General features: G+C 48.7%; 3 protein-coding genes and 1 long non-coding RNA gene across 8 annotated transcripts in view; 1 reads left to right on the top strand and 3 right to left on the bottom strand.

Annotated features, from left to right (window-relative positions):
- Positions 1-1,276, bottom strand: part of LOC120402409 — a 5,180-nt gene extending 3,904 nt beyond the window's left edge. For both annotated transcript variants that reach the window (XR_005597223.1, XR_005597222.1), the window contains exon 1: positions 1,081-1,276. This is a non-coding gene — a long non-coding RNA (uncharacterized LOC120402409). The remainder of the gene's footprint in view (positions 1-1,080) is intronic.
- A 12,994-nt stretch (positions 1,277-14,270) lies between these two features.
- Positions 14,271-18,557, bottom strand: DEFB1 (defensin beta 1). The gene is made up of 3 exons (XM_039531391.1): positions 18,144-18,557; positions 15,976-16,140; positions 14,271-14,831 (listed from the first exon to the last, which is right to left on the bottom strand). Exons 1-3 carry the CDS (start codon positions 18,184-18,186, stop codon positions 14,698-14,700), a joined length of 342 nt encoding a protein of 113 aa, XP_039387325.1. The 5' UTR covers positions 18,187-18,557; the 3' UTR covers positions 14,271-14,697.
- A 23,318-nt stretch (positions 18,558-41,875) lies between these two features.
- TRAM2 (translocation associated membrane protein 2) lies at positions 41,876-120,237 on the top strand. 4 transcript variants are annotated; one of them, XM_039529090.1, is made up of 17 exons: positions 41,876-42,121; positions 45,076-45,259; positions 49,962-50,143; positions 52,612-52,821; positions 53,623-53,792; positions 54,671-54,782; positions 58,206-59,455; positions 97,919-97,982; positions 104,216-104,325; positions 104,605-104,721; positions 109,751-109,809; positions 111,329-111,413; positions 111,855-111,925; positions 112,745-112,849; positions 114,017-114,160; positions 114,942-115,105; positions 115,805-120,237. In XM_039529090.1, exons 1-17 carry the CDS (start codon positions 42,064-42,066, stop codon positions 115,876-115,878), a joined length of 3,159 nt encoding a protein of 1,052 aa, XP_039385024.1. In that variant the 5' UTR covers positions 41,876-42,063; the 3' UTR covers positions 115,879-120,237. The 4 variants fall into 4 exon arrangements, with proteins under 4 accessions (XP_039385024.1, XP_039385023.1, XP_039385025.1 ...); XM_039529089.1 differs by lacking the exon at positions 41,876-42,121 and adding an exon at positions 42,264-42,494; XM_039529091.1 differs by lacking the exons at positions 41,876-42,121; positions 45,076-45,259 and adding an exon at positions 42,379-42,494.
- A 1,515-nt stretch (positions 120,238-121,752) lies between these two features.
- On the bottom strand, positions 121,753-139,962 carry EFHC1 (EF-hand domain containing 1). The gene is made up of 11 exons (XM_039530846.1): positions 139,855-139,962; positions 135,422-135,643; positions 133,726-134,013; positions 132,400-132,549; positions 131,150-131,342; positions 130,523-130,743; positions 128,494-128,634; positions 127,031-127,244; positions 125,425-125,572; positions 123,896-124,109; positions 121,753-122,073 (listed from the first exon to the last, which is right to left on the bottom strand). Exons 1-11 carry the CDS (start codon positions 139,960-139,962, stop codon positions 122,002-122,004), a joined length of 1,971 nt encoding a protein of 656 aa, XP_039386780.1. The 3' UTR covers positions 121,753-122,001.
- Positions 139,963-141,739: the final 1,777 nt, after the last annotated feature.

The raw sequence follows: 141,739 nt of genomic DNA, 5'->3' as shown, positions 1-141,739 counted from the left end.
CCTTCTTCCTTTATGACTCCATTTACCACTTAAATGCAAATCAAGGCAAACATACACTCCTTTATTCAAGACAGTCCTGTTTGACCAGTTTGGTTCTCTGTGAGTTTTGAACATGCAGTTTTAACATCACATGGGGAAAGTTTATAACTTCACACATAATGCTGCTATACACATTTTACCATGATATCACTGATCAGCAAGTCATGAGTTTTTAATGATACCCCACGATGCATACCTTGTACAAGGATTATTGCTATAATGTGTAGCCTGTGCATTCCATCACATTGAGGCACAGAGGGGATGCGTAACACACTCTGAGCAGTGAGTGACACAGGCATATCATCAGAAGTGCTGACTCTTCCATATAATTGAAACAGCACCAGTCCACTAAGAATAGAAAGCCATTTAAGAGCTCATGAACCCCCTTCAGTCCTTAAAGCAGCTCAGTAAAGACTCTTAGCCCTTTATTGTCTTGTTCTCCCTTCTATTTCTGCTTCTGCTTTATCTCATCTATCAAAAACAACAAACAACCAAAACAAGTCAGTCAAGTCAAATTAATGTTGCATCAGCAGCAAAGAAGAAAGAAGAGCAGTGGAAGGTGAGAGATTTTCCTACACACAGAGACACAGGTGACAGGTAGGCCGTAGGCCGTGTGTGAACCTGGCCCCCTAGGGAACTAGTAGGAAGAGGTGAGAGGACAGGCAGCAGGCAGATGGCTGATTGTTGGCTGATGCTCTGATTGATGCTCAGAGATCTCCATCCCCATGCAGGCCATGCATGCTAGCATGGAACTGCCACGAGAACAGAGTAGAGGATAGATAGAATTTTCATTCATTCATTAAGAGTTATTTATTTATCACCCAAGTAATTATCTTTCATTTTAGCTGCAGCTGTGCTGGTGTGTGTGTGAAAAAAAACTGTACCCTGACTGTAGTGTGTTTTTGCAGTTTAGTTTCTATATATAGCCAGTTCACCTTTTTTTTTTTATATGATTATTCTCCTTAAAACTCTGTAAGAGAATGTCGCAGTAGGGGAAATAATTTCCCTTTCCTGGAGTTAAACAGGAACCTCTTCACTCACCACAGAGTGACCGGGCAATTCCTCCTGTGCCTTTTCATTTTGCATCAAACATCATAGTATTCTTGTTCTATGGGAAAATATCAAAAAATCTGAATCTCTTTTCTTTGTACAGGAGATTTGTTGTCTAAGCAGGATCTCAGGGAATCGGGGAGCCAGCCACTTGCTTCTAAAATCATCGGACCCTGCTTCAATGGAACCCTGGACTGCGGGTTATAAAGAACATTGTGAGGTGGAGTAATTCCAGAAGGAAGCTCCTGTATCACCCATATAAGATTTTTTTACTCTCCTTTTAATAAAAGCAACTTGGTTTGAGCTTATCTTGCTGAAGTGTGTGTTTGTGTTGGCAGGAGGCAAGGGGACTGTTTCTATCACTCTTCTCCTTTAGAAAGCCAATTTATTTTTTAAAATTAAAAAGAAAATACCCTAAAAATGTCCATATCACATGTTATTTCCACACCTGGGTAATTGTAGACCAGGGTCCACACATCTCTGTTGGTTCCAATGAGCTCCTATAGGTGGGTCTTTATTTCTTATAATTATTACAAATCCTTTCAGTTTGTGGTGTCAGGGGAGCTGGGTTCAGTCACAGATTGACTGTACAATGTGTAACACCCACTGGGAAACTCCATGGTATCTAGCCCTCCCCCCTCTGATCCAAAACTCATCATCCACATTGAGGAGACCAGAGGAAATCAGGACCATCTGCATTAAGGTCAAAGGCCTGATTCTCCTCCCTGTTACACTGACTGGCCTAAAACAGGAGTAACTCTACAGAATCCATTGTAGTGTAGCTACACTGGTTTAAAACTGGTGTATGTGAGATCAGAATCAAGCACACAATTGTCCATAAAGAGACAAAAACAATTTTACAAAAAATGGTTTCAGATGGTCTCTCGACAGCCATATCTGGTCCCACCCTGAAGCTGACCTCTGCTCTTGGACTGCGCATCAGAAATTTAAGGCAGATTTTTTTTAACCTTTTTGATGTAGGGCAGGGGTCGGCAACTTTTGGCACGCGGCTTGCCAGGATAAGCACCCTGGCGGGCCGGGCCGGTTTGTTTACCTGCCCCATCCGCAGGTTCGGCCAATTGCAGCTCCCACTGATTTTGAAATTCAACACATTTCAGGAGCTTCTAACAAAGTGGCTGATGCACTCTCTCGTGAAAGCTTCCCACAATTAACTGGTTAAATCGTCCTTGAAATGTGAAAAATATTGTTAGTTTTGCATAATCAGTAGTATATGTAAAGGTGCATGTGTTTTATTAATCTGTTTATCCTAAAGTTCTGGGAAGAAATCACAGCCAGTGCGGTCCAACACTGTCTGAGATTTGGGGGGGTATGTCATAAAAAGACAGTTAAGTGTTAATGCCTCTTTTACAATTACAGAGTTAAGAAGTTCACCTAGCCTAGCTGACACCTGACCAGAGGAACCAATGGACAGGGCTGGCTCCAGGGGTTTTGTCGCCCCAAGCAGGAAAAAAAAAAAAAAGGCCGCGATCCCGATCTGCGGCAATTCAACGGGAGATCCCTCACTCGGAGTGGGAGTGAGGGACCCTCCGCCGAATTGCCACCGAATACCTGGACATGCCGCTTCTCTCCGGAGTGGCCACCCCAAGCACCTGCTTGCTAAGCTGGTGCCTGGAGCCGGCCCTGCCTATGGATGGACAAAATGTTTCAAGAGGAAAGAGAGAAGTTTTTCCTTTGTTCAGTCCATTAAGTTCTGTGCTGGAGTGAAAAAGATCAAGGAACCACCCAGGGTAGTGAGTATTAGAGAAGGAATGAATTAGCTTTTGTTTATTTCCTTTTGTGACTTTGTCTTTTTGCATTAGAGGGATAATCAAATTGGGTTTTTCTTTTGTGTACCTAAGGTTTTGCCCAGGAGAAAATCCTCTGTTTTGAATCAGTTGTCTGTGAGAGTAGCTTGTATGCTAATCTGTCAGAGGTATTTCTTTTACACCTTTTCCTTAATTAAAAGCCTTCCTTTTAAGAACCTGATTGATTTTTTTCCTTGTTTTAAGATCCAAGGGGTTTGGATTGGTGTTCACCAGGAAATTGGTGGGGAAGTCTCTCAAGGTTACCCAGGGAAGGGTTACAGTACTTGGGAGGGAGAGATTTTGCGGGGGAAGACAGAGTTTCCTAAATGACTCAAACAACTGTTTTAAACGATTTGGATGGTGGCAGCAACCAGATCTAAGCTGGTAATTAAGCTTAGGGGTTCTCATGCAGGTCCCCACATCTGTACCCTAAAGTTCAGAGTGGGGGTGAACCCTATGACAGAGGTATTAACAGGAGTGTTGCCTGTAAGACATGGGATGTAATTGTTCCACTCTACTTTGCGCTGGTGAGGTCTTAGCTGCAGCACTGTGTCCAATTCTGGACAGCACATTGTAGGAAATATATGGACAAGTTGGAGAGAGTCCAGAGAAGAGCAACAAAACTGATAAAAGGTTTAGAAAACCTGACCTATGAGAAAAGGTTGGGGAAAAATGGGCATGTTTAGTCTTTTGAAAAGAAGACTGAGGGGTGGACCAGATAGTCTTCAAATATGATAAGGGCTGTTATAAAGAGGATTGTGATCTATTTTTTCTCCACATCCACTGAGGATAGGACAAGAAGCAATGGGCTTAATCTGCAGCAAGGGCGATTTGGGTTAGATATTAGAAAAGCTTTCTAATCATAGGGGTAGCTAAGCTCTGGAACAGGCTTCCAAGGGAGGCTGTGGAATACCCACCACTGGAGGTTTTTAAGAACAGGTTGAACTAACACCTGCCAGGGATGGTCTAGGTTTACTTGATCCTGCCTCAGCACAGGGGGCTGGACGTGATGACTTCTCAAGATCCCTTCCAGCCCTAAATTTCTAAAATTCCATTATTCTATGTTGTCGGGGGCAGGGACGGGATCAAGTGTGGGGAAGGGACAAGACCCAGAGATGTGATTAGCAGGAGTTTGTGCTTAGCTTAGCTAGTAGCTGTCACTGTTACTCAACTGAGCTGTGGGACACACTAAAGCCGCACGTTTTAGAAGCTGAGGCCATCACAGAATGGAAATAAGGATGATTTTTCCCAAGTATAAAAGTATTGTTAAATCAGCCAGAACTGGCAGGGCATTGAAAGTTGATGCATATCCCCATCCACACTAAAGGGTCCATCCAGAATGACCTGGTGGGAATAACTTTTGAGTGAAGACTGAAATTATGAACATGTGAAAACTGCACATACAACAGGCATGAGGCAGCATTTCATGGAAAGCTCTTACAGGACATCTGGGCTCAGAGCCTGCAAACACGCATGTGAGGAGCCGTATTGAGCATGACGGAGCTCACGTGCGTGTTCCTGGGACTGAGACCCAGCCGAGCATGCAGGTGTGACAGCTGCTTGCTTGGCCAACGCACTGAGCACTGAACCCAGGCCCTGCAGAGCTAAAGGCACAAGTCTCTGCAGCTTGAAAGAGGCTCTGTAGGCAGGGCCTGTAACAGACTGTAGCCCAGAGGATTAATCTGCTTGCTTGCATAGATATATATTATATATATATAATAAGTTTAAGTATGTGATGTATTGTAATAGGTTTATAGCTTTATATTAAAAATAAGTTTGGCTGTAATGCAAAGGCCAAAAACCTGTCTGTTAAGCTAAGGCAAAATTAGCATATTTATATGAAGCCCTTTTACCCAAAAAGTAAAGTTAACCTTTATTCTGTTACCTAAATAGATAAGTACCCACGCCTATGGTTAAGATCTTTTACCTAGACCAATAGACAAAAAATGGCATAGGGTTTTTTTTTTAAAGTTGTACCCACAGACTTAACAAATACACCACAAGAAACTGATGTGTGTACGTACATGTTACCAATACATACATACATACTAGCCTATGGGGTAAGTGTACCCTAACATTTCTGTGGGTGAGGAACGAAATATGGGCATAAGAGGAAGGATTTCCAGTACTTGTGCCCTATAAAAGAGGTAACCCACCCCGCTACCTTATCTTCATCTTCAGCTAACTATTGATGCTATCCAACCACGATGGCTATTAACTATTAATGGGTCATACTTATTTTCTTTTCAAACTTTAAGTTCCAAGAGGACTAGGCTAAACTTGGCTTCCCTAAACTTTTACTCTCAGTTTTGTTTACTAGGTTTTAATTTTAAGTTAAGTTAAATAAGTAAACGCTAAGGCAGCTTTAACAGCTCCTTGCATTAATTTCCTCTGCACACCTCTGCAAGAGGTGAGAAACTGGAACCACTAAAGGCGAGGTCCTGTGTCTTTCAACACCAGGTTATCAAAACAGAGTGAAAGTATATTAACCAAAGTTTTGTAGCACCCAATATTGTATTATATGTATCTCTTAAATAACCGTAATACAGTTGTAATTTTGTAACTCTATTTTTCCATTTACTTACTATTTCATTAATTTTAATAAAAAGTTTTTAAGGCTATATCTGCCTCAGTGTGAGCTTCCTGTCACACCCCCAAGGGTCCTTTGTAAATTCTGTGAAGCCTAATTCGGAACAAGAACTTTATCTTCTTCTAATCAAACAAACTGGCAAGCCTAAAACCCATACTTCATGCCAATCAATATCAATAATTAATTTATTATTATTATTATTATTTAATTAGAATTAATTAAAATAAAAGTCAATAAATTAAATCAGTAGTACTAACACACCCTATATCAGGCTACAAACAGACTCACATCTTCTGTAGCTGGAGCACAAAGGGGGATGTGTAAGGCACATCAGCCAGTAAGTGACTTGTGCATGTTATCAGAAGTGCTCACTCTTCAATACAGTTAAAAACACACAAGCCCGCTTTAGGGATTTAAAGGAATTTAAAACCCCGTGGTACCTTCAGTCCTTACAGCAGCTTGGTCTAGACTTTTAGGCAGGGCTTAAATTTTCATAGAGTATTTCCCGGAGCTCCCACCCCCTGACATGCTATGAAAACTCCAAGGGGGTTGAAAATATGTATCGGAGCTCTGCTCCAGTCAGCTCCAGCGGAATTTAAGCCCTGCCTTTAGGGCCAGATTTTTTTAAGTATTTAGGCACCTACAGATGCAGATAGGCACCTTAAAGGTATTTTTGTGCCTAACTCCATTGACTGCAGACCCTCAAAGTTATTTAGGTGCCCACTTCCCAGTGATTTCAATGGCAGTTGGGTGCCTAAATCCCTTTGAAGATCTGGGCCTTAGTGGTTTTTACAGAAGTGTGTACGTACGCAGGAGTTAGGCACCTACCCTGCTTAGATGCTTTTGAAAATCACACTAGCCACATATCAGCATCTACCTGCAAACCTTTGAAAATCTGGCCTTTCTCCTCTTATTTCCCCCCTTTTCAAAATCCAAGCCCTTCATTGAAAAAATCTTGGTGATGTCGTTAACATTGGTCAGCTTTTTTTTTTTTTTAATATTTTAAGTCTGAAGGTTCTACAGTAAAGTTGACTCAGCCACACTGCAAATCTGCAGCCCTTTCTATCCCTGTTCTTCTTGTTACCAGCTGGGTATACTATAAAATACACAGGATACCCAGCTTAGTCATATTAACATTGCAGTGGCCATGCTATCAGCTGCAGGGCTACTGTCCTGGCTGGTTCACTGAGCCTGCACAGAGATCCCTGCTATCACCAGGGCTGCTAGCATAGAACTGCCATGAGAATAAGGTTGAGCATTAGGCTTATGTGACCTGGGAAGTTGTGTCACCCTGCCTCAACACAGCACCCTGGAACTCCCATATTCACCACTGTCATATAATGATGATATGTTTTGTACACAGTCTGCCTTGTGAGGTATCAGTGTAAAACTCTTGATCTGTTGAACATTAATATCCTGTTGGATTGTATGTGCTATCATTGCATGGGAAGTTATGCTATGTGTGTGTGTTCCTGAAATACGGTGTGAGGTTGGGAACACCCGCAACCAGCCTGTCAGGTACAACAATGGAGTTGCCAGATGTGCTGAGGGCCCATTAAAAGGAATCCAGACTCCCACGGACTATCCCAGGGGTTCTGTATGCAATGGAGACGTCTCAGAGAGAACACGTGGGCAATGGAAACTGCTTGACTCATGTCATAGCAAAGGAACTATAAAAGAGGGGAAGTGACATTAAACACAAATGACCACTAAAACGCTGTAGCAGAATGTTGCCCTAGGGAAAAACAATGTTAACCAGAAATATTTGCACCGATGGGGCAATTTTCCAGTGCATTTTGATCTGAAATCAAATGTCAAAATTTCCCTTTTTTTTTTAATGGGTCAAAATATCCGAGAGTCTCTCTTCTTTGTGCAGGGCACAGTATGTCCAACAGCACCTCTCACTGTCTAGGCAGGATTTCTGTGGAAGCCATATCCCACTCTACAGAGTCTCAGAAACCTCTGCCCTAGCACTGCACATTAGAAACTTCAGGCAGTTTGGCTTCTTTTTGTCCCATTTAGTAGCGGGATGGAAGTGGGGGAGTGTGACATTACTGACATAACCTGTGACCGTAGAGATCCTTGTTGCAACCACTATTATATATTTGCAGCAAATATTGTACAAAGGGTGTCGTGTAAGGTGTCAATGGAAAGGTTACGATTTGCTGGTTATGATTATGCTATCTGTATGTGTGTATCGTTTTTGTAGTTGAAGTTATGAATATTGGCTATATAATCCAAGTAGCCCCAGTGAAGCATTTAGTCAGCTTCTTGAGAAAGGACTATTCTCAGCAAGGGCCCTATCAAGAAACACTTAACTAACAATGAACTTTGGGAGCCCCAATCCACATCTGAGCTTTCTTGGGAAGTTCAAACTAACATGTAAACAATGGTGTCGGCTTATAAAGAACTGAGTCATGAATGGACATGTGACTTGCCCATGTGACTCCAACCTCCATCTTTCTGCTGTCATTTTCCACAGTAAAAACAGAGGGGTCGCCATCCATGGTCAGAGAATATAAAAGGCTCTGAAAACCCCTCCATCTTGTCTTCAATCCTGCTTCTGACCTCTGGAGGAACCTTGCTACAAACTGACGCTCTGAACAAAGGACTGAATGACCCATCCAAGCTGTGGATGTACTCCAGAGACTTGATTTGAACTTGCAGTTTATTCCATCACTGCTACAAGCCTGAACCAAGAACTTTGCCATTACTGTATGTAATTGATTCCATTTAACCAATTCTAGCTCTCATCTATATCTTTTTCCTTTTATGAATAAACCTTTAGATTTTAAATTCTAAAGGATTGGCAACAGCGTGATTTGTGAGTAAGATCTGATTTGTATATTGACCTGGGTCTGGGGCTTGGTCCTTTAGGATTAAGACAACCTTTTCTCTTTTACTGGGGTATTGGTTTTCATAATCATTCATCCTCATAACGAGTGGCACTGGTGGTGATACTGGGAAACTGGAGTGTCTAAGGGAATTGCTTGTATGACTTATGGTTATCCAGTTGGATAAAACCAAAGACCTCTCTATCTGGCTGGTTTGTGCCTTAGAAGTGGAAAAACCAGCCTTGAGCTGTAACTGCCCTGCTCTAAGCAATTTGTCCTGAACTGATACACTCAGAAGTGTCCCACCCAGGACAGCATTGTTACAAGTAGATTAGAAATCTTATCCCAAATTTAACTAGGCAGAGGCTATGTCTTTCCATGATTGTCTTCATTGCACTGTCACAAAGTCCAACAAGCTGTGCTGGGCTGGTTCCTACTCCCAGGCTGACATTCCCAGTGGAAGAGCCCCTTTCTGCAGCCACCTTGGTCTAGTGGTGGGCACGCAGGATTGAGAGACAAGGGGCCAGTGAAAGGCCCCTCTAGAAACAGAGGTAAATTCTCCCCACCCAATCCCTAATGAGGAAACATTAATCTCTCCTTTCCCCAGAGGTATGGTGCTTCTCAGTCCCCAGATCTTACCAGGGATACATGAATAAGGCTTAGATTTTGTCAGTGATTCTTAGTAAAAGTCACTCACAGGTCATGGGCAAAAAAGAAAAATTCCTGGAACAGAGGTCCCGATAGATGAAATGACTTGCCATTTACTCTAGAGCCAAGCACTCGGTCCCCGAACCACACAGCCTGCCTGGATATGCAAGAGGAAACTCTAATGCCTCTAGTCTTTTTCATTTAGTTGTGCTGGTGAGGGAGCGGGTGTGAGGGCTGCAGTGCCACATCCACCCTCCAAGTTGTTATGCTGATTCACCTGGAGCGTGGGATGAATCACTTAAAGATGCAGTCAATTATCTCCCGAGGTCAGTGAGGGAGTATTGCTCAAGCAGTTCTTGTAGGTGTGAATGCTTGGTTGCAGCCATGGGTGTGTCAGACAATGATGGCCGCTAAAATTTGTATGGAGGCAGGCTCACATGGGAGAGACAGGTGAGCCCATGTGATCTCTTGCTGTGGGGCATTTAGCAGAGCAAGTGCCCGTTGGAGCCCAGGACGTCATTTCCTAGCCACTTAGGCCATTTTTTTCAAAAGGCTTGGCCAGCACATTTGAAGTTCAATGAGGGGTGTGGCATGAGGAGGGTTGTTGAGCTGGCAGGGGATTTTTACAGCTGATGTCCATATATTTCATAGATTTTAAGGTCAGAAGAAACCGAGAGATCATCTAGTTTGACCTCCTGTATATCCAGGGCCGGCTCCAGACCCCAGCGCGCCAAGCGCACACTTGGGGCGGCGTCCCAGCGGGAGGGCGGCAGGCGGCTCCGGCGGACCTCCCGCAGGCATGCCTGTGGAGGGGCCGCTGGTCCCGCGGCTCCAGTGGAGCATCCGCAGGCATGGCTGCAGGAGGTCCACCAGAGCCGCAGGACCGGCGACCGCTAGAGCGCCCCCCGCGGCATGCCGCCGTACTTGGGGCAGCGGAAATCCTAGAGCCGCCCCTGTGTATATCATAGGCCAGAGAATTTCCCTACATTACCTTCTCGGTCATGCCCAAATTGACTGAGTGTCCAGTGACTTGAGCTGTACAAGGGGACATGGTAGGAGGGATGCTGGGCATCCCATCAGCACTCCCACAGGAACCAGGTGTGTACCAGGCATGCAGAAATTACTTAGGTGGAAAGGATAGCTCAGTGGTTTGAGCATTGGCCTGCTAAACCCAGGGTTGTGAATTCAATCATTAAGGGGGCCACTTAGGGATCTGGGGCAAAAATTGGTCCTGCTAGTGAAGGCAGAGGTCTGGACTCAATGACCTTTCAAGGTCCTTTCCAGTTCTAGGAGATTGGTATACCTCCAATTATTACCTTTAGCAGATGCCGCTAAGGTTATCAGCTCCATGACTGCTTCTTGGAGCAGCTAGTCCTGGAACCTACAACAGAAGAGGCAATTCTTAATTTAGTCCTAAGTGAAGCAAAGGATCTGACCCAAGGAGTGACTATAGCTGAACCATTCAGTAATATTGACCATAATATAATTACAATTAACATCCTGGGGGGGGGAACCAAAGAAGCCCACCACAGCAGCATTTAACTTCAGAAAGGGGAAGCTAGTTAAACAGAAATTAAAAGGGTTAAATGCCTGCAAGCTGCATGGAAACTTTTAAAAAACACCATAATAGAGGCTCAAATTAAATGTACCCCCCAAATTAAAAAGAATAGTAAGAGGACCAAAAAAATGCCATTGTGGATGAACGGAGTAAAAGAGGTGGTTAGAGACAAAAAAAAATCCTTTAAAATTGGAAGTCAAATCCTAGTGAGGAAAATAGAAAGACGTAAACTCTGGTAAGTCAAGTATAATTAGGCAGATGTAATTAGACTAAAAAGAATTTGAAGAGCAACTAGTAAAGGATACAAAAACTATCAGCAAAAAAATGTTTAAGAACATCAGAAGCAGGTAGCCTGCCAAACAATCAGTGGGGCCACTGGAGGATTGAGATGCTAAAAGAGCACTCAAGGAAGAGTCTTTGCATCGGTCTTCACTGCAGAGGATGTGAGGGAGATTTCCACATTCCATTATTTTTAGATGACAAATCTAAGGAATTGTCTCAGATAGAGGTGTCAATAGAAGAAGTTTTGGAACAAATTAATAAAGTAAACAGTAATAAGTCCCCAGGACTAGGTGGTGCTCACCCAAGAGTTCCGAAGAAACTCAAATATGAAATTGCAGAACTACTAACCGTGGTATGTAACCTATCACTTAAATCAGCTTCTGTACCAGATGACTGGAGGAGAGCTAATGTGATGCCAATAGTTTTAAAAGGCTCCAGAGGCAATCCTGGCAATTACTGGCCAGTAAGATTAACTTCAGTACTAGGTAAATTGATTGAAACTATATAATTATTAGACACATAAATGAACACAGTTTGTTGAGGAAAAGTCAACACTGCTTTTGTAAAAGGAAATCATGCCTCACCAATCTATTAGAATTCTTTGAAGGGAGTCAACAAACATATGGACAAGGATGATCCGATCTAGTGTACTTGGCCTTTCAAAAAGCCTTTGACAAGGTTCCTCACCAAAGCCTCTTAAGCAAGTAAACAGTCATGGTCAAGGTGGAAGGTTCTCTCATGGTAAAGTAACTGGTTAAAATACAGGAAACAAAGAATAGGAATAAATTGTCAGTTTTCAGAATGGAGAGAGGTAAATATCAGTGTCCCCCCGGGATCTGTGCTGGGTCCAGTGCGGTTCAACATATTCATACATTATCTGGAAAAAGGAGTAAACAGTGAGGTAGCAAAGTTTGCAAACAATTCAAAATGACTAAAAATAGTTAATTCCAAAGCAGTGTGCGAAGAGTTACAACAGGATCTCACAAAACTGGGTGACGGGGCAACAAAATGGCAGATAAAATTCAATGTTGATAAATGCAAAGTAATGCACATTGAAAAGCATAATCCCAACTATACATATAAAATGATGGCCTCTAAATTAGCTGTTACCACTCAAGAAAGATTGTTGAGTCACTGTGGATAGTTCTCTGAAAACATCTATTCAATGTGCAGCAGCAGTCAAAGATGCTAATAGAATGTTAGGAACCATTAGGAAAGGGATAGATACAAAAAATATCATAATGCCTCTCTATAAATCCATGGTACAGCCACACCTTGCAGTTCTGGTCGCCCCTTCTGAAGAAAAGATATATTAGAGAATTGGAAAAGATAGCGAAAAGGGTAACAAAAATGATTAAGGGTATGGAACAGCTTCCATATGAGAAGAGATTAAAGACTGGGACTTTTCAGCTTGGAAAAGAGACGACGAAAGTGGGAATATGCTAGAGGTCAATAAAATCATGACTGGTGTGGAGAAAATTAATAAGGAAGTGTTATTTACCCTTTCAATAACACAAGAACCAGGGGTCACTCAATGAAATTAATAGTCAGCAGGTTTCAAACAAATATAAGGAAGTAATTCTTCACTCAATGCACACAATGAACTCATTGTCAGGGGATGTTGTTAAGGACAAAACTATAACTGGATTTAAAAAAGAACTAGATAAATTCATGGAGGACAGGTCCATCAATGGCTATTAGCCAAGATGGTCAGGGATGCTACCCAATGCTCTGAGTATCCCTAAGCCTCTTACTGCCAGATGCCGGTACTCGACAATAGGGGATGGATCACTTGATGATTGCCCTGTTCTGTTCGTTACCTTTGAAGGATTTGACATTGGCCACAGTTCAAAGACAAGATACTGGGCTAGATGGACCATAGGTCTGACCCCATATGGCTGTTCTTAGGTTATGTTCTTATGGGTCCGAACTTTGAAGATCCCTGTACCCAGGTGGAGGCAATCTTCAAGATCAAACAGACCAGAAACACCTCCCTGTGCCAGCTGGTGTGCACGAATGGAGAGGGAGCTACCTAAGGCAAAAGCATCCACACCCAGAATGCCAGTGTGGGATTGTTTTCTATTGTACACGTATCCATGCTCAATCTAATCTATACCCAGAGCAATACAAACTCCATTACCCCAGGAGTGGATTCCACAGCTGGAAAGATCTCACTGGCATGACATTGTACCTGATATTCAGTTTACATTTTCCCTTTCTTAATTTCAACCCATTCCTCCTAATTAGACCCTATTGCAAATAATTCCTCTTCTCTCCTCCTCAAGAACATTTTGGGGCATGCCCCCTGTGAATAGCTGTAGACTGTTTTCATGCTTCCTGACTCCCTGTTCTGTAGGGAGCTTCTTAGGCTGCTGTAGTGGTCTTCAAGGCTCAGCTCCTCAAAGGTATCTAGGCTCCTACCTTCCACTGATTTCAGCCCAGCTCTCATTCCCCAACAAGCCTGAGTCATTTCACCCTGCCCCACCCCAAGCAAAAAAATGCAATGCTGATCCCAGTCTTCTTAGGGGTGTTCCTGGGTCTTTCACCTCTTCTGATATCTTCAGATAAAAGCTCATTTGTATCCAATTAGGCCAGAAAGAGAGAGAGAGTGTGCACCATGGTAGAAAAAAAGAAACAGTAGAATATATCACAGGTACCGATGAAAAGGTTAAAACACTTTACTGTGTGTATTTTATGAACATATATTTAATTCAAATGTTTTATAAGGAGTTGGGAGAAAAACTCTCTTTGTTAAATTTCAACACCTTGGTCTCATCTTGTTTTTAGTCATTAAAAGCTAAGGAAGCTCCCATCTATTTCTCTGACCTCCAGCAATAATAGGGAAGATTAGACTTGACTTTCCTGTTTCTTCTAAGGCTAAAAAATCAAGATGGGGTGGGGGGGAAGACATATTGAAATCAAACCATTGCCACACACAGAAAAACAAAGCCCACACCCTGCAGACTTTATTTATACCTTTTGAGGAAGCACAATGGCCCCAACCCCAGTCTTATTGTTACTTTCTCCTTTGCTGAAATGCCCAGAGTGCAACAGAGTATTAGCAAATCCCAGATCTCATTTCTCATTTGAAAAGTTCCATTTCCATCTCTTGCTACTTCTGGATGGGGATGATGTGAAGGACAAGCCTCCTGCTCTCCAAAATATACTGATAGCTTGAATTTATGGATGGGGGAGCAGTCCAGATATCCAAAGTAGTGGGGGAGGGAGTAGGGGGTCAGACTGCCACTTTCTGAGACAACATGAGGGTGAACAGACCAAAGTATTTAGTCAGGGTGGATGCGGACTGGGTGTGGCTGGCTCACTACAAAAGCAATTTTCCCTCTCTTGACATTGACACCTCCTCATCAATTATTGAGAGTGGACCACATCCACCCTGACTGAATTGGCCTTCAACATTGGTTCTCCACTTGTAAGGTAACTCCCTTCTCTTCATGTGCCAATATATATTTATGCCTGTATCTGTAATTTTCAGTCCATGCATTTGAAGAAGTGGGATTTTTACCCACGAAAGCTTATGCCCAAATAAATCTGTTAGTCATTAAGGTGCCACCAGACTCCTCCTCCTTTACCTCATACTCTCCCAGTACCTACAACCCCTGGCTGGGGAGAGGGGTTCCTCACCTTAATAGTCACACAGATAAGGACTGGCTGAGTGATGGCATTGAGACAAATCAGCTTGCCTGGGCTTTGCTTGTTTTCCGTGCCGGTCATACAAACATCTCCATGCCCATGCACAGTTACATGAGCAAGGTTCACAATCTTATTGAATAAACACTATTTGTTTAGATGCCTTGAGTAGAAGGAGAGAATAATAAATATCTGCCATGCTATGATGTTCCCATTCTGGTTTCCTGCAGATCAACAGATTCTTTACAGCCAAGGTCTACAGCACTTTGCTTTTCCATTGTAGCAGGTCCCATTGGCTTTCATAAAGAAGGGGCATATCGCAAATGAACATTTGCTCTGCGTTTTCCGACATATCACAGTATCTGACAAGATGTGTTCTGTAAAAAAGGAAAGTGTCTTTAAGGTTCTTTGTGTATATTCATACATGCAGGGAAAACACAGTCGTTGAACTGGTCAACAAACACAACAGGATTCAACCAGTCAGGTGAGGATAGATATGTGCCTAGCAAATTATACCCCAGGGAGTTTATTTTACATGCTGCGAAATCTTACTGCAGAGTTTTAAAGGGGCGCCATCCGTTTAAAAATCACACTGAATTTTTATTTTGCCTTCTTCTGCTATATATAACACCTAAGGTGACTATATCTGAAATAGATTAAAATACAGAGGGGAAATTTCCTGTTTGTTTCTTGGAATATTTGATGGCACCTTGTGTATTGTCAGCATCATGATTCTCTCTGTGTTGCCAAGCGACAGAAGAGAGGAAAATGTCATTGTAAAAACCAAAAAAATTGTCCAAGTGGGCCCAGGGCAGGGATAGCCCTTGGAAGTATTTGAAACTCATTATTTTAAACTGACTAGATTTCAAATTGGTAGCTTCCCTTTAACATTAAAGGGACCATTATATGTATGTGCATGCGCAAATGTAACCTCCATGATCAGTGGAAACAAAAGATATTTAGATAGGTGTGTGAGCTATCGTACCTCTGTAGTGCACCTCTGAATATACATTTCCCCCATCCGCTGTCTCTCATATCAGGATTCCCACATCCACTGCTAATTCTGTGTGGTTTTTTACTCATAATAAATACAACCAACACAACCATTCTGAGTTCATCCTGCTGACAAAGGATTCTTCCCTGACTTCCTCCAGACTGAAGGGCTGAGCAGGTTCCTTTAAGTGGTTGTTAAGTGATTAGGATCAACTCCTTCAAACATGGTTGCCTCCAATGAGTCACCTGTATTGGTGAACAGGCACCTAAATAAAAGTGGTGCTGAGTACCCACAACTCCCTTCTATGTCGAGGGGAGCCAGGGGGATGCTACACCTCTGAAAATCAGATGTCTTTCATTTCGGCGGCTGAGTATGGATTGAGGTGCTTAACTGTAGGCACCCAATTCTGAACACGTTACCCTGAGCATCATATCAGGACTTAGTTCCTCATTTTACACTGTTGTTTACTCTTTGCCAAGAGCAAAGATGGCCCCTTCCACCATGCCTGGATTGTATTTACGTCTTACCTGCAGCAGCATGGAACACCAAGAAGAGAAGAGCAAGGAGCAGGTGGAGAATCCTCATAGCGGAAGGCTGGCTGAGCTCTGAGTGTCCCAGGAGAGAAGAGGCACCACAATCGAGTGAGAGGAAGAGGAGAGGCTCTGTGTTTATAGGGCCTTGTGGGTTGCGACCTGTGGAGATGATGAAATCTTGTTCGGAGCCAGGTGACATTTAGAGTGTGTCAGCTGCAGTCTCTTATTACCAATGATTATTAGGTGTACAGCACTGGAGGTGTGCATGGGGCACGCCTGAGATGACAAAGCTCTGCCCTGAGAAAGGTTATAATCTGATTATTTACACCTGGTACACACAGGGCCCCACAGAGGTTTCGGGGGGCCCGGGGCATAATCTGGACCTGAGGCCCACCACTCTTTTAAAAAGTCTGATGCCCCTGGCCCAGAGCCCCTACTCCCAACCCTTTCCAAGAGCCCCTGTCTCCCCCACCCTGTTCTTTACCTGGTGACTTTCCAGTTGTTATCGATGCTGCTGATTGCACCCATGTTGTGCAATTTGGCAATTTTCAGATCTGAACATAAATGGGAAGCATGACTACAGTGTCACTGGTCCTGGTCCTACCATCATTTAAATCAAGGGGAGGTTTTTTACTGTTTTTCCTGAGAGTTGAATCAAACCCGGTATGCAAGTTACAATGGATGCCAAGCACCTTACTGCCGACACACATGCAGCATTTCCTGGGCCTTGCCAGGCTTCCTTTGCAGCCAGCACTCCATGACTGGCCTCAGCTCAGTGACTGCCTCCTAGGTGTGTGTGTGTTTTTACTGCTGTGTTCTGCATTTAGCTGAAGGTCTTTTATATTCATTGTCAAGTAAGATGCTATTATTAGCTGTGTGGCCAACTCTTGGGATTTTGTTGCAAGTCTTGTGATATACGTTTTAAGTACCAGCTCCTGGATTCGTGTGAATATGTGAGAGTCTTGGCTTCTATTGAATAAAAGATTAATTTTCAAGCCCTCTTGGCTCCAAAGGAAAGATTGAAATCATGAACTGAGTGCTCTGTAAAGGCTGAAAAAAACAGAAGGTAAATAAAAAGACACCCCAAATCTCATGATTTTTAAGCCAATCATGTGACTTTAGGAAGCTTGAGTCATGCTCTTTGAATGCTTGTAGTAAGCAATGCAGGATGAGTGAGTTTATTATCCGTACGTATAGCAGTGATAATCTAAGGCCAGCACGCTTGTATGTTGCTTAAGGATATTTATTCACAGAGTAAAGTTTTCAAAGTAAGATTTATTATTTGTGTTGAGGTAGCACCTTGGAGCCCTCGTTATGGACCAGGACTGGTAGTTTTACAGAGATTCCAAAATCTTAATATGATCTGGGGATCTCCCTGTGCAGGAAATGTTCTTATTCTTTCACAACCAGGAAGAGATGTGTGTGTGAGTGTGTTGGTGCTGCTATCAGTCTTTCTATACAGAGGCTTGGAGAAATAACAAAGATCAAGGAACACAGCCGAGCTTTAGAGTTGATTTCTAATAGCTTTCACAATTTCCCTGATGAGTTTAGACTTTATTTAAACAGCCTGTTGTTTTTCTAGTGCAAGGTCTGTGTTAGGATTCTTTTTTTTTTAAATATGTGTGCTGGGCGATGAGTGTTTGACCTTGACTGTGGATTGCAGTGCTGGAGACTGAAAGCAAAATGACAGGACCACATACAGAAAGCCAGAGCCTCTGCTGGTGTCAACTGGCACACGGATTTGCAAGCTGTGGAGACTGCATTCATGACAGCCTGTTGCTTACTGAGGACACTTGAATGACTGGACTCCTTTAGCAACTGTACAAATAGCTTATTGCTGTTGCCATCTAGTGGTGATCTTTATGTAGGCCACTCTATGACAATCCAGTGAGTTGGTTGGGGCAGGGACAGCCCCTTCTTGTGCATCTGGGAAACACCTAGCACGCTGCAAACAAATAATAATCAACTGGCTCCTCAGACAGCGCAAATCAGCATAGCTCCATTGACTTCCATTTACAGTGGCTGAGGATCTGGCCCTAATGAGGTACAGCACTGTATAAAAGGAAATCAAATTTAACATTGAATTAAATAATGCACAAAAAATTGCACTGCTGGATTATCCATTTTCATATTTCATCCAATAAATCCCTCTATGTTTTAACTTATCTGAGGCTGCGGCTTCAGTCTGCTATGCTGGAGAGCCATCGAGTTCAGGTCAAGCTTGCTACGGCTCACATAGGGCACTGGTGATCAGATGATGTATCACTACAGTACTAGTAATAACAGGGTGCTGGAATTCATCCCTCTGCAGAAGGCTTACAAGGGACGTCGCTGGTGTACAGGCATCTCCACAGAGGTGAGCTTCCCCTCAGCGAGTCAGGAACCTCCCTGCAAGTGTTCCTTATTATTATCACCACTGCTAAGCCTGGGCTTTTGCTGATGACCCAGGGACACGGCAGAAGGTTCTAACATGGCGTCACAGCTGAGGGCCCGATGTCACAGGGACCAGGCAGTGGAGGTTCCATGGCAGTTTGAGGCAGCCGGGAACCGGCAGCCACGCTGCATCGTGAAGGAGGCTGCTGGCAGAAGCTCGAAGGGGCAGGGCTGTGGGAGCAATAGTGTCGTGTCACTGCCACGGCCCGAGGCAGTGCATCCTGCACTCTGGTGAGTGCCACTTGCTGCTGGTCCCCCAAAGCCTTGGGTCTTATTAGACAGAACTCGGGGTAAAAGAACAAGGGAAAGGGGATCTGATACTACAGCGATGGGGCCAGACAGAGAGGGATGCACAGGAAAATCCGTGAGGAATTCCCATCCCACGATCTTTCCCCCTTCAAACCCCAACAATACCTTCCTCTCCCCCCACTTTGACCCTGAATGCCCCCGGCTCCTTTAGAAAACCCTAAACCTGTTTTGTTACATAAATAAAACAAATGTATTGAAAGATACAAGAGGGATATGTGGAACTCACATGCCTGTGAGGGAGCAGAGCGAGGTGGGAGCACCAGCATTCATCTGGACTGATGGCTGGAGGCCAAGCTGGCCTCAGATATGTGGGTCTTCTCCTAACCAGATTTCCCACTTCTCTGTAGCCACGACAGGCCAGACACACAAAGGAAGTATAATTACCTCCTTTCTCAAATGGGTCTCTGAGGTACAAAGAGATTAAGTGACCAGGCCAAGTTCACACAGGGAATCTGTGGCAGGGTCAGGAATTGAACCTCTCTCTCTCTCTCTCTCCAGAGTCCCACTTAGCCTACCCCTACACGGCCCGCAGCAGCAAGGCTCTGAAGTCAACAGCCTCAGGCTAGTGGGGCTTGCACTACCATACTAAAAATAGCCGCGTAGCCATTGCAGCTCAGGCTTTGAAACCCAGCCAGCGGGGAGGGTCTCAGAGCCCAGACTCCAGCCCAAGCCTGAATGTCTACCCTACTATTTTTAGATCAGCTGCCCGAGCCCCTCAAGCCCAAGTCAATTGACCCAGGCTCTGAGACTCAGTACTATTGGGATTTTTTCGTTGTGGTGTCTTACCCCCAGGTCAGCCTTCCTCTGTAAGTTTAACATTTTATGTGCCATGCCTTGGCAGGCTGGGACAGGGTGTGTGTGTTCTCAACAACATTATTATACTAGAGAATCTCCTGCTCATTCTGCCTTTGCTTCTCTTCTCCCCAGCGAGGTGCCCGTCCCAGCTGAAGCCCAGCCATCATGAAGATCCTTTACCTTCTTTTTCTTGTTCTCTACTTCTTCCAAGGCACTTCAGGTAAGATGGAACATATCAGATGTCTGATGAAGAGCAGGGAGAAAGAGAACGACAAAATAATGATGGACCAAGGAACTGAATCCTGATCCTCAAAACACTGGACTTGATTCTCCACTGCCTTGCACCTTGTGCAATCATTTACACATAGGCATCGTGGGCATCAAAAGCTTCCACTAGTGGGCACGGAGAATTCTGATTTGCTGGCATTTTACACTCACTTTGCAGCAGTGTAAATGACTTCACAAGGTGTGAGGTCATAGAGAATCAGGCTTATGGTCCAGATCCTCAGCTAACATATATTGGCATGGCTCCATCAAAGTGAATAGAACTATGCCAGTTAACCCAGTTGAAGATTTGGCCTGAATTATTTTTATCATGGTTAAACCACTGGCAGAGGGCAACTTGCCAGCAGGGATGGGAGAACCAGTTTGGTTAAATAGCCTACCCAAATCTTCTCCTAAGGTTCATAGTCACAGCGCCTCTGTAATGGGAAGAGGAGGATGCTGAATGACATAATTATAGGACGTTAACGTCTTAGAAAATATAAGCAAGCAAAATAACAAATCGTACAGGATGGGTAGGTGGCTTTAACCAGACAACCAGGGTTCCTCCTTCCGACTTCCGAGCTAACCCCAGCCTTCTAGATATTAGCCCTAGCTCCGCCCCCTTTATTATCATAACCGTTTGTGTCAACGCTGCCCATGGGAGCTGGCTGAGGTCACTCAATTAGGGTGAACAGCAAACAAAATGGGGCAGATAAACCCCAGAAGCTGGTGGATATTCCAATACTTAGATTTACCAAACCAGCACAAAACAGCCTTTGTATTACCTTACTGGTTACTTAGAAGTCCAAACAATGCAGTTTCCTTAAAATACCCAGCCTCGGGTCTCCATCCAGACACACATGTCAGATATGATGATGATTACTGAAAATCTTATTTTATCATATAAAAGAAAAGGTTATTTCAATCCCAAAGGATAAGCCAGAACATAAGAACATAAGAAAGGCTGTACCGGGTCAGACCAAAGGTCCATCTAACCCAGTATCTGTCTACTGACAGTGGCCAATGGCAGGTGCCCCTGAGGGAGTGAACCTAACAGGCAATGATCAAGTGATCTCTCTCCTGCCATCCATCTCCATCCTCTGACGAACAGAGGCTAGGGACACCATTCTTACCCATCCTGGCTAATAGCCATTTATGGACTTAGCCACCATGAATTTATCCAGTCCCCTTTTAAACATTGTTATAGTCCTAGCCTTCACAACCTCCTCAGGTAAGGAGTTCCACAAGTTGACTGTGCGCTGCGTGAAGAAGAACTTCCTTTTATTTGTTTTAAACCTGCTGCCTATTAATTTCATTTGGTGACCCCTAGTTCTTGTATTATGGGAATAAGTAAATAACTTTTCCTTATCCACTTTCTCAACATCACTCATGATTTTATATACCTCTATCATGTCCCCCCTTAGTCTTCTCTTTTCCAAGCTGAAGAGTCCTAGCCTCTTTAATCTTTCCTCGTATGGGACCCTCTCTAAACCCCTAATCATTTTAGTTGCCCTTTTCTGAACCTTTTCTAGTGCTAGAATATATTTTTTGAGGTGAAGAGACCACATCTGTACACAGTATTCGAGATGTGGGCGTACCATGGATTTATATAAGGGCAATAATATATTCTCAGTCTTATTCTCTATCCCCTTTTTAATGATTCCTAACATCCTGTTTGCTTTTTTGACCGCCTCTGCACACTGCGTGGACATCTTCAGAGAACTATCCACGATAACTCCAAGATCTTTTTCCTGACTCGTTGTAGCTAAATTAGCCCCCATCATGTTGTATGTATAGTTGGGGTTATTTTTTCCAATGTGCATTACTTTACATTTATCCACATTAAATTTCATTTGCCATTTTGTTGCCCAATCACTTAGTTTTGTGAGATCTTTTTGAAGTTCTTCACAATCTGCTTTGGTCTTAACTATCTTGAGAAGTTTAGTATCATCTGCAAACTTGGCCACCTCACTGTTTACCCCTTTCTCCAGATCATTTATGAATAAATTGAATAGGATTGGTCCGAGGACTGACCCTTGGGGAACACCACTAGTTACCCCTCTCCATTCTGAGAATTTACCATTAATTCCTACCCTTTGTTCCCTGTCCTTTAACCAGTTCTCAGTCCATGAAAGGACCTTCCCTTTTATCCCATGACAGCTTAATTTACGTAAGAGCCTTTGGTGAGGGACCTTGTCAAAGGCTTTCTGGAAATCCAAGTACACTATGTCCACCGGATCCCCCTTGTCCACATGTTTGTTGACCCCTTCAAAGAATTCTAATAGATTAGTAAGACACAATTTCCCTTTACAGAAACCATGTTGACTATTGCTCAACAGTTTATGTTTTTCTATGTGTCTGACAATTTTATTCTTTACTATTGTTTCAACTAATTTGGCCGGTACCGACGTTAGACTTACCGGTCTGTAATTGCCGGGATCACCCCTAGAGCCCTTTTTAAATATTGGCATTACATTAGCTAACTTCCAGTCAGGACAGGTTACAAACCTTAGTTAATAGTTCCGCAACTTCACATTTGAGTTCTTTCAGAACTCTTGGGTGAATGCCATCTGGTCCCGGTGACTTGTTAATGTTGAGTTTATCAATTAATTCCAAAACCTCCTCTAGTGACACTTCAATCTGTGACAGTTCCTCAGATTTGTCACCTACAAAAGCCAGCTCAGGTTTGGGAATCTCCCTAACATCCTCAGCCGTGAAGACTGAAGCAAAGAATCCATTTAGTTTCTCCGCAATGACTTTATCGTCTTTAAGCGCTCCTTTTGTATTTTGATCATCAAGGGGCCCCACTGGTTGTTTAGCAGGCTTCCTGCTTCTGATGTACTTAAAAAACATTTTGTTATTACCTTTGGAGTTTTTGGCTAGCCGTTCTTCAAACTCCTCTTTGGCTTTTCTTATTACACTCTTGCACTTAAGTTGGCAGTGTTTGTGCTCCTTTCTATTTGCCTCACTAGGATTTGACTTCCACTTTTTAAAGGAAGTCTTTTTATCTCTCACTGCTTCTTTTACATGGTTGCTAAGCCACGGTGGCTCTTTTTTAGTTCTTTTACTGTTTTTCTTAATTTGGGGTATACATTGAAGTTGGGCCTCTATTATGATGTCTTTAAAAAGGGCCCATGCAACTTGCAGGGATTTCACTTTAGTCACTGTACCTTTTAACTTTTGTCTAACTAACCCCCTCATTTTTGTATAGTTCCCCCTTTTGAAATTAAATGCCACAGTGTTGGGTAGTTGTGTTCTTCCCACCACAGGGATGTTGAATGCTATTGTATTATGGTCACTATTTCCAAGCGGTCCTGCTATAGTTACCTCCTGGACCAGCTCCTGCGCTCCACTCAGGATTAAATCTAGAGTTGCCTCTCCCCTTGTGGGTTCGTGTACCAGCTGCTCCATGAAGCAGTCATTTAAAGTATCGAGAAATTTTATCTCTGCATTTCGTCCTGAAGTGAAATGTTCCCAGTCAATATGGGGATAATTGAAATCCCCCACTATTATTGTGTTCTTAATTTTGATAGCCTCTCTAATTTCCCTTAGCATTTCATCATCACTATTACTGTCCTGGTCAGGTGGTCGATAATAGATCCCTAATGTTATATTTTTACTAGAGCATGAAATTTCTATCCATAGAGATTCTATGGAACATGTGGAGTCGCTTAAGATTTTTACTTCATTTGAATCTACACTTTCTTTCACATATATTGCCACTCCTCCCCCTGCACGACCTGTTCTGTCCTTCCGATATATTTTGTACCCCGGAATGATTGTGTCCCATTGGTTGCTCTCAGTCCACCAGGTTTCTGTGATGCCTATTATATCTATATCCTCCTTTATCACAAGGCACTCTAGTTCACCCATCTTATTATTTAGACTTCTGGCATTTGTGTACAAGCACTTTAAAAACTTGTCCCTGTTTATTAGCCTGCCTTTTTCTGATGTGCCAGATTCTTTTTTATGTGACTGTTTATCATCTGATCCGGCCCTTACATTATACTTTTCAGTCCTCTGCTCCTGACTATAACCTGGAGATTCTCTATCATCAGACTCTCCCCTAAGAGAAGTCTGTGTCCGATCCACACGCTCCTCTGCAGCAGACAGCTTTCCCACATCTCCTAGTTTAAAAACTGCTCTACAACCTTTTTAATGTTTAGTGCCAGCAGTCTGGTTCCACTTTGGTTTAGGTGGAGCCCATCTCTCCTATATAGGCTCCTCCCATCCCAGACGTTTCCCCAGTTCCTAATGAACGTGAACCCCTCCTCTCTACACCATCATCTCATCCACGCATTGAGACTCTGAAGCTCTGCCTGCCTACCTGGCCCTGCGCGTGGAACTGGGAGCATTTCTGAAAATGCCACCATAGAGGTCCTGGATTTCAGTCTCTTCCCTAGCAGCCTAAATTTGGCTTCCAGGACATCTCTCCTACCCTTCCCTATGTCATTGGTACCTACATGTACCATGACCACCGGCTCCTCCCCAGCACTACACATAAGTCTATTAGATGCCTCGAGAGATCCGCAACCTTCGCACCACGCAGGCAAGTCACCATACGGTTCTCCCGGTCATCACAGACCCAGCTATCTACATTTCTAATAATCGAATCTCCCATTACTAACACCTGCCTTTTCCTAGAAACTGGAGTTCCCTCCCCCGGAGAGGCAACCTCAGTGCGAGAGGCAACCCCAGCACCATCTGGAAGGAGGGTCCCAACTATGGGAAGGTTTCCCTCTGCTCCCATTGACTGCTCTGCTTCCTTGGGCCTTTCTTCCTCCTCAACAGTGCAGGGGCTGTCTGACCAGAGGTGGGACAATTCTACAGTGTCCCGGAAAGCCTCATCAACATACCTCTCTGCCTCTCTCAGCTCCTCCAGTTCCGCCACCCTGGCCTCCAAAGTCCATACATGGTCTCTGAGGGCCAGGAGCTCCTTGCACCGACTGCACACATACACCACCCACCCACAGGGCAGGTAATCATACATGCTACACTCAGTGCAATAAACTGGATAGCCCCCACCCTGCTGCTGGGCTTCTGCCTGCATTGTCTCCTAGTTAATGTAAGGGTAGTTTAAAGAAAGAGGTTTTGAATGTAGTTTGGTTTATAGGTTTTAGGATTTGGGGGGGAGGCCACAGGGAAGGGGTTACGGCCGGCGAGGGACTCCCACTCCCTTCCCACTCCCCTTCTAAACTCCCTTGCGAAACCCCCTGTTAGCAGTCCCTGGTCGCTTGTGCGCAGCTTTATAAAGCCCTGGCCTGAGTGAATGCCCCGCCCACTGATTAAGGCTCAGCCAATTACCAGAGGCTTCGAGCTTTCAAACCTGCCTCCAACTGCCAGCCAGAGCACAGGGTCCCTCAAACAAACAAACAAACAAACAGACAGACTGACAAACACAAGCTCAGCACACAGCAAGTAACCCCCAAACACAAACAAACACACACTACAGACAGTCACTTACCCCACAGATGCTGTATTAGCTCCTCCTTCACCTGGAGAACTCCCTTGCGAAACTCCCTGTTAGCAGCCCCTGTTCGCAAAGCTCCAGGTCCAATTATAACTTAGATCTTACCCAAAATACACGCTTACAGCCAATTCTTATTAACTAAGTTAAAATTTATTAAAAAAGAAAAGAGAGAGAGTTTTAGTTAAAAGATTAATATACATACAGACTTGAATTCAATTTTTGAGGTTTAGATACCTAGCAGAGATGAGCTTGTAGTTGCCAAAAGTCCTTTTAGAAATAGTCCATAGGTTATAGACCAATGTCCATATTCAGGGTGACTCCAGTCAGTGACTGGGGATCTTAATTCTTCTAGCTTAAGGTTTCCCCCTCTTGAAACCCAAAGCAGATCTGAGATGAAGAAAGATTGTGTCCCAGGGTTTTTATACATTTCCTGCAGACTTTTGGCCCGAGAAAACAATAGGCTTAACTTTTTTTCTCCTAAACATCATAGCAATTAGCACAGGATAATTTATCCATTAAACAGTTTAGATATAGGTTACCACAACCTTCAAAGAGATGTATAGACAATAATACTATTTTACTCAAGTGTCTTTCTAAATCTTAATACTTCTTTTTTGATCTTTGAATCAAAGCTATATCAGTAGACAAGACTTGTTTGCTTACATTACAAGACCTGAGCAAACAGCTACCCTTCTATCTCTAACAATGCAGACTTGTATTTCAAAGCTCTATGCATTTACATATCTTCCTAACCAGTCTTTAAAGTTAGGCCATGGGTCAGATCAGTCTGTGAGTTAATTAACTCTTTCTGGTTCTGTTACCTTTCAATAGGATAATGTTTTCACCCCTCAGCCACTAGGCCTATTAAATTACACTCCTAACGTTACATCATTCCTCTGGCAAGACCCACTGTTCTTTATCATTATGGAGTTAGAGGCAGAAAGAAGGGCCCTGGTATGTTGTAAACCCCCTACACCTTAGGGAAATGGGTGAGAGGAGAGGGATGGAGGTGACCTAGCTAGGATGGAGAGCACCCCCTCTGTCCACCCTGTATCGCTCACAGCTTTGGAAATAACAGCCAGGGAAAGGGAAGACACAGGCGCTCCCCGGCACAGGGGTACATTTCAAACCCCTTAATCATACCCATTTGAAACCTCCATTCAGGAGGCTTGAAAAAACAGAGATAACTTTAGTTATTGGAAAAAAACAATGTGGAGCCCTTGTGGCACCTTAGAGACTAACAAATTTATTTGGGCATAAGCTTTTGTGGGCTTTCATCAGATGCATGAAGTGAAAAATACAGGAGCAGGTATAAACACATGAAAAGATGGGTGTTGCCTTACCAAGTGTGAGGTCAGTCTAAAGAGACAATTCAATTAACAGCAGGATACCAAGGGAGGAAAAATCACTTTTGTAGTGGTAATGAGAGTGGCCCGTTTCAGACAGTTGACAAGAAGGTGTGAGTAACAGAAGGGGAAAATGAGTATTGGGGAAATTAGGTTTAGATTTTGTAATGACCCAACCACTCCCAGTCTTTATTCAGGCCTAAGCTGATGGTGTCCAGTTTGCAAATTAATTCCAGTTCTGCAGTTTCACATCGGAGTCTGTTTTTGAAGGGGTTTTTTTTGGAAGAATTGTCACTTTTAGGTCTGTTATTGAGTGACCAGGGAGATTCTGAAACTCAAGCACTCCTTATCTTAAAGTGATATTTATCTTAGCAATATGGAGACATACAGGGCCTCTTCCTTAGCTGGTTCATATCAGCAAAGCTCTATTGAGCTGGATTCTCATTTACCCTCAGGGCCATTGACTTCAATGAAGCAGTTCTGATTTACACTTGCAGAGGATCTGACTCATATATTCTCCCCCTCCCCCACGGCCTTTCATCTCCCCAGAGTTCTGGGCTGAGCGTCAAGACTTGTTCTGAGGGTTCCTTCTAGGGCGTCATTCAGACACAGGGTCAGGGTCAGTGGCAGAGGAGAGTCAGCACTGAGAGGCCCTTTGTGCTCCTGAAAGGATTGGGTGGGTAAAAAGCCTGCACCCATGAAGATCATTCTGGGACTCAGGGGAGGAGAGCAGGCTGACTGTCAGTTCTGGAAATGGAGGCCGTGGGAGAGTAGATGGTTCATAGGTTCCAAGAGCAGAAGGGATCATCGTGATCCGTCTAGTGTGACTACCTGTTATAGCACAGGCCCTAGGACTTCCCTCAAAATAATTCTGAGAGCAGATCTTTCAGAAAAACATCCAATCTCGATTTTAAAATGGCCAGTGATGGAGAATCCACCACAGCTCTTGATAAGTAGCTCCAATGGTTAATTCCCCTCGCTGTCAACAATGCACGCCTTATTTCTAGTCTGAATTTGTCTTGTTTCACCTTCCAGCCACTGGATCATGTTATATCTTCTCTGCTAGACTGAAGAGCTGATTATTAAATATTTGTTCCCTGTGTAGGTACTTATAGACCAGGGGTGGCCAAATTGTGACTCATGAGCCACATGTGGCTCTTTTACCATTAAAGTGTGGCTTGAAAGCCACCCCCCTCCCCCAATTCTCCACCTACAAGGCTGGGGTGGGGGGAGCTCAGGACCTCTGCCTTTCAGCAGCGTGGTGAGATAGGGTCTTCTGCCCAGTGGGGAGGAGGGTCTCAAGGCTTCAGCGCTGTGGGGCACACCTGCCAGGGCTTGGGGCTTCAGCAGGAGTGGGACTGAAGCCTTGAGCCCTGGCTCCTGACAGGTGCGCTCCGGCTCTCAAACTTCTGAAGATTGTCCCATGCGGCTTGGAGGGCCAGTAAATTTGGTCACCCCTGTTATAATCTGTGATCAAGTTACCCCTTGACCTTCTCTTTGTTAAGCTAAATAGATTGAGCTCTTTGAGTCTATCATTATCTGTTTTCTAAACCTTTAATCATTCTCGTGGCTCTTCTCTGAACCCTCTCCAATTTATCAACATCCTTCTTGAACCGTGAACACCAGAACTGGACACAGTATTCCAAGAGCAGTCACACCGGTGCCAAAAACAGACGTGAAATAACCTCTCTACTCCTCCTCGAGATTTCTCTGTTTATGCATCCAAGGACTTTATTAACCCTGTTGCTCACAGCATTGCACTAGGAGCTCATTTTCAGCTGATTATCCACCTCAACCCCCAAATCTTTTTCAGAGTCACTGCTTCCCAGGATAGAGTCCCCCATCATGTAAGTACGGCCTACAGTCTTTGTTCCCAGATGTACACATTTATGTTTTGCCGTGTTAAAATGCAGATTGTTTGCTTGAGCCCACCTTACCTCAATGACCTGTCCTCTTCATTATTTACCACTCCCAATTTTTATGTCATCTGCAAACTTCATTAGTGATTTTATGTTTTCTTCCAGGCCATTAATAAAAAATGTTAAATAGCATAGGGGCAAAAACCGATCCCTGCATGATGCCACTAGAAACACACCTGTTTGATGATGAATCCGCATTTACAATGACATTTTGAGACCTATCAGTTAGCCAGCTTTTAATCCATTTAATGTGTGCCATGTTAATTTTATATCTTTCTAATTTGTCATGCAGACCCACGTCAAATGCCTTACAGAGGCCTAAGTATATTACATCAACACTATTAACTTTATCAACCAAATTTGTAATCTCATCAAAACAGATATCAAATTAGTTAGACAGGATCCATATTCCATAAACCCACATTGATTGGCATTAACTATATTACCCTCCTTTAATTCTTTATTAATCAGGTCCCATATCAACCGTTCCATTTATCTTGACTGGAATCAATATCAGACTGACAGACCTATAATTATCTGAGTTGTCCTGTTTACACTTTCAAAATAGTGGCAATTAGCTTTCTTCCAGTCTTCTTCAACTTACCCATTGTTCCAAGACTGATTGAAAAGCAACATTAATGGTCCAGCGAGCAACTCAGGCAGATCTTTTAAAACTCTGGGATACAAGTTATCTGGACCTGCTGATTTAAAAAGCTACTTTAGTGGCTGCTGTTTAGCATCCTCCTGAGATACCATGGAATGGAAAGAGTGTAATCATTTGATAGTGTAATAATTTGATTGGACAATACCATTGTTAGGATTCTTTTCGTTCCTAATATAGTTTTAAAAAACCTCCTTCTTATTGCTCTTAAGTCTGCTGGCCATAGATTTCTCCTTGTGTCCCTTTGCTTCCCTTCTCCATTTTCTACAGTTCCTAATTTCCGATTTATATTCATAACTATCTATTTCCCCTTTCTTCTATTGGTTAGATATATATTTAAAGCTCCCTTCATTTTCCCTCTAAACTAGATTGTCTTTTTAACTAATATGGCCTTCCTTGATTGTGGGATTATGGCTTTTGGGGCACCTAGTGAAATGTTCTGAAACAATTCCCAATTATCATTCACATTTTTCTGATTAAATTCTTCCTCCCAGCTGATTTGGCTCATAATTGTGTTCAGCTTTGTGAAATGGGCACTTTCAAAGCACCAAGCATATATATCACTTGTCTGGACTTTGTTCAGTTTGCACATCATAAATGTGATCTAATCATGCTCACTTGTACCTAAATTACCATTAATTTTTAGTTCTGTGATCAGTTCCTCTTGACCTGTCAAGACGAGGTCTCATATAGCATATTAAGAATCCTGATCTTGTCCTGCCTCCCACCAATCCTCCTTCTTCTCCACTGGAGTGTCCTTGTGGTCAGCCAGGGATTAGCTAGTTTCCTAATTCTCAATACCACATTCAGCCTCCTGGGACTGGGCACTAGTATCAGTGAGATGAGAATTCTGACACACTTGTTTCCCTTCACAGGCACCGGACGATGCAGGAGGCTGAATGGCGTATGCCGACATACCCTGTGCCACCACATCGAAACGTATGTTGGCCGATGCCATCACGGGATGGGAAACTGCTGTCTCAATGATGATGATGATGATCGAAAACGGAAAATGTAGAGACCCTGCTGATGTGGGAAGCAAAGAAAAGCAGAGGAGCAGTCCCAAGCAATGCTGATGATTCTGTGCTTCCATGGTGCAGCAGGGTCAAAGCCTGGAGTTTCATTGTTCCCTTAATAAATGAACATTATATATAGTTGCACCCAATATGTACCGTGCCATGCTCTTCTAAGACAGCGGTTCACAACCTGGGAGTCGTAACCCTCTGGGGCTTGCAAAGAGGTGCCAGGGGTTGCAGCTGCCCTGCCCTTCTCATACTGCTAAGTGGGAGCAGGGTCTCAGTAGATCCTAGCTAGATTGAAGGGAGGGCTAAGGAGATGGGGGTGATCCAATGCCCAGAAAGAAAGGAGGGTCCAGTGGTTAGGGCACTCACAGGGGACTTGTGAGACCCAGGTCCAAGTCCCTGCTCTGACTTCCTGTGTGACTTTGGGCAAGTTACCTAGGCCCAGTAAACACTTTAAAAGTTAGGTCAGCACAGCTATGGTGTTCAGAGGGGTGGATTTTTCATCCCCCGCCCCCACGCTTGCTATAGCTATGTTGACCTAACCTCCAGTGTAGACACAGCTAGGTTGATGGGAAAATGCTTCCGTTTACCTAGCTACCATCACTCAGGGAGATGGTGCTCCTACAGCAACAGGAAAATCTTCTGTCGCTGCAGGAAGCATCTACATTATGGAGTTATGCCAGCATACCTACAGTGCTGTAGTTATGCCACTACAGTCCTCACAGTGTAGATATGGTCTTAGTCTCTTTGGGTCCAATCATTGAAAGTTAGGACCCTAAATACCTTTGGGGATATGGGTCTCTGGGCCTTAGCTCCATCTGTGAAATGGGGATAAGAGCACCCCCTTTCTCACTCAGGAGTTGTGAGGATAAATATATTGAAAATGGGGGGGTGCTCAGATACTACAGTGTGGGGGCCATATCAGCACCACAGACCGATAGGAACAGGGGGTTGCAGTGTGGGAAAGGCTGAGAACCACGTCTCTAAGCCATTTATGTTGAATCTAAGGGTATGTCTACACTACCCGCCAGATCGGCGGGTAGCGATCGGTTTATCGGGAATCGATATATTGCGTCTCATCTAGACGTGATATATCAATCCCCGAACGCGCGCCCATCGACTCCGGAACTCCACCAGGGCAAGCGGTGGTAGCGGAGTCGACAGGGGGGGCCGCGGACATCGATCCCGCGCCGTGAGGATGGGAGGTAAGTCAAAATAAGATACACAACTTCAGCTACGGGACTAGCATAGCTGAAGTCGAAGTATCATTCATCGACCCCGCCCCCTAGTGTAGATCAGGCCTACGTCATAAATTAGTGGTGACCAAACATCAAAAGGTTCAGACTCTCCCTCCTCCCCACTCCTTCCCATATGTTTTCTTGCTGTCTCTCCTCCCACAATGGACAGATTCCAGAGTGGGAGGAAGTCAGATGAACCTAAGGGTGAGGGTGGCCCAGATCAAAGTGTGATGGATCAGCCTGGGGTACCCAAACCAAAATACCTCAGCACAGGAGTAAAGGAACAAACCGCGTAGTGATTAAATCAACTGATAATAAAGTTACTAAAACACCAAAAGGCGAGAGAAGGATTTTACATCCAAGCAAAAATGAAAACCCCTAAAAGTAATGCATCTGCCTCTCCAAGACAGCTACATCTGTTAGGAACTAACCCAAAGGAGGGATGGTAACGAGGTAGTAGGATTAAGGTTGGTTAGAGGGGAGCAAGGCCAACCCTGCTCGCTAGGCCCTAAACCAAAGGGATTAACCAGTAACAATCCAGAGTACACTTAGCATGCTCAGGGAACACTAAGGAGTTCTAGGCTCATAGTAAGGCCTTGTCTACATGTAGGGGGGTTGCCCTGCGTAGCTTCCCTGAGATGCTGGTGGACATTTCGCCAATGTTTTCTGGCCCACCAAAGGTGGGGGATGATACAAACATGGCAGACTCAAACTGGATGATGCTTTTCGTGACACTCGGCATAGCTGCTGATGCCCCCCTCATGGACTGGCATTTCTGGAGCAGTGCTACAAGCACAGACTGGTGGGATCACATTGCCGTGTGGATCTGGGATGACCGGCAGTGGATCCAGAATGTTTGCATGAAGAAAGCTATATTTCTGGAGCTTTGTGAGCAGATTGCTATAACCATCTGGAAGCTGGCTACCCCAGACTGCTAAGGGGCCACTGCTAAATGGTTTGGGGTTGGAAAGTCAATTGTGGGTAAACTAGTGGCAGAGGTTGTGGAGGGAATCAGACGTGTGATTTACCCACAGGTGGGAGGAATGCACAATATCCCTGAAGTAACTGCTGGTTTTGAGAAAATGGGGTTTCCAAATTGTGCCAGGGACTCATGTGCCCATCGTTTGCCCTCCTCAAGGAGCACGAGTACATAAACCACCACCTACTCCAGTATTTTGCGAGTCCTCATGGACCACAGATGCCGATTTATGGACACCAACATGGGCTGTGCTGGAAAAGTTCATGATGCCAGGGTTTTCCGACAGTCAGAAGTCTGCATTCATGGACAACCTGGAACATTGTTCCCACCAAATGACATTGCCATAAATTGCCATATTGTCCCCATTGTTATCCTAGAGGATCCCATGTATCTCTTTTGCCTTGGTTTATGAAACCGTTCGCAGAATTTTTCTTATGCATGAAATGACTGTTTAGGAGCGGGTGTGCATTTACTTTATGGATTCTTGTACACAGACATATTGAGAGATTGTGTTAGGGAAATTATGTCCAATTGTGCCTTACCATGTGTTTATCTTTATTATTTGAAATGCACATTGTATAATGTGATGTAATAATGGCAATACATTTTCTTAATTAAATAAAAACCTTTATTAGTGAATATGGATGTATTACAGAGAGAGAGAGTGTGCTGTTTTGGAGTTCTAATGGCAGCTGGCCTGCCTGCCAATGCTATGTGTATATATATTAAACCAAAACCAAAACCAGTAATAAAACAAAGTGCATAAACCAACCACTGCATGGTGTAAACAGCGAAACCAGTGCCATCAAAACAATCCCCTAAATCTGCAAGTCCTCTGGCACGTTCTGCTTTCTCGTTCAAGTGCATTTAGCATGCACTGGGTGCCACTGCTTGGAGGGTGGAGTTTTGCAGGGAGGAGGGGGTCAGCATAGGGGTGGACGTGTGCTGGGAGAATGGGGTCTGGATGTTGGTGAAGGACTGCAGGAGGTAGATTTGTCCTGTCCAGCTGCTGCTAAGTCCCAGTTCCATGGGCCACCCACCAACCATGGAATTGTCCAAAGTGTTCCTGGTCTGCAGCGCATGGTGCCGTGGAGGGGACTCAGGCTGAGGAGTGGGCAATTCAGGAGCCTGCACTCTAGTGGCCATTAGTGAAAGCGGCCTCTCAAACTGGCCTTCCCACTGCGCTCTGTCTTCTACACTCAACTCACGTTCCTGTTTCAGGAACCAAGATGCAAGGGTCAGTTCCCGCGCTGCCATTTTGTCCTCAAGCTCTGCAGCCTGCCTGTGCTTTCAACTTGCTGTGAATCCTTCCCTCTTTGATATTGCACCTGCTTGGGGGCCCTGTCCAGATTGTCAACCATAATTTCATCCCGGAAGCCCTTCCTCTTCGACCGATCCAGGATGAAATGAAGATCCAGGGTTCTGCTGGTGTGTGCCCAAGCTGCCAAAGTGCAATGGCCAGTTGAGGCTGAGGGACCTGCAAGCACACATAAAACAGTATGTTATTGTCTCAGTAATTCACAGACGGTTCAGTGCATGAGCACAGGGAAAATCTTTATGGATTCTCAAGGCCAAAAAACGATACTTTGTAAAGCTGAATTTCACATATATTGTGAGAGGAATGCTTCAGGTCCCAGAAGCTCCATGGACTGCTTGCTTTGCTTAAGAGCCTTAGGTGTGGGACCTTGCCAAAGGCTTTCTGAAAGTCCAAGTATGCGATAACGTTATGCAGACAAAACTACACAGGATCGTTTCAGGGGACAAGACAAAATTCCACGTTTATTATGATAATGTTGGAAAATCATAGTGCTAATGAAGCCTTTCCGTATTAGGCCTGAGTAAACCAAAGTTATGTTATGCTTGTCCAAACTGTGTTGGAAAGCTTACAGAACTCATTAGACTGAAGGCCGTGTATCTACCTAAGTCAGCTATTTCGCTTATCAGTTTTGTTTGGCTCCCCAAGTATATGTTGGCTCACATGTATGCATCCAAAGTATCTAGTACAAAGGGTCAACGGATGTATCTTGTGTCCCCTTCAGAATGACAAATGTATCCTCAACAGCTGTATGTCTCTTGTAGCCCCCACAAAATGATATATGTATCCTGCACATCCAATTATCCCCTAATAGATACATGTACAGGGTCTATAGGTCAACCAAATGACGTAGACAAACGTAGGCTAAGTTGTTTGTTTCGGGGTATAAAGGTAAGCCCATCTGGCCATGTAAGGTGTGTCTCTTTCTCTGGCACTAGCCGAGAGGAACACCCGCTCAGCTGACCAATCAATAAAGGGTGTGGTACTCGTCTTCCTGTCTCCGTGCTTCCTTGGTGTAATTAGGTAAGCTTCAGGGCTAACAAATGGCGACCACGAAGGACTTCTCTCCTGTTGGGGCGCTGACAGAGTGGCCACCTTGAGCTATTGGTTTGCTCGCGCCTCCATAGAGAACTCCAAACGACACGGAGGCAAGACAGTACCAGAAGAGGAGTCCACCTGACCTCCTGGGTTTGAGGGAAGGTGTGTTCAGACACGGCTAATGAATAATTCCATTAACTCCACGAGTCCGTGGGCCATGCTGAACAATTGCAGCCCCAGGGCTGGCTTTTCTTTTACTTTTGTTTCTTGTTCTATTGGTATGCTGGAAGCCAAAACTGTCGGGTCTAGGAGCGTGTGAACCCATCTTCTCTTCCCCCTTCTTACAGTCTAAACATTCCACCTCACCCCTAAGGGTACCCCAGCATATTATATGTACGTACATTATGGTCCTAAAACCTGCAGGTATTTAGAGAATTGGAATCTTTATTGAAGATCCATCTAAACAAGGCCCATTAAAAGGTACCTTTAATCTAGATAAGATCATATATCTCAGAGGAGCTTTTAATCACCAAAGAAAAGCCTCTGACACAGTGTGAGCAATTTGTCTAGAAACGGGTTAATTTAAAACTCAGCTTCGCCCAGAGATAAAAAGAGAAAGTTGTTTTATGCTCAAGGTCAAGCAAACCAAAGGCAGTACAAGTTACAGAACTGAGATTACATTTGCAAAGCTTAACTGTTTGGTGAGATCCAACAGTCTGACTTTGTGACGGATGCCGGTGCTAGTGTGGCTTGGTGACACTGGAGAAGCCACAGGTAGCTGACCTGGACTAGAATCTCTGAAAGAGACGGAGATTCCAGGGTGTAAAATAACAGCCTTCCCAAGAGCGGAAGCATGTTGGAAATTCTGAACAAGCTGTATACAGGATAATCTCCCGTCCACCTATTCCCTTTTCTGAATGTTATATACAGACGTGGCCAGTCTGGATATGTGTAAGTATGGGGCATTTATATCTTTCTTGAGTGATGTGGGAGCATTCCCAACACTCTCCATTGTTGTTTTATCATTTTAATGAAGCTTTAAAATTTGGTTATATGGTGTATTTTCTCTATCCTCCTGCAACGTCCTGCAGTGTCAGTTTGATCACCTGACATGAGGCATAAATTGGTAACAGAAATTTGTCACAGTTTGGTGAGCAATAGAGAATGGGGGAACCCTGTAGAATTTACACCATCTATTTGTTTTACCCTTGTTGTTTTATGTTTGTTTTATTTGGTTCTGTTGGTGTTATATGTTGAGGATTGCATAATTAAAGATGTGCCCATTCTCAGCTGCAGTAAGTCTGAGAACTGGAGAAGGGTTTAGCATTCCTCTCCACCCTGGTTGACCAGGAAGGGTGGCAGGTGAAAGGATCTACCCCAGTCGTAGCAGGACTGGGCAATAGAGTAGTTGGAGAAATACCAGTCCTTCAGGGACTTGTTAAAATGTAACCATTCGTGCTCAGCATATGCCGTAACAGCAGTGTGTTTGCTACAAGAGGCAATTAAATAGTTAACGCCAGTGGGCATGCGTTTTGCCCAGGTGGCAAGCCTCACGAGGAGGACTGTCTTGTGAATAAAATGTTTTGGGAAAAGACCAGAAGGGTGGGGCAGAAGCCCATGAAAGGCAACAGACAGAGAGCTTGGAGAACAGGTTGGAAACTTTTGAGGGTCTCGTGGAAGGAAGAAGTAAGTGAGTATAAGCATGGGGATTTCAAATACTCAGGAGGATATTTGGAATGGCGATTTGAATTGGTAAGTGGCTGTTGAAAGACAAAGCAAGTGATATAAGGAAAGAGCAAGTGATTTGAAGGAGAGTGAAGAGTTAACTCTGTAGTTGCTGGAGGGAGTAGTAGTTGAACTTTGTAAAAATGCTAAAGAGAAAAGTTCTTGGTGTTTTTTTTTAAATGTTTGTAAATAAATTCAGGCAAAGAAATTATTAGATTGCAATCATTTGGCTATGAACAATTTTGTTGAATTAGCTGAAGAATGTATACAGTGCTATGTAAATGAAAATTTATTAGGCTCTAAGGCACTATAAGTGGTGATGTTTTCTTTCAGTGTTTAAAAGCAGGAGTTAAAAGTAAAAAGCAAGCCAGAAAGCATCTGTATTAATGCAAATTATCTAACTGATAAGGTAAAAGCCACTGAAACCTGGGCTGCCTATAAAACATATACAAGAAAATATGTTTTGCCTAAAATCAACAAGGGTATTTGTATATTTTAAGCAATAATTGACTGCCCAGAAGGGGTAGACCTTTGTTTTTGTCTTTCAGATAATCAAAGAAAACTAATGCCAGCTAAACAGCATACAACATACCATGATTTACTGGCAGAGTAAAAATTATGTTTTGTGTTCTATGTTCTGTCTTGTGGTGTCTGTCTTAAATATTTTCATGGGATGGTCTGGTTTGAAATAAAGCAGAAGGCTTGAATTGAAATGCAGATATTTGTTTTGTTCAACTTAAAATACAAAGTGTTTGAATACATCAGAAAAATGTGATATACTAAAGTCTTATGTATTTTCTTAAGTAAAAGAAAACTGCATTGGCCAAATTGCATACTAACAGTCTTTGGAAGCAAGGACATACAAAGTTAAATATTGTACATGGGATCCTTCTGGCTACCTCAGATTTCTAGCCAGAGGGCTGGGAAGCTATTGAACTAGAGCTTGTATTAAATGAACTCATCAAAGTGGGTGTGCTTGTCCTGGCTTGTTGTTCCAAAGCTCTGTAATAAGGTTATTTTAGTAGAAGGGTACATGTGGCATACATTAAATAATAAGACTAATGTACTGTATAACAGCAATGTGTATGTGTTCATTGTTAACAAAAAAAGTAAAAGTTTCCTTTGTAGGTTAAAAGGAAGCCAAAAGGAAAAAGAACGAGTTAAATGAGAAAACTTTTAACTAGCAAGCTCAAAAAAAAAAAAAAAAAATACACTGACTTCGTTCAAGGACACTTGGCTAACAACCCTGTACAATCTGCAAAGACACTAATGCAATGTCCATGGAACCTGGAGACCGGATCAATGTACAGGTCCACCAACAAAAGACTGCTTTGGCTCCACGCTGGAAAGGCCCTTATTGAGTCCTGCTGATTACCAACACCGCTGTGAAGTGCCAAAGACTGACTGCTTGGACCCATGATTCTCACTGCAAAACATAAGGAGAACTCTCCTATATGATTAGCCTATTCCTTCTTCTAGCTCCACTGTGCCTTCTGGACAGCAGGGAAAAAGGACAAGGTGACGTGACAGACCTACTGTGCCTTTGAACTTTCTAGAAGAATCAAAAACCATTACAGGGTGATGTGCTGATAATCTCAGAATGCTAAACTACAATTGTTTTGGGAAAGGAGAAGGACACTCCACTGACATTGCCAAAGTCCAGGAATTCCTGACTAAAAGGACATTGAGAACTGACCCTGGTAAAGAAACAAAAATTCTACACTGGCAGGAAGAAACTTGTGGGATCCTGTTTGGAAATGTGGTATTAATTGAATTTTGGGGTTTATTCATGTGTTTTGGATAAATCCTTTAGTATGTCTTGCCCTCCCTAACTGGATTTTAAATGACATTGCCTTTATCCAGTTTTCAGATCACTTTTACATACCCAGATTGCTCACAAGGGGCTGCCATTAGATTAGCACAACAAAGAGCCTGGGTTATTTCCTCTGGAAAAAGAAGAAATTGGGCAGATCCCTGTGGGCTGGGGTTAACACTGTAACAGCCATTTGGAATATTCTTAAAGGCCAAGAACATAATAAGAAATTGGGCCGACTAGAAAGGGCCACTAGCCTTATTTTTTAAGCTCAGCTATCTTAAGTACAGGCTGGAGCTGGTGAGTTACATGTCATTTCCACCCTTAGTTCTATGACCCAGAAGTTACTGACAGAAATGGTGTTAAATATCACTAAGACTGGGAAGGCATTGCAGTGGGATCTAGTATGTTTAGAAATCCAGGATTTCCTGAATGACCAGCTGATGGCCATTTGGAGTAATCTTGAGTACCAGACTTGGCCCACTGCCCTTACAGACACATCTGAAGTACCATCTGATCTGTGGTCATGGAAACATATTTGGACACTTTCTGGATGAAAGTGTGTACATTTACAGTGCTCCTTCCAAGCATATGGACCGGTTAGACAGACCGAATCCTGCCGGGTCCATGGGGAGGATGCATATGGGACTAAATTATTCACCGAGGCATCTGGGAAATTAAACCATTGAGTATGCCTACCTGAGTTATAGTCAGTGCCCGATCCCTTAGTTGTTAAATGAACAAGGTTCCACTCTTTTGTCCATGCATTCATTCCTAAAAGAGCAGTTGTAAATATTTCTGCAGAGCTTCATTGCTTTGTGTGAGAAAACTCAGCCAAAAGGTTTGGTGAGTATTCTCAAAGGGGGAGTTGTTGGAAAATCATAGTGCTAATGAAGCCTTAAAGTTATGTTATGCTTGTCCAAACTGTGTTGGAAAGCTTACAGAACTCATTAGACTGAAGGATCAGTTTTGTTTGGCTCACATGTATGCATCCAAAGTATCTAGTACAAAGGGTCAACGGATGTATCTTGTGTCCCCTTCAGAATGACAAATGTATCCTCAACAGCTGTATGTCTCTTGTAGCCCCACAAAATGATATATGTATCCTGCATCCAATTATCCCCTAATAGATACATGTACAGGGTCTATAGGTCAACCAAATGTTGTTTGTTTATAAAGGTAAGCCCATCTGGCCATGTAAGGTGTGTCTCTTTCTCTGGCACTCAGCTGACCAATCAATAAAGGGTGTGGTACTCGTCTTCCTGTCTCCGTGCTTCCTTGGTGTAATTAGGTAAGCTTCAGGGGGAAACGAGCCCTTTTGGCTAACAATAACACAATTTGATTTATGACCAATAACTAAAACCTGTATACACACACACACACACACACCCCAGATGTTCTGCAGCTGCTGTATAGTTACCAGTCCTGAACGTAGCTTGAGTCCATGGCTTGATTTCGCAGCTTGGGTTTGTAGCTTGCAGCAGCTAACTAGCCAGGAAAGCTGGGCACAAGGAAGGGCTGGGTCTGCCCTCCCATGTTGGCAGCAGAACGTTACCTCCCAAAGTCTTCCATCTCACCCATCTTTTTTTATAGGCTTTTAGTTTGAATCAAGAGTCTATAGGTTTTGCTGTGTCACGATGCCTCTGGGTTCGATGTGACTGATCACTCGTCAATTGCAGACGTGACTTTCAGCCTGGGTCCTGGCTTTGATCTTCCTTCTATTGTACCTTTGTTCTTTTCTTTTTAGGGTGGGCTCTTCTTACTTTGTTAGGACTGTTGTCTGCATCTTCAGCCGTTGGTGTTTGAACTTTATTTCATCAGGACAGGTTGGCGCACACATTTAAACTAAACTAATAAGATTACATTAAGGTTTTGCAAAATGAAGGTTGCAGCAGGCTTTTACAAAATGGAGTGACCATTTTAAAATGGAGTCTGAGTTACAATATGGACAAGTGTAAGGAATGGCGAAGAGTGAACAGAAGCTACAATGCTGAAACAGTGCAAATGTCACTGATTTAAGCAGCAATTGGATTGAAAGTGAAATTTACAAGGGCAGCTGGCTGAACAGCTATGGCTCTTAACAAGCGGCTTAATTGAACTGAGCAGCATCAGACTGTTCTAATGAGCGTGAACCACAGGAGCTCAACAAGCAGCTTCATTATCAACCAGCCAGTTATTGGGGTAACCGATTTTATGAATGAATGTTGTTTCATTCATAAAACTTAACTTATGAAGTTATATTAATACAGTGAACAATTACAAACAATTTCATTCATCAGTTCTACAATATCCACTGGATCATCTTTGTCCACATGTTTGTTGACCCCTCAAAGAATTCTAATAGATTGGTGAGGCATAATAATAATAATAATAATAGGAGATATACCAATCTCCTAGAACTGGAAGGGACCTTGAAAGGTCATTGAGTCCAGCCCTCTGCCTTCACTAGCAGGACCAAGTACTGATTTTGCCCCAGATCCCTAAGTGGCTCCCTCAATGGATTGAACTCACAATGCTGAGTTTAGCAGGCCAATGCTCAAACCACTGAGCTATTCCTCCCCCCCAAGGTATGATTTACCTTTACAAAAGTTGTGTTGAATAAATAAATTATGGTCATCAACATGTCTGATAATTCTGTTCTTTACTATAGTTTCAACCAATTTGTCTGGTACTGAAGTTAGGCTTATGGGCCTATGTGACAGTCTGTACCCTCATGTTCATCCTTTTTACAAAACTGTAATAAATCCTGTACAAAGCATGCCTTGTGAGGTATCATTTGAAAACTCATAATTTGCTGATCATTATTGTCATGGCAAAATGTGTGTAGCAACATTGTATGTAAAAGTTATAATATTCTACTGTATGACATTACTGAAACATGCTCCAGGTTTAGAAAAGCAGGCCCAAATCAGTTCCTCAGATACAAAGGCAAGCTGACAGCTCAGGCAAGTGTCAACAAAATCAAATAGACTATCACCTGGCTAAGCAGTCAGTCTTTGGCAAGCAGAAGGGTGTTAAGGAAAAAATTACTTCTCATGTAAACAGATTGCCTGTCACCAGAACTCTGCTGGAGATGATTCTCAAAGAGGATGAAAAGATATAAAAATGAGGAACAGAGGCCCCAAATCACTTCTTTCCCCTCATCTCTACTTATTATAGCCTCACCAATGTTTGAAAGACAAAGGAAGCATCATTGAACCGGGAGAGTGATGGTGGCTGAAGGAATCCAACCAGACTGCAGTTAGCATATGGTGAGAGAAACCTTTTTGCTTTGAATGCAAAGCGACCGTCAGAGCGCCCCCCACGGCATGCCGCCCCAAGCACGCGCTTGGCGTGCTGGGGCCTGGAGCCCCCCCTGCATCCCGCAGCCCACATCCCAGCTCCCTGAAAGTGACTGAGGGTGGGGGAGAGCCAGCCACTGGGGGAGGTGGGATAGAGTGAGCAGGGGCGGGGCCTTGGAGAAGGGGCGGGGTCTCGGAGAGGAGGTGGGGCAAGGGCAAAGCTGTTGGGGTTTGTGCTATTAGAAAGTTGGCAGAGAACCAGCGCCTGTCCCTGCAAATGCAGCTGCTGCTGCACCCCCCCCAACCCCCGCCTCGCTCGCCTAACCGACCCCCAAGGACTCCCCGGCCGCTAACGGGGAGGGAGCATCGCAAAGGCGGGCGGCCCTTGAAGGGGAGCCGGCGAGGAGCCCTGGAGCTGGGCTGCTCCGGAGTCCTTGCACCGGAGCTGCGCGCCGCCCCGGGAGAAGGCGGAGGATGCGCGCAGCCTTCGCGGGACTCTCGCTGGTGCTGCTGGCGGCGGAACAGAGCGCGCGTGAGTCAGGGGACTAGCGGGGCGCCGCCTCTCCCCGCGGCCGCCGGTGCAATGCCCCCGTGTAACCGCGCTGCCTGCACCCCCGTCCTTGCAACTAACCGCGGGGGGGGGGGGGGCTGAGCACGCGCCCGGTGCCCCCAGCATACTTGCATGTCCCTCGTGCGCGGCACCCGTCTGCCTGCAACTAATCAATGGAGCTACACGCTACTGTGCACCCACCCGAGCTGCTTCCGCAGCGAGCACACCTGTAACCGCGCTGCTGCCCCCCCTTCTGCATACAAGTCGCCCGCGGAACTACCCGCACTCATCGTGCACCCAGCAAAGCTGCACCGCGCTTTGTGCTGCGGGGCGAACTCCGTCTCCACTGCGCCCGGTAGGTGCAGCTCGCTGAGCGGCGCCCATTCCTGCGAGCAGCCGCTGTGACCTGCGGGGCAACTGTGTCGTCCCCCCTCCCCGCCCTACGAGTGAACGTGGGGCATGCCCATGCCCGGCTGGTTTGCACGGAGGGGCCGGGAGAGAGCGTGCAGGGCTGAGCCCCGTGCAGCATCGGGCCCGGCTCCGGCCGTTTCCTTGCAGCGCAGCAAGGAGGAGAGCGCCGCGGGTCGAGCGCGCGCGTCATTTTTAAAATATTTAACCCTTTGTGTGCCGGGCCCATCCGCGAATCCTGCTGCCTCCCCCTTTCCTCTGCAGGCTGCCCCAGGGTGGGGGCTGCTGCTGCTTAGGGTTGCCAGCCCTCCAAGATGGCCCTTGTATCTCCAGGAATTAAAGATGAATCTTTAATGAAAGGTTGTGGCACGGGGTGAAATCAATAAACCTCCAGGAATGCATCCAACCTGAATCTGCAACCCTGGCTGCAGCCTTTCGGGCCCCTACCAGAGCAGGCAGGTGCATGGGAGAAGCTTTACCCTGTGCTGGGCAGGCTGGTGCCCCTGGCTCAGGGCTGCTGGCTAGGGAGGGTCCCAGGCCCTCCCCTCCCTTATTTTCAGTGACTGGCCTGTGCCAGAATCCTGGACCTGAGCAAGCCCAGAGTTGGGGAAGTTAGGATCTGGATGGGCCTGAGCCGTTCCTGGGAGTCTCACAGAGTATTCTAGATCCAACAATGAAAGGCCAGACAGAAATGATCACTACTTCTTTGAGGGGACAGTGTGGCCTACGTGAATAAAGCGCTAGACTGGGACTCAAGAGACCTGGATCCGGTTCCCGCCTCTACCACCGGTCTGCTAAACCTTAGGCAGGTCACTCCCCTCTCCTGCTCCCTTCATTCAGGGATAATGAGGCTGGCCCCCTGCGTGAAGCACTGTGGAGTCTACCATGAGAGCTCTGGGTTAGTTATCGTTTGACTCATTGCTTTACACACACCCTCCAGAAAACAAGCCCCGGTGTGTTTAAAAGGCTTTGGTTAAATTGAGGAGAGAGTATCTATTTGTGATTTGTAATGCCATAGTCCCTAGGAGGCCCAGTCATGGAGCAGGACCCCATTGTGCCAGGTGCTGGATCAGTGGTTCTCAACCTGTGGCCCATGGGCCACTTGCCAGTCAGTACACAGCTGCGGCCTATGTGACATCCTCAGGGCCAGAGAGGTAGTATTGGATGCATCCCACAATGTTAAATAGGTTGAGAACCACTGTACTTGTTGCACACATAGCAAAGGATAGTTTATAACAGGGATCGGCAACCTTTGGCAGGTGGCCCCCCCAGGGTAAGCACCCTGGCGGGCCGGGCCGGTTTGTTTACCTGCCGCTTCCGTAGGTTTGGCTGATCGTGGCTCCCACTGGCTGCGGTTCGCCGCTCCAGGCCAATGGGGGCGGCGGGAAGCGGCAGCCAGCACATCCCTCGGCCCACACTGCTCCGCCTGGAGCCGTGAACTGCGGCCAGTGGGAGCCACGATCGGCCGAACCTGCGGACACGGGAGGTAAACAAACCCAGGGTGCTTACCCTGGTTGGCCGTGTGCCAAAGGTTGCCGATCCCTGGTTTATAACAAAGATGAAGTTAACATGCATAGTTATATTACGCATTAACCAGCACTTAGAAATAAGATTTCAAAAGTATTAAGGAAGGAAAAAAAACTCTCTCTGTATAGAGCTGATCCCAAACTGAAAACCTAATCCAAACCCTCTCTTGCTTTAAGAGCAGAGAACTTATTTTTATTATTAATTTGTATGGCGGTAGTGCCTAGAGGCCCTGTTTATAGATCAGGGCCCCTACGTTGTGCAAGCAGATAATGAAAAAGACAGTCACCCAAAGCACTTGCAATCTCAGTATAAGACCATAGACACTACTGCAGGGATCGGCAAGCTTTGGCACGTGGCCCATCAGGGAAATCCGCTGGCAGGCCGGGACAGTTTGTTTACCTGCAGCATCCCCAGGTTCATTCGATCGCAGCTCCCACTGGCCGCGGTTCGCTGTTCCAGGCCAATGGGGGCTGTGGGAAGTAGCGTGGGCCGAGGGATGTGTTGGCTGCCGCTCTCCGCAGCCCCCATTGGCCTGGAATGGCGAACCGCTGCTAGGGGGAGCTGCAATCAGCCTAATCTCCGGACACTGCAGATAAACAAACTGTCCCGGCCTGCCAGTGGATTTCCCTGACGGGCCACATGCCAAAGGTTGCCAATCCCTGCACTAGATGGATGCAAAAGATACAGACTGAGGGAGCACAAGGTAACAGTGCGATCTTATGCTCAGTGTAACAGAGATCGCAGCACAGGAGATGAATAGCCGTTGCTGAGCATTGCGTCGCTCTTGTGGGAGAGGTGAGTTTGAAGGAGTTGAATGTAGTTCCTCTGTGGATCTTTATGGGGAGCTTTGCCCCAGGCATAAGAAGTGACATGGGAGAAAGAGTGATGATGCTTGTGGTCAGATGTGATTTGGGCCACAAAGCCTGCTGCACTGTTAGAGCCAAGGTGGAAGAGGTACCACGTGTGTCACCATCTATCATTGTTTCTTTTCCCTTTTTCAGGGGTCTGCACCATCGTCCATTATCTTCTCTCTGGCCGGTATCTCTGGTGCTGGTTGACCATTGCCTTGCTTCTACCTGACTATATAGTTCAGCTCCTCAGCTTCTCTTGGTTCCGGGCAGATGGGCACAGAGGCTGCTGCTGTCTGGTGATAGTGCACGTGCTGCAGCTGGGGATTTGGAAGCGGTGAGAAAACAACTCATAGCCTTTGAAGAATTAGGAGGCTTGAGATCTAATCTTCTGCGGACAAATATATGTACTTTGCATGGAAAGTGTGAGCATGCCTGTGTGTGTTATGTGGCAAGGAGAACCACTGGGGTTTTGTTAGGTGTCTCCTTCTACAGTGTCGGATCAGGATTTTCCTATGGTATGCTGAGACTTCAAACCACAGACCTGTGTGTAAACACTGCCTTCTAGAAAGTTGCTAGCCTGGTTTCTAATTACAGTAGAATCCTGATTTTATCGGCATTGGTCTCACAAATGACTGGTTGTCTAAACCATCTTTCTGCCACTGTGTGTGACTCTGATCCTTCAACCAACATAGAATTATAGAAATGTCAGGCTGAAAGAGACTTCAGGAAGTTATCAAGTCCAGACCCCTGCACTGAGGCAGGACCAAGTAGACCTAGACTGTCTCTGACAGGTGTTTGTCCAACCTTCTTCTTAAAAAACTCCCAGTGGCAGGGATTCCACAACCTCCCTTGGAAGTCTATTCCAGATCTTATCTCCTAGCTAACTAAAAGTTAGAAAGTTTTCCTAATATCTAACTTAAATCTCCCTTACTGAAAATAAAGCCCATTACTTTTTGTCCTACCTTAAGTGGACCTAGAAAACAATTGATCACCATCCTCTATAACAGCCCTGTACATAGTTGAAGATTATCAGGTTCCCCTCTCTGTCTTCTTTCCAAAAGACTAACCGTGCCCAGTTATCTTAACTTTTCCTCATAGGTCAGGTTTTCTCTAATCCTTTGAGCTTTTTGTTGCTCTCCCCTGGACTCTCTCCAATTTGTCGACATCTTTCCTTAAGTGTGATTCCCAGAAGTGGACACAGCATTCCAGCTGTCTTACAAGTGCTGAGTAGAGAGGGACAGTTACCTCATCATGTTGACTCACTGAATTTGTGATCCACTGAAGTATTCCTCCTGTGTCTTGCATACAACACTTTCGTTGCTGCACTCCTTTTTTGCCACATTATATCAGTGGATATTTGCATCTACAGGTATAAATTTTGTATCCCTACAGGGCTCTACCCATTTTATAGTTGTGCTTTTGATTTTTTCCTTCCTCAGTGAAGTACTTTGCACTTGTCTTTGTTGAATTTCATCTTGTTGAATTCAGACCAAGGTCTTTTTGAATTCGAATCCTGTCCTCCACAGTATTTGCAGCCCCTCCCAGTTTGGTGTCATCTGCATGTTTTATAAGCACATTCTCCACTCCATTATCCAAATCATTAATGAAAATATTGAATAGTACTGGACCCAGGACTAACACCTGCAGAACCTTACTAGATATGCCGTCCTGGTTTGACAGCAAACCATGGATAACTACTCTTTGAGTACAATCTTTCAGCCAGTTGTGTAGCCATCTTATAATAATTTCATCTAGACCACATTTTCCAGGTTTGAAAAGACTAAGATATTTGGTGGCAAAGATGAGATGCAGTTCTCTCCCTCAAAGAAAAATCAAGCACACTGTATCCAGTTGTTACCATTCGTTATATACACTATCATTGAGCAATTAATGAATTAACCTATGCACCGCACCTCCTGGAATCTTGAGATGTTCAGTTTTATGAAGTCAATCCCCCATAAAATAGGGGATAATCAAATAGGGGTTCTACTGTATAGAGGAAGATGATGGGAAAGCTGACATGTTCTGGCAGGTTGGTGACATGTAAAGACCTCCCACCCTTAATGGTGTTATTCATCTTGAGTGGTCCAATATGATGACACTAGTTGAGATGTTCCTATTATCCCAAGTAGTGGAAAAAAGTCCTAGGGACTGTCCATTAGTCCTGTTGTTGAAAGGAAGGCTTATTTGTCTAGGGTTTTTTTGCTTTGTTTTGTTCTTATTTTAATTGAGGACCCTAAAAATCCTTCAAATCTTGTCCAGATTAAATTAGGAGGCAGGGAAGGAGAGTGGAAGATGCTCGATTAATGCTGACAAAATTTGTTTTCACTTTATATGTAACTTGTGATTAATGCCAATAATGTGTGGGTTGTTTTTTTTTAATTTAATAATGTTTCCTCTGTCGGTTTGTGACACCTCTATAAAGTGTATAATAGTGCTATTGTAAATGGATATATCAAAGGACACGTTGCGCTTTTCTTAAAGCAGTTAGTCACTCTCAGAAGTTTGAAACTGGAAGCTGTCTCCATAACTAAACTTCTTATCTCTGCCCTTGAGCATGTGCAGTTACATTTAATAATGTTGGCAGATGATTGGGAAGAAACTGTCCCAGATTTCTTTTCAGGCCAGGATAGACTGTTATCATCTAGTCTGACCTCCTGCATAATGCAGGCCATGGAATCTCACCCAGCGATTCCAGCGTCTAGCCCAATAACTTGTGGTTGAATTAGAGCACTACCTGACAAATGAGGACTAGGAGGGTGTGAAATAAGGTGGTGAAAGCACCACCTGTTGGAGCTGTTTTACAGCTAGATTGGACAAAGTATTGGAGAATAAATTGCAGGGGATGGTGCTCCATGCTCTGAGAAGAATGGCTAAGTGACCAAACCACATCTGTATTACAACTACTTAGTCTAGGGAACTGGTTACAAAACTATTCCATTTTGTAATGTAGGTGAGACCTAACCATGGTCACAAACCATGCAAAAGCCTTTGAGATGCCATAATTTGGGGACACAGTTAATCATTAAAATAGAACCACATGAAAACAACTTGGTGCACACACAGCGTTGCACCGTTGTAATTGCATTGATTTAGCAGCTGACCTTTAGTTGAACCAGTAAAATTTTAGTACATAGACAAGCCTTGGTGCAACACAGTTGTAGAGCTGACTGGTCCTCGTGCTGAGGGATTAGGACTCTAGTTGCATGGCGGAGAGACACCCATTGTATAAACCTTTGCAAACAGATGGATGTTGGAGGAAGAAAGCTTAACATTGGACTTGTCAATTTTTGCACTGTCCTTTCATGATGGCACTGAAGGGGTTATTGGTTTCTTGACATTCATGCTCATTCTAGAGATGTAAATACCGTTTTAAAAGTTTAACCGTTTAAACTATTAAAAATATTTTGTTTAAATGGTTAACTGATTAAGCGGCTGGGGCCGATCCGGCAGGCATGGCTGGGCCTGGGGCTGCTCTGGCCAGACGGCGTGAAGTCGCTGCGTCTGCCGGCCTGGGATTAACGGTTACCCAGTAAGACTACTGCTTACCAGTTAACCAGTTAACATTTCACCTCCCTAGTTCATTAAATCCAGTGTCTCTGTTAGGAATGTCTATACAGGCCTGAAGTATAAAACTAAACCGCCTCTGGCTAAGGGCCGGTCTACCAGATGGCTGTATTTACTGTGTGCATAGGGTTTATTGCAAAACCCCAGTATTTACCTTAAGTAAACACCTCTAAAAGATTGCAAGCTGTGAAATAAATTACATCGGTGGGTATCAGTAACAAGTCATTGATTAAAATTGTGTCAATGTTAACAGATTAGCTAAAGTTCATGTATTGAACCGGACCAAATAGTGGCTCTGGAGGTGGAGGAGCAGCCTTCTAAACTGTAATGCACTCAGAGTGACTGGAAGGGAACACTCAAGGGTGTGTATATAATTAGTGTGTGTGTGTGTGTGTATTTAATAACTTTATCATCTACAGTTCCTGCTCAGAATTATTTGTCTGGCACAGGGATGGGCAGCCTTTGGCATGCGGCCCGTTAGGGAAATCCGCTGACGGGCCGGGACAGTTTGTTTACCTGCAGCATCCGCAGGTTTGGCCGATCGCAGCTCCCACTGGCCGCGGTTTGCCGTTCCCGGCCAATGGGGGCTGTGGGAAGCGGCGTGGGCTGAGGGATGTTCTGGCTGCTGCTTCCCACAACCCAACATTGGCCTGGAACAGTGAATCCCGGCCAGTGGGAGCTGCGATCAGCCGAACCTGCGGACGCTGCAGGTAAACAAACCGTCCCAGCCCGCCAGCGGATTTCCCTGAAGGGCCGTGTGCCAAAGGTTGCCGATCCCTGGTCTAGCACCAGCAACGTGCTAAGTGCTTTACAGGGAAGCATAAAGCCAAGAGCCCTGATTTTCCACTGCTTCAGGCCATTTGTAGTCATTTACGCTGGATGTAAAATACCCCTGGATCAGAATGTTATCGCTTTACACAAGGGGAAATGACTGCACAGGAGCCAAAGGGCCTGATTCTCCTCTAGATCAGGGGCTCTCAACCTTTTTCCTTCTGAGGCCTTCCCAACATGCTATAAAAACTCCACAGCCCAGCTGCGCCACAGCAGCTGTTTTTCTGCATGCAGAAGCCAGGGCCAGTGTTAGGAGGTAACAAGCAGGGCAGTTGCCTGGTGCCCCATGCCACAGGGGGTCCTGCGAAGCTAAGTTGCTCAGGCTTCGATTTCAGCCCCAGGTAGCGGGACTTGGAGCCCTGGGCTTCAGCCCCAGGTGGTGGAGCTTTGGCTTTCTGCCTGGACCCCAGCAGGTCTAATGCCAGTCCTGCTTGGCAGACCCCCTGAAACCTGCTGGCAGCCCCCCAGTGGGTCCCGGACCCCTGGTTGAGAACCGCTGCGCTAGATCACACCTGTGCACATCAGAAGTAACTGCTGAAAGCAGTAGAGTTCCGCTGTCAAGTTGATGGAAGTAGGATCAGAATCGGGCACAGGTCCTTTGCCCCGAAGAGCCCTGATTATGGTTTGTACTCTTGCAGGCATTGGGACGCGCTGTGGACAGCTGTGAAGGCTGGAGGAAGCTCCGTTGCTGGAGATCTTCTCATGCAACTGGGGGACCTGTCAGTTCTGCGGCTCTTGGAAGCCCTGCTACAGACCTTGCCCCACCTGTTGCTACAGAGCTACGTTTTTGTAGCGGTGGAACCGACTGGCCTTGTCCCAGGTAAGTGGGGGGTCTTTAAATGTAGAAGGAAGATGATGTATGTGTGAGATGTGTCCTCTAATGTCCCCAGGGTAGATGGGCACAGGTAGCAGGAGTGGATTTTCAGGATGAAGGACCATATTGCAGAATTACTGGAGAAAAACATATTCAAACAGTGCTTTTAAAAAATTAGCCTCTCGAGCTACTTAGCAGCAAAGGCTGGTGTCTCTCCCTCTCTCTCAAGGGTTCCCCATCTTTTCCTAACTGTTTTCCTGTGACCCCCACACAGTGGATGTGTTCCTTCCGACAGAGAACTCCCAGAGCGTGCCTGCTTCGCTCCTTAGTCTGCCTGCAGCATGACTGCTCTTCAACAGCTCAGTGGCCAGTTCATGCCACAGCAGAGAAACTGGGAATCTAACTAGGGTTCCATGTGCGGCCAGGGCAGAGGACTGTCGGGAGGCCCGTGTTTGTCTCATCTCTGGAGGAGTTAATCACTAGGCTTACTGGGGGACTGATCTTGGGATAGGCATAGAATCTTTGCCATTTGAGATGGACTATCCAGTTCATCTCCCCGCACAATTCAGAATTATCCTGCAATGGCACGTAGAGCCTCTGTCCTTGTATAGAAGGAGCATTCCACTTCCCCGACAGGTTTGAATCCGGATCAGGAACATGATGATCGTCCACTGAAAAGATAAAATTAGTGTTCTCAGCCCACTGGAGAGAAGTCACTGCGGCTGACGCTAAGGGGCAGTCTTACAAGAGAAGCCACGGACTGAATGAGCATGAAGAATTAATAACCATGGTGCTTAGTACTCTCCATTTGTAGCTCTCCAAGCGCTTTATAAAGGTCAAGTGTCAGCTCTGATTTGCAAATAGGGAAACTGAGGCACAGAAAGGTTGTGAGTTGTCCATGGTCGCACTGCAATTCAGTACTAGAACACTCTACTAGAGGAACTGCTGGTTCCTCCAGACTAGGGGTATGGGAGATGGGATAAACTTGCCCTGCCACTGCCGGTGGTATTCCTACTGTGTGCACGCCTGCAGGAACAGAAGACTCAGCTGTCCAGGGCTATCAGTCCCACAAGTGCTAGGAGTCCCTCTCTCACACACAAAGGTTTCCCTATAGGTGTGCAATGGAACGTACTTGTGAGAGCGATTGCAATCACAGGCAGTATCATTGGGGGCCATTGCATTACATTTATGAATGGTTTCTGTGTGAGTGTATTCCAGTCCATGGAGGCGGGGTACCCACAGCACCTCCAGGAACTAAAAATAGGGTTGGGGGCGGGGAGGGGTTAAGGCGAGGCACTGAGACTAAACAGTTTGTGGGAAGTGGGGAGAGTTGCCTAGACTGGCTCAGACTGGGTTTTCCAGAGACTAGGGAACAAAGAAAGGGTTTTTGGTATAAAAGAATGAGCCTAAGTTGACTCAGGGGCTTCTTTCTGATCAGCAAAGGACAGGATCTTCGGTCTAAGGGATGGCCCAACCCTTGCAGAAGGGTTGGAAGGACTTTGGCCTATGAGTGCCCCATAGGATGGATGGGTGACTCCTGGTATGTTTCGTGTGGCTTTAAATCTGTATTATTTTTATTACGTTTTCTCTGTAATGCTTTTACCTTCAGATAAACGTGCTTGTGTAACCCACACACCTGCAGGGTGTGGTGCTATGTGCCATCTAGTGGTGCTGAGACCACTTAGAGAGATTCATGAGTCTGCTCTACAGCCTTAGCTAACAGGGAGTTGGCGTTTAGCTCATGTGGTAGAGGCTCATGCACTAAGCTCCAGAGGCCCCAGCTTCAATTTCACCCACCGACAAACCGGGGTCTGTTGGTGTTACACTTGCTCAGAAGGAGCTGGGAGGTAACTGAGGGCAATACACTGTTCATCACCCTCAGAGAGAAAGCAACACCCAGGGCCTGGCTTGTTGGGCAGACTGGCTTGCTGGGACTATCACAGTGTAAGGCAGAGAGCTGTGCAGCCTTAAGAGCTCCAGCTCAGAAAGGAGTGGGCAGGGTCCCTGCCCAGAGACAGGTGATGGCTGGAGAACTGACTGGGCGTCCCTGGAGTGGACCACAGGTGGGGAGATAGAGGTGCAGTTACCTGAAACTGTGACAGTACTGATGAAGTAGAACATACATAAGAACGGCCATACTGGGTGGGACCAAAGGTCCATCTAGCCCAGTATCCTGCCAATAATAAGGTGTGCTTGATGCACTGGTGTGTATTAGCATGAGAACAATTGTCAGTGGATTGATGGTCTTTTAATGGCTGTCGCAAAAGAGATTTTTAATCCTAATAAAACTGATAACTGGGGAAGGAGACATCGAGGTGAGGGTTTAGTGGAGAACAAACATGGGTCAGCAGAGGAACATTTGGTCAAGTGCTCCAGCTGGAGTGAAAACCATCTGTCCTGTGGAATGTAGGTGCCGTGGATTTCTGACCCCTCATGGTGCCTTTTGAATAATGTCCCTCCTCCTTCATTTCTAGGTGTGAGTGCCGGACTGTCCCTGCTCTCCCTCTCCTGGTCTTTAGTCTCTTATAGCCGCTTTACATGCCTAATGAAACCAGGTCATCTCTACATGCCAGCGGCGGCCCTCCTTTGCCAGTTGTTGTGGAGGACAGGAATGCTAGGAACGAGGGTCGTGGCCCTGGTGCTCTTTGCCAGAGTCTATCCTGTCTGGGTTTTTGTCGCAGCCGGTAAGACGAGATTTCCTGTGCTTGCTTGTGCAGTTAATAGTCGCCCGTGTCCCCTTTTGTGAACAGCCACTAGGTGTCGTCATTCTCCTGTTTCTCTCACAGAGGAGGGTTCATAGAATCATAGAATCTCAGGGTTGGAAGGGACCTCAGGAGGTCATCTAGTCCCACCCCCTGCTCAAAGCAGGACCAAACCCAACTAAATCACGTCTACACTGCAAAGACCCACAGCGCTGAGTCTCAGAACCTGGGTCAGTAAACTTGGGGGCTGGGGCTAAAAATAGTAGGGTAGTTCCACTTGGGCTGGAGCTCGGACTCTGAGACCTTCCCTCCTCGCTGGGTTTCAGAGCCCGGGCTCCAGCCCAAGCCCTAATGTCTGCATTGCTCTTTTTAGCCCCGCAAGCCCGAGCCCATTGACCTAGGCTCTGAGACTCAGCACTGCGGGTTTTTCCCTGCGGTGTAGACGTACCCTAGGTGTCAGTGAATCCAGGGTTCACCTGTTCTTTTCAGTAAATACACAGCTCATGAACAGTGCAGCTCTGGGGCCTGCAATCCCTCTCCCATCCAGGATTGGTACAACACGGGCAAAGTTTTCCCTGTGCTGCCCTGCGGGACATGGTGCAAGGAAGAGAGTCTGTTCCTTTGCACATCGATCCTGGCAGTGATCTGATTTCTCCATCCACCTTCCGGGTTTCTTGTCAGTGGTCTCTCACTGCTGATGCTCGTGAGATTTGCTAGCTTCCCCCACCCCTCAGCTCACCACAGCAGCTAATTTGCTTTTTACTCTCTGCCTTCCCCGCCGAGGTGCTCACTGGCTAGTGATGTCCTTCTGGCTGGTGTCTCAGCAAACTGACATCGTAGCGAGTTCCTGTCACTGGAGACTGTTCAACGTCCTGGTGGGGGCCGTGTACATCTTCTGCTACATCAACTTCCAGGCTAGCCCCTCCAGGTACAGAGTGGCTGTGTTTTATGTGGTAAGTGCTTGGTCTCCTCTTGGCTCTTAAGAGTTACAGTCACTAACAACGAAAACAATTAGGAGCTAATCTAACCGTAAGACCTGGGCAGCAAGGGCTGTGGCTGCTCTGTGTGTCCTACAGTGGAGCCCGTAGTGTCTGGCCATAATAATCAGTAACAGGGGTTTCCAGCAGTGACCTTCACCTAATGCTTCCGGTGAGCCAGTTCCCCATTTCCTACTTCTAACAACAGTGCTCCCTGGGGTGGCACTTACTTTCTGACCCTTATAATGATCGGTCTCTGCCCTGAGGCGTGAGATTTGACTACCCTTAGTTTAGCATGCATAGCTACATTTTTATGTTTGCAACGTTAGTTCCACTTGAAAAATCCTGCTACACTAATTGGAGTGGATACACTTTTCTAGAACCAAAGAGGTTATAAAGATTAAGTGAATGTAGTGCTCATGAAAGGTGCAGAGTGGCCGCCCTGGGAGGCTCCTTCTGAATACAATAAAGGCTGCTACTATTACTGTTCGTGGGAAACACGTGTGCATTGCTGGTTTTGTGGTGTCTGGCGTTGCTCCCAGATCTATGCTGAACCTGTTCCATGTTGCTGGTGTGTGGAGATGCTTTGGCACAGAAAAGGTACTATAAAAACTTGCAATTTATTTTCACAAGAAAGAGCCGTGCTTCATTTCTATTCAAAACCTACGTGGGGGAGAAGGCCAGAATGGTAGCGGGAGCTCAGAGTATGATAGCAAGTGAGAGCAAAATAAATAGGTAAAGCTTAGAACTTATTCATGTGTGTCATTTAACTCCCTGCACAGCAGGAGCCGTGTCTACAACCAGTTGGCGCACATGCAGCTCTGAGTGACAGCTATCTTTCCTTTGCCCTGCAGATAATGCTGATAGAGAACATCTTCCTTTTGATGTTGGCCACAGACCTCCTGCAGGGGGCGCGGCGGGATAGCCTGTTTGTGACAGGGGCTGTGATGGCTGGATTCGTGATTGGTAAGATCTATTGCTTTCTCACGCTCTGAATCAGAAGGGGCTCGGATACTGTGCTGATGAGAGCACTGTTAAGAACCTGCCTAGAATGGTGTTGCCGGTTCTCACAATTTTCTCATGAGGGTTGGTATCTTTTCTAAAAGCTCTGGTTCCTGGAGTCATATTGGGAGGATCCGAGGGTGCAGGTCTAGAACCCAGGGGTCTCTGGGTCACTGACGCTCCCTCGGGGCCAGCCAAGGGGGATAGGCAAAGCACCATCTCGCTGAACTTGGAAAGTCAGGCCCCACGGGAAGTTCTGTCGGAGAGCATTAAAGGCCTGTAGCCGTCTGATTGGCTCACATCTGCAACTTAAGCTGGGAAGTGACCCGAATGGGCCGTCCAGCCTGTTGTGAAGACTTTCTGCTGCGGCCACATCGGACCCTGCTCTTGCCTGTCCCCTGTAAACCTGATCTAAGCCTGGTGCTGATTCCTGCTCCACTTCTGACGTGCTCCTCACTTCCAGCTCCTGCCTTGATCTTGTTTCGTTCCTGATTCTTGCCTCTCCCCGATTCCTGCCCTTTAATCTTGCTCCTGGCCATCGGCTACCAAACCTGGCTTTGACCCTGCCTATGACTTTCGACTGTCTCAACCCTTGGCTCTGGCATTTGATATCCAACCCTGACTCTGATCCTCGGCTTTGGTTCCTGGCCCCAACTTGGCTCAGCCTCCTGGCTCCGGTATGTAGGAGCAAATGCCAGCTCCGACCCTTCGCGTCTGTTCCCTGCCTGGATGCCTGCCCGCTAGATCTCACCCCCTTGCTCGGACAGTAGGCCAGACCACCTGCGTCCTGGTTTCTAACATGGAGTCAATCTTGGCCTTCCCTTTTTAAAAGGGCGACTTCCTAGCTCTCACGGTAGCAGAGGGATGCTTGAAAAAGTGACTTCAGTGCACCCTGAAGGCTCCGAAACCAGGAAGCAAATGCTATGGTTGGCTTAAAAAAGTCTCGTTATTTTGGGGGCCTGACTCGTGATTTTTGAGCGCTTGGGGTTGGTGGTGCTGGAGTATGGAGGATCGCTGTTCGGAAACTCTTGCCAGTGAAATGAGTAGGGATACAAGAGGGATTGGTCTCGTTAAGGTGTGTTCCTTTCTTCTGACTGAGAGTATGTTGATGAAGGACTATGCAGAAATGTGGGTGGGGGAGGATTCCCCTCTTTCAGGGACCAGATTTGGCCCTTGGCGTGTGATCGCGGCCCCCATTCAGGCAGGTGCATTCACTTGAGGACTGAATGCGGCCCTGCATTGTGAAGGATGTTGGGCATGACTGTCCTTTGCAACAATGTAGTGACTTGCCCGGGAAAACGTTAGCCCTGATTCTCTCGCATTGTACCCGCTCTCCACAATATCCTCCCCTATTGTAACTTATTGCAGCTCAGCGAATGCCTGGTGTTCCTCTCCACCTGCGTAGACAGGGTGAGGGAACTGGCTTCTCCACAACATGTTCTCCACCCCCAAGAGACTGTCCCAGGCATGCAGTGACCTTGGGACTCGAGTCAGGGGTAGGAGGGGCACAGGACAGAGCTGGGAAGCAGCCAATGAAGTCGTGGGTGGATTTCTCCAAGGCTGTGACTCCCGAGTCCATAGTGGTGAACGGTTAATGCGCTCGCTCCACTGCCACCTACGTCAGGAGGGACCAGCTGCCGTGGGCAGGGTGGGGGGGGGGGAGCCCGGTGGCTGTCCTATCTGCTGGGTTGTGCTCGGCTCTCCTTGCTGACCCTTGGGGGTTTGCCGGTTGCCTCCTCCCCTCCATCCCGCTCTCCAAGTTGGGCACCTTCCATTGTAGAAGGAGCCTGGCTCCAACCTTGTCAGGATCTCCTTGGGAACTCGTTTCCTTTACTGTGGGAGGGAAGCATCAAGCACCTAACTCCTCACTAAACTACCGTCGCTGTTTTTTCTTCCCTGCCCCGCATCATCGCTCCATGCACTGTAACTCATGCCAGCGGCCGTGTCTTGGGCAATATTCTATCTGGCACTGAGCAGATCCTGCATTTGATGAAGATGAGGCTCAGAGGGAATCACGCCATCTAACTGATTCCATTCACTTCTCTCCGGCCCTTGGCTTTATTTTTCAGAGTGTCTGGGGGTAATGTTTTCAAAAGCACCTCAGTCACTTAGGAGCCTTTGAAAATGTTGCCCTAGACGTCTCCTTTGCGTCTCTCTATTCCTGGGCAGACAAGGAGCTATTCAGAAGCAGCTCCGTGTTGCCGTTTCACTGTGCGATGGCACTGCTAATCCACTGTCCCTTCCACCCGCTTGTTTTCTGAATGCCATTTCCAGAAATATACCAGTAACCCTGGATCCCAGCAGCTCCTGTTCTTCACTGTTGGTGTCTGGCCTCCAACCCAGATGTTGATCTAACCCTGTCTCTCTGCAGACTGAGCATTGCAGAGTTTGAGGCTGTTTTTCACACAACTCTCTTCCCAGCCTCCTAATGGTTGTGCACTGAACCTGATGCAGAAGTCTTTTCTGGACTGGCGTCAGGAGTGGTGTATGTTCTTATTTTTGAGCTGCTATTCGGCCACCCATGCCTTGTCCTCCTACATCCTCTGCTAACCACAAGTTCTTAACCTCAATCTGCCAGTGACAAAGGACATTGGTGGCCCTAATAAAATGAGGAACACCCCACAGCACAACAGGAAGGCTTGAACGCTGGGAGAGTCGTAGAAGCAGTTCAGTCTGATTTAAAGAAAATGTGGTGGTGGGGGAGGGAGAGCTCAGTGGTTTGAGCATTGGCCTGCTAAACCCAGGGTTGTGAGTTCAATCCTTGAGCGGGCCATTTAGGGATTGGTCTTGCTTTGAGCAGGGAGTTCGACTAGATGACCTCCTGAGGTCCCTTCCAACCCTGAGATTGTATGAGTCAGCATTCTGGAATAATTTCCACTGGCAAGCAGTAAGTCTGCGTTGAACAAGTGCTAAAACCAAGTGACGTCCCTTCTGACTAAGTAGCGATGGTACAGAGATGCTTAGCTCTGCTCAAGTCTCCTGTTGGATCCTTGTCTTAGGTGGATGGTTGCCCCCACATATCACCTCCCAATACTTAGGGACTGCTTATCTCTGCACTTGAACCCATCGAGTGATGGTCCTAGCAAGTGATATTGATGCTCCCAGAAGCATTCTTCATATAGATTCCGTGCAGCCAGATTGCATCTAGCTACTGGTGTGTTTTCCCTCCCCATGACACAGCTACAGTTGCGTCCTTTACATAAGGAATTGAAATTGCTTAAATTGTAAAACAGACCTTACCTCAAAAACTTCGCGCACCACTGAATATCAGCAATGGTACCACTGCTTAAATACCTAATCACATCAGTATTCCTAAGTGTTTCATACTATATGCCACAGTGAGGTGTTGGCAAAAACGTCACCTTGTTCCTTTTTGCTTTCTTTCAGGCTCTGCAGCTCTGGTCATCTATTACAGTCTGCTGCACCCCAAATCCACAGAGATCTGGCAGAGTTTCCTGAACAAATCTTGCAACATCACAGCTGCAAAGTATCACGGGACAGAAGGATCCACTTTCCGGTCCGTAAATGAAGCTGGAGAGAGCTTTGGAATTTCAGGTCATGGGGACATTGTCTCTTCAAATGCAGAAGTCTCAAAGGTGGTGCATACCAGGCCTGCTTCTGGAGCACACGGTGAGACCTCACTTGGAGAACTTGAAGGTCATACTTCTGTGAAAGACACCTGGTTGAACCATCATCACTGGCTGTTGGTAAAGCTAGCCTTGAAAACTGGGGATATGTCCAAGATCAACGCAGCCTTTGGAGACGGTGGAATTGGGGAGCTTTACCCTTCAGGATGGGTGGCAAGCAAACACTGCAGTGCCATGCTTGGGCCAAAGACCAAACTTGGCTTTTCTTCAGTGGGAAAATGCCCTGGAACCCCTAAAGCCAGAGTGGTAGGACAGAGGCTTCAGGCAGGAGAGAACAGCGCTGGAGAAAGCCTGAGCAAGGAGACTACTTACATCACTCTAGCAAGCAGTGAACACAACATGTGCTCTGTTAGAATGCCGCCAATCCTGCAAGAGGAGCACAGGCCAACAGCAAAAGCCCCTGACTGCACAGACTCGACGAGCAGATGTGAAGCTCAGGCAGACAGAGCAGGAGGCATGTCCGCTCCTCTCGCTCCAAACAGCAGTGCCAACGGCAACACTGACTTGGAAGCTGTTGTGGAGCACCCAGAAGGGACAGCTCCGATGCACGAGAGTCCAACTCTGTACTTCAGCACCAATGCAGAGGCCACTGCATCTCTGAACGGAGGTGGGGGAGCAGCCAGCTGTGTGGCTGATGGCCTTGTGGAGCTGGTGGAGGACAGCAGGCTCAGGCCTGTACCAGACAACATTGTAGGTAAAGGAGAGGGCTTCCCCATTACCATGGCTAATATCAGTCCAATCCTGGGCGTTGGCACTCCTGGCTTTCTGCAGAGCGGTCCGTCCCTCTGCTGCACCAGTCAGTGCAGTGCACTGAGTTCATCCGAGGAAACCTCGGAGCTCACGGAGCAGGCACAGTGCAACCACTGGGGCACCGCATCCCTTGGGACTTGGGTTGCTGCTGTGAAGAGGAGACTAAGGCCAGCTGAGGAACCGTGCTACACGTCCACCCCCAAGGCTGAACCCCCCAGCCAGGACTGCAGAGTGAGGGAGGTAAAGGAGAGGACGAAACTGACGGGATTGATGGAGCAATTGTAATGGAGTGAGACTGTAAATTAACCAACTGGGGCCGTGTGTTTGGTGTCCAATCCAGTCCTCTGACATCTTGTTAATAATTTACTCTTAAGTCTCCATAGGAGCGTACAGCTCCAGTTCTTGTCTGTCTGGAGCTCTAACCTTTTCCTCCTGCTGGGGATACGTTGCTAGATTCCTCCTTCCTGCACCCACGTACTGTATCATGCAGAGTAGCTCCCCAGTTGTGTGCTGTCTCTTACCACTCCCAGAGTCCAACTCTGGAGCTGTGCGCTTGCTCCCTCTAAACTAGCCATGCTCTTCTGTAATCTGGGGCCACGATGGCAGGAGTTGCATAGTAAATTGGCAGTAGCAGAACCTGCTGTAAGTAGTGGGGCGACGATTCTGCTTAACGGAGGTTGTCCCGCTAGTACTTGGCTATGTTTGGGGTTCTGTGGGTGGGCCAGGAGGGGTGTTCCATGAGATGTGAAATCCTGCGATGGCAGACATTCCCCGGAATCTTCCGCTGCTCGGGCACGAGGGCATATCCAGCACCAGACATGATTTTCAGTCACTTTTACAGCTTAAAAGTGCATCAAAGCAAAAGTGCAAAAGTTTTTCTAGTGCCTTAACTACTTGGGAAAGGAGCGGGGGTGGATGGAAAACTGGCCGAGTGTCTTCCACAGAGCATGCTAGCAATGCCAGTGGATACGACGAATGCCAGAGACCCTCTCTGCCTGGCTCTGACTCTAGGACTGAGGCTGTGCTGCTGCAGCAGTAGGAACTGTAGTCTCCTCTATGATGGCCTAGCTCTGCTGCCTGCAGCAAAGGGAAGGTGCAGATGTTAAATCAGGCATTTAAAGATCTTACCAAGCAACTAAAGCATGGTGCCTCTTACGTATTTGTGACAACGTCTTGAAACTTGGCCATTAGCAGCCCTCCTTCCAGAGGGTTATTTCCCCAGCTGCTTGCTTCTCCCTAGCTTGGAGGAACAGCTGCTGGCTGGGTGATTTTTGTATCTTGACCTCTGCCTGAAGCAAGAGTCTTTCCCTTTCAGGGCAAACATGAGTTCACAACAAAGCACTGTGATCTTCCCTTCTAGAATGGGAGGGCCGACCAATCCCTGCTGCAGGGTTCAGGAAGCCTTTGCCCCCAGGGAACTTTTTCACCTCCACTTCCAGGTGGCACCATGAAGGAGCCCCGCTCCTCTTTCTATTCCAGGCTGAAGCCCCTCGGGGTATGTTTCCACTGCAGCTGGGTGAGCTCCCAGCCCAGGTAGACAGACTTGCGCTAGCTTGGCTTGAGTGAGGGTGCTAGAAATAGCAGTGTGGACGTTGTGCTTCCAGTGGAGACTCAGGCTGGCCACCTGAGCTCAGAGCCAGTAGAGCCAGAGCTGCTGCCCAAGCCACAGTGTCCACACTGCTATTTTTAGCGCACTAGCTGAAGCCCAGCTGGGGTGAGTCTGCCTACCCAAGCGAGGGGCTCGCTCCCACCTGCAGTGTAGACATACTCTAAATCAGGAGCAGAATCCTGCCTGTCACAGAGCCGCTTCCTACGCTGTCCTCCTCTGCTCAGGCTTTCTCTCCAGCCTTCTTGCAGTCCTCCACCCAACTGCTCCAGCTCCAGGCCTCTTCCCCCGCTCCCTAGAGATGGCCTCACTCCAGATCTTAAGCATCAGAGGCGTAGCCGTGTTAGTCTGGATCTGTAAAAGCAGCAAAGAGTCCTGTGGCACCTTATAGCCTAACAGACGTACTGGAGCATGAGCTTTTGTGGGTGAATACCCACTTCATCGGATGCATGCCCACGAAAAGCTCATGCTCCAATACGTCTGTTAGTCTATAAGGTGCCACAGGACTCTTTGCTGCCACTCCAGATCTTGCTTCAATCCTGCTGTCTCCCAGACTGAGCACAGAACTTGCCTGCCCCCAATTCCAACCAGGGCTGACTTCCCGCTTGGTCACGTGATCCGTCAGGGGAAACTGAGGGGCTGAGCCTTGGAGCAGGGGTAGCTGGACCTACGCGTGCCCTTAAAGGGACACACTACACTGCAGCTGAGAGGGCTAGTCAGCGAGCGGCTGGCTTGACTCACAGTCTGTAGTGTGCCAGTACCCAGCGCACAGACACAGAGAACAGGGTGAATATATTGCCCCCCCAAATGTCCTTGCTGTGTCTGAGCATTCAGTTAAAATGGATGGTTTGTCCGTTCCAGGCAGTGACTCCAGCCCAGCTGAAGCAGGAACAGAAAACGTTGGGATGGAATTGGGCGTTTCTTAGCTTAGCCAGAACAATAATGTTCGGAGTCATTTATTTCAAGCCCAGGCAAATTCATTTCCCTCCTCGTTTAACAAAAGAAGTGAAGTCACATTGGTCTTTAAGCTCTAACCCGCTTGTATTGACTACACCTGGCGGAATTGTCCTGATGTCCCGCTAACATGGCCTGCTGCCAGGGAGGAGAGACGTGATTTACTGACCAGGCGAGCAATCAGTAAAAGCTCCCTTCCCTATTTTGATTGAGTTTTAACAGCTTGGACATGCCTAGTTGGGCAGGTTTCACAAGATGGATTTTCATGTATTTAACTAACGCTTGGGTGCTAATGTCACATTGAAGCTAGTTTCCAGTGTAACTAACTCGGGATTGTGTATGTTTTATGGCTATAAAATAGCATTTTGGATGTGCTTGGTATGGAAAGAGACAGTTGTAGTGAGTTCTACTCTCACTAACTACATCAGCAGATATATTATGGAGGCACCGTAGTGGCTCCATTCTTCAGCTTTTATTACGCTTTTACCTTTGACTGTATCTCTGACTGACTGGTGTTGTTTTTAAAAACCACGGAAAGTAGCAAATCCTGTCTGAAGTTTTGGATGTGTTGGGCTAACCGATGGGTGCTCAAGAGACAAAATATATCCCCAGAAATGTAATTTGGGCTGCTCTGTCTCACCTGTGGGCAGGGGCGGCTCTACGTGTTTGGCCGCCCCAAGCAGTCATGCAGCGGACCTCGGCATGACTGCAGAGGTCCGCTGGTCCTGCGTGGCTCGGCTGGACCTCGAGCTGCCGCAGTCATGTCTGCGGGAGGTCCAGCCGAGCCTAGGCACCAGCTTGTTTTGCTGGTGCCTAGAGCCGCCCCTGCCTGTGGGGAAACAAAGCCACTGCAGAGCTTTACACCAAACAACTAATGGCAGCTCTGATGCAAATACACTGTCATTCCATTTCCATTGTGGAAAAGGAGAAAAAGGTTCTTTGTCCCTAAACACAACAGTCGCACCTAGAATAGCCAATGAAGGTCCCCGCCTTGATTCAATGTGTCTTTTTTCTGGTTAGAGCAGGCTCAAAAACCAGAAAACAATATTGAGACAAGCTCAGGTTTTAGATTCCATTTTATTTTTGTCTATTTTTGATACGTGCTGTTTGGTTTGGTTTGGTTTTGCAAAACAATCTTCTTTTGGTTGAGAAATTCAGCCGTTCTCAAGCTGACATGTTGGCCCAGCAAAGGAAATGCGAGCGTGACCATGTTGAACAGTTCAGCCAGAGTCGCTCTCAATGAGGAGAAAGGAGGTTTTGCAGGGAGCTCCCCTGCCTCACACAACTTGCCCCTGCGCAACAAGGCTAATGAAATGGAGGGGTGATGGAAATGGGTGTGGCTGCAGCCTAGGGAAGCATGGAGAATCAGCCCAATGGTTAGAGCACTTGCCTAGGGCTTGAGAGCTGGGTTCAATTCCCTTCTCTGCCACAGACTTTTCGTGTGGTCTTAGGCAACTCACTTAGTCTCTCAGTGCCTAAGTTCCCCATCTGTAAATGGAGATAACAGTACAGCCCTACCTCACAGGGGTGTTGAAGATAAATACCTTAGAGTTTAAAGTGCTCCGATACTACTAGAGTGATGGGAGCCAGATGAGTATCTTAAGTATAGCCAGAGGCTGGTGCTTCTCCCTGAGCGTGGAGGGGGAGCATTTTGCTCTCATTGCAGGCAAAGCCAAGGTGGGTGCCTGCAGCCACTGTGAAGGGAGCTTGGAGGTCAGCAAGGGGTGGGAATGTGGGTGGGAACTCAGGAAAGTCACTTAGCCCTACTAGACTCCAGTTGATATTGCTATCGTATCTACTTCACAGTGAGGATCCATAATGTGCGTAAAATCCCCTCTGCTGAAATGTGTAATCTAGTGAAAGTGGGACAAGATGCATGTAAGAGGTCTGCTGTATTCCAGGCCCAGCTGGACCTTCAAACAAAAAGCCAACATGCATATTGTGTGGCAACATTAACTGTCCTCAGCTGGACAAAAGCAAGGAGAGCTGGAGGTAAGCCGGATTCTAGCTTAGCTCTGCTGTCTCTAAATAATGCAGCTACTGATTGATTTTCTGTGCAACGACTGCCGGACACCCCAGAGGGAGTTAATGCATGTGAACCAATTTCATCCCAGCAGGCGTGACTGCGACCCAGTGTTTCTGCCTTAGTTCAGAATATCCTGGCTTTCCTAGATGAGACAGTGCACTCTATTTCAGCTACTTATATAGCTCCCTTTACCCTAATGTCTGCCTTACACTCTAAGTATTTTTCCACACAAGAGCCCTGGGCGTTAGGAAAGCACTGTATCCTGTGTTACAGGTAGGGCACTGTGACACAGAGGCTAAGTGACTTGCCTAAGGTCTCGCACAAAATCAGTGGCAGAGCAGGGACTTGAAAGCTCATGTGCCAAGTACTAGAATCCTGCCCTAACCACTGGACCATCCTTTCTTGTCAGAGAACTGCCTTTATAATTCCCCCTGGGATTCATAGGAGGTTGGTGTCCACCTCCAGCTGGAGACCTGCCCCCCTTTACAGTATTGATATACTTTGTCCTTGTTGCTTGTACGGTGTAAATGGTTCTACCATGCTTTGTGTTAGGCTGGAGTTCACTTCACCAGCATCTTGGTACTGGGGAGACTTTCAGAGGAACAGGTGGGAGCTAGGGACCCATCTCCCCCTGACTTGTAGTAGGAGTTGGGCTGCTTTGAAAATCCTCCCCCTTGTTTATTATTTATGTGTACAGTAACTCCTCACGTAAAGTTGTCCCCGTTAATGTTGTTACGTTGCTGATCAATTAGGGAACTTGCTTGTTTAAAGTTGTGCAATGCTCCCTTCTAACGTCGTTTGGCAGCCGCCTGCTTGCAGGAAGAGCAGCCCGTTGCAGCTAGCTGGTGGGGGCTTGAAACCAGGGTGAACCGGCAGCCCCCTATCAGCTCCCCGCTCCCTTAAGTTCCCTGTGCAGCAGCTGCCTGCAGTTCAGCTGTGTCCCTCCCCCCACTGCCATGTGCTACTCCTGTCCTCTGCCTTGGAGCTACTCCCCTCCCCCTGCTCCTGCACCCCACTTACCCCATCTTCCATAGAGCAGGACTCAGGGGAGGGAGCTTGTAGCAGCCGAGGTCTCAGCAAGCTGATCTAATGAACAAGGCAGTGTACTTAAAGGAAATGTGCATAACTCCCTCCATTCCTGGTGCCTTGCAAAGTGAGAAAGTTAACTCTTGAGGGCTCAGCCAAGTGTTAGTTCATCGTTTAGCAGTAAGGCAAATATCCCACCCTCTGACACCTCCACCTCAACCAAGCTTCACAATCATCATCACTGTGTACCAGTATTAAATTGTTTGTTTAAAACATATACTCTGTATGTGTGTGTGTAATATAGTCTTTTGTCTATATAGCTGCATGTTAACTCTAGGACTGAGGCTCTGGAGTCACAGGTTAACTCTAGGTTAACTCTAGGACACATGTGGCTCTGGAGTCACAGGTTGGCCACCCCTCTACTCGGTGCTGTACTGACACAAAGCAAAAAAGACAGGCCCTATATCTTGACCTGATGTCTATTTAGTTCATTCTAAATGCCTCGTTTTGACTGGAAGATTTCCCAGCTGCATATAACATACTTGGAGGAGAGAGGGGTTTGGAATTATCAATTGGGCACAAAATATTTTGTCTGTTCCTAGCATTAATTGTTGTCAGTTGAAACCTGTTAATCTGGAAGGGGTTATTTCTTTGGTACATGCAGCTAGAGATTGCAATGGGCACATGTTATACACTGGACAAATAAATAAGCTCCCTGCTGATCATCTTCCTATTTTGTCTCAGCATTGATTTTCTCCCACTGGAAGTCTAAATGCAGCATGCCTTCCAGCCTAACAAAGGGTACATTGGATCCCCAAATCACCAGGCCAGCCACTCCGACCCCTGTGTATTTAAAGGGGTGTTGTCACACTACAAATCAGGGGTCTGATTTTCATAGGTGGCCCTACCAACTTCAGGGGGGGGTTGGAGGTCCCCATCACTTCTGAAATGGAGTTCAATATTCTCCTAAATTCCTTTTTGCGACTGCTGCTACTGGCTTTTATTATTCATAATAATGGCACCTGCCACCTCCTCATTCCTTTGCATCCAATTCTAGAAGGAAACGGCAGGGAGTTCATAGCCAAGGCCTGTAGCTCTTTTACCCTGGTTCTGATCCACACAGAAAGACCTGGGCCACTGAGTGGTGGTGGGGCTGAGATTGTTCATGCTGATTTCTCTTTGGCCATGAGAGGGAGCTGCCGTTCAAAGTCACAAAGCAGATCTGTTACAAACGGAGCTCTCTAGAGAATAGCTCAGGATACAGATACATATACCAGTGCAACATTGCTTGCACTGGTATATGATACCATGCCTCTCCTGTGAACAGATGGGAGCCGAGGAAGATAGGTGGTAGCCAATGTGTAACGTGTATGGAGGATGATATGCCTGCCTAACACCTGCAGACTGTGTGTTGTAACCTCACCTTTGGAACCCAGCACTGGTGTCATGGTTGTGATGAAGCTTTAGGTATGCACTGGATTCTAGTGTTAGGATCCAACTCCCCCATGTGTGAATGTCCCCAGGTGCCCTTAAGGGAGTGGATGTCTCCCACATTACTGCCATTTATTATGGATTTTTTGCCATTTAAAAAAATCCTGGTGCTCCTATCGTTTGTAAATCCAAGTACTAGACTCTTGCTTAGGGATGTCGCTGTTGATGTGCATCTGTTTAGACTTATCCAATCATTGAGCTTTCTGCTGGGGTTTCCAACAAGGAGACAATACAGCGGAGTGCTGAGACTCAAAACTTACACACTGCAAACAGTGCCATGTAAATGACAGCTCCTCAGCTGGTGCCAACCAGCATAACCACAGCTGGTCTGTCGTTTTTAAAAAAAAACAACTTCACTATAAGCAGCGGGTTCCTAGAAACAGGATTTGCACATTCCAGTTCAGTTAAACAATGCAGCACTTTCATTCTACACCAGTCTAACCAGTAAAGCAGGGATGGATTTGGGCCCCTCACCCCAAAAGCAAGGGTTGGGAGTGAGGAGCTAGTTGATGTTTTTCTGTACCATGTAGCTTTGATGAAAAATGAATTTTTTTCGCAGAATTTTTTTTTTCTGGTGTGCACTTGAATGCTTGTTCGGTTTTTGAAAAACAGATTTCAAAAATCAGTGCGTATTACGGGTTTGATTTTTATCAACCAAGAAATGTTCAAAGGAATTTCAGTGAAAACAAAAAAGCTACAGTTTTTTTCAGTATTTCCCAGGAAAATGAATTGGTGTTTTTCAGCCAGCTCTGTCGTTCCTGGGTTTCTGAACGCTCCCAAAGCCTGGGCAAGTTCAGAGCTAAGTTTTAGTTAGAACGGAGTGTCACCATGTCCAAGTTCACTCTAAGCAGCTTCCCCTCCACCTCCAGGAGGATACATGTCCGAAAGACAGGCCTGGATTGTCCTGCATTTCTGAATATCCCTGAGTCTATGATTCATGCTCGTTTGCCCCCTCCTTATACCTTCCCTGGCCCTGTCACAGTGAGAGCATAACTGAGCCCCCTGGTCTATCGGCGGTAGTTTCATTCCACTTTTTTTTTAAAAAGGCCTAACATTTTTGGCCGTTGGAAAGAAAACCAACTGGAACGGCTTTTCTTTTAAAAAGCAAACTCTGCCCAGCTCCATATAGGGTCTGGCTGCCACGCCATAGCCCAGGAATGCTGACTCTAACACAGTGCAGCTGATTCGCCAGCTGACTCCCCTGTGAGCTCTTTCCGCCCACTCCAGTTCCCAGCTGCAGACTGAAAGCAAAACACCACCAGCAACGGCCCCTGAACGGAGACCTGATCCTGTGAAACAAGCCCACGTTGAGGCATCTCAGCTCCATTGAGGATCATGACCCTGGGTCTTGATCTTTCTCTCCGGTATTCCAACATAACTCCATGGATTTAGGTGGAGTCAATCTTGTTCTGCCCCGGTGTCTGAATAGAAAATCAGTTCCTCCACCTAGGTGCCTATAGCTTCCCTGTGGATCCTCTTCCTGTGACACTAACGATGAAGTGATGTGGTGGCTGAGATGGACGAGAGAAGAACAAAAGCGCTGCATTACTGGGTCAGACTAATGGTCCATCTAGCCCAGTATCCCGTCACTGCCAGTGCCAGGTGCTTCAGGGGGGAGTGTACCAAACGGAGTAATATTGGAAAAATCCACCCCCTGCCTTCCCCTCCCATCTTCTGGTAGTCAGAGGTTGAGGGTCACCCCAAGCATGGGGTTACATCCCTGATTATTTTGTCTCATAGCCATTGATGGACCTGTCCTCCATGAACTTATCTAGTTCTTTGAACCCATTTATACTTTTGGCTATCACAACATCCCATGGCTATGAGTTCCACAGGTTAATTGTGTTGTTGCATGAAAAAGTATTCCCTCTTGTTTCCCCAGCTCCAGGTTTTATACATGTTTTCCTGATACCCAGTCTAAATGCCCCCACTTTGTTAATTTCACCCCCATTACAACCCCTAGGTACTGACCCAGCAGTTCCTCCCCACCCTTGGTGATGGCACTCTTCAGATTAGACTGTTCTCAAGCCCCTCCTTTAGCAGTCACTTAGACAAGCTATTTTATCTTTTAATCTTTCCTCCTTCATTGGACCCTCCAGCCCCCTCCTCATTTTTCCGAGCAATGTTCAATTCGTCAATATCTTTTTGGCAAGAGAACTGCATCTCCTTAGGTGTTTGCATGGTACTGAGCACAGTGGGGACTGCAATTCTTCCATCAACCTAGTTCAGTCTACAGAAGGGGCCAGGTCAACCTAACTATGCTGGGTAGGACATGATATTTTTCACAGCCCTGAGAGCTGTAGCTAGATTGACCTAAGTTTTAGGTATAGACCAGGCCTTAGTGAAAGAACCTTTGAGCTTCCCGGTTGCTTATTCTAAGCAGCATCCAGTGCTCAGTCTAAACAACACTGTAGGGGTTTTATGGAGAGGAAAGCACAGTCAGTGGCACCAGTTCATCAGGACCTATTAGGGATGTCTGCTTCAGTAGAGCATAAGGCCAGGAATCTGTTCCCTGTGCCGTGTGTGACTGGAGGGGACACTCAATGCTCTAAGTGTCCGGTTTGAAACAACGCAGCTCCTTCAAACCAGCTGGAGCAGTCAGTCCTTCATCCCAGGGCAGAATGGGCCAGATCCTTAGCTGGTGTCAATCAGCATTGTTCCGTTGAAGCCAAAGGAGCTACGCTGACTTACACCAGCAGAGGAGCTGGCCTAGTGTGTTTACTGTGGAGGTCTTTGAGATGACATCTTAAAAACAAAGTGTCTATTTCCAGTTTTTCTAAGCTATTTGCAGTCACCCCTTCCCTGCATGGCATGACCCCAAACTCATCTGCAAGACCCTGCCTGGTCCACATTTAAGTCCCTCTTAATGACCCACTTTTGCCTTGCAGGCTATAGTGAACTGGGTTGACTTGTACGTAAATTGCCTATTGTTGATCCCTCTCCCCGTACCTTTGTCTGCTTGTCGGTCTGTCCTTAGACTGTCAGCTCTTTAGACAGAGCCGACCCCTATTCCGGTGTTTGGAAAGCGCCTTGTACTTTGGGGTGCTGCCATCAATAAATAAGAACGGATATTAATGAGTCCAGGACACTCTGCGAAGAGTTCTGCCCTGGAGACTTTGTCCAGATTATTCTTGTACTCCACATTATCCTCTTTCGGCCTGGCTGCTGCTCTCTACCCCAGAAGCAGCTGCATTCGAATGCTGCTCTGTGTGTATAACTTGTGAAGCACCTTGAATCCTGGCCCCTGAAAGGTGTTCAGAATGTGCTGCATTATTCTTCAATAGCTGTTCGGGTGGATGTTAAAAGGGGAGAAGCCTAGGGCAAGATAATAGGGATGTGAACAGGAAGTCGGTGGGACCTGTGTGGGTTTATTGCCTCTGAAAAATAAAGTCAGAGGGGCCCAATCCTCACTCACAGGCTTTCAGGCTGCTCACATGACTACTGCTCAGCGGGTAAAGGCTGTATGTTTCTAGGACCTCTGGAGGTGGAATAAAGTGGGCCTGGGAGGCAGCATCGCCTCGGCTGCAACTCTGGCGACCTTGCGTCTGTTCCCAGTTCTGCCCTTAGCCTGCTGGGCGATCTTGGGTAAGTCAGTGTCCCGCTCCGTGCCTCAGTTTCCCCGTCTGACAAGCGGGGATGGTGATACTGACCCGCTGGGTGGGTGAAGGGTTGAACAGCGGCAGGCAGCAGTGAAGAAGGGGTGGGTTGAAAGCCGGGGGTAGCGAGCCAGGCGGGGCGGTAAGGAGCCGAGCCCGGCCGGCGGCCAGGCAGCCCCGCGGGCAGGGACGGGTTAAGCGGGCGGGCGGGGGCGGTCGGCGCAGGCGCGGGCCCGGCGCTGCCGAAGTTGTCCGGGCTCCGGGCCGGGAGAAGTTTGCGGCGCTGGGCGGAGGCAGCGGCGGGCGGCCGGGCTGCTCGCTCCGCTCCGCTCCGGCCATGGCCTTCCGCCGGCGGGCCAAGAGCTACCCGCTCTTCAGCCAGGAGTTCCTGATCCACAACCACGCGGACATCGGCTTCTGCCTGGTGCTCTGCGTGCTCATCGCGCTCATGTTCGAGGTGAGAGCGGGGGGCCCTGCCCCCCCCGGCACCCCTCCCGGGGAACCTCCCTGGGACCCTTCCCCGGACTTCGCCCTGTGCACCCTCGGGTGCTGCCCTCACCACCCTGGGACGCTGTTGCACCCCGTCCTGCAGATACACCCCAGGGCCTCGCAGGATACTGCCTGCTGCGCCCCACGGGACCCTATTTCACTTCCTTGGGGGACCCCTTTGCAGCCCTCTACCATGGGGCACTGCACCTCCTCCTGGGGGTATTCCCTATGTCTCTCCAAGGGACCCCAAGGCAGACCCTCCACCTAGGGTGTCCTCCCTGGGACCCCAATGCACTGCACCCCCCGGGGGGTGGATCCCAATGTAACTCCTCTCCAGGGGATCCTACTACCCCACACCCCTATTGGAGGTCTCCAGCAGATCCTTTCCTTGTCAGTGGAAGCAAATTCCCACCTCCCCTGGAGAGTGCACCTTTGCAATGCACCCCTTCAACGTGTGCGGGAGAAGACGACCAACCCCACCGCATCCTGCCTGGGGAGGGAGCCCCAGTGACTCTGCCTTTCGGCACTACCCCCATTGCGCCCATCATGGGGCGCGCCGTGCACTAAGCCCCCCAGGCTCCACCATCCTCCTTTTCCCAGCCCTTTTGTGGGTTAGTTTCCCTCCCCTACACTGCACTTCCTTCCCCGTTTCATTCGCCAGGGATCCTTCCCACTTTTCCTATCCTCTCCCACCCCCATACACAGCCATCAACTCCCCAGGTAATTTCCCCTCTTCCATACCCCCAGCTGCTTCTGCACTCTGTTCACACCCACAACTTGTACCCCTGCAACTTCCAGTCTCCCCAGTACATCCTTCCCTGTCCCCAGTGCCGCCTCCTTCCCCTCCAGTTTGCAATCTCCACTCTCCTCCCCCCTCCACCTCCCACCTCTCTTAGACCTGAATCAGTGCCCACCAGGACCAAGATTTCCCCCTGGCCTCTAGCTGCTGCCCTCCTTGAGTCTGGTTGAGTGTAGGTGGGCGTAAGGGGACACTGACTAGCTACTGCCAGGGGATGGGAGTGCTTGTGGGACCCCTGTCCATGGGGTGGGATAATGCCGCAGTGTCGAGAGATTGGCAGGGTGGCATTGTTCAGTCTCTGTTTGGGCCTGGAGCAAGCAGCGTGATGACAGCCTTGCACTCCTCCTTTGGGGGGTGGAGGAAAAGACACCTGGGGTGAGGCTCTCCCTGAGCTAGAGCTCCGGGAAGGGGGACAGCCGGCTCTGGCCAGTGTTTTCCCCAGGGTTTGGGGAGGAGCTGTCAGATGACATTGGTTTGTGCCCCAGAAGTTGGGGGAGCTGATGAGTGAGGGGAAGTTCTGCCCAAACTGCTCAGCTGGGTGTGGCCGGAGTTGAAGTGGAGCAGCTTTAAGGCAGGGGCTGTGGGGGGACGTGTTGTGATGGGGTCACAACCTTTTGAGGCTTGGTGGGAAACCCTGCAGTGTCCTGTCAGGCTGTGGTGAGCAGGGGAGGTGGCAGTGTGTGGCCACAGCTAGGCCACCTGATGCTGTGATCCTGACAGCCTGCCCTGCTTAGTTAGAGAGCTAAGTGAGGTCATTCCTTGGCTGGGAGACCTCCAAGCAGCGGGTCCGTGCTGCTGGGAATGGTGATGGCGATTCAAATGGAAGGCTAATGCTCAGCCTGATTCAAATGCCCCTGTGCTGCTGGATTTCCCCATCTTTCAGGCGCACTGTGGCCATGAGATGCAGTGTTGGATTTCAGGTGAGGCGCATAACTGAGAGAGTGACTGCTCCTGGACTTCTAAGACCTGTGGTGCTTCCTGCCAGGCTCTGCTGTTGATCTTGGTGTCCTTCCTAAATTCTGATTTGCGGTGTTACATTTACCTAGATTTCCCCCTCTATGCAGTTCTTTGCCTCCTGTCCTCAGTACAGGGCGGATGAATTGCTGGGCTCTGTCAAAGGGACACTATCAGATTTTAAATCTTTTTTTTTTTAATCCCTTATCTAGGTTACTGCTGATATCTTTGATTACCAAAATCAAAAGAAGTTTAAAAATCCAGCCCACTTTTCACCATTTGTGTATCTTGCTCTGAGTTTCCCGCAGCTGTTGTTACTTCTGTGTTTGTTTATAACCAACCCCTTTCTCGCTCTGGATTCTTGTGTGCCAGCACCTGGTTGCAATGTTTGGGGTGCAAACTCTGCAGGGGAATATGTAAATACAGATCAAATGGAGGATTTTTTAAAGAAGTGGAAACATTTCTATAAATAGGGTTCATTTAAAGAAGAAAAATGGCTTTGCCTGTGGAGGGTGAGAGGCAGTGTTGGTGGAGGACGTCTGCCCCTTCTCTTTCCCTGGGAGGAGGAGTTAATGGTGGTGCACCATCCTTTTCCTTTGCCCATAAGCTAGGGATGCCATCTCTGAGGTACAAAAAACTGGGACATTCGGGGTGATCCTGAGTGTGTTACACACAACCAGCTGGCCAGTTTTTGAACCAACACCTAGGATAGTTACATATCTCAAACAGGGACAATCCTGGGAGAATCTGGCCAGGTGGCAACCCTACTATTGAGGTACTGGGGGTTAGGTGTCAGTGGGGGCAGCTGGCCTACCATTTTCCACCACCTCCTTTTGTTCCCGCCTTCCCCAGCGTTGCCCCTTTCCTGGAGGGAGTCGTGATCCTGACCTTAGAGAAATGTCCTGATGGAGGAGAGCAGTGCCCCCTCCCAGGCCACACGGTCCCCAGTGCCCCTTTCCCCATGCTTGGGGCATCTTTCCCGCCACCAACCCCTGAGCTCGCCAGGAACCTTGTTCTCCTGTGTCCAGAGACACCCCAGAAGCCTGAGGTGCTCTCCTGCCTCCCTCCAGCCAGCCCCCACCTGAGGGAACCCCATGAAACCTTAGACACGAGTGTCCACTCCTCCTGTGGGAGGGGGAGTTATTTATCTGCCCCTCCCCAGTACATATGATAACAATGGAACCCCTGGTAGTGGGAGAGAAGCAGATGCTTCGCCTCTCCCAAGCCTGGCATCAGGGCTCTTCCTCCCTGCCCTTAGCAGGGAGAGCAGGCTCCTTGCAGCCCCAGTGCTTTGCACAGAAATGTCAGGAATGTGGAGCTTCCCCCCCACCCCCCTTCCCAGCTTTCTCCTCTCTTTCCTCTCCTCTTTCAGGGGAGGAGACGGGATAGGGAGGGGGCTGAGGATTCCTGCCGAACAACTCAGCCCTTCAGGCTTGCTCCATACATGGAGTCTGGCCAGCCTGGCACCTCAGGGGCGGGCGTGCTTCTGCGGTCAGCCTGAACCATGTGTGTCTGATAGAACCGTGTCCCTCCCAGGCCCCCAGCCGAGTGCCACGTTTCAGGGCAAATGGAGACGAGATGGAAGGTGGTCGTGGGGCGGAGAACTCATCGGAGAAGCGGGAAACCCGTTTCCTTAATTAAAAAAAACAAACCAAAACCAAAAAAAGACTGTTTCTCCCTTCCTTTCATTGCAATGCACTGAATGAACAAGTAGTTTTCAGTACATAGAAATCTTAGTGTCTTTAAAGGAAACATCTAAATTAGAGCCAGAAAGGCCAGCTGGCTGGGGTATAAATTCCAAAACCACATGCAAATGCTGCAGAGTTGGACACACCGGCTGCAAGTTTCAGAGTTGTACTTTGAAAACAAAACAAAACAATATAAAACAAGCAGTGACTTTGACCTGGAGGGAGTTTTGTCTCCCACTAACACAGCAGGCCGAGGGTTTTCCTTTTATTGTTGCTGGTGGTCACTTTACCGAACTTTCTTTCTTTAGGGCTCTGTCTACACTGGCACTTTTGTCAATATAACTTTGCCAATGTGGACAGTGCTATGTCTGCGGGAGAGCATTTTCCGACGACATGGCTACTGCTGCTTGTTGGAGATGGTTTAATTATGTCCTTGGGAGATCTCTCTCCCATCAGCATAGAGAGGCTACACAGGAGATCTTTCAGCGGTACTCCTCTGCTGCTCTAAGCTGTCTAGTGTAGACATGGCCTTAGCCTCAGGGCTGCGTGCGGAATAAGCTCGTCTGGGCTCTCTTTAGGAAAAACGGATTGATTTTTTTGCACAGTTGGAAGATGACGGCTTGACAGTCCTGGTGACGGGACTTGTCTGTGCTGGTATTTTCATTAATGTCCCACCATTGCGGCTGCACTAGGCAGAATCCTTGTGTAAACAGGGCATTGTTACCATCTAGACCACAGAAGAAAATTGTTAGAAGAACCTAAATGACGCTTTTGAGAGAGAAGGTGGGTGAGGTAATATCTGTTATTGGACCAATATTCTGTTGGTGAGAAAGATGAGCTTTTGAGCTCCACACAGCTTCTTCAGGCCTGGGAAAGGTACTCTGAGCTTCTCTGCTTAAATACAAGATGGAACAGATTGTTTAGCATCAGTAGTTAGCGCACATTCTAAGGAACCATTGAAGGTGAAGTAGCCCATTAATACATCTGCAGTCGTAGGAGAAAAAGCGGGGTTAGTGGGTTACAGATTGTTATAGTAAGCTCTAAATCCATGATTTTCAGTGTTTAGTGGAGTTATGAATTTAAGCTCCCAGGCTTGAGATTGGAAAGTGTGCAGGTTTCGTTCAAGGATGCGGACTGATAGGTCAGATGTAGCGCGATCGCTCTGTGTAAAGTGGTCACCCACAGCTGCTGGGGTGTTTGTCTTTTATCGTTTTCCTGTGTGAGTTCATTCAACGTAGGTGCCTTCGATAATTTTACTCCCTCATCTAGACCTGCCCTGAGACAACAGAGTAATAAAAACACCCGTGTCCTCTCTACACTGGAGCTGCAACAACGGAGGAGAATCAAAGAAGGTTAGTGTAGGGACAGCCCAGGCAGAGTCAGTATTAGAGTAAAGGAGACCTGACGGGACAAAAATGGTTTTATTTTATTTTATTTTATTTTTTTGATGTATAGAGAGAATTTGAAGTGTGTTTTGTGCTGGAAATGCTGACCTTGTATCCCCTGCTTTCTCCTCCACCCTCTAGAAGGTTCTGTGGATGTCTGGAGAACTTGAAAGATTAGGACGTGTGACATACCATGCAAATGAAACCTGCTTAAGTGGGAAGGGAAGAGAGGGTCACAACAAACCTACTCTCCACCTTCGCCTGTCCCAGTGACCTCACACCGTCCAGATCTCCGTTCACTTCTTCTCTTCAACTTCTCCCCTTTTACTGCTGCCTTTCATAGTTCACGTATGCTGTGGTCCCCGCACCCTTGAGCTGTGCCTGCACATACGGCAGCATGTAGAATGCAGGCACTACTTGTGTATCTACGTGTCACAATGAAAGGCTCCAGCAACAGGGAGCTGCTGGGGCCTTTTCCCACGGCAGGAAAAGACTCTGGCAGTGGGGCAGTATCCTGAAAAATAGCAGCGTAGAGGTGGGAGGCACTGCTTGGGCATGTAGGTAGATACGCTGGAAGTTCACACGCGTATGGCATTCTTCTTGCTTATGCCATGTCTCGCCTTCTAAACTGCTATTTATAGGCCTTCTAGCTGGGAGTGCAGTGTCCGTACTCTACACGCCTCTGTAAGTGTAGACGTACTTTTAGAAAGTCATTTTTTGACCCCAGCTGCCTCTTACCTTTATACCCTTAACGTATGAACCCACCAAATGCAGCATGCACAGGCAGCACCTCCAGTTCCTGTCTTGCATCCTGGGTCCCCTGGCTCTCCATGTCCCACTGCAACTGCTGTCACAGAGGTTTCTAATGGCCTCTTCCTGGCCAGGGGCGTCCTCAGACGCTGGTCCAGGCTCCTAAACTGCCGCCTTTGGCTGCATCAGTCATTTCCCCCCTCTTGACGTCTTGTCCTCCCTTGGCTTTTGTTGTGGCTCTCTTGGTTCTCCTCCGACCTCTCTGATCGGAGTCTCTTTTTGTGGGTGCTTCTCCCCCTTCCCACTCTGGTGAGGTGCCTCAGGGCTCTGCCTCGCTTTACAGCCTCTCCTTGTGAGATTTGATCAGTGATCTTTGCCGGAATGATGTCTCTCTCCACTCCTGCCCTCCCCCCTCGCTCCTGCCCTGTGTCTCTGCCTATCTCTGACAATTCCGGCATCCCTGACTGGTGATCTCTTTCCAAAGCTGCCTTTATCCCTCCTCTCCTCCCCCCAGTCTTGATCATCATCGTTGCTCAGACCCACAACCCGGGTATCCCCTTTGACTCCTTGTTTCCTTTCTCACCCCGCACAGGCATGCTGCTTCCATGTCCTGCCACTTGCTGTTCCATGTGTCTGACGAAGTGGGTATTCACCCACAAAAGCTCATGCTCCAATACGTCTGTTAGGCTATAAGGTGCCACAGGACTCTTTGCTGCTTTTACAGATCCAGACTAACATGGCTACCCCTCTGATTCGTGCTGCTCCATGACATTTCTAAGATCCGCCCTACGTCCGCTAGCGTCGGAGACTGTTTGCACGGTGGAGTCACTTCACCAGGGATGGGTGAATGCAAGCCGCAGGGGCTTTGAGCTGCCTTTGGGCCATGTGTTAGGCCTTCCTCAGGCTGGTGTGGAGCTCAGAGAGCATCATCTACAGAGCCCTTCTAGACTGTAGTGGCCAGAGCTCAGATCAAAGCGGAGAGTCTCAAGCTCTCTCCTAGGCCGCATCGCTAGATGCTGCCCTCAGCTGGTGAAAGGTTTGGCACTCCTGCTGTCTGGCAATACAGACGTGGAGAGGCTGAAGGAAATGTCAGAACCTGCCTCACAATAGACCATTTCCTGTAGGGAAGGATTTCTCTGGGCTCCCAGGCACTCTCCGTGTGACTGTGACTTAACCATTTCCTTCCAAATCTGCAGCTGGCACACTTCTGACCTAGACAGCCGCCGTTGTGTGTTGTCAGCTCACAGGTGGTGAGCTACTATCCGGCCGCAGTCCTTGCTGCCCTAAAGCTTGTTGTGTAGCTCTGTGCTGCTTAGGCTTCAGCTGGAGTATTGTGTCCAGTTGTGGGCACCACATTTCAGGAAAGATGGGGACAAATTGGAGAAAGGCCAGAGAAGAGCAACAAAAATAATTAAAGGTCTAGAAACCATGACCTATGAGAGAAGATTGAAAACATTTAGTATGTTTAGCATGGAGAAGAGAAGACTGAGGGGGACATGAGAACAGTTTTCAAGTATGTAAAATGTTGTTACAAGGAGGAGGGAGAAAAATTTTTCTCCCTAACCTCTGAGGTTAGGACGAGAAGCAATGGGCTTAAATTGAAGCAAGGGAGGTTTATGTTGGACATTAGGGAAAAAGTTCCTAACTGTCAGGGTGATTAAGCACTGGAACAAATTGCCTACGGAGGTTGTGGAATCTCTGTCATTGGAGGTTTTTAAGAGCAGGTTAGACCAGTTGTCCTCAGCCTAGTTACCACTGTGGGCTGCATATGCAGCTCTCTGTGTTATGTGGGCCGCATCCACACAATATATATACTACCTGTGTGGCCCTGAGGATGGCACATGGGCCGCTGCTGCATGCTGACTGGACTGCAAGCGGGCCATAGGTTGAGAACCACTGGCTTAGACAAACCTCTGTCAGGGATGGTCGAGTTATTACTTAGTCCTGCCATGAGGGCAGGGGACTGGACTAGATGCCTCTCGAGGTCCCTTCCAGTCCTACACTACTATGATTCTATGAACATGGTGGCTAATACAACTCTGAACAGCTGCACAGCATTTCACACACAAAGTACTGAGAGTATCAACTTCTTAGGGCCTGACCCTGCAACTCCTCTTCACACACTCAGCTTCTATTGACTTCAGTGGGAAATCCCTGTGCAGAGAGCGCTTTGTAACCAGGGCCCTGCCTTGGCAGGTCAGACTAGTGCCCTCTGTAGCCTGGTATTCTGTCTTGGACAGTGGGCAGTCGCCAGATGGCGAAGAAGAACAGTGCAGCACTTAGAGCTCTAGCCTAGGAGTGGGGAGATCTGAGGCCTTGGCTACACTGGCACTTTACAGCGCTGCAACTTTCTTTCTCAGGGGTGTGAAAAAACGCCCCCTGAGCACAGCAAGTTACAGCGCTGTAAAGCGCCAGTGTAAACAGTGCCCCAGCGCTGGGAGCGCGGCTCCCAGCGCTGTAAGCTAATCCCCACGGGGAGGTGGAGTACGTGCAGCGCCGGGAGAGCTCTGTCCCAGCGCTGGCGCGGCGACTACACTCGCACTTCAAAGCGCTGCCGCGGGAGCGCTCCCGTGGCAGTGCTTTTCGGCTGCAAGTGTAGCCATACCCTGAGTTCAAGTCTCTGTTCCACAACAAGGTTTGTGTAACTCATTTAGCCTCTCTGTGCCTCTGTTTCCCATCTAAAATGGGGATAATAGCGCTTCCCCCACCTCACAGGGGTGTTGCAAGGACAAATACATTAAAAAGTGAGGCACTCTGTGACAGGAGCCTTGTAAGTCCCTTGCTAGGGAGATGCCTTTGAAACTGGACTGGACACAATGCTGTGCAATGTACTATAGGGAGACCCTTCCCAAATTCACAGTCCATTTTGGTAAATTTCAAGTCACGGCATTTTTAAAATTTCATGGTTTTAGATATTAAATTTTAGTGTTGTCACCAAGCACGAATATGTATTAAAAAAATATAACCATGTAAAGCCCTTAAAAACCAACAAGGAGTCTGGTGGCACCTTACGGGGGGAGGGATAGCTCAGTGGTTTGAGCATTGGCCTGCTAAACCCAGGGTTGTGAGTTCAATCCTTGAGGGGGCCATTTGGGGATTTAGTTGGGGATCGCTCTTGTGTTGAGCAGGGGGTTGGACTAGATGACCTCCTGAAGTCCCTTCCAACCCTGACAGTCTATGATAAAGACTAACAGATTTATTTGGGCATAAGCTTTCTTGGGTAAATAAACCCAAGAAGTGAGGTTTTTTACTCACAAAAGCTTATGCCCAAATAAATCTGTTAGTCTTTAAGATGCCACCAGACTCCTTGTTGTTTTTGTGGATACAGACTAACACAGCTACCCCCGATACATGTAAAGCCCTTAAGTCAGCATTTCCCAAAAGGGGATTGCAAGGCTATTGTGGCAGGGCCATGGTATTGCCACTTCTGCGTTACTTTCAGAGCTGGGCAGGCAGAGAGCGGCGGCTGCTGGCCAGGTGCCCAGCTCTGAAGGCAGAGCCGCCACCAGCAGCAGTGCAGAAGTAAGAGTGCCATGGTATGCTTTCGCCACCTTTATTTCTGCGCTGCAGCCTGCAGTGGTGCTGCCTTCTGAGCTGTGCCCCTGGCTAGCACCCGCCACTTTCTGGCCACCCAGTTGTGAAGGCAGTGGAGAAGTATGGGTAGCAATACTGTGACACCTCTTTTCCCGCCCCCCCGGCACCCTCCCCCCACACCCACACAATAGCCAGATTTCATGGGAGGGAGAGATCAGTTTCATGATCTGTGCCATGTTTTTCATGGCTGTGAATTCAGTAGGACCCTAACTATAGTGAACAGTCTTGTCTTGGCAGTGAGATGGAGCACGTGATCTACTATACGCTTCTCCATCTGTCGCTTCTAGGATGAAGGCTGATGTGATGACAGTATTGTTTTATGCTGAACCCAGTTTCAGTCCCCTCTTAATTCATATTGGAGCTGGTTCCCGTCCAGACCGATGGTGTGAAAGTTGTAGTTAGTGTGAGAGTCAGAAAGCAGCGCTCGATTTTCTACAGCTCCTGGCCTCTTTGGCGAAGCCGTCTAAATGGGATTCTACTTCTGACCTGTCCAGCGTCAGTGCAGGAAGCTACAGGCCAGACCACGCTTTGAAAAGACATGCTTGCTCATTCTAAAAGTAAATCTAAGTGATGGCAAAGAATCACTTCCACTATTTTACTGATTAAAATTACCCCATATTTAAATTAAAATAAGTTCTCTTCACCCAAGCCTCGAATTGCTTTTATTTCACTGGCACTTTACTGAGGAGGTCAGTATCATTATCCACATTTTACAGATGGGGAAACTGAGGCACGGGGGGATGATGTGACTTGCCCAGGGTCACCCAACAGGCTAGTGGCAGAGCTGGGAATCGAACCCCTATTTCCTGAGTCCCGGTCCAGGGCCCTCTCTTCTGGCTTGCAGAGCTGTAGACATTTATGGTAATAAAATCTTGCTGACTTGTGTTAAATTCCTATTTGTTTCAAACAGTTCAGATAAGCTTGTTGCTAAAGCACACTTGGGAGGTGCAGCAGTGCTACTTTGTATAACCTGTACTCACTAAACTTGGAAACTTCCCCCCGTCCCTGTGCCTTGAAAGTAGGTGGTTTTAGTTAGTCAAAACCAAAAGCACATCTGGATTCTAGGGTCACCACACAGCTCGGTGGGAGGAGAGATGAAACTATTTTACCCAGAGCCAATAAAGGTCACGTTGTGATGCTTTTTCCTGTATTCTTGTTCCCATCCTTGTTTCGGACGTTCACCGCTGTCATGGTCCTGAATCCTGATCTCCCAAATATGACCCTGCCAAGGGGAGGAGGCTGACAAATGAGCTCCTGTTTCCAGACTAATACTAAATATACTCTGCCCTATTATAGCACCCTCCACGAAAAGCTCTTAAAACGCCGTACAAATAGTAACGAATGAAGCCTCACAGTAGCCCTTTGTTGTAGGGTAGTGTGTCATTTGTGTCATTTGATGGACAGGGAAACCGGGGAACACGGAGGTGAAGGGACCTGGCCAAGGTTGCAGAGTTTGTGGCGAAGCTGGGGTTAGAACCTAGATCTCCTAGTGCGGTGGGGATAAATATAAGGGGAATGTGTGGTAGACGAACTGTTGTCTGTTAAAATAGGCAGGTATCTTTGGACAGTGTGTTTGAATCAGATGCTAAAAAACCCCCTTCCGTTTTATCCTTGAGCCTCTGCGTTCAAATCTGGGAGTCTAAATTATGTGCAGGTCCTATTCTGATGCATCTGGAATGTACTTCGGATTAACAGGTTTTTATTTTTGTTTCAATGGGCACTCGAGCCCTCAGAGGACAACATTAGGAAGCAATGTATATTTTTTAAATTGTTTGACAAACCTCTAATATGAACAGAAATATTTTACTGCTCTAAGGAGGCTGTGTAATCTGTCACTGGAGGTTTTTAAGAACGGGTTAGAAAAACACCGGTTACAGACAGCCTAGATAATGCTTAGTCCTGTTTCAGTGCAGGGGATGGACTAGATGTAAGGGTGACCAGATGTCCCAGTTTTATAGGGACAATCCTGATTTTTGGGTCTTTTTCTTATATAGGCTCCTATTACCCTCCACCCCAGTCCCGATTTTCACACTTGCTGTCTGGGTCACCCTAACTAGATGACACATGAAGGTTCCCTTCCAGTCTTACGTTTCTATGATTTATTTCTAAGCAAACTTCCCAGGCAGGGTGGGGCCAGGTTTATGCATTTAAAGGTGTTGAAAACCAAACCCAGTAGCCTCCTGTTAGCAGCAGACAGTGCCTGGGCACACCTGAAAGTGAAACTGACCGGCTTCTGACTAGAAACATTTGCAAGTTTCACTTTTGTTTTTGCTGCATGACCTGCAAAGTGCCAACAGCTTGAACAATGAAGTACATGGGGTCAGGATTTTAAGATGTTTGATTAAGACCTATTAAAGGGACCTGGTTTTCTCAGGGGGAGGGAATGCCCTTTAATAGGTCCGTTTTGGATGCCCAGAATCTCTAGTCACATCTAAAAATCTTGACATTTTTTAAAATTCCAGCTTTAATAATCCAAGATACGTCAGTAACGGGGCCATGAATTATTGATACATGGATCTGCGCGTGCTCTAGGTTCTCTTCTAAAGGGGGAAAAGGGCACCCCAGCATTTGTCTGGGATAAGCAGCTCCCACAATAAGAATTATTTTGACTTCATTCACTCTCAGTTATAAGTAAACAGGTGGGCTGTGCATTGTGACGATACGTCTTCAAATACTTGTCGTAATAACTGTGCAGTGTTCCTTTGATTTGTGGACCCCATTATCCCATTCACTTCCCTATGGCATGTTGAGTAGTTCCCAGTGTGATGTTTCTCTAATAGTGGCAATGCTGTATTTGCCAGAGGGGACCATACCCCTCCCCGTGCTGGATTTTTCTCCCTGGCCCAGATATTCTCTTAGCTGCACAAGAAGCTGCTATTCTGACATTCTCACAAGGTTTTGATTTGTTGCACCATTTGCCAAGGATGGTGCTTGTTGCGTTGGACACAAAGGGTGTTGAAGGCTATTCCAGCATGTGCCCCCCCCCCCCCCTTGCCAAGGGTTCTGCTAGATGCAAGCAACTGAGGGCATGTCTACACTGAACAAACAGTGCCACAGCAGTGAGTCTGAGCCCAGGTCTGCATACTAGCCGTCATGCTACAGGGCTAAAAGTAGCAGGGTAGACGTTCCTGCGCCGGCTCTGAGATCCACTCCCTTGCCGGGTTTCCATGCCTCAGCTCCTGTCCGAGTGGGAACATTATACTGCTGTTTTTAGCCCCGTAGCACAAGCCCTGTGAATCCGAGTGTGTAGACCTAGGTTCTGAGGCTTACTGCTGCAGGCTTTTTTGTGCAGTGTAGACATACTGAGTGACTGTTGGATGCCAGCCTAGTTCTAGAATTGGGGTTTTAATGTCACCAGTTTAGACTCTCATTGGATCAAGTGTCAGTATCGTATTCACTGGAGCAGATTCCTGTCTGAGTGATTGGGAGATTAAAACCCATCTGGCTAGTAGCTGGAATAGGGCAGGAGGGTTGTAATTTGCACAGCATTCGGGGAGCTTGGTTTTGGCTAATGCCGTCCCTTGCAAACCATTCTGTGCAAACAGTAGCTCCTCTCCCACCCGCTTGCTCATTACTCATTCCCCTAATCTGACTGTTCTCCACGTCACCGGCTGGCATTGCACTCGATGGATTCCAAACTCCAGCTGGTGCCAGTGTGTTTACGCAGGCAGCAGGAAAGCCTGGCAAACGGCCCGCAGCCAAGTTGCTGCACAGACTTGCAAAGAGAGCGCAAGGTAAAGGCATCTTGGAGATGAGGCACCGGTTTATGTTCTTGCCCGTAGTGCCTGTGAGGGAGGCGGGGCTGAGCTGCTGTTCCTGTACTACATAAGAACATAAGAAAGGCCGTACTGGGTCAGACCAAAGGTCCATCTAGCCCAGTATCTGTCTACCGACAGTGGCCAATGCCAGGTGCCCCTGAGGGAGTGAACCTAACAGGCAATGATCAAGTGATCTCTCTCCTGCCATCCATCTCCATCCTCTGACGAACAGAGGCTAGGGACACCATTCTTACCCATCCTGGCTAATAGCCATTTATGGACTTAGCCACCATGAATTTATCCAGTCCCCTTTTAAACATTGTTATAGTCCTAGCCTTCACAACCTCCTCAGGTAAGGAGTTCCACAAGTTGACTGTGCGCTGCGTGAAGAAGAACTTCCTTTTATTTGTTTTAAACCTGCTGCCTATTAATTTCATTTGGTGACCCCTAGTTCTTGTATTATGGGAATAAGTAAATAACTTTTCCTTATCCACTTTCTCAACATCACTCATGATTTTATATACCTCTATCATATCCCCCCTTAGTCTTCTCTTTTCCAAGCTGAAGAGTCCTAGCCTCTTTAATCTTTCCTCATATGGGACCCTCTCTAAACCCCTAATCATTTTAGTTGCTCTTTTCTGAACCTTTTCTAGTGCTAGAATATCTTTTTTGAGGTGAGGAGACCACATCTGTACACAGTATTCGAGATGTGGGCGTACCATGGATTTATATAAGGGCAATAATATATTCTCAGTCTTATTCTCTATCCCCTTTTTAATGATTCCTAACATCCTGTTTGCTTTTTTGACCGCCTCTGCACACTGCGTGGACATCTTCAGAGAACTAGCCACGATAACTCCAAGATCTTTTTCCTGACTCGTTGTAGCTAAATTAGCCCCCATCATGTTGTATGTATAGTTGGGGTTATTTTTTCCAATGTGCATTACTTTACATTTATCCACATTAAATTTCATTTGCCATTTTGTTGCCCAATCCCTTAGTTTTGTGAGATCTTTTTGAAGTTCTTCACAATCTGCTTTGGTCTTAACTATCTTGAGTAGTTTAGTATCATCTGCAAACTTTGCCACCTCACTGTTTACCCCTTTCTCCAGATCATTTATGAATAAATTGAATAGGATTGGTCCTAGGACTGACCTTTGGGGAACACCACTAGTTACCCCTCTCCATTCTGAGAATTTACCATTAATTCCTACCCTTTGTTCCCTGTCCTTTAACCAGTTCTCAATCCATGAAAGGATTACTAAAGGGAAGGTGGCTTGGTGTCTATTTCTCAAGATGGTCCCAGGCTGAGGGTGGTGGTGATGGTTTAACATCTGTATGGTGGTAGCACCTGGAGGCCAAACAGCTGTGGTGGTGGGTCTGCACAGACAGACGGCACATGACAGTCGCTGTCCTAAAGAGCTGACAACTAAAGGGTGAAATTTCCAAAAGAGTGTAAGTGACTTAGGGTACGTCTGCACGGCAGCCAGGGGTGTCCTTTCCAGCTCGGGTAGATGTACTTGTGCTAGCTTGCATCAGGCTAGTGCACTCACAATAGTAGTGTGGCCAATGGCTACATGGGCAGTGACACGGGTTAGCTGCCCGAGTACATACCCAGTGTGTGAGGGGTGCAGCTAGCCTGTCCCATCACCCATGTAACTCCAGCACCACTGCTATTTTTGCCTCACTATCTGGATCAAAACTAGTGTGTGTACATCTACCCAAGGCAGAAGTGACACCCCCTGGCTGCAGTGTCAATGTACCCTTAGGAGCACAAGTTCCTGGGAGGGCTGTAGCTTCCCCAAGTCCCCGGGGCTGAGGCTCCTAAATGACTTAGGGTGGTTTGATAAGCCCATTCCAGACCCCGTTGACATTCAGTGAGATTTAGGTGTCTCGCTCCCTTAGTCTCTGAAAGTCCCAGTCTACAAGATGAGACCTAGCAGGTAAATGAGACAAGCAGGCTGAGGTGAGGGACTCTGGGTATAACACACATCCTAGGATGGGCCTCGTTCTTGGCCAGCTGTGAGCTGTGGTTGCAACTTGCCACCTGCAGTCTGAACTTTCCCGCTCTGGTGCTGTCTTCCCCTGTGGATCCACCAGTACCTCCCAAGTGACTTACAAAGGGTTCTGGTTCTTTCTTTTCTATTTCAAGAACTTCGAAAAAGCTGTCACCAGCGCCTCCACGTTCTGCATGCCCATCTTTGGACCAAATAGTTTTACAGTTGCTGTTTCTATTATAAATTTCTTTTATAGTTAGATCTTTTATTGGACACTTAATGCAGTTCATCCTAATGCTTTGCAAACACCCCTGTGAGCTTGGGAAGTCTTATCCCCATTTTACTGATGGGGAAACTGAGGCACAGAGCAGTTATGTGACTTGCCCAGAGGCACAAAACCAGGGCTAGCGCTCCTGAGTTTCTGTTTCACTGTCCTGTGCGTGGGCCAATAGATCATGCCCCTCTGTCTGCACAATACCCTGGATTATGTTAAACAGCATAGAGCAGTACATTGGGTCGTGTAAATACTTGGTGCCAGTCCTGCTCCAAATGAAGTTATCCAGCCACATCAGATCATACGCAGCGGGTCAAATACTGGGGTGACCTCACTGTGATGGGTAAACACTCGTATGACCGAGCAGAATTTGACACTCTAATTTACATGTGGCCAGCAGGACATTACAGGTGTCCTGTTAAATACCCCTCTTGCCTGCCAATGGTGCATGTAGCCTGTCTACGCAGCCATATATTCATCTTGCTGGAGTCCTGATTGTCCCTTCTCTATTCCCTCTGCTTGCTTGTTACGTGCGTTTTGTTTCAGTTTAGATTGCAAGCACTTTGGGATCTGAGTGTTTTTGCACCAACCACCAAAGTGATGGGGCTCTGAACTCAGGGCTTCTCTACACTTAAGATGCTACAGCGAGGCAGGTGCTATAGTGCTTCAGTGTAAACACTAGCTATGCCGACAGGAGGGGTTGTTCCGTCGACACAGGTAATCCACCTCCCTGAGAGGTGGTAGCTAGGTTGATGGAGGAATCCTTCTGCCAACCTAGTACTGTCTACATGGGACATAGGTCGGTTTAATGCTGCTGCTCAGGGGTGTGGATTAAACTGACCTAACTTTCTGGTGTAGACCAGGCCTCAGTCTTTAAATCAAGACTGGAGGTGCTTCTAGAAAGAAATGCCCTCGTTCAGCCACAGCACTTTGGGCTCTGAGCAGGAATCGGGGAGTGGCCTGTGTTCTCCAGGAGGTCAGTCTAGATCAGTGGTCTCAAACTCACGGCCCGTGGGCCATCTGCAGCTTGCGAACCTCCCCAGTGTGGCCCGCGGGGCTCCAGCAGTTTTGGAGCCAGGTCTCTCCCTTGGCCCCACCTGCCGCCCCCGGGCGCTCCCCCCCCCCATTTCCCAGACGATTTAAAATGGTCTGGGGCCCCGGGGCGGGGCTGTGCCTCCGCGTGCTGCCCCCACCTCAAGTGCCCCTGCGGCCAGTGGGAAGCTGCGGGGGCAGTGCCTGTGGGGAGCAGCGTGTGGAGGCCCCCCGGCCCACCTCACCTGGGAGCCCCAGGTAAACACCGAACCCCCTCCCAGAGCCTGCAGCCCCACCCCCTCCCCGCCCCCAAACTCCCTCCCAGAGCCCGCACCCCCTCCCTGCACCCCCTTCCCATGTACCCCCAGCCCCCAAACTCCCACCGAGAACCTGCACCGCTCCCAGAGCCTGCACCCTCCTCCTCCCCTCCCCTCCTCCTGCACCCCATCCCCTGCCCCAGCCCAGAGCCTGCATCCAGCACCCAAACTCCCTCCCAGAGCCTGCACCCCAGACTCCCTCCCAGAGCCTGAACCCCAATCCCCTACCCCAGACCTCCTCCCCCACCCAAACTCCCTCTCAGAGCCTTAGGCAGGTGGCGGGGGTGGAGTTTTGGCGGGTTCTGGGCGTCATGAGTGACATTATTGGCTGGCTGGGAGGATTCGAGGACTGGTACTGGCCCTAAGGTAAATTAAGTTTGAGACTCCTGGTCTAGATGACGAGAGTGGGTTCTTCTGGCCTTAAAATGTTGTTTGCCCTGAGAGGGCACAGCTAATCTTGCCAATTAGGTTAAACAGTGGTTCCAGTTGTATTATTTCAGTGACTTCATTTTTATTAATCTGGGCGCTTCCAGGTCAGTGGAGACCGTAGAGAGCAGAGTTTAGTTTGAATTTGTAACCACGTCTGGAATGGTTTGAAGCCTTCGTGTGAAGTTAGTGCCAGTGGTGGGTATCCGAATGAAAGCTCCAGAGGCTCCGGTCCTCTGTGCATAGAGCAGGCACAGTAAAAGCGGCAACAATGCAAGCTTCCTCCCCACTTGGGAGCAAGCAGCAGTACTCAGGGTATGAACTTTGACCCTGCTAGTGCCCCAAGGCAACTCTTCACAGTCACACTAACGAAACCCAGAGTAACCCGGTGAATTGCTGTAGAAACACCGTGTGCCTCGACTTGGCATCTCTAGGCAGCCCACGCCGCTGGACTTGCATAGCGGATACAGTCACTAGCAGGTGACACTCACTAGGCCTGCGAATCTCTGATCACATGGTGCTCCTGGGTTTCTCCCTAGAGGGATAAGGAAAACACGGGTGTTATCGGCTGTAGCTGACACTTTATGGAATAATTTCACACTTGTAGAAATTCTGATTTAGTGTGAAGGAAAATTTCACAGTCCCTGTCGTAGCAGCCTCTTTAAAAGCTGCCCTTGTGCTTTGGTTCCAGCTCACATGCAGATAGCAATGGGGGGAGGAGGCGGGGTTGGGAAGAGAATCAGCTTCCAGATGCAGAAAATATTTGGTCCAAGGTCCATGACTAGACCTGCTGTAATGTTAGAAGGACCGGCAGCAACATTACTGTCACAAATCTCGTGAGCCCTCAGGCCTGCAAATCCGTTGCTGCGTAGCCCAGGAAGGCTGGGATTCTCAGTTCCCCCCGACATACCACATCTGTTTCCAAACCTGGCTGGTCATGAGACTTCAGACATTTAAAACTGAATCATTCTGATGACTAACTTGCTTTGTGATTCCTTTCTGCTTCAGTTCAGACATGGATTTTAGTGGTTGCTATCTTGATTTGCCAAAGCTAGTAGAAAACAGTGTTTTGTGCCATCTGAAAGCTTGGAACCCCGCTTTGAAATAGCAGAAACCGTTAACTTTAGCCATTCATGAGATTGTCTGTCTGCTAAAATCACATTGGAATTGACCGGAGCTTTGGGAGTAGAATGGTAAGGATGTTGTGGTGTTAAGGTATGAAATCTTGCAACCAGCATGACTGGAAGTCCCTTGGTGGGCAGTACAAGTGCTTTAGGACCGTACACTTTACAAAGCCCTGGTGCAGCGAATGGAAAGAAATACTTTTTGTTCTCTACTGTGTGTCCCTATTATGTGGCACAAGGTCTCTGAGATATTCACTAAGGATTTGGATTGCAGGTGGGCTGCAGGAGACCGGAATTCTGTTCCCCCACTCTGCTGCTGACCATGGGCAAGTACCTAGGTTCCCCATCTGTAAAATGGAAACGACGCAGGGCTCCTCCTTATAAATCCGAGACATACAGCTGATAGCGCTGTGTAAGTCATAATATCACTAGCTGTCATTGCCTAGTTATCATGTAGGGCTTTTTAGAATACAACTGAAATGCAGCAACCTCTGGGGTGGAGGGTGGTTGCTGGGTAAACAATTGTCATGCTCAGTAGTTGTGCGGGAAAGAAGGGAATGTTTGGCCAAGACGGTGGGCAAATCTCTTTCTTGTATTAAGTGCTATGAGACCTTTAATATCCCCATAGAAACTTTGTTTTTTAAGGCCTTATCTGAAAGACACTGAGACAGATAGTTGCAGTGTTTTATAGATTGCAGACTTCTAAATGGCGGTTGTTAACCTTTACTAAATGCAGCTTTTGTCTATTTGTGTTGATGCTTACAGTGCACTAAGTCTTTTGTTTCTAAAGATCTCCACTTGCCTGCGTGATATGGAAGAAGCTAGACGGCTCATGGGGGGGGGAATAGAAAACCGGTGTGTTGCCACTTGCTTGGAAACATTAACGTTCCAGGTTTTAATTCTCTGATTTCAATACAGATGATTCAGCTTGTCACATTTTGTTATCACCAAGTCAAGTGTTTGCTGCTAACACTGTAGTCTGCGGTGAAGGGGGTCTTTGCACACCGTGGGGAGGTAGGGTAAATATTCCAATTTGGTAGCTGGGGAAACTGATACACAGATTAAGTGACTTGCCCAAGTTTACTTTGTCAGTAGCAAAGTTCTGACAATAGAAACCAGGAGTCCTGATTCCTATACAGTGTTCTTCATTAGTAGATCTCAACTCGATGTACAAAGCAAGTCAGTATGATTATACCCATTTTACAGATGGGGAAACTGAGGCATGGGGCATGTGACTAGCCAAAGTCACCCACCAAGCCAGTGGCAGAGCTGGGCAGAGCTCCTTGGTATTCTGAGTCCCAGGTCTTTGCTCCGTCAACTAGCCAGTGATCCCCAACCTTTTTTGTCTGGCGGGCACTGGATGACGAGCCACCAGAGGACTGTGGCCGGTGAACGAGCATCCGCCGAAATGCCGCCAAGAAGTGGCAACGTCAATAGGCATCGCCGCTGAAATGCGGCCGACAAGCAGTGTCATCCAGAGGCGTCGCTGCCGAAAATCAGCTTCTCAGCGGCATTTTGGCGGATGCTCGTCCGCTGGACAGTACGTAGGCGCACATAGATGCCCCGGTGGGTGCCATGGCACCTGTGGGCACCGCATTGGGGACCACTGAACTAGACAATACAGTCTTTACATTAAATGGCATCAGTGCTAGCTGATATTTATCATCTGAATTCTCTAGTCACCTTTGTGTGTGTCTGTGTAATAACAATATATTTTACATTGTAAAAATTACTCTAGATATTTAATTACCTTCTTTGAGAAGGTTACTGGCCTAGTGGATAGGAGGGAAGTTGTAGATATGATGCATCTTGATTATAGTAACCCCTTTGACACATGACAGTCTCATAAGCAAACTAGGGAAATGTGCTCTAGATGAAATTACTACAAGTTGAATGTAAGTCTGGTTGGAAAAACTACTCAAAGAGTAGTTATCAGTGGTTCCCTGCCAAACTGGGAGGACATATCTAGTGGGGTCCTTCAAGAGTCTGTCCTGGGTCTGCTACTATTCAGTATTAATGGCTTGGCTAATAGAGTGGAGAATATGCTCACAAAATTTATGGATGACACCAAACTCAGAGGGTTGCAAGCACTTTGGAGGACAGGGTTAGAATTCAAAATATTGGATTCTTGATTCAATCTTGATACACTGGAGAATTGGTCTGAAATCAGCAAGATGACATTCAGTAAAGATGAGTGCAATGTACTTCCCTTACAAAGATAAAATCAAATGCATAGCTACGAAACAGGGAATAAGTGGCTAGGTGGGAGTACTGCTGAAAACGACCCGGGGGTTGTAATTAGGCTTGGCAGAGTACAATTTTTATTGATTTTTAAAATAAATTTGGTGGATAATATTGATGCTTATTTTTAAGCATTTTTTCTATTATTAATTTAAATTTTCACTGTTGCAGGGAATTATTGAGGGGTGTCAGATAATCATTTAATGACAATAGACATTGAGAAACAAAAGGAAAAACTATAACCATTAAAACACAAATTGTCAACATCATATGTCAAAATACACAAAGTAAATATCCTTAAATCAAACTCTAATACAGTCTCAAGCAGCATTTTTCTTACTCTGCCTATCTGTAAATTTCTGTTATCATTGATGGAGGTATTTTTCCATCTGTTTGTGTATATGTTTAGTAAAATCAACATTTACTGAAACTTACCGGTAAAAATCCAACCCTTCCAAGCAGGGGCGGCTCTAGGCACCAGCAAACCAAGCTGTTGCCTAGGGCGGCCAAATCTAGGGGGCGGCAGGCTGGGCCGTTGGACCTGCCACAGGCATGACTGCGGAGGTCCAGACCTGCCGCAGGCATGACTGGGCTGGACCTCCCGCAGGCATGACTGCGGCAGCTCAACCGTCCACAGCCATGCCCGCTGGAGCTCAACGGAAGAGGGGACCGGGACCGAGGAAGGGCGGCGCAGCACACCGCGCTGCCTGGGGCAGCCTATTTTCTAGAGCCGCCCCTGCTTCCAAGCCCAGGTCCAGTGGATCACAAATTGAATATGACTCAACAATGTGTTGCAGTTGAGAGGCTGATATTAACAGGAGTTTCATGTGTAAGACATGGGAAGTAATTGTCCCTTTCTACTTGGTACTGTGTTAAGTTCTGGGCATCACATTTTAAGGAATATGTGGACAAACTAGAGAGTCTTGAGGAGATCAACGAAAATGATACAAGGTTTAGAAAACCTGACCTCTGAGGAAGGGTTAAACAAACTGGGCATGTTTAGTCCTGAGAAAAAAAGACCTGGGTGGGACCTAATAACAAACTTCAAATCTGTTAAGAACTGTTCTCAAAAGGACAGTAATCAGTTGTTCTCCATGTCCCTCAAGGGTTGGACAAGAAGTTATGGGCTTAATCTGCAGCAAGAGATATTTAGATTAGATATTAGGAAAAACTTTCTAACTCTAAGGATACTGAAGTATGGAATAGGCTTCCAAGAGAGGAGGTTTTTAAGGACAGGTTACATTTGTACAGGATGGTCTAGGTGAGTGGTTCTCAAACTTTTTTCTTTCACTGACCACTTGAAAATTGCTGAGGGTTTTGACAGACCACTTAATGATCTTTCCAAATGTTGTTTGTACCGTGCGCTTTGGATAAAAGCGCTATCAAAAAACTTAATAATATTTTTTTGTTCTACAAATAAAAGTGCACAACTTGTATTTTAATATCATAGTCTTACCTTTCTAATGCGATGGATGTGCCCTCTCTCCTCCGCCACAGAGCTGGGGCTGGGACGGAGGGCCATCTCTCCACGGCAGCCCCAGCTCTGGAGCTGGGGAAAATCGCTTCTATCTAGGGGGGAGGGATAGCTCAGTGGTTTGAGCATTGGCCTGCTAAACCCAGGGTTGTGAGTTCAATCCTTGAGGAGGCCACTTAGGGATCTGGGGCAAAAATTGGTCCTGCTAGTGAAGGCAGGGGGCTGGACTCAATGACCTTTCAAGGTCCCTTCCAGTTCTAGGAGATTGGTATATCTCCAATTATATTTTTTATATATTTTTATTTTATATCTCTGGCCGCCACGGCCCTACACATCCCAAATTCCCCTCCAACCTACCCTCTGTTCCCCCCAAGGCCACCACCTCACCTTATGTGTGTGTCTTCTCCAGGGTCCAGGCACTTAATTAGTGGAGCCACACCTGCGCACCTCCACTAATTAGGTGGATGGCCCTTCATTCTCTTGTGTGCGGCCACCTAGGTGCGCACCTTAAAGGGAACTATCCACAGACCACCTGAATGGAGCTTGCAGACCACTGGTGGTTTGTGGACCACAGTTTGAGAACCTCTGGTCTAGGTATGCTTTGGCCTGTCTCAGTGCAAGGGGTAGGACTGTATGGCCTCTTGAGGTCCTTTCCAGCTCTACGTTTCAAAGATTCTCTGTATAAAGTAGCTTCCCAAAGACCACACAATGCTCCCGCACGCTTGTATTTCCCTTCTTCTAAGCAATTTTATGCTGTTGTCTTCTCTTCTTTGTTCTTAATTTAGGAATGCCTATACTGGATCAGACCCAGTCTGTCTAGGTCTGTATTCTGTCTCAGACAGTGTCCAGTATTAGCTGATTCAAAGAAAGGTAAAATAAACTACTATTATGACCTAGCCTGCCTCCCAAGGAAAATTTCTTCCTGACCTCTGTTAGGCATAGCTCGAAGTATGAGGTTTTATATCCTCTTGGAAGAAAACATAAAATCATCGCTAATCAAGTTTGCAGATGCTGCAGAAATTGAGGGTGTGGTATATGATGAGGGTAGATCACTGCCTCAGAGTGATCGGGATCACTTGGTAAACTAGATGCAAGCAAACAATGTCCATTGTAATACAGCAAAATATACCCCTACGAACAAAGACTATGCTTACAGGATGGGGACACTGTCCTGGGAAACCATGACTCTGAAAAAGACTTGAGTCATGGTGGATAATTGGCTGAACATGAGCTCCCAGTGCAACACAGTGGCCCAAAGTTAGGCTAATGTGATCGGGAGATGCATAATTGGGGAATCTTCAATAGGAGAGGAGGAGTTATTTTACTCTGTATTTGGCACTGGTGCAACTGCTGCTGGACTATTGTGCCCAGTTCTGGTATCCACAATTCAAGAAGGATGTTGATAAATTAGAGAGGGTTCAGAGAAGAGCCATGAGAATGATTAAAGGTTTAGCAAACATGCCTTATAGTGACAGACTCATGGAGCTCAGTCTATTTAGTTTATCAAAGAAAAGGTTTAGGCGTGACTTGATTACAGTCTATAAATGCCTACACGGAGAACAAATATTTGACATGGGCTCTTCAGGCTAGCAGAAAGGTACAACTCAATCCAGTGGCTGGGAGTTGAAGCTAGATACATTGAGACTGGAAAGATGTACATTTGTGACAGTGAAGGGAATTAACCATTGGAACATCTTACCGAGGGCCATGGTGGATTCTCCATCACTGGCGACTTTTAAATCAAGATTGGGTGTTTCTAAAAGGTTGTAAACTCTTTGGGGTAGAGATCTGTATGGTATTTATGGTCATGCAGGAGACAACTAGATGACCTCTTGAGGTCCCTTCCAGTCCCGTGATTCTATGTCTAGCTATGGCATTATGGAGGCAATCACATGTGTGGTTTGCCGTAACACTTTGTTACTTTTACCCTTTTATGTGCAGTTTCCTCATGGATAGAGCACTCGACTGGGACTCCCGAGACCTGGGTTCTATTCCACTAACTTGCTGGGTGATCTTGGGCACCGCTGCTCTGGGCCTCAGTTTTCCCATCTGTAAAATGGGAATATGAAACTGACCTCCTTTGTAAAGTGCTTTGAGATCTACTGGTAAGAGTAAGACGATATTATTATTTTATTAGAGTCATTGAGCTGAATTGCCCTTCCGGTTCCCATAGCCTTGTGGGGATGATAGAATTGGATTGAAGTGACATCTCAGTGGACTGTCACTTTGGGAAGCCCGATGGGGGCACGAGCCGAATGGGCAGTTCATGAACGTGTGTAGTGTGCTGGAGGGTCAATCCACATCAAACCACCTGTGCAGCGCGAGGCTCAGGGTATGGTGTGACTCTAAACTCCAGGATGTGCAAGTCTTTGAAGGTTCCCAGGGTTCTGTTCAAAACTAGCATGGCAGTCTCTCCCCCAGCCAGGTAGTCTCTCTCTGTGAAGTGGGACGGGGGTGGGGAAAACCTGTAGCTGCTGTTTACTTTTATACTAAACAACTGGTTTATTTAGCCAGGCACATGTGCCTTAACCTTTAGCACTGTGCATACCTAGGAACCTCAGTAAAAGGGATCTGGCTTTCAGTGGGAGTTCTGGGAGCCCTGCACCTCTGAAAATCAAGCTACTTTTATTTAGGTCCTGGACATTAATTAAGGAATCCCTTAGGCGGGATCTGGGGAATAAGTGGTTTAGAATACCTAGATCTCATATTGCACTTTTCATCCATAGTTTTCAAAGTGCTTTCCAAAGAAGGTCTGGGTGGTTAGCCCTGTTTTACAAATGGGGAAACTGAGGCAGAGGGAGGCTAAAGTGACTTGTCCAATGTGACCCAGCAGGCCAGTTGCAGTTGGGACTAGAATCCAGGTCTTCTGAGTCCCAGTCCGTTTCTCTGTTCGCTGTACCACACTTCTTATTAGTAGCTCAGTCACCCAAGACTGAAATTCCTGCCTTAACCTCTCAGTGCCTCAGTTTCCGTACCTCCAAGAGGTGATATGCAGCTTGAGTTGCTGAAGTAGTTAGAGACCCTCGGACGGAAGATGGTAAATCAAGTGGATACTTCTAATCAAATCCATCTTCTAATGAGGCCTGTTGAATTGCAGCGATCTCTTCCCAGGCAGCCTGCCTGCACCCCGTTGCGGGCTTAATGTCATCCATGCAATGCATGGAAGGCGCAAAGCTCTTGAAGTGCTCAGTGTCGCTGTTGACTGGCTGGCCCTGGAGACAGTAGCTGTGCTGTGTCGATAGCATTTGATCGCTGTGGTCTGTCGGGATAGAGCCTGGGATGTTGGCTCTGGCTCTGCTATTCTAGAGCTGGGGAATTACTTGATTTAATGCTGCCGTCTCCCAGGCATGCCCACCTTTGGGGCTCAGTTGAGCATTGTTGGCCCAGGCTTTGCTATGGGAGCGTGCGCTTCAGGACCTGCTCCTTCCATCTCGCTCAGTCGGGTTTCTGGTATTGTTTTTGGCTCTGTTTCCTGGGGCGCGACGTAGGGAGTTCTGTCTCGCTCAGTGTCGCAGCCGCACCTCCCGCTTGGCCTGTCGTTCGCTTGGACCCTGCTAGCCTGGATCTATTTTGTGACTGAATGCCAGTGAAAACGCAGCCTTAGCTCTGGGTTCCAGATGGCTCGGTTGCCTTGTTTCCGACCTTTCTCCAGCTGGGGCTGGAGTCTCAGAGAGCATGGGAGCGATCAGAGCTCCTTGCTCCTGCAGTGAGGAACTGGAAACTAATACTCGCCTACTTCTCCTTCCTGCTCTCCCCTGACGGACATCACACTCACCTCTATGGCCATGCTAACCTCTCCCCGCCTGAGCTCCCAGTGCAAACCTCCTCTCTTCTGGTTCTGGGCCCAAGAGTCGGAGTGAGACCCAGCAGCAGCGTGAAGTTCAGACCCAGGGATGTGGCTTCCCAATCCCAGCCTTCCAGAGTTCTGGCCTTCCTCCCCGCACTGGGCAGCCCTTGCTCAGCCCGTCTCAGCACCCTCCTGAACCCCAGAAGGCTCTTAGAGTAGCCAGCTTGCCAACAACTGAACTCACGTGAGATTTCAAGGAGCAAAGAGACCATGCACAGATGCTGGATGGACACTTGGGGTTAACATGCACAATACAGACACATCATTTTGAAAAATCGTAACCCTGGTATCCTTGAGGTTTTCCGAGCAGGCTAGAATTAACCCTGAGGTGCTTTCCAGGATGTATCTATAGATGTGTGCCATCTGCAACAGCTTCAATTTGATTCCTAAAGCTGCTTTTCCTCCCCACCCAAGGAGTCTTAACAAGCATCTGCCGCTCTCCTCAGTGGTTCTGGCATGGCTAATCCCTGTGTCTGTCACCAGTAGGAGGGATTATTGTAAAGATCTGCTGGCGAAATCTGTTTACAATCTACAGCAGTTTGCACCCAGCACAGGGCTGAGGTTATTCTGGGGAGCCTGGACATGCATTTGTGAACCAAAGCCAGCTAAGGTACTGTGCTGGTGTCCCTAAGAGCTGATTAAAACCAAATAGTTTTCAAAGTCAAACACTATAATGTTTTAGCCCTCTGGTTCCTCCCCTTTTTAAGAGCAAGAGGCTGGGGTGGGTGGGTGAGGGCCTGACCCTCAGCCTGATGTATTGCTCAGTCCTTTGGGGGCTTTGTCACGCTATGACTAGAAATCCTGGCTCCTCCTTACAAGGCTCCGTGTAAAGCATCCTTAGACTGAACCGATCTTGCGTGATCACAACGTGCAAGGACGAATGGAGCATGCTTCATCCTGAAGGACTTGGGAGCACTTCAGAGAGACGGACAAACGGGGCACGTCAGGGCTCAGGGAGTGTAATTCCGTCCTGATCACTAGTCGTCACAACCTGTCTGTAAGTCTGTCCCTTCCCTGCGCTTCCCAGTGGGGCGCTTTGTTTCTTAGTCCGGCTGTTGGCATGGCTGCTCCGTAGTTAAGTTTAAATCCAGTTTAAGTCCCCTCCGTGATGTGACATCATGACTAGAATGTGGTCCCGTCTACCCCTTTGCCATTTCCCTTTTAAGCTTAGTCTTTTGCAGCAAGGTGAAGGCCCCAAAGAAACAGCTGATGCCTCCTGTTTACCCACAGAAGTGGTGCAGCGGGGGGGCAGCGTAATCTCCTCCCCCATGCTGCCCTGCTGGTATGTCTCAACCCTGATTTTAAGGGATCTGCTCTAGGCGATGAGCTGCGATGATTAACAGGGGAGCTAATAGTGGTGTCGGACTTCACCTGCAAACTGGATCGGACTGAAAGTACCAGCCTTGCCCCAGGACACCAGCAAATCATAGTCTCCACCCATCTAGTCTCATAAATCAGTTTAGACTGTTGGCTGAGCAGAGGATCTGGGCTTAACCAGCATGCACTGCAGTGTGATTGGGGTTGGGACGTGTGACCTGGGGGGGAAGAGGTTGCTGACAGGACTGGACTTTGTCTCCTGAACCGAGTTCCTTGTGATTGGTTACTGAGCAGTCGGCTTTGTGGAGCAAAGGCAGCTGGCTAGGAAGAGGCAGAGGGATACAAACAGATGTAGCTGGCTCTAAACAGGGGACCCTTTGCCATGAGCCGTACAGAGCTGGGATTTCAGTGGGGACGGTTCCTACAGGGTGGATTGTTCTGACTGGGATATGGGGAGGGGGGGAGGGGAACCTATACCTGGTTCATTGAAAATACTATGATTTGCTTTAACCAGGTGTGGTTTTTTTGTCTTTAACAGGCGACAGCCAAGACTGCCTTCCTATTCATCTTACCTCAGTACAACATTAGCGTGCCTACAGCAGGTAAGAGCATCCACACCAAAGCAGCAGCCCTGCATACAAAACCTCGGCAGGACCTCAGCAGACTGTGCCACTCGCTCTCATTACTAAGCATCCCCAGCTGCTTGGGATAGTCTCTGTCATGAATAGTTAGTAAAGGGTTAAAGCATAGTACCTGGTGGGCACCTGACCTGAGGACCAATCAGGGAAGAGATTTTGAAACTCCTAGGAGGGAACTTTTTCTCTCTGTTTGGGGGGGTCTTTGTCTTTGGCCGTTTGGAGTTCAAGAGACCAGACGAGTTAAGCAAGTCCCTACAAGTTCCACCTTTCTGAACTAATTTCTTCTAGTCAAGATAGTGAGTATTAGAAAGATACTTGTGTCCTTATCTAATAATCCTATGTTTGCAACTCTGTGTGTTTGTTATTGATTATTCTTAATTCTGCTTGTACTGGTTGTACTGAGAAAGAGAGAGGATTCTCTCCAGAACTTAGCAAGGTTATACCCTATGAGTGCCCAGCTTGGATTCATAGAGTTTCTGTATTTTCTTTTTGTTCTCTTAATAAATTCTTTTCTTTTCTTTGGACTTGGTTAATTCCTTCCCTTGGGGAAATTCAGGGGAAGGGGAGGGGGAAGTGGGCTGCTTCCCTGTGTGTAGAGATTCAAGGGGTTTGAATCTGGGTTCCCCAGGGGAAGCTTGGGGGACAGGCAGTGTGTTAGACACTTTAACCTGACTGGTGGCAGCGAGAAGGAATCCTACCCTAAGGGTTAGGGTGGGGAAGACATGCTGGTCCTCACTTTGATTCAAAAAGAGTTCTAACAAAGAACACAGACAAAGGCTTCCCTCCACAGAGATTTGAAATTATCTCGTCTCTGATTGGTCCTTTGGTCAGGTGGTCACCAGGTACTGCATGTTAACCCTTTACAGGTAAAACAGACTTTAACCCTTAGTCTCACATTCCATAAACGTACGTGACACGGGGGATTTTCTCATAGTAAAAAAGCTACTTTAAAAAAACCAGGCTAGCAGTTAGGGAGCAGCTCAGTTACTGTTTATCTGGGCTGTTAATCCTCATGCATCAGGGCATAAACGTCCCACTAGCTGGGGTCAGGAAGAAAATTTCCCTAATGACACATAGTAGTAGTAATGCTTCTTCCATCCTTCTCCCACAAAACCACTTGGCCAAACCAATTGGGGCACTTCACAGCATAATCCTCCCAAACTGTCTTAACGTTCGACAAAAAATAATTGCCTGGCTCTATGCACGGGGTGTTTTTATTGTCTGCTAAGGAGCATTTGGTTGAGACAGCGTGTTGGACTGCACGAGCTATTGGCCTGTTCCGGTTTGGCAATTCCTACAACTTTTAATTCTTGATGTAGTTAGTTGCCGGGTGGAAAGAAAAAGAAAGGAAACAAGATCACTGAAAAACATTATTGTGTAAATGAAGTCAGATGTGAGTGCCCCAGTAAAAGAAATGCAGCACAATCTACCATGTTCCGTTCAGTTTCTGATCATCCTCGCTGCTGGAGATGGAAAAGATCTATTAGGCTGTCTTGCCCGTCTCTTACCCCGAGCTCTTCCTACAGTATCTCTTCCAGTGCTCTGTCCAGTCTTGCTTTCATTGTCCTAAGTAATGACCCATCTGCTGTGTTCTCTGGGAGACTAGGTTTAAGCATTCACTATATGTAGCTTGGTTAAGTGGTGCCTGAGGGGATGTGTGTGTGGTGTGTGGCAATCTGCAGATAGCCAAGGAAGGAAAGGAGTTGTGGGAACTAAGGGCTGGTCTGCACTGAAATGTTACATCTGCATAGCTACCACTGGGCGGGGCTTGAAAAACTCACACCTCTTAGATCTCAAGTTAATTTAATCCAACACCTGTGTAGACAGCCCTAGATCAGAGGAAGAATTCTTCTGCCAGTCCAGCCACCACCTCTCCGGGAGGTGGATTAACTAGAGCGATGGGAGAATCTCTCCCTGTCGCAGTCGTTGGTGTCTACACTGAAGTGTTGCAGCTGTGTTGCCATGGCATTTGGAGTGAAGACATAGCCTAATGGTGTGGGCTATAAGTAAGGCTAATGAGATGAAAGGGAACCGTTTCTGATCATGACATTAATGTTTAGGCTAGAAGGGACCACTCTGATCATCTAGTTTGACCCGTATCGCACAGGCCAGAGAATTCCACCTCAGAGCTACCATTCATGCCCTAATCCTAGTCCTTCCTGTTGATGTGACCCCATAGTCATAGGCGCCGACTCCAGGGGTCCTCCAGGGCTGAAGCACCTACGGAAAAAATTACTGGGTGCTCAGTACCCATCAACAGCCAAGCCGCCATCCTGCCCCCCCAACTCCTGCCCACCAGCAGCCCCACCGATCAACTCCTCCCCCCCCCCCCCACCAGCTGTTCCAGGGTGTGCACGAGGTGCTGGGAGAGAGAGGGAGGAGCAAGGATAGGGTGCGCTCGGAGGAGTGGGCAGAAAGAGGTGGGGAAAAGCCCGGGAAGGGGTGGGGTGGGCAGGGCTGGTGCAAGGATATTTTGTTCCCTAGGCGAAACTTCCACCTTACACCCTCCCGCCCCCCCGCACATCGGTTCATTGAGGGGCCTGAGGGGCAAATCCCAACAAGCCTTTATAGACCCCAGGGGCCAGCCGTGCCCAGAGGCTGCTCCCCAGACCAGGTTCCCCCCTCCCCGCCCCCTGAATTCCCCTGGAGGGTGCACAGCCCCCCTGCCCGGCAGCCCCTGCTCTGAGTCCACTCACTGGCTTTGCTGGGCTTGGGCTGCTGCAGCAGCTTGGCAGGGAGGAACCACCTCCGGAGGCACTGGAGAGCCAGAGTGTCGGCTTGCGGGGGCAGCGAGCCCCAGCCATGGAGGAGCTGGCGCGGTGCAGGGGGGTAGCAGCCCTGCAAAGGCGGCGGTGCCACCGCTAGTGGGGAGCAGCCGCACCCCCACACACACCCCTCCTGCCCAGGCTGTGGCCCGGTGCTCTCTTCTCTTCCCTCCCCCCCACACATTTGAGTATAACTCTGTGGTCCTACTGTAATTATGCAAAGTGTGGGCCATTAATGATGGCTTGGAATCTTTATGGCTCCTATTGACTAGGACAATTGACTGTAAATGGCCCTGTTTACCTGGTAGGCCAGCCCCTGGGTAAGGAAAAATGAGGTCTTGCAGTGAGGTGACCATGTCACCTGATACTGGAATCCATCTTAAACCTGGTGCTTTTCTATTTAGAAGGAGGGGTGGGGATCCAGAGAGACAAAGCATTCCCACCTTGTGCCAAAGCTATAAAACGGGGTGGAGCAGGACAAAGGGGGTCCCAGTCATCAGAAAGTCCCTGCTTTTCACCTAAGATGCCTGCTGGAACTAACAAGGACTGCACCAGGGGAAAGGATTGGGCCCAGATTAGACAGGAGTCTAGTCTGTGAAAGAAGCTTATTGGAACATCTCTGAGGGTGAGATATTACCTGTAATCAGTTTCTTAATGTATTAGGCTTAGACTTGCGTGTTTTGTTTTATTTTGCTTGGTAACTTGTTCTGTCTGTTATTACTTGAAATCACGTAAATCCTACTTTTTATACGTAATAAACTCACTTTTGTTTATTAATGAACCCAAAATAAGCAATTAATACCTGGGGGAGCAAACAGCTGTGCATATCTCTATCAGTGTTAGAGAGAGCGGACAATTTATGAGTTTACCCTATATAAGTTTTATACAGAGTAAAACGGATTTATTTGGGGTTTTGACCCCATTAGGAGCTGGGTGTCTGGGTGCTGGAGATAGGTGACCTGCTGAGCAGTTTTTGATTAAGTCTGCAGCTTTGGGGGCATGGACCAGACCTGGGTCTGTGTTGCAGCAGGCTAGCGTGTCTGGCTCAACAAGGCAGGGTTCTGGAGTCCCAAGCCAGCAGGGAAAACAGGCTCAGAGGTAAATTAAGCACATCAGGTGACAGTCCCAAGGGGGTGTCTGTGACCGGACCCGTCTCAGTGATGTAGTCAAGCAGGGTCTGTACACAGCTGATTGCTTTGAGACACTGGTAGTGATTTTAAGTGAGTTTTAAGTGTGGTGGCTGGAGAACAGTCAAAGTGGTTACTGGTTTGTTATTTTCTGTTTGCTTATTTCGGGAAAGGGAAGTAGGAACATAAAAACAGGAAAATGAGTGAAAGCGATGAAGTGATTGCAAAGTTGGAGCTTTTTAGCTGCAAGTTATAGAAAAGGAGAGGGCGCACCAGAGATTAATGCCACTGAAAGAACTGGAGATAAAAGAGAAAGAAAGAGTTAGCCGGAGAGGAGGCTGCACACAGAAGGGCTATGGAGGCAAAGGCAGCCAGGGAGAAAGCTGCACACCAGCAAGTCCTGGAACTCAGGCAGCTGGAGACTGATGAAAAAAGGTAGGATAAGGAGTGAAAGAGGTAGCAAGCCCTGGAGTTAAAAGACAAAGAGCTTGAGGCCCAGAAACAGGCTCAAATTGAAGCACAGAAAGCTTCCCCAGAGGAGAAGGAAAGAGAGAGGTGGCTAGCCCTGGAGTTAAAAGACACAGAGATTGAGGCCCAGATTGCAACCCAGAAGCATGAACTGATTGTAATGGAGTGGAAGAGACAAAACCCTTCAGCAGCTGGCTCCACTTCCCAAAAAATCCACAAATGGGAACGGGTATGCCCGCAGTATGATGAATCCAGTGATATTGCTGAATATTTCATCACCTTTGAGAGACTCTGCACTCTCCTTGTGATTCCTGAAGATTAAAAAATGACTAATTTGGTTGCAAAATTGACTGGGAGAGCTCTGGACATATTCAATAAGATGCCTATTGACGATGCTTCAAACTATAGTAAATCTAAGGAACTTGTTTTGAAACAGTTCCAGATTACACCTGAAACCTCTGCCAAGATCCTGGCTCCTCAGCTGGGCAACCGGTCAACCATGGTCCCCATGGGTTGCTAAGTGGGTTAGGCTTTTTGGGTGCTCATGAGAAATGGGCTTTGGGCTTGACCATCTGCTCCCCCCTCCATCTCGGCTGTTGTGTGCTAGTGACTCTCTCGTGGGGGTGGGTGTAGCTTGGGGAGGAATAGCTCAGTGGTTTGAGCGTTGGCCTGCTAAACCCAGGGTTGTGAGTTCAATCCTTGAGGGGGCCACTTAGGGATCTGGGGCAAAAATTGGTCCTGCTAGTGAAGGCAGGGGGCTGGACTCGATGACCTTTCAAGGTCCCTTCCAGTTTTAGGAGATTGGTATTTCTCCAATTATTACCTTTAGCTTTAGTGGGGGAAGCCTGTGGCTCCAGGTCAGCAGTGAACTCTACCCTCTAGCCCTGGGTCTGGGCTGAGGCACCAGCAGGGGTTGGGCGAGGGACACCTTCACTTGGAATCTGAATAGTGAGAAGTCACTGGTCTCTCGCTCTTTGAACAGTGACTACTGTGAGCTGTGGAATTAAAACCCTCTCTTATAAGAGTCCCTTATCAGGTGGTTCTGTCTGTCGTGTGGGTGGTATTCCAGAAAACCCGCCCCAGGAGCCAGGCTTGCTGGAGGACTGTCCTGCGAGTGGTAGTTGTCACCCAGCTGCACTCTTTTGTGACTGGGTGTGGTTCCCCTCCCTGCCCCCTTTTGGGTGATGCTTAAAACATCCAAGGGATAAATCTGAATCTGGCTGTCTTATGGCCCTCGTAACCATAGTATCTGAGCACCAACACTCCTGTGAGGCAGGGCACTTTCCCACAGCCCGGGAAGGCCGCAGCCATCTAGCGCTGCCGTGTGTGTTTCTAGTCCCAAGGGAACAAGGGTGCCATTGACAGGGCCTCACTTTGACTTCTGTCAAAAGGAAGGATGGCCCAATGGATAGGCTGCTAATCTGGGACTCAGGAGACTTGGGCTCCCGTGCTGGCTGTGCCACGGACTTCCCGTGTGTCCTTAGTCACTTGGTCTCTCTGTGCCTCAGCTCCCCATGTGTACAATGGGGATAATAGCACTGCCCTGCCTCCCAGGGGTGTTAGGAGGATAAATCCATTGAAGACCGCAAGGCACTAGGGAGCTGTATCTTAGCTCAGCTATGTGTCAGTGTGCGGGGAGCTTTCCCTGCCGCTGCCCATGCTGGGCCCCGATGAAGAGAGGCCTCCAGGCTTGGCATCCAGCTTATTTTTTTTAAAAATCACTTCATCTCTGGGTGCCTTTAAAACCCAACCCCTGCCCCCATCTTTGGCGTCGGGAAAACAACGGCCTCTTGGCCTAGCCCCAACGGCTGCAGTGATGATGTTTGTCTCTCCCCAGACGGCGAGCTAGTTCACTACCGCTATGGGCTAAAGGACTTGATCACCATCCTCTTCTACATCTTCATAGCAATCATCCTGCATATGGTGTTGCAGGACTACGTCCTGGATGTAAGTTCTGCTTCGGTTCTGAGGGAAAATCCCTGGAGGGCCTCTAAAGAGCCCGCAGGTCTCTATGTTTAGTCTTAGTGGCCGCAGCTGGCCTCTGCATGCTGGCCGACCTTTCTGTGCTGGTTGCTTTGATCGGGGCGGCGGGGGGGTGTCTCTAGGGCTGACATGGTGGCAGGTGAGGTTTCACTTCAGGGGCAGGAGGGAGTGGCTGGTGTTGAGGAGTGAGGAGGGTGAACTGGCGGCATTGTGGTTTATGCCCTCTTATTATTTTTCCCCTAGAAAATCAACAGGCGGCTCCATCTCTCCAAGGTCAAACACAGCAAGTTCAACGAATCGGGGCAGCTGGTAGCATTCCATCTCACCTCCATGATCTGGTGCTTGTATGTAGTGGTGACGGTAAGCGATGGCCGAGGGCCCAGCCGAGACGCGGCACGGTCCATTTCAGATTTCCTTTTACAGAGATTGGGCCTAGGTTGAAGTAGTCTGCAGCAGATACCTGCTCGCATGGGTACTTTAGCAATCCCTCTGCTGGGTGTTTTCTGTGCATGTTGGTTTGAGGCAGGCACTGCCCATGCTCTCATTGGTAGGAATCCCTCCAAAGTTACTGACTGTGCGGGGTTGGGGAGTCTCAAGAGAGCAGGCAACCGGACTCCAGAGCCGCACGTGCAGTGGAGGCTCCGTGTACTGCTTGGCGAGCTGGACTTGGTCTCTGTCAGAGTTCGGGGATTGCACGGCAGAAGGAAAATTCTGTGTCCGTTTCACTGAGCTAAAAACGGGCTTGAATGAACTCAATTTGAGAGTGAATCGTGCAGTCGGTGCGGCAGCAACTGTGCTGTTCATTTTGACATTGCATTTAATTGATTTGAAGCTGTCTTCAAACCTTAAGTTGTCAATGTGACACCAACTCTGTATTGACGTAATAATAATCATAATAAATTCCTGCCTTTTATATAGCACTTTTTATGACCAGCTCGCAAAGCACACAATGAAACTGCATTGTAGAAGTTGTCATAGGGAGCACTGGAGGATCTTGGCACCTTGGGGAGGAGTAGGAGACAGTTTGGGACCAGCCCATGGAATGAGCACATTAGCTGGGTGTTTCTGCAAAAACTGTCAGCAGTGAGACAGCAGCGCTGTCATTTAAACTGTCACTTCAGGATTCAGAGTCCACGCACGCACGGTGAATGGGACACTTAACCCCTCTAAGCTGTTGTTTCAGGCTGCTGGCAGACTCAGGCAGACGTAACCATGTCAGTTTACATTTGGTTCATGTTTTCAAGGTTGTCTTTGCAAGCATGAAGGCTACAAACACAGGATGAAATTCTGGCCCCACTAAAGCCGAGGGAAGTTTTGCCGCTGACTATAAGGGCACCAGGGTTTCACCTAGCCTGTGTTGTAGGGAAAGATTCTGGAGCACATTTCTATGACAAGTGGAAGATTCTCAGGCAAAACCCCTAACCATGGAATTGCATTGTATCCTGGGCCCTGCTTTACAATCCCTTGGCAGGCTGCTCTCTCCCCCTCTCTGGGAAGCCTGTTGTTCTGGCTTTCTGCTATGTGAGGCCCCTTTATTCAAGATGAGAAAGCTGGAAACGTTCAACCAACGGAGCCATCTGATCGACGGGAGCCAACACATAGTACTGTATAGTCAACAAAGCTGCTGCAAGGAGTAGCTGTGGGTGGGGCTAGCTGTGTGCATTTTAGCAAGAGCAGATCTCTTAACCCAGGATACCAAAGCCCCTGGAATGAGCAGAGAGACGGGGATAAACTCTGCTAAAGACGGTTAAGGTCTCTGAACTCCAAGTGTCTTAGTGCCAATTGCTATTCTGCTCACATTCTGATTCCAAGCTGGGGGAGCAGCACAGCATAAAAGACTGGAGATGCCAGGAGACTTTAATATGCATGAAAATGTAAACTGACTTTCCACTGGATTTGGATCAGTTTGCTGGGGGGCAGGGGGCTAGATAAAGCAGAGGCATTGTGCAAACATACTGTAATACGCGGGTTTAAAGCATTAGTCAGTGTCCCCCATCCAAGCCCCCGTCTCCCCCCGAAAAATCCCAAACCGAAACCTACATAATTTCAACTTTAATGCCACAGAACATAAATGCAGTGGACAAAAGTCAGGCAATGCAAAAGTTAAGGATCTTCCTGCCAAGGCTAACTCAGCCGGGTGTGTGTGGAGGGGAGGTATGTTTGGATTGCTCTTAAATACAGGTCCCACACAAAAAAAGCTTCATGCAAAGAATTGAAAGGGTGCTAACAGTTACTAGAGAGAGTTACCACTTTAACCACTTAATTGTATTAAGCCTCTCATATCTCCCAATGTCAGGAATGCCCCAGTATGTGGTATCCAGCCAGTGCTGGATAGTAACTTACTATTCACTGTTGCAAATTACATGCGACTCCAGCCCCTCGGTAAATAACCCTAAACTCCATCTACAGCACCTGCGCCAGCACCCTAGCACCCATGTCCTTCCCAGCAGGCTGACAGCTGCATGCTACCTCGGGCCCCAGCTCCACCTCCAGAACGGCTGGCTCCACCCCAGTTTTACCCCTCCAGATGTAACTCACCTCCACAGTGCTGGGCCCCAGCCTGAGGGAGGTGGGTATCAGGAACCTGCCGTGGGTGGGTGGGAGATGGCTGTGACCAAGGAACTGCCTGTTCTCCCCTGTTAAGAATTAGCCAGGGTGTAAGGGGTTAATGTTCTTGTTGCTCACTATCTCGTGGGGGGGGGGAATGGGGACACTTTATTTAAAAAATAAAAATAAAAAGCAGGTTCACTGTAATTTTGTTTCTGACCCAGGTAATTTCCCAGCCTGGCGTAATGGGCTCAGGGCTCCCAGTGCCTCTTTCATTTCCAGTTAATTAAAACCACCGAGTAAATGTTCCTTTGGGAGCTTCACCTCGCCCTGCCAGCCCCTCCCGACCTGCACTGCTTCGCAAGCCAATCACGGGGCATCCCTCTCTCTCAGCCTGTATTACTTTAAAGTCCATTCATTCCTGAGACGCCTGTGGCTGGCGGATGCTCCTGTGAACGATATGGGGCCTGGGCCATTGAAATAGGTGGCAAAGCGACCGTTGGCTTTGCATCCGCCCTATGGCGCCTGTTCTCTCGCTGCTGGCAGTGGCAACCCTGTCTCTTGTCAGCGCAGCATTAACCCTTTGGAGACTGCCCATGTAGGTACCTATTTCTGCTCCCCTCTCCCTCCCACCAGGAAAGGCTGGTGTCTGTAGGGTTAAAAAGACTTTGTCCATCCTCCAGCATCTCTTATGCCCCCTGAGAGCGAATTAGCGGCATCCCTCTTGTTTGAGTGCTTCACGGCTACAGTCTCCTCACCCGCCAGCACCATCCTGCTTCAGACATTTCCATTAGCCGGGGGTGGCAGGACTGGTAGGCAGGGGGGCTAGAGCCCCTGCAATGGAAATATTGTGGGGCCGCTGCCCCTGCATCAGCCCAGGTGGATTGGGAGGGAGGGGGTTGCAAAGGTGAGGGCTGAACCCAGAGGGGCTAGAATTGCTGCTTCAGGGCCTAGGACCGGGCCGAGAAGCTGAAATGGAAGCCCCAGGACTGTCCTTCCAAGCCTGAAGCTGGCTGCCCGCTCCCACCCCTGGCCAAGTCTCAGTACCTCCCCATACTCCTCCTTCTATTCCTCTGTCCCCTTCCCCCATTTTGCAGGGAGCTTCCGCCCTCCTGCCTCTAACTGGGGGCTGCAGCCTCCTCTGTAAACATCCCAAGCTGCTGCTGTGCCAGGGAGCCCCGAGGGGCGGGCGCGCCAGCTGACTGAAAGAAGCTTCTGAGCTTTCTCACTGTGTGCTCTGTCCCCCAGCCAGCCCCTCTCTCTGGCTCCACGGTGGTTTTGCAAAGAAGACGCTGTAAATGAGGGTGAAGTGTCAGAGCTGGCCCTGGCTGCCTGTTTCGCCTCCAGATCCCAACTTCCCCCCAACTTCAATTTGGCCCCAGGTGGAATTATGTCCGACAAAGCCAAGATCTGTTGGGCTCCAGGGTGCCTCTGTTCTCCCGCACTTTCCGTAAGGGAGGGGGAGTTGATGGGAAGAGATTTCCCTTTGGTTTAAGGTGACCAGACAGCAAGTGTGAAAAATTGGGACGGGTGGGGGGTAATAGGAGCCTATATAAGAAAAAGACCCAAAATTGGGACTGTCCCTATAAAATCGGGACATCTGGTCACCCTACTTTGGTTTGGGAGTGTGGGCTTGTCTACATGGTGAGAAAGTTAGTGTGCACCCCAGCCAATCTGCACTAACCCCGTGTGGACACTCTTACTCTGCACTAACAGCGCCTCAGTGTGCTTCAGCTTAATACGCTTCCAAGGTGCCCAGTCAGTGTGTCCCCATGAGGATCTAGCGCAAGGTAGCTATTACGCTGTAAAATCACACCCTGGCTTAGTGCACACTAGCTGCTCCGTGCAGACAAGCTCCAAATATTGAGCCACTTGTATCTCACAATTCCAAAGCAGCCTGCAGTGTTGAAGACACATGTCTGGCAAACCGAAGGAAATATGGATTCCATGCAAAGATGCTGCATTAAAAGAGCACTCAAGTTTGCAGAGCAAAGCACTATAAAATAAACCGGGGACTGTCCAAGTTCAGGTTTCCTGCACAAGCATTATTATTTATTTGTATCATCCTAGTATCCCGGAGCCCCAGGCAAGGACCAGGAGCCAGGACCGCATTGTGCTAGGCACAGTGCAAACACAGACTGAAAAGAGCGTCCCTGCCCCAAAGATCTTACAGTCCAAGACAAGTGACCGCAGAGGAGCACAAAGAAACACTGAGACATAACTTGAACTTCATCCCTTTGGGCTTATGATGGATTTTAATTACAAAATCGCATCCGGTTACCTCTACCGGACCCAGAGCTCGTTCAGTGCGCTGGCCGGATAGTGCACACTGTTGTAAGCCATTTATAGCTTGGTGGAATCTTTCACTGGATCCCTAAAAGGCAAATGGGACCATCTCTGTCCTTGAACTGTCAGGTTTCTGCCCTTTCCCACTGAGAGATTAGCTGGGCTGCAGCAGCTTCATCACAGAAAACGCTCCCTGCGTACAAAAATGGCTGAAGAAGTTTAGCCCAATCTTTATTTCAATTCCCCTTCAGATGCAGAGGAGACCTGGAGAGGTGCAGCCCCGTTATGTGGAAGTTGGACAAAGTTATTAACAGCCGTAAGAGGCCTATTAGAATGGCAGTGTTCTGGCAACCTTAACGCTGGCCTTACCTAACGTGCTTCAGCTTGTAGTAATTGCAGCCGCTCTGAAAGGATCCAGCCTCCAGACCCCGTTTCTCATTATTGACCCGGCATTTAGCCCGTGCGGTTAGAACTGGCACTGACGTGGGTAACCCCTGAGCCGACACGGGCCGATGATTTCTTCTGCTTAGAACTTGCCTCTCCTCTTCTCTTTCAGGAAGGATACTTATCAAACCCGAGAAGCTGGTGGGAAAACTACCCTCATGTTTTTCTCCCGTAAGCGCTCTGTTCTTCAGCTGACCGCTTCCTTCCTCTTTTTAGGTTAATGTGGGGACGTGGCGTGGGAGTCAGTGCCATGTGAATAGGCAGCATTTACCTTGCTGTGTATTTTCAAAGCACTGTGCAAAGGATCCCACAGCCCCTTCCCATGCTGGGATTTCCGGTAAACCCTGCTTTCTACAAAGGTCTTGGGGGACATTTGGAATCTTAATACAAATTCAGGGGGTGGCGGGGGGTGGGCATTGTGTGATCAGGCACTTCAGAGCACGTCTGCCCCGGTGGTCTGGGACCCGAGAGGCCTGGGTTCAGTTCTGAGCTCCCAGTGACTTCGGGCAAGTCACTTAACTTCTGTGCCTCAGTTTCCCATCTGTAAAATGAGGGATAATTCTCCCCTTCTCATAGGGATGCTGTAACAGTGAATTTGGGAAGGTTTGTGAGGATGGGGGATAGATAAGTACCCAGCCAGAAAGAGGGAGCTCCAGTCAGTATATAGCCATGGGTTCAGAAACTCAGGAGTCATCTGTCCACTCATTAGGATGCTAATGGGGGCAGAGAAGTTGGGATTTGCCCAGCCACTCAGCAGCAGAGCTGGGGTTAGAAGTCAGGAGGTTCCTGGCTCCCACTTCCATGCTAAATCCCCAGGAGGAGCTCAGTGGGGTTAGGGGCTGGATGCAGGAATCCCTGGGTGGAATTTGCTGGCCTGTGTTAGCAGGAGGTCAGCCGAGGAGGTGACCACAGTGCTCCTCCTGGCCTTGAAATCTGTGACTCTACATTGTCCTGGCCCAGGACTCCTGGATCCCGTGAATGATTAAACCTTTATATCTGGCCCCTCCTTCCTATGTGCGCACTCCCCTGGCTGCTAGTGGGGAACAGGCTCCTAGTGTAGGTGCAAAACAGTCGGGCGTGGAGTGCTCTGCGGTGCCCCGTGCAGTGCAAACGGAGCTCTAGCACCCGCAGGCCAAATCCAGAACGAGTCTGAGGCTGCCAGGCCTGCCAGCAGACACCCAATGTTGCATTTTGGCTGCTGGCAAATTCTCCTCTCTCTTCCCTCCCATTCCTGGGGTGCCATAGCAATTAGCTCATGAAAAGCGGGAACCCCTTGACTTCTTTGCCTAAGGCCCTAGGCCAGTGCCGTTTTCCCAATCCTCAAATAAAAGATTAAAAAAACTAGCCCGATCCTGACCTTCGTCCCCAGACTGTTTGGGAACCTGCAGGCTCTCTGCCTTGCCCGAGGCTTCCGGGGAAAGTCAGCAGGGGACATACCCCCTGCTGAGTTAATTGGCGTAGTAGATCTGACAGTCTTCTCCCCCGGCGGGGACTGGGGTAGCTGGTCTGATTTCCAGGGGTCAGCTCGGGACATGTGCTTTCTGCTCAGAGGAGTTCTCCCCGCAACCCCCAAAGGGGTGATGCCCCATCCCAGTCCATCGTATGGGGAATATTTACACACCTTGAACTTCCAATCTGGAGCTCTGGGTTTGCCTGCTAGGCTTTCACCTGTCCTGTCCTTGCGTTTCAGGTTCCAGGTGAAGTTTTTCTACCTTTGCCAGCTGGCCTACTGGCTGCATGCACTGCCTGAGCTGTACTTCCAGAAGGTGCGCAAGGTGAGTGCCGGACAGGCGGCGCTGCAGGCTTTGCAAAGGCTGCCTCATCCGGTGGAACCACTGGCCAGCGGATTTGCAGTAGCTTTAAGAAGCAAAATGCCAGACTGCGTGCGTGGAACCTGGGGAGAAGTGCAAGGCTGGGAAAGGCACGGCTGCTGCACATTCCCCTTAGACTTACTGAGAGCGAGCTTGGCAGCTGCTTTCTCTCAGCTGGCATAGGTGCCCGTGCCACCACATTGCCTTTACACCTGGCCGATTAGGTGGAATCTTCACGGCCGCAGGATGACGTTGCATGTACCACTGGGAGCGCTCCACAAATCTTGGAGGAGCAGGGAGAGTCCCGGACTTACCTCCATGCTTTGCTGCTCCATTGTGTGCACTGATTCAGATTTCCAAGTGAGGACGGTTGAGCTTCATCTTAAATCTTTGTTCCTTTGCCAGGAGGAGATTCCTCGTCACCTGCGGTACATCAGCCTGTACCTGATGCATATAGCTGGAGCATACCTCTTAAAGTGAGTGTTGCGGAGTTTGTTTTATGGGGCCTGCTAAGAATGATGGGAAAATCCTGGTTTCTGGAGGGCGGGTGCTCAGTACTTGCTGAGGGTTGGGCAGCCAAGACCGCTAGTCGCTGTGAAAATCTTGGCCAACACATTGAGACTTGAGTAAGGGAGGTGATTTAAGAACCAGCAATAAATGCAACAAATGATTAGCCTGTGGAACTCCCAGCTACAGTGTGTTACTGAAGCCAACAGTTTCCAAGTAGGATAATAGCTACTCTTAGGAATGAAGATATTGTCATGTCACGTCAGCTAGGACGGATGACATGCCGGCACCTAATACTTTCAGAGCATCGTACAACGCAAACGTCTGCGAGCTGTCGGTCTCAGGCAGGAAGTTGTGATCCCCTTTTTGGTGTCAGGAAAGTCTTTCTCGCAGGGTTGGTATTGCACAGTTGGACAAATGCATTCTAAAGGCTTTCATACGCCCTCCTGTGAAGCACGCAGCCTATGTGAGAGGAAGCAGGGTCCAGTGACTAGTGCGCTGGACTACAATTCAAGAGACCTTGGCTTCTGTTCCCGGCTCTGCTACCGATCTGCTCAGTGATAGTGGGCTCTGTGCCTCGGTTTCCCCTTAAACTGTGTCCTGTCAATTTCAATTGTAACCTGTCTGGGGCAGGCATGTGTATGTCCAAGGCCCAGCATAACAGGGTCCTGATTTTGACTGAAGCATGAAGTCCGCCGAACAAACACCAAGTAGTGGTAATACGGTAGATGGCTGACTGGAGCTCAGGTCTGTTCCAGTATGGCAATGCCTCCGTCTTCTCTCTGTAGCCTAACCCGCCTGGGGCTCATCCTCTTGCTGCTGCAGTACTTTGCTGAATTCCTCTTCCACATGGCCCGTCTCTTCTACTTCACGGATGAGAACAACGAGAAGCTGTAAGTACGCCGAGCTGAGAGGAAAGATTCGCCCCTTGCCGGCCGGAGCTGTCATCAAATGGAGTCTAGGGGGAGCAGGGGAGTCTGTCTTCCTTCACCAGAACGGATCTGCAAGGGGTCTCTCACCTTGGGGCTGGAGGGGGAGGTCATGGGTGCTACAGTTCCTGACTAGCCTGTTGGGAGTGGGCTGGGAGATCGCCACAGCACAGGTATGAAGAGGGCACTCGAGGCCGGATTAACTCCAGGCTTGATTTGGTAGGTATAAGAACACCTGATCAGTGAAGGGCCTGGGACCTTGTGTAGTCATGTACGGTGGTGCAAAGTTGGGGAGGTGGTTTAGTCTAGTGGATAGACCATGGGCCTGGGAATCAGGAGACCTGGGTTCTATCCCTAGCTCTGCTGCTGGCCTTCTGAGAGAGATTGGGCCAGTCCCATCTTCTCCCCGTGCCTCTGTTACCCTCCCACCCTTTGTCTTGTCTATTTAAACTCATCAAGACATACTCTCGCTAGGTGTATGTGCAGGGCCTAGCACAGTGGGGCCCTGATCTCAGTTAGGGCAGCAGGGCGCTTTCCTAACACAGAGAAGAATGAATATAGAAAGATACTGGAATGGTGGTGACGTTTGATGCTCCTGTTGCAGTGGGGTGCATGACCACACACAGCAAAGGGCATCAGAGAATCGGACCCGAAGTCCCCCTGGGCCTGAAATTCACTAGTGCCAACTGTGGGCAAATGTGCCAGGAGACCCTACGCGCGCGCACCAAGTGATGTGCTCTGGAGTGGAAGGTTGATAGCCCTGAGGACTTAAGCTCTGCCCATTCTGTTCAGCACGGGCACCAGCCAACCTGCCTCCTGCTTGACTTGGCAGGACCATCTCACACGTGGCCTGTTCAGGCAATGGCACCCGTGCTGAGGCTGCAGGAAGGGGGCCGGCTGTGACAGTTGCATAGCACTCCTAGGCTGAAATAACCTCTCTTTACCCAAAGTTCAACCCTGTTAAAGGTGGGTCCCCATGAACAACGTGCTGCTCCTGGGCGTCTTGAGGCCGTTTCCTGGCCTGAATGTCTGTGTCTCGTGACTCCTGCTGCCCTTCTGGGTAGGCTGGGTGTGTGCCCCCACTGCGGATGGAGGCTCATCCCAATGACGTTCCTGTTTGAATTCACACAGGTTTAATGCCTGGGCAGTGGTGTTCGTGGTCACCCGGCTCTTCACCCTCACCCTTTCCGTGCTGGTCATTGGCTTTGGGCTGGCTCGGGTGGAGAACCAGGCATTCGACCTCGAGAAAGGAAACTTCAACACTCTGCCTTCCAGGTAAGACATGGCCACGTGCTGTTCCATCGGCTTCCTGCCCGTAGGCTGAAACGCTCTGCCGGATTGCTTAACGCGTGCTCACGTAGTCAGGAAGGGGGACTGATGAAAGCAGTAGGGATGCCCGTGTTCAGGTTCTCTACCCATCTACTCCCACTCGACTCCCCAGGCCTGGGCCTGTAAAGTCAGAGGGGTCTGAAAATCCAACTGTCTGCTGCTTGGAACTTCTCCCGTACCGAGGGTTCTGTAGATGCAACATAACGCTGAGCGAGCAAGCTGGATGCTAGGCTGTCTTGAGGCTCAGCAAAACTGTCTGAGAACCGTAGTGTGAAGAAAAGAAAAAATCCTTGTTTGCTCAGTAGAGGGATGAAGAGATCCCTCATATAAGGAGGTGGCACTTATGTACAATCCCTTTTCTAGCCATAACTGCAATTTAAGGGACCTGGTCAACATGAATCCTCCTTCTGTCTGGCCGTGTCTTCCCTCCTGGTGTCAGAGAGGAGCCTAGGGACGTGGCAGGCATGATTGTACCTAAGCAAAAATTGGCGGCAGGGCTGGCACCTGGGACAACTACTCCCTCCCCTCAGGTGTCCTCACAGGACTGGTCTGTGGGCTCTGGAGAGCACCGGGCTCTGTAGCATTGAGATCGCTGTGGTCTTTGGGTGTGAAGGGCCATTTACTAGCTGGCTTGGTTGGGTTTGGAAGTGGCTGCAGGGCTCCTGGCTGCAGCCTCTCTGCTCCGTTCTCAGCCTGACTCTTCTCTGCCCCCGCCCCCGCCCCCCAGGATGTTTGTGCTGTCCCTGGTGTGCCTCTTCCAGGCCTGGATGATGTGGCACTTCATCCGGTTCCAGCTGCGGCGCTGGCGGGAGTACCGGGACGAGCAGAGCGCTAGGCAGAGAGCAGCCGCCCTCACCAAACAGCAGTCCAAGCCTGTCAAGAGGGAGTCAGGTAAGTGCCAGGGTGGGGTGCTGAGAGCAGGGCCGTGTGTGGCTGAGCTGGGGGCGAGAGGTAAGGGCCCAGGCTGCCATCGGGTCCCTTCCTCTGCTGCAGAGGGATCAGTAATGGCCAGGAGCCATCGAGGCCCCAGCTTTGTCCTAGGGTTCCCAGCCAATGGGAGCTGCAGAGCTGTGCTCGGGGAGGGGGCAGCGCACTGAGCCCCCGTGGCTGCCCTTGAGCCTAGGGGCTGCAGGGATCTGGCCGTCACTTCCAGGAGCTGTGCGGAGCCAGGGCAGGCAGGGAGACTGCCTTAATCCCTCTGCACCACCGAACGGATTTAACGGCCCGGTCAGCAGCGCTGACCAGAGCCACCAGCGTCCCTTTTCGAACAGGTGTTCTAGTCGAAAACCGGATGCCTGGCAACCCTACTCTGCCTGTCCAGCAGCGTCGTGCCCCAAAGGCTGTGCTGGGGCCTTGCTCAGGAGCGACAGTGTTCCCTGAGGCAACCCGACCCCCTGCGGTCTGGTGGCACCACGGCACAAGGTGGAAGGGCTGCCAGGTGCTGATGTCCCTCTGCAATCCTGCATGAGCCCAGGGCAGAAGCAGCGGAGGACATGACAGTTCTTACCCCTGGCGCTAAGCGCTCGCCCCCTCTAGGCCAATGAGGCCCCAGTCGAGTGTCCCTGACTCGCTGTGCTCCCCTGCCCCCAGGTTACCATGAAAACGGAGTGGTGAAAGCCGAGAACGGAACCTCCCCGCGCACCAAGAAGCTCAAGTCTCCGTAGAGCTGAAGGCTCGTCTGCCAGGGAGGAGGGCGAGAGACCAGGACTAAGCACCAGCCCCTCCCTTGGCCTCCCAGGTGCTGAATGGCTTGGAAAGTCTCATCTCCCCCCCGCCCCAAACCATTTGCAATAAAACCAAAAAACCTTGCTCTGTCACATGGCCTGCGGGAGCCAGACCCAAACCTCCCGTCCTCTCCTTCCTCTCAGTTTTATCGTCAATCAGCGTGCAATTTTTTTTCCCCTCTTCTTGAGTGTTTTTTCTTCCTGTTGTGTTTTTGTTACAAATGGGATGGTTCCAAGCAAACAATCCCTTTTCTAAAGGAGGTTCTTCCCCTTCCCTCTGGGCATTGCCCTGCGTCCTGGCCTTGGAGGGGCAGGCGGCTGCTTTAAGGTGCCTGGTGACCATGAGGGTAGAGGTTTTGGGAGCTGGGGGAGCCATGCCCTGTGCGCAGAGCGCTTCTCAGTATCAGGGTGGCATCCTTGGGTGGTGTTGCCACGGCTGGAGTTCCTGGGTGAACTGCAGGGCAGCCTTGCATCCAGCAGGATTGCAGAGGCAGGCCAGGTCTGGATTGGACCTGTTGCATCAGGGCACAGGGAGGTGACCTTAGATGTGCTTTGCGTCGTGCTGGAGTTCCGGCAAGTGGCATCCCTAGCAGTCTGTGGCCGGAGATGAGCTCTGAGGCCAGTTCTGCCCACCTCTCTCCCTCCCCTAGGTGCGGTGACTGGGCTCTGCCTCTGCCCTGCAATTCCTATTGTCTTACTTGGGATGATGTCACCCAGGGAGTAGCTCAGGCCAAACTCAGTTGAGGATGTATAAGCCCTGAGACCCCCCACCAGCAGGTCAGCCCTGGTCCCATACCTCACTGCTCCATCAGGATGTGCCGCTTTACCTCACCTAAGTGCTGGCTTAATCCTGTGGCGTTGTGTTCACGTAGCACTCGTGCTGCATGCAGGAGAGCAGATTCCCTGCCACTCAGAGTTTATCTGTAATGGGGCCTTTCACCTCATGCCTCACCGCTGCCCTGAGCTGCCCCTGCCATCCCAGGCCAGCTGTGCCCTCTCTGCTCCAGCTGCAGCCACCAGCTTCTGTCTTTCCACTTCACAGGCCTCATATCCCCTGAGGGGATTGTTAATCCGGGATCCAGCCCATGCATCCCTTCCTGGGCTGGGTGGGAATAGCAGAGAGCAGCCTGTGGAAGTGGGAGTGCCTCTCGCCCGATCCATGCCACCGCCCTCCCCAGCTGGTGGATGGAATCGTCTCAAATCTACCTCAGAGGCCGCCTCTTTCATACGATCACTCTCCCTCGACCCCTTGTTGGCTGCGTATGTTGGAAGGAGACGTGCGGGAATTGTTTGAGCGCCCATTGATTCTGTCCACTGCCCTCTTCTGAATGGATGGAGCCGTCCCACTTGAAGGGCTCTGTCAGTGCCACGCGCTGGTCAAGACTTGCCAGGTTGCCCTGCAGCAGAGGGTTTTTCTCTCGGAGGAAGGTTCCCATAAGCCAGACTTTGCAGTGGGCATGGTTCGGTGCAGTCAGGTGACTTGGTGCTTCCCTTCTGCTTCGTTGGGGTGGGAGCTTCCCTCTTGGCAAAGCTGGCTCAGCTGCCCTTTCTGTTGGGGTGATGGGTAGCATTTCCCTTTGGCTGAGCGTGGAGAGGGTGTCGCTGCTCCCAAAGAGGCAGGGAGAGAGGCAGGCAGGGGATAGCAGGGGTGAAGTGTCATGGAATCTCTTCTAATGCAGATTGGGATCAGGGTTCTTCCTTCCTAGCTGGGGTGAGTGACATGGGCCAGAATAAACCAAACACAATGTTCCTGACTTGTTTCATGCTGCTCCCCGTGGCCTTCCTTACTGGAGGCGATTGTAACTCATTCTCCGGCCTTTTGTTTTTTGGGGTGGTGAGAGGAACTGGCTGGCTGTGCTGCTTTCACAGATTTTGAGTCCTCTCCACACCTGTTCTCTCCCCAGCACAGGCAGGGGCTGCCAGTGTGGGAGACAGAATACCTGGGAGCCTGAATGCAGCTGGTCAGATGCCATTCCTCCCCCCATCCCCCAGGAGCTTTGAATGTCAAAGGAGAGCCACTAGCTGGCATCTCCCAGGGATCTTCCTCCCGCTCCCCCAGTATCTTGGAGCAGAGCCCCTGGGAACACCTTGTGACTGTCCCTCCTTAGCCCTGGCGGGACAGATACTAGCAAAGCCAGCGCTTGGGCAGAGCAGTGGAACCGGGCGGGAAAATAACGTTACACCAGCGAGCGAGTGAGCTGGGACCCGAGCTGTTGGCCTCCGGGCCTAGCACAGTTCACCCTTCCATCCCTCTCCCCTTTCTCTTCTGCTCCCAGCCGGGAGGGGATCGCTGAGCCCTGCAGGGAGTGACTGCTCCCCAGATCTCTCCAGAGCCGGAGCTGCCTTGCTTCTCTGATGTCAGAGACTTACTGCAGCTGAGGAGCTGAGCCTCCTGGTTAAAAGGTGGCTTGTTGTCAGATCCAAATAAACCAGGCTGCTGAATGATTCCTTCCCCCCGCCTGCCCTGCTCCAGGCAGCCTTTCCTCTGGCACAAGCCTGCGAGCCCGTAAAGTAGCTCGTTGTCTCTATATACCAAGTGCCTTACATTGCGGTATAGTCTGTACTCTCTTGCCTACGCGCTGCCTCAATAGCTCTGTGCCCTCGGGCTCTGTGTATATGTCTGATGTGTATGTGCCATATTTAGTCACTGGGGAAAGGGACAGTTCACGCTGGAAGTAGCCCCTCATTCTCTATGCCTTTTCGATTTGTAGAATGGTTCCTTCCTCAGTGGCTAAAATCCCCTTCCCTTTTTCTGCCTAGATCGGTCGGCCCCTGCAGTGATGCCCCCTGGCTGCCATTTCACAGGCATCGCTGGGGTCATTTGTGGCTGGAGGGGCTCCCATCCCATCCCTCTCTCCCAACATAGAAACTCTTGTTCCTCTCTCCTCCAGTGCACATACCGTCCCTGGCTCTGCAGTCACTGGTGCAGCTCTCCTTGTATTTCCTAGCAAACCAAAACTTCCTCTCTATCCTGGAGAGCCTCCTCCTTGTAGAGGTGGATTCTTTTCTTTTCCAGTCTCTAGTGTAAACTCTTTCATTGACCAATCCACGTACAAAGGGGCAGAGCGCCGGGGGAAGGGGAGACCCACTTCTCGAATGGGTCCTCTTCTTGGGCCCCATCACACAAAGTGCTGCGCATCTTCTGCAACAGGTTGAGTGCCCCCATCTGCTAGAAAGCTGAGGGCACTCAGGATCATGCAGAATTGGGACTTGGGTCCCGGGTTCAGTGTTATAGCACCGCTACTCCACTCCCTCCTGGGTTGTGCAATAACCCACCTGGATCATGGTCACTCCTCATTGCTTGCATCCATCACCAGACCCTGGGAGGGGAGGATCCCTGAGATGAGGTCAAGTTGTGATAATTGCATGGAGCACAGAATGCCTCCTCACCTGGGCTGTGGCAAAGTCTCTTAAGAACCAGCAGTTCTTCTCCCGCTCCTTGTCCCAGATGGATCTTAGAGGGGTGGAAGTTGGGGAGAATGTAGCATTTTGCAGATCAGTATCTGTTTTTAAAAGAAGTTTGTTGAATGAATCTTCCTTGCTCAACGGGGCATTAAAGTTTCTATTTTTGTAGGATGACTTTCCCCTGCCTATCATACACAGGTGTAGCGAATAAGGGATAAGTTTCTCCCTGGTTTTTCTATTAAGTGGAGGATGGTCTCTCTTCAGAACTAGTCATGAAATCTGTAGATGGGTGGTCTTCATTCCAGTGGATTGGAGTTACAGCTACATCTGACTATGGAGTCCAGTAGTTGGAAGCTGCAGCTACAGCTGACTTCTCTCTATAGTAGAGGGTGTCTACAGCTGTCTGACTGTACAGCTATAGCAGCTCCTTTGAGTGCATAGCAGATGGCTCGAGTTGGCAGTCTTTATATTGACACTATAAACTGGGTCACTCGTCTCCCTATGTCATGTGTACTTCTTGCCAGAGGGAGGGATGGACACAAGACGCAGAGTTTGGGTGGGTCCTTGTATCTCTCTTTTTAACCTGTTTAATTCTGCGGACCAAACTTCAACAAAGAAACTCAAGGAAAATTCTGTTCTTCCATATTTATGCTTTAGTGCAAACGTTCTCTTCCTTTGTTATGTATTTTAATTTGTTTTGGTTTGGGGGGGTTGGTTTTTTTTGGATAACCGTTTCAACTCCCCCCTGACACACACACACACGTTTTTATTCTTCCCCTGTCATTTAAAAAATAAAAACCAATTTTGTACGGAATTTTTTTTGTTAAATGGCTTTTGTGAGCAAACTCTCAACAAAGATATTTTCTGAAATAATAAAAGGCATAGAATCATCAACTGGTGCTTAACACTGCCGTGTGTGTTTCCTCAATTCGCAAATACCTCATTGCTATGACTAGCTATTCTAGTGTTCCCAAAGCATGATGGGACAGACCCACCAGGTATGGCAGAGAAAGGTGCCATCTGCTCCATTCGGTGTTTGACCTTCTGTCTTTGTCATAGACAACACATCTGCTGGTGGCTGGCTCTTCCCATGGCTAGGACCTGTTCCGTGGTTTGGGTGCAGGCAGCGTATATGGGAAGTGATTCCTGCCCAATATGCTGAGAAAGCAAGTGGATTCTGAAGGGTGATTCTATGGCTTGATGCACCAGTGGCTTGTGCTAAGGGCCGCTGATGTCCATGGAAAGACTCTCAGTGATTACAACAGGCTGGGGATCAGGCTGCAGCTCTGGACCTACTGGTGAGGGCTGGAAGCAGGTTCTAGAAGCTGAGGCAGAGCGGAGATGGCCCAGTGGTGGCCTTATCGATGCTCGGAATAAAGAACGACACGGATAGCCCCAGAAGGCGAGAGCCTAACCTAGAGGGTGGGAGCTGGTGTGCGGCTAAGTCCTGTGTGTGGTTGTGTGTTGGAATTCTCAAGTATCTGAGAGGAAATGGGAACCCCCCACTCCCCCCACCCCGAAAAGGGATGGATAAAATAAGCATTTTGCTCAGAAAGGGTGCCTAATGGTGGAGACCTGCACCGTCTCTGTCCTAGTTGCTCCTCATTGGTGCAGTTGGCTGGCTGACCTAGGGCACAATGGGGGTGGGTGGGTCTGTGGCACGTTTCTTCATGTAAGAGGGAGCGACCAGACTTTTTAAACAGGGTGAGAATGCTATAACCTCACCCTGACCATGTCTCTCTCTTCACTGTAGGGAAACAGCATCACTTCCGCATGGAACCAGCATTTCTAGTAGGGCAAATAAAGTGAGAGAACATCCTGTGTGTGGGGGGGTGCGGGGGGGGAGAATATGTATCTAAATCCATTCTATATAACCTGGGGCATGTTATTTAATCTGCTCTGAATCTCAGTTCCCCCATGTGTTAAAATCCCTCCTTTCTCCCATTACTTTGGGTATGGTGGGAAGAGTCTCCTGCAGAATCTAGCCCAGCAGGGCTGTTGCCAGGGCCCTGCCTCTACGGGAATTGCTGTCACGAACCGCACAAGAGTGCAGCATTGAGTTCTGTTTTAAGCCAGCAGAATGCTATTTATTTGATCTTTTGCTTTAATCAGCTATTCAGGCTACTTGGTGGGCGGATTTACAGCAGACACACGTAGCTGCCATTTCGCAGCAGACATGGCTGCCGGGGGCCGGATACCATAGCATCTTGCACAATGGGTCCTGCTCCATGGCTGGGGCCTTTAGGCCCCTTCTGTAGCAACATTATAAACTGAAATGGTACCCAGTTGCTTTTTGCTTCTTGCGAGATTGTTAGTCCTCCTCGGGCAGTCTGTATGAAAGGCCTGGAGCTCTCAATCCATCCAGTCCACCCTGTCTCCCCTCAGAGCCCAGGAAGAGACAACCTGGAACGATGTGGAGTCATTTCTTTAATACAAATGAAGCTTTTTCTACAGGCTCTGCTTGCAGGCCCCGCATTTGGGACATTGAGCTCAGTGAGGCAGGAAGGTAAGTGGGGCAGAGATGAGGTGACCTGGTGCCGAAGGGCCGAGCAGCACTCAATGAAGTGACGGGGGGAGTCTAGAGGTACAACCTTTGAATATGTGTCATTTCAGCTGGGACAGTCTTGGCTAGGTTGTGTCTCCCCTTCCGGGGGCAGCTCAGCAGGAGAACGCTCTGATGAAGTCATGGTAACTGATCTGGTTCTCCCCATGCGAACACAGTCTGATTAGCTGGAAAAGAAACAGCAGCGTGAGGAGAGGGGAGAAGTACAGTCACGGTTCCCTAAACGATAACTCCAGTGAGCAGTTCTGGGGGCCAGGGCAAAGGGCTCCATTCTTCCCTGTAGGGAGTAACCCACCTACAGGAGAGGAAAACTTTCCCTTATAATAAATAGCCCCATTCGCTTAGGAGTAACCTGCCCCATGAAGTTTCAACCCAGTTTTCTCCTCATTCTAGCACGAAGAAGCCAAATGTTCCCTGCCCTTCACCTACAGACCTCGGGGGATCCACAGGAATGGAGAGGGACCCACATGGGTGCCTCTACTGTCCAGACACAGCTCCTAAGGAACCATTTCCCTGTGGCAGCAGCTCCCAGCCCCTGCCTAAAGGCAGCGGAGGGAACAGCATATATGAACTGGCACTGGCTGCATTACCATCCCTGGAGGCTTTTAGGGGGTGGGTTTTTAATGGGGTAGCTAGTGTCTCCTCTTTAACACCATGGGATCATCATAACTCCTTTGAAAGATTTACTCACCCTCTGTCACCTTGTTCGCACGGTCACTTGTGTGATGGATACATACTTGGTTAATTATTTCTGGTTTGGAGGTAAGTGTTAGCTGCTGCTTGGTGCCTGCAGCTCTGGTATCTAGACACGGGCTCTAGGCCCTGGCTTGGGACTCAAAGCTGGGTTCAATTCCTGGCCTTGGCCAGGGTGACCTGGGAGACGTTATTGAATCTGCTCTGAATCTCAGTTCCCCTATGTGTTAGAATGGGGATAACAGTCCCTCCTTCTCCCATTATTTTGGGTATAGTGGGAAGAATCTCCCGCAGAATCAAGCACAGCAGGGCCCTGGTGATGAAATGACCTTGTTGCCTTTACTAGAATACCAAAGAAACAAGTCTTGCTTGAATGCATTATTTTAAATCTGTTTGATCCCTTGGCTACCATCCAATCTAATTTTTGCTAATTTTATTAAGAAAATGGGGGACATAGTCCCCAGGTTTTATACATTTCTTCAGCTGGAGAAGTTTTCTGCACTTGTATCTCTAACAGACGCAGCAGTTTATGCTGAGGAAACCCAAGTTAACATTTGTGTTTGGTTTCTTCCTTCACACACATGGTTCTCGGTCCTGTTCCCTGCGAGGCAGCCTGTAATCTCTGCTGGCTTCTGCTCATGGCCCCATAGCTGTATTGCCATTGACCCATATTAGCTAAGCCCATAAGGTTATCCAGCCTTAGCTGAGGCCTGAGGTGGAGATGGTGGAGATGCCACGCAGGCCTGGGCTTACTGTACCTTCTTGGCAATTCAGCTGGGATGTGGTATGAAAACGCAATTGGTGATCAGAAGCTGCCCTGCAGGCAGAATGACCGTAGTGCCCATGACAACATACCCGTAGAGGAAGGCTAAATACTTGGCTTCCAGTGCTATCTTGGGGCCTATATAGGATTGGATTCCTCCCCTCTTCCCCCCTGCCCCCCAATTCTGTTTAACACACTGGGGTGAAGTGGTTTTCACCTCAGGGTTTGAAGGAATTTCTCCCACCTCTTGCTAGTCCCACTGCCAGATTGTATGTGTGGGTCTCCTCTGCCTCTGGGGCCCTGAGCAGAGAGGCCCAGGGGATGGCACACAGTCTAGTTCATGGCATTGCCTGGGGATGGGACGCTGCCAGCAATTGGGCTTGGCTACCTTCTGTAAATGGAGAGGGAAGCTCCTTTGGAAGAGCCGAGGCAAGTGAGAGAGGACAGTGCTGTGTGTAATATTACGTGGCTCCCTGGTCAACGTTTTGGCTAAAAGCCAAACGCCACACAAGCAGAGCACGCTGCCTCCTGACCTTGTTAACCAGGGCGTCGCTGACCGGCAGGTTGAAGCGGTTGCAGAGGGCAAAGAACTCGGCTTTGTCAAGGAATCCGGAGCCATCCTTGTCATGGTGAAGGAACGCCTCCCGCATGCTGCTGTTACTCAAGTAGTTATGGTGCTTCAGCTGCTCCTGAACCTGCTTCACTAGCTCCTCCAGTTCCTGCCTGCCCGTCCCCGCTGCTGACTGGCTGTGGAGGAAAGAAGGAAGGAAGGAAGGAAATGACTGCATGCAGAAGTCACGCTTGACACAGCTAAGTCCTTCTCTCATGTGTTCCACCAACTAAAATCTCTGGTGGCCAGTTGTGTTCCTGGGGTGGCCAGTTGTTCTTCCTGAATATATACAGGCAGTCCTCAGACTTATGACACAATTGGTTCCTGAACATCTTGTCTTAAGTCAAAAACATCGTAACTCTAATTTCCCATAGGAACAATGTTGGATCGAGCATTGTAAAGTCAAAAGAAGGCGTCATAAAGTCAAAACACAATGACAATTTATAAACGTAAGTGCCATTCGTTGCAACTCCCATGTCATAAAGTTGAGGACTGCCTGTAGTAGGCTTCCAAAGACACGCTCCTTTGAATAACAAGGTCACCTGCTTGGTGCACAGGACATTGGGCTGGAAGGCAGGGGCCAAGAGGCCTCTGTCCAGCTCTGCCCCTTCCCCCATGCCCGTTTCTCTTCTCTCCTTTTGTCTGTCTTGTCTAGTTAGAGCGTAAGCTCCTTGGAGCAGGGACTGTCTCCTTTTGTGTGTTCATACAGTGCCAAGTGGCCCCATTCTCAGCTGGAGCCTCTATGCACTGCCATAAAAATCAGTGGCTGGAGCCCACAACAGCTTGGTGTTGTGGCGTGGTCTCCCAAGAGATGGGATGGAAGCCCTAGCCCCAGGGAGGAGAAGGGACGTCATATAAAATAAGGCTGGACCCTAGACAATAGAGTAGGGTCTCATCCTTCACAGGCCAAGGAGTGGCCCAAATGACCTAATAGCAATGGTAAGAGAACTCTGTTAGGCTTCTCTTAGCCAGAGTGCAACAAGAGGCTGGTACTGTGAGCAGCCACCATTACCAAGCGCCGCCATTCTCCACAGGACTTCTTAACTGCTCCTACGCAGTGCTGAAGAGAAATCTTTGCTACAGGCCTCAGGTCAGAGCCAATGCTCTCTAAGGGAGATTTCAGACTCCTGGGCTGTGGCAGCCCCAGCTCAGCAGTTCTTATATAAGCAGCCTTAGTGGTACCTTGCATACTCTGAATTCCTTCTCTCTGTGTCCAAGGAGGGGTTCCCAGAGTGGAACAATCAGCTGATCAGTCATTAGCCAGCAGTGCCCAGGGTAACAGGCTAGAGCGTGGTGCCATTGGTTAATGACGCTCTACGCAACGTTGCACTAGAACGCACAGCACTAGGGGAGCTACTGCAAATAAATAATAGCCATTTGACCAGCTAAAAGCTGAATGACTTTTTAACCCCAGCTCTCACTGCCTCTCGGGTGCTCGCCATTGAAACCTACCTCTCAGCTGCCTGCACTGCCGTTCGGCGAGGGGCAAAGTGATCCCGCAGAGACTGCAGCGTTGTTGCAGGGAAACTCTCGGCGTTGCTTTCCATGTAATTCAAGACGTACTCGTCAGCATCGCTGATGATAAACCTGTGGCCAAACACTGGGCAGGCGACAGCAAACCAAGTGTTACTCCCGTGTGTGGGCGAGTCACGTTACTGACACAGGAGAAGACAAGGTCCCTGCCCTGAGGAACGTGCAATGTCAGAGCCAAATCAGAGCAGTTCACGCAGTTTTTTATTGTCTTGGTGTAGGAAAAGATCTCCATGAATTCCATGGCCTATGGCAGGAGCCACTGAGTAAAGGCCTCAGGATTGGGCCCAGAGGAATTATACATTTAACACTATTTTCTAACGTGCTTCAGGATCAGGGTTATTTTCCTCCATGGATGAACTGATGACCCAGGCTACTGGATTTCATCTAGCCCAGTGCTCCAGCGTTAACACTTAGAATGCTGGCATGCCCCAGAACACCAGCTACACACGTGCTAAGGAAAATATAGTGCTCTCTCTCTATATATGAGAGAACCAGCTAAATGAACGGAATTACACCATTTTCCCACAAGCTGCTGCATTTTACACTTGATCCAGAACTAACAGTTTGTAGGCAGAGGATGTTGTGTGCAATATCTGTGCAAAAAGGAAGGGCTTGTCTACACTTACCGGGGGATCGCCACGTGGCGATCAATGCATCAGCAGTTGATTTAGCGGGTCTAGTGAAGACCCGCTAAATCAGGGGTCGGCAACCTTTCAGAAGTGGTGTGCCGAGTCTTCATTTATTCACTCCGATTTAAGGTTTCGCGTGCCAGTGATACATTTTAACATTTTTAGAAGGTCTCTTTCTATCAGGGCCGGCTCCAGAGTTTTTGCCGCCCCAAGCAGCAAAAAAACCCAAAAAAACAAAAAAACGCGATCGCGATCTGCAGCTCTACCACCGCCGCTAGAGCCTTCGGCGGCGGGTCCTTTGCTCCGAGAGGGATTAAGGGACCCGCCACCGAAGACCCGGACATGCTGCCCCTCACCATTGGCTGCCCCAAGCAGCTGCTTGCTGGCCTGGTGCCTGGAACCAGCCCTGCTTTCTTTAAGTCTATAATATATAACTAAACTATTGTTGTATGTAAAGTAAACCAGGTTTTTTAAATGTTTATGAAGCTTAATTTAAAATTAAATTAAAATGCAGAGCCCCCCCCAGACCAGGACCCAGGCAGTGTGAGTGCCACTGAAAATCAGCTCGCATGCTGCCGTTGGCATGTGTGCCATAGGTTGCCTACTCCTGCGCTAAATCGACCGCCGATCACTCTCCCATCGACTCCTTTACTCCACCTGAATGAGAAGCGCAAGGGGAGTTGACGGGAGAGCGTCTCCCGTCAACATCGCGTAGTGTGGACCCCGCGGTAAGTCGGTCTAAGTATGTCGACATCAGCTACGTTATTCATATAGCTGAAGTCGTATAACTTAGATTGATCTCCCCCTGTAGTGCATCAGAAAACTCATTTAAAACAATGAGCCTGCTCTAAAGAATAGAGGCTCTAATGGCTCCATCAAGCCAGTTCCAGATCTACCTTCAACCGTGGCACCGATGGTGAGGTCCGCTGGCTCGTAGTAAATGGGGTTATCTGTAGTGGAGCCTGGCTTGGGGACTTTGGTCTTTCCTAAGTATTTGCCTCCAATGATGCCTGAATTGCGGACAGGTGGCTCATAGATGCTGATCATGTCAGTGGAGAGAAAATAGGAGAGGATGAACCGGCGCTTTCTCTCCTCGGGGTTTGGCGATTCCTAGAGAAGGGAAGGACCAGAGTGGGTTGTGTGGTCAGGAAACACGTATTTGGACATTCAAGGCTAGCTGTATACTCACAGATTACTCCTATGCACCCCCAAGCAGCCAAGGACCGAACCTGGAGCTTTCGTTTTTACACCTGTCTAAACACCTACAGCACTTGGTTCGAGCCTGTGCCTAAAGAAGGCAAGAGGAGTAACCAGCCTGCTGCACTGTAATAAAACCACAGACTACGTTCAACACTGGGATATCAGAGGCTCGTTGGACTACTCCCAGCTCAAGGTACTGCTCCGCATGCCTAACTGTGGCAGAATCTGGTCCACTCATTACGTCCACATGCTCAGCACTCCAGGAGCAAGGCATATCCTGTATGAAGTGATTCATCACACAAAGAAGGATTAGCTGTAGAATTAAAGTCTGTACCTCCATGAGGTCTGGACAGATCCCAGCTCCTAACCACAAGACGAAACCCTCTGAGCACGCCACTGGATTTATGTGCTTAGATTAAAATTAGCTTTGATCTGAGCACTAAACTATGGCCTTCAGGAACAAATACAACCAACGAGAGAGAACAGCCATGGCATCCCCCTTAGACTCTGGGAGGGGCAGACATCAGCTGACCCACGGGTAGCATAGGAACTACTGCTACAGCGCAGAGGCCATGCACATGGCGACCCAAAAGCTGCTTCTGTGTGAAGAGCACAGCTCTCAGCTGGGCTCCCTCGCCAGCTTCCAAGCCTGCAAACCGCTGGACAGTCCTGATGTAATGAACCACAGCTGGCTTCTGAAGCTGGGATTAGCCCCGGGGAGGAGGGGGCAGTGTGTACAGGTGCTGGCAGGTGTAACTGGAAGATGATGTAACGTGGCATGAAGGTAGGGGGCGAGGATGCATGAAAGTCAGGTTCAAGTGGCAATACTGCTCATCTGAGCATTGATCCAACACCTACTGAAGTCAAGGGGAGTCTTTCCATTGACTTCAATGGGGGAGTGGTGGAGGCCCATGTAGTATTGTCTGGCCCTGCTTTTATTCTGCCTTACTGTATTACCGCTTGTCCTAAAGGCCATACTGGAACAGGTGCCCATCCTCAAGCAGAGGGCTGTTCTCTGGTGGCTGCTGGAGCTCTTTCTTGTAGCGTTAACATAGGATTAGCACTTGGAGGCAGGTAACCAAGAACACCCCACTTCCCCCAACCCTTCTGATTTGGAGAGTGTAACCAGGTAGCGCTTACTCATGGACCAAGCTCTCACCAGTGCAACTTCATAGCGCAGCACCTTGTGGTCATTCTCTAGCATCTTAATAAAGTTTTTCCGGGGGGGCTGCGGCAGTAGGGAGAAGCAGTTCTGCAGGGAGTCTTCCAGGAAGCCATAACCGTTGTAGGGAGGAATGATCTGCACACAGAAGAGACGGGAGACACACGTGATTACAACTAACAAAAAGACACTGGTCAGGAAGCGGCTCCGGGCAGCCGTTCTCTGCAGTGAGAATTGTGCCAGCACTGAATACCTTCCCCACGGGCAGTGCTGTTTTCCCCAAAGCTGTGCCATGATACCCTGGACTGTACAGCCAGGCAGCACGGGCCAGGGCCTCAGCTGCTATAAATCAGCCGGCCTTCCACGACTTCAGTTACAGCAGCTGGCCCTATGTTTTACATTCTCTAAAAAGAGGCTCTGGAAGAACAAGTCCGAGTTTAAGGCCAGAGGGACCAGCAGGTCATCCACTCTGACCTCCTATCACCACCCTCCCCAAGCCAACAACCAGCATTAGATCAAAGTATACTGGCCTGCAAGAGAGGTGCACCAATCCCCAGAAGCCCCTGCAATGGCAGGGAGGTGAGGGCATTGCACGGTTTCAGGTTTATTGTCTCTGACTCCGGATCAAATGAGCTCCAGCCAAAAGATGTTTGTTTTCCTAGTTCCAAACCCTGCAAATTCAGCCTGAAGCTCGAGGCTCAAGCTGGGTTCTTTCCTTTCCAAGCAACCCTATAATCTTCAAGGGGGTTGCACAGCTGTAACTGATTGAAGCCAACTAACCCATTCTGTTGACAATACAGATCCTGTGACTTAAGCTCCTAAATCACTTAGGCCCAATGGGAGTTAGGAGACTAACTATCTTTGAGGATTTGGGCATTAGGCATCTTGGCAAATGTTACCTATAATCCCATTTCAGAGCACAACGGCTCTGTAATATGGCAGCCGCCCCGAGAGCGGAGAACATGGCCAAACTAACTGACTCACCAACTCAACCTGATCACCCTGCAATTTGGAGGTAACCAAGCTACGCAGATGTTTCCTACATGAGCCGTGACGTTAAGCCTTTCCCCACTGCTGGAATGGCATCCCAATGAAAGTACTAGCCGCTCTGGAATTGCCATAATGGAACAGATCAATGTCCATCTACTCCTGTATCCTCTCCCCACGATGGGCCAGTACCGGACAGTCCAGTGAAAGACATGGGCCCCTTCTGCAATAATGTGCCTACTTGTGTGCAAGTCTACACTGTACAGGAGCTACAAATGTCTCCTTAGCCCAGCCGCTCACCCAACCCCCTGAAGCACGAGGGGTGATAGCCCCTGTACTTTTTAACCGTATGTATTCTCCTTGGCCAAAAGCCTGAGCTGTTTGGTCAGTTTTCATAGAGTCTTTAGTCAAGAAGGTAGTAGGACTCCACTCCCATAGAAATGTAGGGCTGGAGGGGACCTCGAGTCCAAACCCCAGCACCGAGGCAGGACCAAGGAAACCTAGACCATCCCTGACAAGCATTTATCCAACCTGTTCTGAGAAACCTCCAGCAATGGGCACACGTGAATAATTGCTGCTCTGTGAGTCAGGGCTGCAGAATTTGGCTCTGAGTAAGGACCTGTGGCGACTTATTCATATCAACGTCTAATGAGGTTTTTTGGTTTTTAAATCTCAGTACTCAAAGCAAATTCCACAAGTCCACTCAACACTGTGGAAAAGGCACAAGGTTCGTTCCAGAGCATTAGCGAATGTGTTTTGCCTTCCAGCCGCTGTGTCATTCAGCAGTGGAATTAACCTTAGAAGAAGATAGCTATCCAGTACTTCACTGCTATATAGGTTAAGACTCACTGCCCTGGCTGACACACACTAGTCTTTCCCTCTGGCTTCCCCTTAATCTGACCTCTTGAGCAACACAACAACATTAGGAGCAAGTAATTCTAAAAGGCTTATGATAACGGCACTTAGGAGTCCTAAGGGTCTTTGCCCTGTACGGGCTGATGGGTTTCTTCCCCGCCCCCCGTTAATTTTCTCCCAGTACCTGTGGCACTTCCTCTGGTGCCTTCTTCTTTACATCCACTGGCTGGAAGTCAGTGATGCCAAACTTCTCATGATAGAACTGTCTTGTGAACTCATCACAATCATAGATGAAGAAGCTGCGCCCCAGGAGGGTGATGGGCTTGCCAACTGCAAAATCTTTGACCGTGTACCACTCCAGCACCTCCTGATTGGAGATCTCCAGCACGCAGCGGGGGAAGGTTTCTGGGGAAGATCAGGGGCAGAAAAGGCAGCTCAGTGAGCGAGACATAGTCTTTATTACTGCATACAAAGCAAGAGATGAGAAAAGCCTGTCTGAATGTGACATGTATGAACAGCTTCAATGGGCCAGTGGTGTAATGCTGGAGATGTCGCACGTGCTTTGGCAAATCAGCAGCAAAAGGTTAAATGTTTTAAAACCAATTGATTGTTTCTGTTGGAAAGAAATTGTAAACTCAAGAAAGGTTCCTGGGATTAATTACATAGACACTATATTTATAATACGAGATACGCAGGCCCTGCACATGTCCACCCATCTATGCTCATGTAAACACACACACTCTCTCTCTCTCTCTTCCTGCTAAAGAGATCAGTCTACACCAGAGGTAAAATCCCAAGCACAGACTCTTACTCATCTTGTCCACAAAGCTTTTGGGCAAGCGCTGGCGTCTGATCAGCACCGGGAAAGGGTCTCTGCCATCGTTGCGTTCGTGGAGTTCTCGAACCTCCACCGTGTCGTCAGCCAGGTAGTAATGGATGAGGAAAGGCCGGTTCTCGCCAAACATGTTCTCGGTGTCATCCCAGATGGCATAGAAGCGAAGGACCTGCAGGTGTTGGAGAGCCAAGCAAGGGCCATGAACCCAACATGAAACTAAAACATGCCCTGTCTGGATTAGGCTGGTGCGATTTGGGGGCTGTGTATGCAGAAGGATCGTGCCCCGAGCACAGGGGTACCAGTCTGGCTGTGTTAACCACTGGTGAGACTGGCCTTGAAATCCTGCTCTCGTTTCTGGGCTCTGGCCAGCAAGTCATTGAGGGAGGCAGTTCAGAGAAAAGAAGCAGAAATGATTCAGCAGCAGGAGGGTTTTGACTAAGAGAACCAAACAAGCCTAGCTGGGCTAGGCAGCAGCTGAGGGGAGAGAAGACCCATCTACAAATATCTGAAACACCACGGAGGGACAGGAATTATTCAGGGTAGTTCAGGGGACAGGAGGAGGAAGAAAGTAATCAAAGGAAATATTGGGGGAAAATGCCCTAGCACTGTCCCCATGAGATGCACTAGCTGATCCAGTGGGTGGCAGGCATCTTGCTCTCAACCATCAGGCTGCCTAAACACCATAGCTACTCTTGGGTGGGGCTGTTTTGTTGTTTTTTTTTGCCCCGGAGGTCAAAATAATCACACAGCAATGGATGTTAGCTCTGATGTTGCATTGCAGGGTTATAATGTGCCTTTCATGATGGCAGATGTGAAATCAGGAGTCTTTAGATGCCAAACAATCACTGGCCCTGATGCACTCGGGCAAGTGGCTGGTTACCCTACCTGGACATAAGGCTTTCTGGAGCAAGAAAGAGAGAGGAGAATCTACAGTGTGGGCTGAGCTGTTCTGAAGGAGGAGCTCTAGAAGCAGCCAAGCCTGGGGAGAAGGTAAGAGCTGAACTTCGAATTCTCTTTTTATTGACTTCTTTATTGACAAAGCCAGATCCCCAGAGAAGTAGGATGTGTTTGGCCTCTGCACAATGTATGGACTGCATTTGCAGAGCTGCCTGGGGGAGGCACCTGCTCACGAACACCCACAAGAGTTGCATATTAGTACCACTCTGAATCACAGACATACACAGGGAACGACCCACCCCAAAGAAAGGCACCTGCACCCCACTCACCTGCCTGTCAAAGGTCAGAAACTGTTTGAGTTGGTCGAAGCTTGATGGTGTGACGTACATGCGCATGGGCATCTTTCGGAGCTCCGTGTATGGGTCGAAAATCATTTTCTCAGGAGGGTTCAGTTCAATTCCTTGGCTCTCCAGAAATACCTAGAGAAAATGTCTGGGCCATTAATGCTGCGATGGGCTCTTAGGGTCAGGAGGCAAGGAAAGTTCTGGGCTGGGTTTGGGAGGGTATCAGCAGGAGCCTGTAAGCTCACTGTTTGCAGTTGCATCCAGAGGCCCCAATCCCAATATGCTAGGTGCTGTACAATAATCATAGACTCCTCAACTTTAAGGTCAGAAGGGATCATTGTGATCATATCATCATTCATAAAGGTTTTTAACTGTCAGTTGCCTCTTTGTTTCCACGGACCTTGCAGACCTCACCGCAAGCCAGATCTTGAAGTCCCGCCTCAGGAATGACTCGGGCAAACCTCCCATTGGCTTCACTCCTGGGAGATTTGCCAGAGTAAAGACTGAAGGACTGTAGGTCTTGTCCCTTTCTATGTGTCTATTACAAATTGCGAGGGCAAGTCTCTCTTTTTTGGTTTAATTTGCGATGCCCTGGAAGGCGCCAGCTCTGGAAAGCAGAGCCCTATTGTTATACTCACGGCACTCACCCGAGAGAGCCACTGAAGCCAGTGGGCCTGCTCGCCTGCCTACCTCACCAAGATTTGGCCCCGAACACATGCAGCTTGGGAAGCAGCAGCACAAGCTTCCCCACCAGGGAACTGACCCCTGAGTTGGAGAGATCACCACCAGGGCTTAGAAGGAAGAGTCAGGCTGCATGACGTAGTAGTTCTGGCCTTCAGGATGCCAATTTATGCTAAATGTAGTGGCAGGCTTGAGATGCAGATGCTTTGAAATGGGAACTGGACGGCATCATCAACTCATTTCACATAAGCCACCAAACGACCCTAGAGTAATATCAGGGACTGGATCTACAGCTGGTGTAAACAGGCATAACTCCACTGACTTCAATGGTCATTCAGTTCCAGTTTGCACTAGCTCTGTAAAAGAGATCAGTCTACACCAGAGGTTCTCAATGTGTTGTCACAACCCTGCAGGGTGGGAGTGTCAGAAATGGGTGTCAGGGGGTCATGAGTGACCACCAGACCTGTCCCATGGTCTTATGTGGGGTGGGGCCCCAGTATGGAAGAGGCAGAGAATCCCTGATCTTACTCATGTGTGTGCTGGGAACAGAGCAGGGATTCTAGTGAGCTTTGCCCATCGCTAACTCCTAGGATTCTCTTATTCGGCTAGTTCCCTGCATCCCTGGTGCACCTGTGTGAACGGGTCACAGTCGACGATGCGGAAAGTCTTGCCATAGATGGTGATGTTCATGCCCCGATTCAGGTCTTTCCAGTGGTAATGGTCCCCGCGGTCATTCTTGGGAATCCGCTGGCGTTTGATGAGCTTGCCCTGAGGAATACCCGAGTTCTCCACGATGGGCTCCATGACAGACATGCTGTCGTCCTCCAAGTAGTAATAAATACCCACTTGGCGGATCCGGAAATGCTCTTCTGTGGATATAGGAACATCTTCCTGGAAATAGGCATCAAACTTCAACACCTGCAATGTGGGGAAGGACCCCAGAAGGAGCAAAGGAACTGACATGAGTGACGGCATTAATCAAAGATCTTGTTAACTTTTGCCCTCTACTTTGACAGCATGGGTCACTGGGATTAGTACTTATCATGCCATCGAGGACCCCAGAGTCTGACCACAGGCTGACTGCAAGAGCTATCCTTGCTGGTGGTGTTCCTAGAGCCCAATATTTTGTAAATTTTCCCTAGTCCGAGGCACCCAGGGACCGAGTGTAAGTGGCTTGAATAAACATAGCACCTGCCCCCCTGAAAGATCTCCAAGCCCTTTACAGCCAGGGGCCCTGTCTAGCAAGTTGCTCTCCAGCTCCCATTGGTGGAGCTTACTGATATCCATGAGCTTCTCTAAGATGCTCAGCCCCTCAGAGTCAATTTGGCTGCCAAGCTCCCAACAGGGGAAGCCGTTCTCACGTTCTCTGGCTCCACTACTGACGAGGTTTCCTGTGCTCTACTGGATTTGAGACTCTGCTTCGCGCTCCTGCAGTTGCATTTACCCTGCAGGCTGACACCAAGAGCCAGACTGTGCGTGGGGAGGTGGTGGCGAGGGAGGGTCAGGACATAAGGAGACTGCCCTGTCTTGGTCACCCAAGCACAGCCACAATCACAGTTCCTGTGCTTGGGTGAAGCACAAGGAATGTTTCCTCCATAAGACTCCAGGCTGCAAGGGGTGTGGAGTAGCTAGGGCCATGGACTTGCCTGCTTCTCCGTACCAACCCACAAAGCTGGCCAGGCATGCTGTGGGAAGCAGACAGTGCCACCCTAAAAGCTGGCACAGCCTACGCATTCCCCCTTGCACTCTGAGTGGGATTGTAACTTGCTGGGGCATGATCCCTCCCAGCCTCTGCAAGGGGTGGTGCAGTAAGTTCCTTAAGGACACAGTCTGGCCCAAAGCAGATATGCTGACGACGACTAATGCAGGAAGTCTATACGGGGCAGTACAGGCACACAGACGCTGTGGTGATGAGCATGGTATAAACTCCCAGATGACAGCTCGACAATGAGGAGATGCCCCCTTTGCAGGCCCTTTAGGAGCCTGGCTCTGTTGCAGCTCCAGCATAATTTTGCAAGGAGAACGTGAGAGGGTGGGACTTATAGGGAGATGGTATAAAGTGTAGCGTCCGGAGTTCATCTGAGTTCTCTTTAAACTACTGGAAATGTCCTTGCGTAGCTCATGGGGAAAGCTTTGTAATGTTTACTTACTGTAATCCTCTTCGCAAGCAAAGAAAGCCTCTTTCAACCCAGATGTCAGTTGTCTATGACTAAGGACTCCGGTATCTAGAAAATACATTCTCTACTGTCTGTTCCCCAGACCTTGGCATTCACGGCTCACCGCCCTGGGTTTGGCTAGCAATGCTCCTGAACTAAGGCTCTCGTACCTTTTTGTCAAAAGCCACGTGTGCTGGAATGAAGTCGGAAGGTGGGGCCTGCTTGGCTTGCCCGTAGGTCAGCGTGGGTCTCTTGTTGGACAGTTCATCTAATTCGGCCTGGGAGAGCTGGTTCACATAGAGTCGCTCCCTGCCTATCCCCACCGTTGGTAACCGTGAATAGGCAAAGCCATTCCTATAGCCCAGTGTCTGGGAGCGATGGAAAGCCGATTTCTAAGGAAAGCAATTCAACCATTAAATGCAATCTGGCACCAGCTAGATCTTGATACACAAAGCAAATTCTTTCACCAAAAAACAGCTCAAGGTGTCAAATATCCTGAAAAACAGCAGCGCATTTTACTGTAATCTCTTGCAACAATTATTACTTTAACCTTTCCTGGTCCCACTCAGCCAAAGGAGGTTGCAGAGAGGACTGGTGTTTTGGGGAGCAGGCACTGGTTTGGAAATCAGGAGATCAGTGTCAATAGATTCTCCTGCTCCAAAACCTCATGCCGATCTAAAGGAGAATCTCAATTTGTTTTTAGCAGGATAGAACCTCTGCCACACTGTTGAGCCGTTCTCATTCCATGCCATAGAAGGAGGTGGGAACCAGCACACGTGGAAAGAAAACTCCTTCCGAGACCCAAATTTGAAATCAGTTCAGCCTTGAGCATGTGAACAAACCACCCAATGGTTAAGCCTCTAATCCTGTTTCTAATCCCAAAGCACCAATGGCATTCCAAGTACTTGCCCATTTTGTTTTAAACCCAAATACAGTGGCCTCTGCCGGTGCTGCTCAGGACAGAGCAGCAGTGAAGTAAGAGGGTTTATTTAAGGGAAGTTAATGGAAAGTTGCATAAATATTATACTTGCTGCAGAATAACCATTTCTTGGTGGTAAATAAATACCGGGGTGAAGTGGAGGTGTTTGTGGGAAAGACAGCTGAGACAAAACCAGGATGCTTATCTATTAAAGTGGGGAACAGTGTATTTGAGCCCAATCCTGCAGCCCTTAAAGGCACTTAGGCAGTCACCTAGGCACCTAATGGAATTTTTAAAAGTGCTTATCTGCGTCTTTAGCCCCCTAACTGCCTTTACAGATCGGGCTCATAAGGACTCCCAGTGATGTTAACAGGACCAATCATGTGAGTCTGGCTTCCAGATCAGGACTCTCCTAGCAAATGACTGATGTGACTGTAAAGAGACAGCCCTAAATGTAAGCTTCTGCTTCCGGTCTCAGCTATGCCAGCACGTATCTGAAGGAACACCATTGACTTCAGTGCAGTTCCTCTGTTTGCTGGTTTGAAGCCCATTCTCTCCCTCAACCATTTTTTGTCTTCCTAGTGCAAATTGCTGCCACCAGCTCAGCACTTCTGAGCAACCCTTTAATAACAACCCGACTAGCCAACTCCTGCTCGCGGTGGATGTTTTTGCTAGAAGATACGCTCCACTTCAAACAGAAATTAATTCAGCAAAGTTCTCTGGCATGTCCTATAGAGGAGGGGAGGCTAGATGGCCACAGTGGGCCCTTCTGGCCTTCAAATCTAGAAGTCACAGTGATTTACACCAGTTGGCCTGCTGATGTCAATGAAACTACTCACATGCGTATGGCAAGCAGGATTTCTACAGGCCAGAGGAAAGAAACATTTGGACAAGGAACTAGATTTGAGGTTCAAACTTTCAAGGGGCTATAAACAATGGTGAGAAAAAAGTATTTAAAGGGTGAAGAGCTGGGACAAAGCCCTTTAACTGTGTCTGATGGGTGTGGGGGCAAGGAGGGACAGCTCTTCCCTGAACAGCTGACCTCTCAGTGGCTTGTCAGGCTGATTGATTGTGTGCTTCAGAATGCAACTGGCCAACAATTGCATGATGAGCTGAGCCCCATGTTCCATGAAAATCATAATCCATGCAAATGTGAAAAAGCAGAGGAGTGGTTAATGGGTCCTCGGATCCCATCAAGGACAATTGGGGAAATTAGGTCCCATTGTAGGACATTGAGTTTCAAAAGGAAGATGAGGGTATCCAATCAGCAGTAATGGGGTTATCATAGGTACCACTGGGGTATCAAGAGAGCATGGGGTCTTTGCCCAGGGGAGAATCAGATCCCTTCAGGGATAGCAGGCTCTATCAGGAGCCTGGGGGGGCAGATATTCAACCAGTGTGTTAGAGTGCAGTTGGAAGGGTATCTGGGGAACACTACAGCCCATTGGGGGGCATTGGGTTCCCATGGAGGTACCAGAATGCATAGGGTCACTATCGTGGAGTATCAGGTCTCATGGGGATATCAGGAGGGTACAGAGCTATCAGGCCCCATGGGCCACAGAGGTATCTATCCTGGGGATATCAGATTCTCATGGGGGTCCCATCCCTATCAAGGAGGGTGTGAGGACCCATGGGGGTCTGAGGATTACATGGGACTATTGGATCCAAGAGTATTGGGAAAGCACAGTGATCCCTGTCATGGGGTATCAGTTGTCATTGGGTACTGATTCCCATGGGAGGGCACAAGGTTCCCTGTTCTCAGGTTATTTGGTCCCAGAAGGGATCCTGTGCCAGGAAGTGGGAGAGTGGTTTGCAGGGGAACTTGGGTCAGCTTTGGGGGTATCGGGTTCCTGGAGTCAGGGGTATCAGGTCCTGGGGACGGGGTCCAGGGGAGGGGGGATCCTGTATAGGGGAGTGTGTCATCTTGGAGGGGTGGAGATTCCAGGTGCCCGGAAACGTTAGACATTCCAGGGGTATCAGTCTGGGGATATTGGATCCCATAGGGGGAAGGGGGTAGATCTGGTCCTGGGATCAAGGTGATTGGGTCCCGGGGATAGTGATAGTGGGAAGACATGGGGATCAGGTCTGGAGGATAGCTGTCTGGCAGTATCTTGAGATCAGGGTGACCAGACAGCAAATGTGAAAAATTGGGTGGGGGGCAATAGGAGCCTATATAAGAAAAAAGACCCCAGAATCAGGACTGTCCTTATAAAATTAGGACCTCTGGTCCCCCTACTTGAGATGAGGGGTATGGGGTGCGGGGGGAGGGGAGAATTGAGTTCCAGGGTCATGCACGTTGGTCCATGGATATCAGATCTGGGGGAGGCGATTGGGTCTCAGGGTCAGGGGTATCAGTCCACTGGTATTAGGTCGCAGGGGGGACTGGGTACAAGGGCCGGGGGCTGAGGGAAGGTATCCGGTCCTGGGAGAGTTTCTGTCCCAGGGGGCTGAGGGTGGAATTGGGTCCCGGGATTGGGGGTATCAGCCGGGGGTACCAGGTCTTGAGTTGGAGGTATCGGGTCCCAGGGGTATTGGTTTGGGAAAGGATCCAGTCCCAGGCTCAGGACGGGGAGGGAATTGCCAGAGGGATTGGGTCCCAAGGGGTATCCGGTTGCAGGGAGGGATTGGATCCTGGTGGGATGGGGGGGGCGGTTCCAGGGAATCGGCCGGGGGAGAGTATCGGATACCAGGGGAATGGTCTGTGGGGGGACCGGGTGCCAGGGGCCTCGGTCCGGGAGGGGAGGAATCGGGTCCCGGGGTGGGTGTCCGTCCAATGGGGGGAGGGAGACCGGGTCCCGGGGGGGTTCAGTCCGCTGGTGGTGGGAGGGAGATTGGGTCCCGGGGGGAGGGGTGTCCGTCCGATGTGGGGGAGACCAGGTCCCTGGGGGGCTCAGTCCAGGGAGGGAGGAGACCAGGTCCCGGGGAGGCTCGGTCCGGGTGGGAGAGAGATCGGGTCCCGGGGAATCGGGTCCCGGAGGGGCTCGGTCCAGGGGAGGGTCCATCCGATGGGGAGGGAGACCGGGTCCGGAGGGGGCCTCGGTCGGGGAGGAGACCGGGTCGGGGGCTCGGTCCGGGGAGGGGAAGGTCCGTCCGATGGGGGGGGAGGGAAACCGGGTCCTGGGGGCAGGGGCGGCTCTAGACCCCAGTGCGCCAAGCAGGCGCTTGGGGCGCGCTGGTCACCTGCCGCAGGCATGCCGGCAGGAGCTCAACCGGAGCCGCGGGAAGAGAGCCGCCCCTGTCTGGGGTTCGGGCCGGTGGGGAGGGAGCTCGGGTCCCGGGAGGGAGCTCGGGTCCCGGGGAAATCGGGTCCCGGGAGGGCTCGGTCCGGGGGAGGGTCCATCCGATGGGGAGGGAGACCGGGTCCGGAGGGGGCTCAGTCGGGGAGGAGACCGGGTCCGAGGGGGCTCGGTCGGGGAAGGTCCGTCCGATGGGGAGGGAAACCGGGTCCTGGGGTTCTGGGCCGGTGGGGAGGGAGCTCGGGTCCCGGGAGGAGCTCGGGTCCCGGGGCGGGGAAATCGGGTCCCGGGAGGGGCTCGGTCCGGGGGAGGTCCATCCGATGGGGAGGGAGACTGGGTGCGCAGGGGTTCGGTCCGGTGGGGTGGGGAGAAACCGGTCCTGGGGGTTCGGTCCGGTGGAGGGGAGATCGGGTCCCGGGGACACTGCCGGGGCCCGCGCTCGCCTCACCGTGGGGTCGCTGAAGGCGCTCCGGCCCGCGGGTGCCTGGCGCGGCGGCTCCGGTCCCCAGCCTGCCCCGGCGCCAGGCAACGCCGTCACCCTGGCAACCGCAAACATTCCAGCGCTCGCTAGGCGCGCGGGCGGCGAGGGATGCGCCGCCTCTGGGCATGCGCGGTGCGTGCAGCCGGCTCCTGCCGCGGGAGTCGGGGGGTAGTGCGAGTGTTTCCCGGGGGGGGGGCTTTGCCCCGAGAGCGCTGCCGAGCCCCACCTGGCAGCGCCCCCACCCCGGTGCCAGGGTGCAGCGCAGCCAGCGCGGGGCTGGGCTGGGACTCGCTGCACCAGTCCCCTGCACCCCCGCCTGTGCACCAGGTCCCCTCCACCTGCTGGGCGGGGGGGGTGTGTGTCTCACACACACCCTGGGCTGGCCAGGCCCCTGCCCCGCTGGGACTGTGCACCAGGTCCCCTCCACCTGCTGGGCCGTCGGGGGGGGGGGGGCTCTCACACACACCCTGGGCTGGCCAGTCCCCTGCACCCCCGCCTGTGCACCAGGTCCCCTCCACCTGCTGGGCTGGAGGGGAGGTCATGCCATTCAGGTGTAATTGGGGCGGGGGCGGGGAGAACGGTCCGGCTATTGTGAGGCACGTTCCTGGCTTATACACTACCCCGGTGGCCTGGGCTAGCAAACGGATCTGAGTCCTCCCAGAGGCCTGCCTGACCTCAAGGACTCCCCTTCCATTCTCCTGTGTGACAGAGTCCTCATAACCCCAATAAGGCTGGGCCCAGCATTCCTGAGGGGCTAGACCCGCCCCCCCGCTCTTGTTGTGGTCACGTAGAACAGAGGCTAGGGTATCCCCATTCCGGGAGCCTCTCTCCACTCTGGATGCTTCCCTGGCTCACTGATCATTACATATAGTTCAAGCAAATACAATTTATTAAACAGCAACCAATTTAAATAGAAAAAATGGGACAGTTTAAAGGCCATCACCCCGCTCTGTGGCATGGAGACATCACAAACAGCCATCTCTAGAATGTCAGGGAAGTTCAGTCTGTTCATCAGATGTGCCAGGCCTCCTTCCAAGGCCCTGGCTGTGCTGCAGGGATGCTGCGGGTCGAACACTTGCTCTGGCAGTGGGAGATCTCTTCTTCCCAGCATCGTCCCCCAGTTGGGGTTATGATCCCCTCCAGGTCTGGCCTGCAAGGCCTCTTAGCTAGAGGTGTCTCCCTGCGTGGGGCCCGCTGCCCAGGGTCCCACCTCGCTCTTCCCAGCTGCTCACTGCACTTGGCTCCGGACTGCTCCAGCCCCACCACTGCTGCTTCTCCACCTCCAGCATAGCTCTCTGGGCGGCTTCTCTGGATCTGGTTGCTTCAGCTCTGCTCCCAGCACAGCTCTGGGCTGCTTCTCTGGCCCCTCTGGCTCTGGCTGGTGAGACTCTGCTCGTCAGCTCAGCCTGGGCTCCTGCTCTCTCCTTAGCCCAGCACCACTCTGGCCCAGGCAGGCAGCTCCAGCCCACACAGGAGGGGACCCCTGGCCTCCTGACTCCATTAGCCTGCCCCCGTCAATCAGGCTGACCTGGAGTGTTGGCCTCTCCCCATTGTCCCTGGGGAACATCAGTCTTAGGGTCCTGGTTTCCCATCAACCCTTCCCCTTTTGGTACTGGGAGTTGTCCAACCAACCTCCCCTCCCACTCCACCCTTACTTCTGTGCTGCCTTCACAGCTGGGCGGCCAGAGAGTGGCAGCTGTTGGCCAGGTGCCCAGCTCTGAAGGCAGAGCCCTGCCAGCAGCAGCGCAGAAGTAAGGTGGCAATACCGTACCATGCCATCCTTGCTTCTGCGCTGCTGCTGGCGGCGACTCTGCCTTCAGAGCTGGGCTCCTGGCCAGCAGCTGCCACTCTC

The sequence above is a fragment of the Mauremys reevesii genome, linkage group 3 (genome assembly GCF_016161935.1).
Source record: "Mauremys reevesii isolate NIE-2019 linkage group 3, ASM1616193v1, whole genome shotgun sequence".
Classification (NCBI taxonomy): domain Eukaryota; kingdom Metazoa; phylum Chordata; order Testudines; family Geoemydidae; genus Mauremys; species Mauremys reevesii.
This window is presented reverse-complemented; position numbering and strand designations above follow the sequence as displayed.

What these genes read in the sequence shown, in the direction of transcription:
- EFHC1 (XM_039530846.1), bottom strand. Translation starts at nt 139,962, where the DNA reads ATGTTTGCGGTTGCCAGGGTGACGGCGTTGCCTGGCGCCGGGGCAGGC. An exon ending in ACGTGGCTTTTGACAAAAAG is followed by an intron (nt 134,014 to 135,421) that starts GTACGAGAGCCT and finishes CCCACATTGCAG; the next exon opens with GTGTTGAAGTTTGATGCCTA. An exon ending in AAGCTTTGTGGACAAGATGA is followed by an intron (nt 130,744 to 131,149) that starts GTAAGAGTCTGT and finishes GATCTTCCCCAG; the next exon opens with AAACCTTCCCCCGCTGCGTG.
- DEFB1 (XM_039531391.1), bottom strand. Translation starts at nt 18,186, where the DNA reads ATGGCTCTCCAGCATAGCAGACTGAAGCCGCAGCCTCAGATAA. An exon ending in GAAGCCGCAGCCTCAGATAA is followed by an intron (nt 16,141 to 18,143) that starts GTTAAAACATAG and finishes TCATCTCCACAG; the next exon opens with GTCGCAACCCACAAGGCCCT. An exon ending in GGTGTTCCATGCTGCTGCAG is followed by an intron (nt 14,832 to 15,975) that starts GTAAGACGTAAA and finishes CCTTTTTTACAG; the next exon opens with AACACATCTTGTCAGATACT.
- TRAM2 (XM_039529089.1), top strand. Translation starts at nt 42,272, where the DNA reads ATGTCCCTCGTGCGCGGCACCCGTCTGCCTGCAACTAATCAATGGAGC. An exon ending in GATGGCTGGATTCGTGATTG is followed by an intron (nt 54,783 to 58,205) that starts GTAAGATCTATT and finishes GCTTTCTTTCAG; the next exon opens with GCTCTGCAGCTCTGGTCATC. An exon ending in GCTGGAGCATACCTCTTAAA is followed by an intron (nt 111,926 to 112,744) that starts GTGAGTGTTGCG and finishes TTCTCTCTGTAG; the next exon opens with CCTAACCCGCCTGGGGCTCA.